We start from the raw sequence: 144179 nt of genomic DNA, 5'->3' as shown, positions 1-144179 counted from the left end.
AACTTCGACCCAATCAAAAATTACTTCCTGTTTTGTCACTCTATGCGAAGACCAACCGTCCAATACTCGTCCCGATCAAGTATCTCTACAGGGATTTGATGACGGACAAGTTGGAAATCAGGAATTCTCAGAATTCTTCAGGAACTCTGTAAAACGGCCCCCTGACTTAGAAATCGAATATCGGACGTAGGCCACAGTACTACAACATCGGGGCCACAGTCCCTCGAAACTTACAGAGTCACTGTTCTGAAAACTCATGCACTTTTATTTCTCTTTACTATTCTTTCTATTTCACTTTTTATCTTTCTCCTGTCCTTGTTGCAACTTTATCTTCTCTTCTTTGCCACAATTGAAGATTAGGATCAGTTCTTTTCTTCTTCCTCCCGGTCGGCGCTTACTTAGCAAATATTAAACTTAGCCAATAAATTTAGTTGGGAAAGTAGCTCCCACAGTAGCTAGAAGATTAATTTCCACCATAAGGTAAGCTGGTAAATCTGATTGGGTCAAATTTTGTACAAGACGGAGATAAACCGAAATCTCCTTGTACAAACCAGACAGAGACTGCAGACTACAAACGATCCTCCAACTGGGAACAAATCCTCACTACATGACAGTGAGAGTAGTTGGGTACTCTAAACAGGACTGGCGTTACTGGTAAGCACACCCTGTAACTGGCACCTTCACTGGTTCTACAGCAGACAAAACCCTCACTGATGACATTAGTCACTACTTCACTGACAAGGACTCCACACGATGGCAAAAGTCACAACTCCACTTCAGAGAGAGCACAACTCTTCACTCCGCTATTCAACGAGGATGACACATCCAGCGTATTTCTGCTACAGTTCACAAGTTCGGATTTGAAAATCTTAACCCCGGATTTGAGAGGACACTATTCTCTTTTATATAGAGAGAACTCCACTAACTATATTCTGTCTATTAGCGTAATTGCACGATGTGCGTATCTCGGTTGACTGCGGTGTTACTCTTTATATTCACCGTTATATTTGAAATATACCTTCAGTGTTTTACCGAGTCAGTTAGTCTGAGAGATATAGGTAAGCCTACTTCGCGCGTAGAAATAAGTAGCTCTAGCTCTTGACATCTTAAGGCTGTAAAAGGAGCCCACCTCGGTATAGCCCAACCATTCCATCTCTCCGACCACAACCAACCTTCCCACAGCCATCCCCTATGATCGACCGAAGCCCAGAGCTAGTTCCTGCTCCCTTGGACAATTGGAGAATGAGTATGTCCAAGAGGGTCGGAATAGAGACCTCTCACTAGAGTGTCTCCACTTCCCTATAAACCCACTCTTCAAGGAACTTTTTTGGCATCAGTCCAAGTACTTGTTCGCCCATGCGGACCGCCAGAACGACTATTCGAACACGTTCTTCACCCGCAATGTCGCTCCCTACCGTATTTATCAGAAATACTACCCCTTCTATGTCCAGTTTGGTTTTTTGCATCCCACACAGTTCGATGTAAAAAAACCAAACACAAGCGGTCAACTGAATGAAACTGTTGCACACTATCCACAACTATTTATTCGTTCAGCACCACTTCCACAAGACAAACCTCCTCATTCACATGAACTCGTGTCTTCAGTACGCGAACACAAAACTCACTTTACACTACTACATGAATTATAGTTTTTTATTCAGTCAACATATTCCGAAGGCACTCTCCGAAACTTCGACCCAATCAAAAATTACTTCCTGTTTTGTCACTCTATGCGAAGACCAACCGTCCAATACTCGTCCCGATCAAGTATCTCTACAGGGATTTGATGACGGACAAGTTGGAAATCAGGAATTCTCAGAATTCTTCAGGAACTCTGTAAAACGGCCCCCTGACTTAGAAATCGAATATCGGACGTAGGCCACAGTACTACAACATCGGGGCCACAGTCCCTCGAAACTTACAGAGTCACTGTTCTGAAAACTCATGCACTTTTATTTCTCTTTACTATTCTTTCTATTTCACTTTTTATCTTTCTCCTGTCCTTGTTGCAACTTTATCTTCTCTTCTTTGCCACAATTGAAGATTAGGATCAGTTCTTTTCTTCTTCCTCCCGGTCGGCGCTTACTTAGCAAATATTAAACTTAGCCAATAAATTTAGTTGGGAAAGTAGCTCCCACAGTAGCTAGAAGATTAATTTCCACCATAAGGTAAGCTGGTAAATCTGATTGGGTCAAATTTTGTACAAGACGGAGATAAACCGAAATCTCCTTGTACAAACCAGACAGAGACTGCAGACTACAAACGATCCTCCAACTGGGAACAAATCCTCACTACATGACAGTGAGAGTAGTTGGGTACTCTAAACAGGACTGGCGTTACTGGTAAGCACACCCTGTAACTGGCACCTTCACTGGTTCTACAGCAGACAAAACCCTCACTGATGACATTAGTCACTACTTCACTGACAAGGACTCCACACGATGGCAAAAGTCACAACTCCACTTCAGAGAGAGCACAACTCTTCACTCCGCTATTCAACGAGGATGACACATCCAGCGTATTTCTGCTACAGTTCACAAGTTCGGATTTGAAAATCTTAACCCCGGATTTGAGAGGACACTATTCTCTTTTATATAGAGAGAACTCCACTAACTATATTCTGTCTATTAGCGTAATTGCACGATGTGCGTATCTCGGTTGACTGCGGTGTTACTCTTTATATTCACCGTTATATTTGAAATATACCTTCAGTGTTTTACCGAGTCAGTTAGTCTGAGAGATATAGGTAAGCCTACTTCGCGCGTAGAAATAAGTAGCTCTAGCTCTTGACATCTTAAGGCTGTAAAAGGAGCCCACCTCGGGTCTGCCTTATTTGACATCTGTTATCACCATTCATAATTTTTTTTAAAACTTTTGTGTCCCCCATTTCTTTTTTCTGTAGCTTGTAGTTCTCAAGTGACCAAATTACGTTTAGCCAATCATTTTTGTTTCATGATTTTTTTTGTTCGCATGTTTTAAACTTTTATAGAAATTGTTTGATCTTTATTTGAATATATTTTAATCGACCAATCTAATTTTAGTTAAGTATCATCACTAACCAATTTTGCCCTATGTCAATCTCTCAAATGTGTTTTGAAAATGATTACACAGACAGTTTACAACTCAGGTTAGTAGTTAGTAACTCTTGATTAGTAGTGATTCTGTGAAACAAATACATGTGCTTTGGTTAATGAATCAGTTATGACCCCCTCCCCATCTTCTTTCAACAATTCTAAAGATCTCAGGATATGGCCGAAAATTGTCAAATATCACAAGTTAATCAGAGATGTCGTCAATTATACCAAAAACGATTAAGAATTTTCTGAACTGACGGATTCTTGAAGTTTGATTGCATTTTCAATGAGGAGAAAATCAAGTTAATCGAATGTGTTGTTTCAAATATATTCATGGAAGGTACAGAGAAGGAGCCTTTGTTCCTGATGCAAAAAATTTTTATGGTAACAGATTAGATTTCACTATCAGTTGTTGCGTGTTGTGATCTGTACATTACTTACTTCTTTATTTTGTCCCACAAGATTTACTTTGACATTTTCTAGAAAACCAAATAGCAGTAACATAAGGTTTAATTAATATTTTTTTTTCAGTTATAATTTCACAAAAATTCCATGTTCCCAAATTTTCCAATAAAAACTCATTTTTTTCATCACATGTTCGTTATTTGTTTGACGAAACTTTTATAGAAATGAGTTGTTTTTTTTAATTTATGGTTACCAGTTTTAGACTTCCATGAGCTCAAAATGATGAAATATTTAATGGATATACATATAATGAATAATTAATGACACTGAAATGTGAAAAACAATCGCGCAAATGCACATGCGGAATTGGAGTAAAGTTTTATTGGAACAAATCTTGATTTTATTTATTATATAGCTCTATATAGAAAATTAGCATATGAAAAATTTTAAAACTTCTACGAGTCGGTTAAAGTGTGCCTTGAATCATACGGTTTCAGGGATCAATTTTTCAAAAATTTAGAACTAGGTACAATTTTATTCGAAGCACTTATTGAAAAAAATTAATTTTTATTCAATATATGTGAGTTGTTGGAAAGCCACTTTTTGCATTGACTGTTTCAAGTTGAAATTGAGTGATTTGTAAAAACAAAATAAAAATTTTCGCTTTTATATTCGGTGTGATCTCATTTCCCAAATTAAAAACGTAGTATATATGTTGAAAACGAACAACGTTTATAAAATTCCAACATTTCATTTTGCTACAGTTCTCAAATGTTTGAGTGTTAAGAAATTTAGCGATTGTGGTTCTTCACCTAGGCCTTATTTCAGCTGAATTGGACTGGTTACTAGCAATACTTTTTCCAATAGTTGAATCAAGAGCAATTAAGTGTGCCAATTTTATTGGTTTTGAATCTTTTAAATAAAAGTTAGATTCATCCAATATAACACATTTCCTTTTTTTAAAAAAAATGCGTTAAAAACGCTATAATGACCCGCTATATATCCTGTGTACGGTAAATGAATTTGTCAATACTTAAATTGAGCATAATATAATTGGATCCAGCGTGAAATTTAAGGGTCGAGCAAACGTCCGTAATTTCATTTGTGTTCCAATAAAATGCCCGTAAATATTTGTGTCGCTTTCAGTTCTTACAGACTCCCAAGACAAACTGGGACGGTTATCTGCTCGGCTCTTGTAAATTTCTTGCTAGAAACGGTTATCTGCAAAGATCTTGTAAGATTCTTGCAAATAACGGTTTTCTGCTAAGATGCAAGATTACGACGGTTATCTGGTAAGACATTTATCGCGCTTTTTATTAGAAAACTCAAAACATGAGCATTTTTCACTGGAAAACACAACAGAAAGAAAACTATCAATGCAAAAATCATGAAACACAATAAAAGTCACACCCGTTTTTCAACCGATCAAACAAATATTTTTTGTTCGTTCATCTAAAGTTACTAATAACGCAAATTACAAGATGCAAGTTCACCGTGAGGAAAATTTTCACTGTTACCCTAACCAAAAAAAGAAGAATATGACTTCTTGAAAACTCGCAAGAAAAAGCTCTAAATTTTTGATCTTTTGGGTATGATAAGGATCAATTCAACCCGGTGCCATCAATTCTCTCACTAAAACCTTCCTGGGCGTTTTAAGTATATTTGGGGTCATTTTTTACGTTTTAGAAAGATATTTATAGCCATATTGGTCCTGTAAGAGCGTTGGTTTTCTGTCTGGAACCTGTCTGGAGCCACTGATGCCTGGCAAGAGTCTTACAAAGTCGACGGTTATCTGGTAAAAATCTTATAAGAATAACGGTTATCTGCTAAGAGTTTTGCAAAATTAACGTTAAGAGTCTTGTAAGAGCCCTTACAAGATGATGCATAATCATACAAGAGCCTTGCAAGATTCTCGCAAGATCATAGCGTCCCAATTTGAGTAGGGCTAGTCTCGCAGAAGTCGATCTAAATGTTTTTTATGAGTGCGTTTGTACAGGAGGACGTTTCAAATGGACAATATCGAAACTTTGATTCAAATTGATGACAACAAAACCGGTCAGTTATACCTACGTCATAACCCACACGTTGCTTCTAGAATGCATCGCACAGATCAAGAGATGGACATAGACATGGATATTTTTCAAGTCAAAGTGGACGCTTGTGACAACAATATGCGCAAATAATAATAAAATTGGTACTGTTAGAGAGGGTTTTACAAAAAATCAGCAGTGCAGGCAATTGTCTTCCAGTTGGCCTGCTCTAAAGCTTTGCAAATTGCACGATACGTCTTTTGAATATACACTCCAATTTCTGCATCGTTTTCGGCTGAACTGATAAGGTTGAAAATCTTTTCAAAAAATATTAGTGAAATCTAAATCTAAATTGACCATCAAAAGCAGCACATAATGCAACAATCATCAACATAACTTGTTCTGATTAAGTATTCAATATCATTAATTTAGATCTCTAAATTAAAACACTATATAGACAACGAAACAACCAAACTGACAATCAACATAAATACGGCAATAACCCAAATAGCTGGACTAGATCACATTAAATTGAGACTCTTCGAGCTGTTGGATTAAAATCAATTGATATTTAGAAAACGATTGGTTACTTCATGTTTTTTTAAACACCCTGGTCAATGTTTTTCTAAAAAATTACGCAAAAGAGCTTAAAAAATTTGAAATGTCTTTTAAAAATATTTCAGATTAAGAAGAGATTATTTTGGAAACCCTCTGGCATGTAAACACTCGAATCGTTCAGTGATTAGAGAAAATTCTGTCCACGTCAATAATTTTAATCTGATCAGTAGTTCTTACCAGACATAAATGTCGCTGTACAGTGCACTGTACAGCGACAGTTATGTCTGGTGCACTGATCAGAATAAAATTAGAAGCTGCATATGAGCAGCGAGTGACCTGCTTCAGTCTGCAGATTAGGCCCTGCTGTGATCTTAAATATTTCTGAGGATATTAGACGATTGAGAGAAAATATGGATTTCAAATTTGAAGATATATTCAATTTTCTGCTGCAAAGATCAATTAGGCAAAAGTTATTCGTGAAAAAGAAAGTATTGCAGAACAATTATGAATTAATCCGATTGAGTGCTTGGCTTTTCCTCCCTTTCTTTGATTGACCAGGGTTACTAAGATAGAGGTAAGGTATGTTTAATAAGCACAACTGAAACGCGCAAACAAAAATAACAAAAATCTACAAATTCATCGCTATTTACAGATTGCTTTAGTCAAAGGCCAGAACGTCACGTGAGATTTAAATTTTCCCAGAATTAGTTAACGGGATAAATTTTAATTAGTTAAATGATGTTTCCCTTATTTTCGTTCATTTTAAATTTGTGTCCAAAACAAAAAATCAAACTTGAAGCCTTGAAACATGTTCTATTTCGCCTCCTGGCATGTGACCTTTTGGTCATTGAAGGATGATAAACGTTTTTACAACTTTCATCATTGTTACGTCAAGCATAATCAAGAAATGTTATTGACATAATCAAAGCAAGATAACCGAACAATCATTGCTCATGTCCTCAATTACCTGCGACGCGAGTGACTTGTGAAAACAAAGAAATTTTTGTCTGTATTAGCCATAAGGTCGTCAACCACTTCGTTTTACATAAATAGCAGGCACCAAATTGGACCTATTCAGACTATCATAGACCATTACGCCGCAAAAGTAGATGTCAAAACTTATAGTAAAAATACTTATTTGCCAAAAAAACTGATTCACTTAGCCTAAAATCTCATGTTTCGGATTTTTTCAATTACCTCGGATACATTTCAAATAGCATAACTTACAAAACTGTACGGGTTAGTCATAATTTGCTAATTGTCTTCTCAATCCAAAATTATTACTGTTAAGGACTTCAGTGGAAATATTATTTGGCTAATTCTTTCATTTCGGTCTAATTCGCAAGTTATTAGTCACTAAATTTTTTTCGCTTGATCTTTGAGTGACCTTTTCACGGTTGATTTACAGTTTTTTGGTTGACATAAATAGTGATCATTCAGAAGTTATGTCTATTGCTAAAAAAATGACACAAAAAAGGCACATATAATCGATTATAAGCGGCTTATACTGGGGATCTAACCTCCCAATAGTCGATACCAGAAAACTGATCTATGCTTAATTCGAAAACGCTATACCACCAAGTTTAAGCTCCCGATCTTTCCATGTTTTATGAGGTCTAACAGTTTAGGTTTTATGGTGTTCTATAAAGGCGACCAGCAACAATCGGCTTCAAATCTGAGCCTGCGATTTAATTGGCAAAAGTGTAATGAGTCTGGCTACGGAGTAGAAGAATGTAAGACTGCTTATTGCGTGCCCAAACACGTGCTCGGGATCACGAGCCTCCTTCTGCTGAGCCTAGCGCTCTTCTGGTCTTCTCCCGGGTTCCTGTGTTTCTCCTCTGCAAGGGGGCAACCTCACTTCTGCTGTTGGCTACTGGACTAGGAAGAAGAGGAGAGTTGCAGCTAGAAGATTGAATTGAAGTCTTCTGGAGAGGGTAGCTGGAGAGAAGACCAACTCCGTTTTTGAAGCTCCAAAAAGTCCAAAACAACTGATTTTGAATTTTTCAGTGTCCCCCTTTTATCCTACTTTTCCATATGCCTTAAGTTTAGCCAATCAAAAGCATTGACGTCAGAACTCTGCTTCTTTTCTTTTGGTAATACGTACTGCATGGAGCATGAACCTGACATTACCGGTCCTCTCCTCGGCATCCTTTCCTATTTTGTTCATGCATACAAATTTCTATCAGAATCACATACCCATATTTCAAGTAAATTACTTTTTATTAAATTGCACATATGTGTTTTTACTAAATGAGGGGTATGAAATTGGTTCTTCACTAAAAAGGGTAATATAATTTGTTTTACGGTTTAATCAACCACCCTAGCCACGCTTCCTTGTTAACTTTCCCACTTTTAGTCCACTCCAATCCAGCAAGCATTAATCAACACTCTTATAAACCAGACCTTGTTTAATGCTGAAAAAATGGCAGCTCGAAAAGCCCAAACTTATCATCATCCAGTTCCAGCTCCGAGGCCTGGGAAACCCCTGTGAACAGCGCGACGACAGCCCCATCAACGACCATAGTGGAGACTGCCGCCTCCTCAGCAGAGCGAAACCGTCGGATCACACAGTTTACGGTCCCACTGTCCAGCGGCCGCAAGCCATCGAGAGGGTCAGATTGCGATCGAGGTCGCCTAGACGGAGGTCGAAGACGACCTCGACTACCACGAGTAGGAGGAGTGCCAGCAGCGGGACTAAGCCTGGGACTACCAGTGGGGGTAAGGTTACGAGAGGGGGCATGACCTTTAAATTTTACGGGAATGTTACGCTAAACTTTCATTTGTAGTGTACGTAGTTATTAGACTCGACTTATTACCGCCGCTTACATGTTAATTAAAAACTACTGGACTGAAATTACATTATTTTCTTTCTTCCCTTAGTCAACCGAATAGCGCTTGACTCGGGTATATTTCTTTTGCTAAAAGCATTTGAGGCTATGCAACAATTATTTAGTCCTAAATTGTGTCCATTATTCAATCCTACATAACCATCATCTAGTGTTGTTTTTTTCCTGAATTGCAGTAATCAGGCAAATATGAATAAAACAACTGTAAAAATTTAGAAATTTGGGTAGACATTTAGCTTCCCTGCAGGCAGTTCAACTACAGGTTCTTCCTTCTCATTGCTTTTGCTGAATGTGACTCTTTCTACTGCTGGTGACTCTAGTTTAGGTTTATTTGCAAGAAATCGCCGAAGTCTTCCCAGCAGCTTCCAGTGACCACAAGCAACTCCCAAACCAACTGCCAACAGAATAGCGAAGAAAATAAAACTGTTGAAGGGAACTATCCCTTGTTGCATAAGCTTCTCGCTGTAGTCCTCACGTTGCATTTGTTGATGCTGTATGAATGGTTCTGCCAATTAAAGAAGTTTCTCGGCATCAATATTTTCGTCTGGTAGATGGTTTGGTGTCAATTTGACGGCTTTGAAAATCTCCAATTTCATAAGATCTTTTTCGGGGGCTGGTGCCAATGTGAACTGTTTTTCCACATGATCAAACATTTACTGTAGGATCCCAGGTAGTTGAATTTTTGTTATCGTTCCGGTGTCAAGTGCACACCTCGGGTTCCGGATGAAGAATTAGACCACCACTATTGAGTTCTAGATGACCACCATTGCAGGGTGGTTGCAACAAACAAACTCTACAGCCAGGTATTTGGCCTGCTCGTGTGTTAATTGTTACGTTAAGAAGATGTTAATTGTTGTGTTCCGACTGAAGAAAAAAAATAAAAGTGCTTTAGACATTGGGCTGATGATTTTGCCGGCAATGGGATTATTTTCGGTGGACCAAAATTTCATCTCGTCAGTCTTTTGGTCAAAAAACAGGCTGCTAAGACAAGAGCTCTTCGCTGATCGTGTTAGAGCAAGCAGTTTTTGGCAGAAACGAACACGTTCAGTGCCATGGCATTTGACTAATTCAGATCTATTGAATTCCCCAAAGAATTGCTGCTGTGGGGAGATCACGAAGTACTCTTTCTGAAAATGATAAACCGTTGCCGTCTTTCCGCTGTTCAGTGGTTGTGGAATCGCCACAGTCCGATAGACTTGGTATTTTGCGTAGGTTTGATGAAATGGAATTTCGAGGTCAATATGAAGTTGTTTCGTCGCTTTTTACTAGTTCGAATTCGTAATATGCAGACATCTCGCTCTTGCTGATTGCGGGGAACCATCCCGTTTATTCCATCTTTGACACGATGTCCCTAATTTGTGGTGGCGGTAGCAAGCTGGCCGGTAAAAGTCATTTGCTTAGAGAAATTAAGGCATCGCTAAGCGCATATCCCAGGTTGATCACACTGGCACGTGCAAAGAGAACTTACCCTTGTAGTTCGGATATAATTCTTAGCAGATTCTCAATCTGCAAGTTGACTTTCAGAATATCTCGATACGCTTGGGTTATCTTGCATCCCCAACCGCGCATGCGCTCCCATTCTTTCCCCATCTCATTGATTTGGGTGACAAGCAAGTCCAAGTTTTGGTCGGTATTGTTCCTGATGGTCTCGACACGAGTGCGCGTAGCGAGCTCCTCAGCACTCAGAATTTTGACTGCACCTCCCGTTTGAGTGTTTAGCCAGTCCACGTTCCAGTTGTTTCTATGGTTTTCTTCATGCAGTTTCTCTATGTGCCTTGCTTCCTTTGATTTGCAAAAACCGAATATAGGGAAGAGTTTACAGACTACTGCCTAGAGCTTGGGACCCAGGATGAGTGCCGCTCCTGTCGCCACTAGCACCTTCACTTGTATCCTTTGCCTTGTCTCATCATGTACCACATTCGAATGGTTGCTAAACAATGACATCCGGTCCTCGAACAGCTGATAATCTTGTTGAAGTTGTTGATATTCGTTTTCGAGTTCAACAACGGCACTAGCAGTCAAGTTTTCGTAACTCTCCGTAACAACCGTGGAAGAGCAAATGCGTCCTTTGTAATTTCCGTCCCATTGCTGGGTCACATCCTGCGCGAGTACGTGTCTTGCGAGTTGTAGTTGTTCAACGTCAATTCGTGGGAGTTCTGGGAAAGGTACAAACACTCTCATCGTCTTGAAAGAAGAGGCCACAAACACCGTCGTATCTGGGATGAACACCACTCATGCTTCTAGCCAATCGTCCTGAATGAAGTCACCAGATTTGAAGAGAATTAGCCAGTATATGAGAAGATTTCGCAGCATTTTTAGCACTCACAAAGTTTTATCAAGCGGGATAAGAGGTAAAGCCAAGACAAAGTAACCCGCGAAAATCATTCTGAAAAAAGGTCTGCTATTTATATTATGCAAGTTGACAACTAACCAATAGGATTGGTACTGTGTCTGATTGGTTGGTTACTTTGACCTAGCTCATTGTATAACAGTACTTCATGCCTTTAAAACATTTTCCACTATAGAATGATTACACTATATAAAAATAGTATCAAAATCGCATTCGTAATTTCTGCATTGATATTGTATTCATAATAATTTATCATGAAACAGTTAAAAGATTCAGAGTCCAATTTTGTCTACTGGTCGTCGTGTTCTTCTCGGATATCGACGCTGTTCATCATCGTCAATGTTGTTCGGTTCGTCTCCAACAATCACCGGTTCCTCTGCAATTGCATCGATTAGTGCTTCCTGCTCTGACTCGATTTTGTTAGCTGCTGGTTCTTGTTCATCAACATTGATTTCTGGTTTCGGGGCCAAAATTTGGGGTAGCTCAGCGGAAATATCTTGTATTTCCCCACCATTGTTATCATCGTCCCACATGTCGTATACAGGCTCCCTAATTCGCCTGTGGATCCTCGGATTACGCTGCAGCAATGCATCATCTTCATCGTCGCTACTTGGCAAATGGTCCGTGTCATAACGTTGATTTGGTTGTCTTTCTGCAATTTACGTGGATGAACGCAGAGGCTGATGATCATTTTCCGATCGTGGTTTGAACGGTTTTAGTCTGTTATAGTGCACAATCTGATTCTTCTTTTTGTTCTTCTCGGAACAAATTTCGTAATTAACCTCATTAATTTTTCGTAAAACGGTATATGGGTCAGTCCCAGGTGGGTAGAACTTCTTTGACTTTGCCAATTGAGGCGAAAAGAGCCACACCTGGTCGTCTTTCTGATATGGTTTTCCGTACGTTCTTTTGAAAAACTTGTCCTTCTGTCCTTGTTGTACTGCGCCTAGGGTCTCACGAGTACACCTAAGTTCTTGGTAACCGTCTTTGCCAGGGGTATACCACTTTCGTATGAGTATACAATCTTTCATCGTGAATTGCTCCCAATTATACCAAAACCCAAGGACTTCAGGTCCCAACTTCTGAGTCTGTTCCCTCGTCATTGGGTTTACTCCAAAAGTACTACAGTTGTATTGTCTGTCATTCAGTGGTATCGTAGCTTTTTGCAGAATCGTAGCAATAGCCGTGTCTTTTCTTTGTTTAGCACCGCCTTCAACACTGCTAGCTTTGAATTCCATTGAGGCCACGTTTTCTTTATTGAAAAAAAACCTCGCAATTGCCGTCTCCAAGTTCATGGGTTCCGGACAAGATCCAGTTGCTGCCTTTTCCTCGCCCTCCTGCCACTCAGGTTCCTCTGTTGTTTGCCGAGAAAGTGCGTCTACATTGCCATGTTTCTCACCAGGCCGGTGAACTACTTGGAGGTCGAAAACTCTTGCAACACCTCGGTCATTCTGTATGGAATTCCGTCAGCATTCTGACAAAAGAGCCGTTGTAAACTTGCGTGGTCTGTCGGAAGTTTGAAGCGAATAACCAGCAAATAGGATCGGAACCACTTTACTGCTTGAACAACTGCCAATGCTTCCCTCTTCGTTGTACTGTAGTTTACTTCTGTTCGCGTCAGCAAGCAACTAATGAAAAGTAGTGGATTTTTCGTATTGCTGTCGAGTTTCTACAGAACAGCGTCATTGCTGTTGTTACTAGCGTCAGTGTCCAAAACAAAAGGTCGGTCCAAAACAAAATTTGGACGGCTCAAAATTGGTGCTCAGATGAGTTTATTCTTGAGGTCTTCAAAGGAGCGCTGACAATTTTTGTTCCAATAGAATCGCTGGTGCTTTTTAGTAAATTCGTGTAGGGGCTTCGCTATACCCGCAAACTCTTTTACAAATCGTCTGTAGTAGCTACAGAAGCCAAGGAATGATCGTACATCCGTTGTATTAGTGGGTTCAGGCCACTTCGAGAGGCTGTGCAATTTCCCCTCATCTGGCTATTTTCCATCCGCTCCAATGTGATGTTCAATGTAGGACACTGCTCTTTGAATCAGCTTGCATTTCGAGAGCTTCAGTTTCAATCCAGCTGAGGATACCTTCTCCATGACAATTTCGAAATGTTTGAGGTGCTCTTCAGGGTTCTGACTGTATATGAGGTTATCATCAAGAAAGATGGTCACAAAATCATACAGCACTCCTTTGAACAATTGATTCACGAGGCGCTGGAAACTTGCAGGCGCATTGCACAATCCGAAGTGTAGCCACTTGTACTCATAGTTGTATAACAGTACTGCATGCCTTTGAAACATTTTCCTCTATAGAATGATTACACTATATAGAAATAGTATCATATTCGCATTCGTATTTTCTGCATTGATATTGTATTCATAATAATTTATCATGCAACACTTAAAAGATTCAGAGTCCGAATTTGTCTACTTGTCGTCGTGTTCTTCGCGGATATCGACGCTGTTCATCATCGTCAATGTTGTTCGGTTCGTCTGCAGCAATCACCGGTTGCTCTGCAGTTGCATCGATTAGTGCTTCCTGCTCTGGCTCGATTTCGTTAGCTGCTGGTTCTTGTCCATCAACATTGATTTTTGGCATCGGGACCAAAATTTGGGGTGGTTCAGCGGAAATATCTTGTATGTCCCCACCATTATTATCATCGTCCCACATGTCGTATACAGGCTCCCTAATTCGCCTGTGGATCCTCCGATTGGTCTGGTCTGGTCTGGTCTGGTCTCGGGTAATCACCCCGTTGGGGTCCCCCTATGTCGTCTGGTACAGCTCGCGATGTGTCTGGCTATGTTTGTGGCTGACTTCTGTTCTTGGCATATCGGGCACGTCTTTGTCTTCGGGACATATTTGGTTGGGCTTGTCGTTCCTTGGCATTTCTTTTGGTGATTTTTCAGACTTGCTTTCTGATTGAATTCGGCCGCACATCGAACACATTTATGCACAACTCTGGATCCTCGGTGCATCTTTTTGATGTGATTGGCTAATCCGGCTCTGGATTTGCAGATCTTCTTGCAGTGGGGACATTCCGTTGCTTCTTCTTCTCTGGTAACTTCTTCTGATCTTTTCAGCGGAGAGCCCACGTATCCATTTTCTTTTGATTCTTCCCACTGTTCAATGTGAGTGACTCTCTCTTTGATCATTAGCTTCCATAACTTCCTGTCCCTGGCTTGGTCTTCAACATGCAATGGATCCCACCCTGCTTCTCTGGTGAGTTTCATCCAGTATCTGGGGGTGCAACGATATTTCTTTTTTGGTTTGGGCGTCTCTTCCAACTTGCTCAGCCAACCGAAAGCGATTCGTCTTGTCTTTCTTTCTTCTGGCAGGCGGATGACATGTCCCAGTCGTTCTAAGCTTCTGCGCTCAATCTTAGCTCTGACTGATTTTATCATCAACTCTTTTCTTACGTTCCACATGTTTTTCTTCTTCTTTTCCATTTCCTTTAGTGGGGGTTGTGTCTTCCCGCTCCACACATATCGGTAACACTTGTCTACTTTCTTCTGAAGCCGGTTTATTTCTCCGATAGACCAGGTTCTGACGTTGCAGTTGTACAACATGGCGCTCTCAACAACCGCCTCGATGACACGCGCTTGTGTTTTTTTTGTCAATCGGGAATGCTTCAGTCTCCGTTTGACTTTGGACCACGCACCCATACCTCTCTTGACTCGGGTGTTTGTGTCTTCAATTTCACCTATCCAAGTTCCGAGGAATCTCGTTTCTGCTGCACTAGGCTCACCAAGGATGATGTCTTCTCCCTTAGCCTCGTTCGTCTTCTCTTCGAAGAGACCCATGATTCTCTTGGTTGTGTTCTCTGCGTTCTCCATATAGGTAGGCTGGCAGAGGATTGTTGTGTCATCGGCAAAGAGGACGTTTTTGATTTGGAAAGACTGTGCTTCTTGGTTCTTCTGGTCTCGTCTCTGAGTGATACATGCGCTACCAGGTAGGTAGGTTATTGTCAGGCCATCATCTTCTCGCTCCAGTTCCGCTGCTCGCATGACCACTTGGTGGAAGAGATTGAAAAGTATTGGCGAAGACGGGCATCCCTCACGGAGGCCTCTTTGTGGAATCCACTGCGAACTGACTTCTCTGTTGCTCCTGACTTTGTACGCAGTACTTTCGTGAAGGTCCTTGATTCTTGCCAACATTCTTCCTTCGAATCCGTAGCTTTCCAAAATTTTCCACAAAAGCGGGTGACTGACTCGGGGGTAGGCTTTTCGCAGGTCCAACAGACACGCTCGGTCTCTGTCTCCTTCTTTCAGTCTTCTATTGTCCTCGTGGAGCCGGACAGCTATCTGCGCGGCGTCAGCCGTCGACCTGTTCTGCCGAAAACCGTCTTGGTTATCATCAAGAGCCCCGTATATTTCGCTCCAGTCTCTTATTCTGGATGTCACTATCCTGGCGAGGATTCTGCTGACCATGGACAACAGACAAACCCCTCGGAAGTTGTCCGGGTTGTTTTTCGGGCCTTTCTTGTGAAGAGGGACAATTACGCCTACCTTCACAACGTCTCGAACATAGTCTGGATAATCTTCACAACCTTCTTCTGGAACTCAGGAGGGGCTGCTCTCAGGTAAATCATCCTGACCTCATCTTCTCCCGGCGCTTTCTCTTTCACCTTTTCCCAGGCGTCCCATACATCCTGTTCTGTGGGTGTTGCGCTGAGGGCTTTTGCTTTTTCCCGTCCTTCGTCGGAGATAGCAGTGCACTTTTTGATGAGTTTCCTTGCCTGGAGCATCTCTCCCAGATTGTTCTCGTTCCTTTGTTCCTGCACTCGCTCGAAATGCTCCTTGAAGGTTTCCGCTGAGATCGTTGTCGCTTCCGAGCTGGGAACTGCGTAATCTCTCAAACCCAATTGCTTCAGGATGCTATACATCTCTCCGATGTCTTGCCGCTGCATCGCTTCTTCGCACTTCGTGAGGAGCTGGTCCCACCATTCCGACTCCCATTCTTTGAGTTTTCTTTTGTAGTCTCTGCGTACTTCCTTAAGGGTTTCAATTACGTCAAGTCTTTCCTCATCTGTTGCCTCCTTCCTCTCTCCTGCCAGGTCCTGGATGCTCCGCTTAAACTCGCTAGCTGCTTCCTCATGTCCTTGCATCCATTGACTGGTTTTGCTCTTTCTATCCTCCACCCCGCACACCTCCTTTGCCGCTCTCTTCATCTTAGTAGCCACGTCTTTCCACGTCGGTTTTGCGGGTAGGGTGTCCTCTAGGAGGTCTTGGTATGCTTCTCGAGTAGAGTCTTGCTTGAGCTTTTTCCAGTTGATGTTCTCCTTTCGCTCAATCTGGTACTTCTGTGTCGTTACTCCTATTTCAAGCTTCAGAACTTTCGGTCTGTGATCGGACCATCGGTCTTCGGGCACTGCCTTAGTATCTTTGACTTTCAGGTTCTGGTGATCTCTTGCTAAGAAGTAATCCAGCTCGTACCACTTTCCTGTTCTGGGGTGGCACCAGGTTCCTCTGTTTCTCTTCTTGAAGAAAGTGTCCACGATCCGTAAGTTGTTGAGTTGGGCCCACTCTACAATCTCTTCTCCGGCGGTTGAGCAGTGAGGAAGCCCGAATTTCCCTATCGTTGCTTCTCGACCCGTATTATCCTGGCGACCGATTTGGGCATTGTGGTCCCCGCCAATCAACAACATTTCTTCTTTTTTCTTGCAGGCGATAGCTGTCTCTAAAGTCTTCCTATAGTCGTCGATTCCTTCCTCGTTGGGGGAGACTGGCTGGTAAACTGCTATCAGCTTCATGTTGTTGACTGTGACCATAGCAACCCTTTCAGCAAGCCATTTCTGACTCCCTTGCGCCTTCCAGGCTGCCGCCTATTGATGCTTCAGCACGACTGCTGCTTTTTTTCCGTGTACCATAACGGTGTCGTCGGAGCACCACCACACTCCATTTTCTTGGGACGATATTTCTGACAGCAATACAACATCCCACTTGTTATCGTCTATCGTCTTCAGAATGTGTTGGATGCGTCCTCTTCCGTCCACTTGTATTTTACATCTTCGGACATTCCAGGTAGCGACCGCGACGCCTCTTTTGGTCGATGGGAACTTCTGTTCCATTTTCTTCCTCCATCGAATTCGCTCTCTCTTTTTCGCTTTCCCTGATAAGTGGGGCTGGCTTTTCCGAAGTAGACGTCGGTTGGCAAACAAGTCAGTCCATTTCTGTTTGCGCCGCTCTCTCCTTCGTGTCTTCCGTCTCTCGTCACGCCTCTTCTTCAGCATGCGCTCGCACCACGTGTTGATGTTCTCACATCTTGGTCCCGGGTTTGGATGGATTCCGGTGAGGCGCCATTTGATCCAGACGATGGTCTGCCTCACACCAGCTAACACTCGGCCGTGTAGACGACATATTTGGCCTTCGAATTGTTTAAGGAGGTGCGCGGGTCGGCTATTTCCGGGCCACTCCCTTCCCAAAAAGGGTCCATGGCACAGAGACTTGCGCCTTTGACCACTTCTCTTCCTCTTTGGGGCGATGTCGCTTTTGTTGAATCGCTCTCCACCACTGTCGGTACGACCATCTGTAGGGGCTTCGCTATACCCGCAAACTCTTTTACAAATCGTCTGTAGTAGCTACAGAAGCCAAGGAATGATCGTACATCCGTTGTATTAGTGGGTTCAGGCCACTTCGAGAGGCTGTGCAATTTCCCCTCATCTGGCTATTTTCCATCCGCTCCAATGTGATGTTCAATGTAGGACACTGCTCTTTGAATCAGCTTGCATTTCGAGAGCTTCAGTTTCAATCCAGCTGAGGATACCTTCTCCATGACAATTTCGAAATGTTTGAGGTGCTCTTCAGGGTTCTGACTGTATATGAGGTTATCATCAAGAAAGATGGTCACAAAATCATACAGCACTCCTTTGAACAATTGATTCACGAGGCGCTGGAAACTTGCAGGCGCATTGCACAATCCGAAGTGTAGCCACTTGTACTCATAGTTGTATAACAGTACTGCATGCCTTTGAAATATTTTCCTCTATAGAATGATTACACTATATAGAAATAGTATCATATTCGCATTCGTATTTTCTGCATTGATATTGTATTCATAATAATTTATCATGCAACACTTAAAAGATTCAGAGTCCGAATTTGTCTACTTGTCGTCGTGTTCTTCGCGGATATCGACGCTGTTCATCATCGTCAATGTTGTTCGGTTCGTCTGCAGCAATCACCGGTTGCTCTGCAGTTGCATCGATTAGTGCTTCCTGCTCGGGCTCGATTTCGTTAGCTGCTGGTTCTTGTCCATCAACATTGATTTTTGGCATCGGGACCAAAATTTGGGTTGGTTCAGCGGAAATATCTTGTATGTCCCCACCATTATTATCATCGTCCCACATGTCGTATACAGGCTCCCTAATTCGCCTGTGGATCCTCCGATTACGCTGCAGCAATGAATCATCTTCATCGTCGGTACTTGGAAAATGGTCCTCATCATAACGTTGATTTGGTTGTCTGTCTGCAATTTGCGTGGATCGACGCAGAGGCTGATCATCATTTTCTGATCGTGCTTTGAACGGTTTCAGTCTGTTATAGTGCACAATCTGCTTTTTTGCTTTTGTTCTTCTCGGAACAAATTTCTTAATTAACCTCATTATTTTTTCGTAAAACGGTATATGGGTCAGTCCCAGGGGGGTAGAACTTCTTTGACTGTGCCAATTGAGGCGAAAAGAGCCACAGCTGGTCGTCTTTCTGATACGGTTTTCCGTACGTTCTTTTGAAAAACTTGTCCGTCTGTCCTTGTTGTACTGCGCCTAGGGTCTCACGAGTACACATATGGGCTTCCGAAACTTCTCGTCCAAAATTTTGGTGTATTCGTGCACTGTAAGTACTGTGTCTGGTGGTTTGGAGAACAGTAAACCAATCGGGTAGACGGCTTCGTCTCCAAACACTAGCGAGAAGGGAGTTTCTACTGTCGACTTGTGGACAGTTGTGCTGTACACAAAATCTACGTATGGGAGGATTGAGTCCCAATCTCTTGGATTTTCTGAGCAGTATTTCCTGATCACATCTGACAGATCTCTACTGTGGCACTCTACTTGCCCATTTCCTTGTTGGTGATACAGAGATGTCCGGGTTCTTTCTATGTTCAGAAGGGTGCACACTTCAGTCATGAGCTCGCTGCAGAAATTGGTTCATTGGTCTGCATGCAATGTATCGTGGGCTCCAAACCGCAAAACCCATTTCTCAACGAATGCTTTTGCGACATTCGCAGTTATTGTTGAGAGAGAGACAGTGATTACGTATTCCGTAAAATAATCAGTTATGACCAAGATGTATTTGTTTCCGTAACTCGGTTACGCGTTACTGGTCCCAAGAGATCGGCAGCCACTTTCGCGAATCGTACCCCCACAGTGACTGGTTGCAACTCGGCTTTCAATTTTCTGCCCGCTGTTGATCGTGCAGCACATTGTTTGTAACTTTTGATCCAATTATCAATGTCTCTTCTCATCATGGGCCACCAGAACTGTTGTCGAGTTCTATCGAGTGTCTTGTGTAATGCAAAGTGCCCTCCTGTTACTTTGGAGTCGTTCTATTAAGCTGCGCTTTGCAACTTCTGGTACAACGATAAGTTCTTGGTAACAATCTTTGCCAGGGGTATACTACTTTTGTATGAGTTTACCATCTTTCATCATGAATTGCTCCCAATTATTCCATAACGCGAGGACTTCAGGTCGCAACTTCTGAGTCTGTTCCCTCTTCATTGGGTTTGCTCCAAAACTACTACAGTTGTATTGTCTGCCATTCAGTGGTATCGTAGCTTTTTGCAGAATCGTAGCAATAGCCGTGTCTTTTCTTTGTTTAGCACCGCCTTCAACACTGCTAGCTTTGAATTCCATTGAGGCCACGTTTTCTTTATTGAAAAAAAACCTCGCAATTGCCGTCTCCAAGTTCATGGGTTCCGGACAAGATCCAGTTGCTGCCTTTTCCTCGCCCTCCTGCCACTCAGGTTCCCCTGTTGTTTGCCGTGAAAGTGCGTCTACATTGCCATGTTTCTCACCAGGCCGGTGAACTACTTGGAGGTCGAAAACTCTTGCAACACCTCGGTCATTCTGTATGGAATTCCGTCAGCATTCTGACAAAAGAGCCGTTGTAAACTTGCGTGGTCTGTCGGAAGTTTGAAGCGAATAACCAGCAAATAGGATCGGAACATCGGAACCACTTTACTGCTTGAACAACTGCCATTGCTTCCCTCTTCGTTGTACTGTAGTTTACTTCTGTTCGCGTCAGCAAGCAACTAATGAAAAGTAGTGGATTTTTCGTATTATTGTCGAGATTCTACAGAACAGCCTCATTGCTGTTGTTACTAGCGTCAGTGTCCAAAACAAAAGGTCGGTCGGAATTTGGACGGCTCAAAATCGGCTCCGTTGAGTTTATTCTTGAGGTCTTCAAAGGAGCGCTGACAATTTTCGTTCCAATACAATCGCTGGTGCTCATTAGTAAGCTCATGCAGGGGCTTCCCTATACCCGCAAAGTCTTTAACAAATCATCTGTAGTAGCTACAGAAGCCAACGAATGATCGTACCTCCGTTGTATTAGTGGGTTCAGGCCACTTCGAGAGGCTGTGCAGTTTTCCCTCATCTGGCCATTTTAAATCCGCTCCAATGTGATATTCAATGTATCTTCAAGGTTCTGACTGTATATGAGGTTATCATCAAGAAAGATGGTCACAAAATCATACAGCTCTTCTTTGAACAATTGATTCATGAGGCGCTGGAAAGTTGCAGGCGCATTGCACAATCGAATGTGTAGCCACTTGTACTCATAGTGGCCCACGTCTGGCGATGAGAAGGCTGTTTTTGGTCTCGCACTCTCAGTGAGTGGTACTTGCCAGTAGCCCGCAGCTAGGTCCAAGGAGCTAATAAATTGGGCGCCTTCCAGGCAATCCATGATCTGATCAATAAATGGCATTGGAAATGCGTCCTCTTTGGAGATCGCGTTGAGTTTGCGGAAATCTACACAGAAAACTGAAGTGCCATCCTTCTTTCCCACTAAGACCACTGGAGCACTCTAATCACTGTTTCTTAATCTCTGCCAGGTTAGCCAGTTGTTCTTGTAAGCCGGTAGCTTGATTGGCGCGTTGTCGCTGGTGTCAATGTTGTGCTCAACTAGGTTGGTCAAACCCAATTAATTGTCGTCCTTTGCAAAATTGGCTCTAAAATTGTAGACAATCTCGTCCTCTACATTTTTCTGTTGGTTGTTGGCCCCCTCTGCGTTCTCAAGGAGTGCCTCCGTGATCTCGTTTACGTCAGCGTTGAAATGAGCGTATTCGCTGATTGTGGAGAGCACTGTAGGGGCTCCCTTTATAGAATCTTTATTCAAAATTTCTGCAGGTGATTGGTCAGGGATTATTCAAAAACTAACCTCAGAAATGCCAAATATTCTGATGATGAAATCGTGTACGATCTCCATGTTCGATCCAAGGAGCTTCAGGTCCTTCTCATCAATTCTGAGCTCCATTGTGTGGTATGCATCGGCTTTGGTTCGAAGGTTGGCAAGCACGAGCCAAAGATCTGTGTACAGTACCTTCTCTTCCTGTTGAAACCAGGGGTTAATGTAATTATTGGACCCCTTGTCCCAATGAAAAAACAGCCCCAGATCGTTTTCCGAAAAATTTGAAACGCAGTCCAAGTGCGTTGTTATTTTTATTGAAGTGTTCTCCGTTTCGGCCGAATTGGGCATCAGTTTTACCATTGGCATTCTGCGGCGTTGTTCAGAATTATAATCACGGTTTTCGTACGCTAACCGATTGGATTGGTGGTGAGACTCTCGAATTCGTAAAGCTGCTCGAAGAGCCAGTTAGTGTCTTCTAGCTCCTTTCGGTCTTTTGTCCATGCAGTTTTCCTAACTTTGGCTATTGGGGCACCCGCTTCGATGTTATTAATGTTATTACTTGTGTCTGCATACTTTTCCATGATTGTTTTGCCATGTCCCCCGCGGTCACACGAGTAGGCATTGCAGTAGTAGGCATAGCCAGTGATGACTTCTTGGGCCAATTCATTTCCGAGACCAGAAAATTTCCTTGAGACAAGTTTACCCCGCTCTCCGAGATCTCAATCTCCACAGATAGTATCCCGTAGGGCGCTATTTCTATTGCTTTGAGGCATCTGGCTGTCAAGAATCCTCATTCAAAGCCGCTCATCTCACTTGGCCCGTGGTCGATAGTGTTGGCAATCACTTCGGTCTTGAATACACAATCAAATGCCACAGCACTCGATTCAGTAGTACCAGTGAATAATCGACCCGTGTGGAAGTTGATCAAACACTGACTGGGCTTGAGGAAAGCTGTGCCAAGGATGATGTCCATTGTCAGCATAGGAGTTACCAGAAAGTCTGCATCGCACACAAAGTTACCGCCCATGCAAACTGGCAAGGTGTTCTTACCCAGGAGTTGGGTCTGCTTTCCCTCCGCATGGTACAATGTCCCGTCATACTTCTGTAGTGTCGTGGGGTACTGATCTGCTATCTCCTTGGACGTGAGGTTTAACCCACTGCCGGTGTCCACTACAGCTCTTCTTTCAGCTCCACCATTATCGGCTTTCACTAGTATCGATGGGCCGTTCTTTTCTCCCACTGAAGTTGCTTTCGAGGATCCGGGTCGTTTTAGGACGAAAACAGGTGACACATTCTGGTTGGAGCAGTCCTGTGTGAATTATGTTCTCGCCCCACCTGATCCTCGTTTAAATGTTCTTACTTATTTGGACAGCTTCTTGAATAGTTCCCTTTCTCATGGCACGCATAGCACTCAATGTCTTCCTTCGCCCTTTCACTCCTTTCTGGTCGCTGATGTTTTATTACCTGGAAATCATTCTTCATGAACTGCATCGTTTGCTCTTGCATCTTAAGGGACTGCAGAGGCGATGATTAAATCGAATCGAGAGCGGAACTGTTTCCCAAATCTGTGCCCTCAACGTCCAGATATCGTACACCAACACCGCGGCGGCGGTATCTCTGAGCCTCAACCTTGATCACTGCTTCCAGATTAAGTGCTCTCTGGTATGCTGCATTCAGCGTTGCGGGTTCCTTCCGCAGCAGGTTCCCCCTCACGTCCGGGTCCACCAATCCTTCTCTGAAGGTCTCCTTCGCAGCCAAGTCTCTTGCATCTGCCGCTAGAGCTACATTGTCCAATTCACTAACTTTCTGCAGTCGTAGGTAGAAATGCAAAATTTCTCAGACTCCCATTGTTGCAGACTCTTGAATTCTGCCCTGGCTGTCCTCAAGTTTGGGTAGTCTCCGGTTCTGTTTCTCAACTCATTGAGTTGAGTATGGAGTGTGAGTGCTGGGTGTCCTGATTCCTGCTGCAGGCACTGCGACGAGAGTATTTAGTATTCGTCAATTGCTTGACCAGTCAAGCATGTTGGCAGAATTCCTCTTGACTGAGCGTCATTCCACCCGTTGGCTTGACAGACAGCATGAAAGTGTCTCGCCCAACGGTCGAAAGAGAACTTCGACGGGAACTTGCTGGGTACTTGGGCGTGGGGGCCTCCTGTCACTGGAGCCACTGCAGCGCCGCCACGTCTTTCCGCTCCAGCTCCTAGTTGTGCCATCTGAAGCTGGAAACCGTCTCCTTCTTCCTCACAGTAGCCTCTCTGGCACCACCACTGTAAAGTCGCCTTTTGCGTGCACAAACACGTTCTCGAGATCAAGACCCTCCTTCTGCTGAGCCTCGCGCTCTTTTGGTCTTCTCACGGTTTCCTGTGCTTCTCCTCTGCAAGAGGGCAACCTCACTTCTGCTGTTGGCAACTGGAATAGGGAGAAGAGGAGAGTTGCAGCCAGAAGATTGATTTGAAGTCTTCTGGAGAGGGAAGCTGGAGAGAAGGCCAACTAGGTTGTTGAAGCTCCAAAAAGTCCGAAACAACTGATTTTGAATTTTCCAGAGTCCCCCTTTTATCCTTCTTTTCCATGTGCCTTGAGTTTAGCCAATCAAAAACATTGACATCAGAACTCCGCTTCTTTTCTTTTGGTAGTACGTAGAGCATGGAGCACGAACTTCGAATTACCGGCCCTCTCCTCAGCATACTTGAGTATTTTGTTCATGCATACAAATTTCAATCAGAATCACATACCCATATTTCAAGTAAATTACTTTTTAATAAATTGAACATATGTGTTTTTACTAAATGAGGGGTATGAAATTGGTTCTTCACTGAAAAAGTAATATAATTTGTTTTACAGTGTAATCAGCCACCTGAGCCTCGCTTCCTTGTTAACTTTCCATCCTTTTAGTCCACTCCAATGCAGCAAGCATTATTCAACAATCTTATAAACCAGAACTTGTTTAATTCTTTTAAAAATGACAGCTCGAAAAGCCCACAATTTATCGTCATCCAGTTCCAGCTCCGGGACCTCGGAAACCCCAGTAAGCAGCGCGACGACAGCCCAATCGACGAACAAAGTGAAGACTGTCACCTCATCAGCGGGGCGAAACCGTCGGTTCACACAGTTTACGGTCCCCCCTGTTCAGCGGCCGCAAGCCACCGAGAGGGTCAGGAGATCGCAGTCAAGGTCGCCCAAATTGAGGTCGTAGACGACCTCGACTACCAAGAGTGGGGGACTGCCAACGGCGAGACTGCGCCTGGGACTACTAGTGTGGGTAACGTTACGAGAGGAGGCATGACCCTTAACTTTTACGGGAATAATACGCAAAACTTCCATTTTTAGTGTACGTACTTATTAGACTCTACTTATTACCGCCGCTTGTATTTTATTAAAATACTACTAGACTGAAATTACCTGCATTTCTTTCTTCCCTTAGTCAAGCGAACATCGCTTGACTCAGGCATATTTCTTTTGCACTCATATTTCTTTTATAAGCATTTAAGGCTATGCAGCAATTATTTAGTCCTAAAGGGCGTCTATTATTCATTCAATCCTACAAAAAGACCAATTTTCATGAACTTTGATCGCTGCGAAGCTGTAAGCTGAGACTAGCTATATTGCGGTGCTCTTAGATTTTTTTGGTTTGGTTTTGTCGTCTGGCACTATTTTTGGCGTCGCATTTTTTCGCGTGATCTTTGAGCGACTTTTTCACGGTTGATTTCCTGTTTTCGGGTGACTCAAATTGTAATTTTTTAGCAATTACCTCTGTTGCTACAAAGGTGATTGAAAGATATTTGATTACAGGGGGATAACAGCAGAGTGGTTAATGCGTCAGTCTATTGCTTCGGAGATCTGAGGATCAAACCTTTTCATTTTCAATGGCAGTACCGGCAGTAACAATTTTTCCATTCATTTCTGTATCTGTTTCACTCTGTATTCTACAGCATAATTTATTGCAGTAGTAAGATGTTTAAGAGTAGTGCCTATTGAGGTGAAAAACTCATTTAACTTCTGCGCAACCTTGCAGTCTGGTGAACTTTTATTGAATTTTAGGCGCGAATTAGTGTCAGAATATTGTTATCTGCAAAAAATTTTCCGTATAAACCAACTGTTCGGCAACATGTAGGAAATTATGAGGTCCCCCTTTAAATGCTATATTTTTGTCATTTCAGAGTTTGGTTTTAGTCAGCCTTACTTCCCTTCAAACTTATCTCTGGGCAGTTTGAACCTAAATAGTTTTCTCCAGATTGTCATCAGGTTCATTTTTTCACATTCTATGAGCGTTGTTATGTTTCATTCAAATGTTTTTCGGAAAAACTGGAGAATTTTCAAGCAGCTTGTAATGATTGCTGAACTTGACAGGGGCAAACCAATCCGTTGTTTTTAGGAAACGATTATTGAATAAAAAACCCTTCGTCGACTTTGTGACAGATTAAAATGTTGAGAAAGCTTCATTATATTTCAACACTTTGGCAGCATTACTGATAAGCATGCAATCGGTAAAATGTACTATTGTCACATTGACCTTCCATTTAAACCGAACCGGAAATTGAACGATGAAACTTTAATGTTTTCAAACACTGACACTATAATTTCTGATATGCTGGTATATGAAATGATCTAAGCAAGAAACACTTGATTTACCCAAACGTGCTGAACCTGTGGTTGCTTTTACCGTTCATTGAATCATAATACGAATCTGTCGAGGACTGTCTTTTCATGTCTTAAATCGTTCGAGGACTGTCTTTCAATAATTCTAGGTCTAGACTAGGGGACCAATCAATTCTTTTGAATGGAACTTTATGCCAGCTCCTCAATATCTGTGTGTAAATAAACCCAGGCGGGAGCTGTAGTCTACATATGTTTATAAGTCTAATTTAATTATATAATATAATTATAATTTAATGAAATGATTTCAATTATATTAACTGCAGATTAGGAAAGTGTCAAGTTATGAATTAATTTGGTTCGAATAAACTGAGGTTATTTTCACTTGACTGCCAGTCTTTTTGCTTGTTTCGCGCCGAGAGTTCGCGAGAAAATGAAAGTTATGTTCAAGTCGTCTCGCCGGAATCTAGTATCGCCGCTGCCTACATTTTAAACCGGAGGTGTCATCAATGCATACCTGACTATAATTGGTTCCTAGTTCAGCTTGATTTATTCAAGCAAAATCTACGTTTTGTGGCGTAACAAGCCTTCAATTGTTTTTTTTTATTCAGAAATTCTCCATAAAAAAGACTTAGTTTGTTTATTCCTGTTTATTTCTGTTGATGAGTAAGCAAACTTAACACTTGATATGCACTCGTTTTTATCTCCTGGATTGTAAATCCACGTGGCAATTTCTGATTGGCCAGCCACCTTTCCGCCTTTTCCGCCATCAACCGCCACTCGGGTTCGAATGAGGCGCAGTTATGTGTGAGCCAGACTATTGCCAGGGAAGTTGCCCAGACCCTGTTCTCCGAGGTGTCCGGCTTGCGTCTATTGGCGAAGTAGTTCTCATCGAGAGGTGTTGAGAAATAGTCCATGACGAAAACCTAAATTCATTTGAGATATTTTAATATTTTTTCTATAACGCAACACTGGATAGAGTTCAGAGGTCAAAGTTTAAACTCAAGACATGTAAAAATCTGTGACAAATTTGAAGTGATTGAAGAAAACATTGACGCAAATGAGTAGTGGATAAAACAAGGAAATCAACCACCAGCCAAGGAAATTTGGCCCGTTCTCCAAACGCTAATCGCGCATGTCGAATAGGGCCAAATTTTACTACTTGTCGATTTCCTTGTTTTATCCACTACTATACATTCTCTCTATATTCGATCAAAAATCATTCGGAAATCAATTAAAATCAAAAATAAAACAAAAAATCAAAAAATCAAAGCAAAATTTACATTTCACTCTTTAAGAGCGATTCACTCTTATTCGGAGTGATCCCCCAGTAGAAAGATCGCTCTTTTTCACTCTTAAAGAGTGATTCCTTCTTTTTTTGATATTTTTAAAAAAATTTTTATACTTTTATTTTAAATTATCTGCACTCTTCAATAAATTTATATTCTCTTTTACTTTTTCTACATTTAACCCATTATTAATAAGAAATGATATAAAATTATAATATTTACACGAACAACTTTCCTCAGTTTGGCTAGTAACTAAAGGACTTACAGTCTTGCTTTGCCAACTAGGATTAATTGTTTTCTCACTCAAATCAGTGTAACTGCTTCGCAGATTTCTACTAAATCCTTTAGGTATATCTACATCTGGATGTTGTTTCTTTACATGAGCCCGTATCCCATCATATCTCACAACAGAAGCACAATATGGACAATTAACATTAGCTGAAGTACAACTTCTACATGTATACTTACTCTCATCAAAATCAGTTAGTGGTTTTATATAATTACATTTATTAAAACTTCTAATTAGTACCTCTGGGCTAAAGTTAAGGTTAAGGTTAAGGTTAGGATTAGGGTTAGGGTTAAGGTTAGGGTTGGGATTAGGGTTAGGGTTAGGGTTAGGGTCTGAGTTAGAGTTAGAGTCATAGATAGAACTAGCACCAGAACCAGAACAAGAACTAGAGCTAGAACTAGAACTAGATTCATTTTTTAAAGAACAACCCCATGGAGAAAAAGTTTTAGCACAAATACCACTTAGTAATATATTACCACACATACATTTATCAGTTTTATCTTTATGACATGATTCATTATGATATTTTAAAACAGCAATGTTTTCATATTTATAGTTACACTCTAAACATTTTAAAAGCATTTATAATAGGGCAAACTTTAATATTTACCTAATCATTTCGCAGATCGGTGTAACCGCTTCGCGGATAATATTTAGCCATGATTTCAATTGAATCTTTACTATTATCTTTAGATGTGATACACTCTGCTAAAATTTTATTTCCTAACGTATTGAGTGTATTAGTTTTACATCTCTTATCTAAAATCAATTCAAGGTCTAATTCTTTTTTATCTCTAACAAAAATTATAATCTCTTCTCTAAATTCTTCATTATTTCCACATAGTCTGGTTAAAAACTTCCCCCATTTCTATTAAAAATTCTCATCTCTTCATTTATATATTCTTCTTGTAGTTTTTCTAAGGGTGTAACAAGTTTACGTGCCCCATTAACTAAACTTTTTTTAGATAGGACTTTGTCCGTGTTTTTCACTATCAGTGAAACTGGTTCCCAGATCGGTATAATCCCTTTGCATATAGGACTTTATCCCTGTTTCACCATCGGTGTAACCGCTTCGCAGATCAGTATAATCATTTCCCATATAGGACTTTGTCCATGTGTCACCATCAGGGAACCTGCTTGGCAGATCTTCTCCATATCCAACGTTAAACAAAGTGTTTGCTCTATTCAACATATTGCTTGCACTCATTGCCACGGCTCCAACAGTTTTTATTATTGAATCAGGATAAAAATAACTAGCTACAACTAAACCCCAACCTATAATTCCACCAATATTTGATAATTGCTTTAAACCTTTTGCTTTAACCATCTCTTTTGTTAAAACATCATTCTGAATTTTAATAGTATTTAAAGTAAGAAATTTATTAAAATAATACTGATAATTATCATGATTATTGGTATTTCTATCTGTTGCATTTATCATGAGTGGTTTCATATATGCTATAAGTTTATTTATATCTTCTCTTTCTAATTCATCTTTCTTTTCATCTCAGAGCCTTTAAATCAAGAAAACCAACTCTTGAATCATATATCAATGTTCCTTTACTATTAATGATAATGAAAGTATTTTCCTTCTTATTATATTTAATTATACCATAACGAAGTTCATCTGAAATTCGAACTGTACGATTATAATGGTTACTATTTAACTCTCTAATTATTTTTACTTAAGTCATGTTCACATTTATATATCTCATTAAAGTTTTTAAATAGATCAAGTCCATTATAAGTTGTTAAAAAAATAGTATCACAACTAATTCTTGCTGTATTAATTATTTGAGCTGGTTTATGACACATTACAATCATTTGAATATTATAATGTCTACCTTCAGTAAAATAATAAGCCATATCCTTATTTAACCTATCACCCATATCATCAAGAACTATTACGCAATTTTGAAATTTATGCATATTATTTTTTGTGATCATATTTATATCAGATTTATTAAACACAGTATAAAACTTATTAGACTCAGGATCTATCCAGTCTCTGTCATCTTTACTCACTATAATTATATTTTTAGCTTATTCTTGGTTTTGGTTTTGGTTTTGGTTTTGATCCCGGTTTTGGTTTTGGTCTTGGTTTTGGACTGAGTATAATTTTAAGTATTGCCTAATAAAATATGTTTTCCCTGTACCAGTTCCACCATAAACAATAGTATGTAATGGTTCCTTTCATATTCAAATCTAACTAGACTCCTATTCATAAATCCACCAAAGCTTTCTTCTAGTTTTGTATATTTACTTGGTATTAAATCATATATTATATAACAAATTCCAATTAAGAAAATAAAAATTATAACTGTTTTACCTGTCTCCATTTTTATATATAAAATATAAACTTGATTTAGACTTATACTTAGATTTATTAAATTTATCATATAAAAATGCTTATCCTAACTTTTGAGGAAATCAATAATAAATTTAATATTGATAATAGTGCTATGAGCGATATCAGAATAAAAGATATAGGTAAAGATATAAGTCTAACACCAATTGAAATTGTAATGAGAGATCAAACTCCAGATAGTGTCGGAGAACTCAACCTGCTTCTGTAATTATACCCATTATTGTAAATCTGCATCCAACTGAAGGTACACATTGGGTTTTAGTTCTAAGAAGAGAAGGTGGTCCTGTGTATTACTTTGATAGTTTTGGTGTTGAGACCCCACCATTATTTTTAGAAGAATATTTTGATCTAGGCTCTAATGAAAGAATACAACAATATGATGATTCTTATTGTGGGGCTTATTGTTTATATATGATCTATCTTATTGATTGAGGATTTAGAATTAAAAGTGCTTTGAATATTCTAGTTAATCAGGTTAAATGTCCTGAAATATATAAAGGGTGTTTTTGTTTGGGTTGTAATGTTAATCAGGGAACCTGCTTCGCAGATGATAAATATAATGTTAATGATAATGCTAATGTTAATGTTATTGATAAAGATAATGATCTACGAAGTAGCTTTGCTAATAATGATATTGATAATGATAATGATAAAGATAATGTTAATGATAAACATAATCAGGGAACCTGCTTCGCAGATGATAGTGTTAAAGATAATGTTAATGATAAAGATAATGATAATGATAAAGATAATGTCAATGATAATGATCTACGAAGTGGCTTTGCTAATAATGATAATGATAATGATAGTGATGAAGATAATGATAGTTATAAAGATAATGTTAATGATAATCAGGGAACCTGCTTCGCAGATGATGATTTTATATATTAGGGAACCTGCTTCGCAGATCTATTTGATGAAAAACATCAAAAGAGTAAAGCTAATAACAATAGTCCTACTAACAATATCTCTGTAAATATAAAAGAAGATCTACAATCATGGCTAAATGATGATAATATAATTACAGAAGCTACACTCCCAGAGAACCTTAGATGTATAATACCTGGTCCTAGTGAATGCGGCAATGCATTCTTATTAAAAAAAACTAATTCTGGCTAGAATATACTTTGATAAGCTATATATCATTGGTCCTACTGGTGATCATTTTCAAGGTGTAGAGAATTATAATGGACGAAGTCGCAACTCTGTTGACGATAAAGCAGATGTTGAGTTTGTTAAAGATATAAAAGATTTACCCTCTCCCGGTCAACTACCAAAAGACCTAAAAAACTAATGATATTCGATGATGTTAGAGCCAAAGAACAGGTCATTAATGAATACTTTTGTAGGGGTAGACATAATAATTGTAATATGATATATCTTAATCAAAATCTATTCACAATAGATAGACAGAGTGTTAGAGAGAATTGTAATCTATTTATTTTGTTTGAAAAAAGAGGCAAAGTCCTCATATCTATATATCAAGATTTCTTTAATAATGTTGAACCTAGTTATAACGATTTTGCTAATATATGTACTAAGGTATGAAAAGAGCCTTATAATTACATTGTCATTGATATAACTAAAATTAAAAATATTAATAGTAAACTGAGAATTAATTGGGATCGGAGAGTTTTCTAGTTATTTTTGTTTAATTATAATTTATAACTATACTAATCTGTGATTATGGTGTAAGGGATTCTACATGTCTTCTAAATCTGTTTTTAGTATATTTATGGAGATATGTACATAACCTACAATAGAATTGTTTAAATCTAAACTGAGAGATATGTTTATAAACTTTACACTTTCTACATGTTAGATATTGATCGGGATTATTAAAATGTTCTAGTAATTGATCATGTTTATCTCTATAGGTTATAACTCTATTACATACAAAACATTGATATGGTTTACCCTGACACAAATTACAACTTTGAGCCCAGGACTTATTTTTACGGTCATCACATTTAATACTAAACATTTTTTATTATTTTTTAAGGGAAAATATTATTACAAAATATGTTATGATTATTAGGAGATATGGAACTGTTTAGTCTAAGCCTAGGTCAAAGTCTAGGTCTAAGTGTAAGTTTAGCTGTTAACATAGATGCAAAAAAAAAACTTAATATATTGCCATTAAAGTCTATAGGTCTCGTCTACTCATCTTTAATATGAAACTCTATATATTCTATTCTATCTTTAGTTACATTTTGATATATGATATTAGTTGGTATAATATTTATTAAGTAACCTGGTGGTTAAGTTAGATTAAAAGTAAATAATATATCTGTTTCTTTACCATTACCTTTAGCTCCAGATATAATATTGCAATGAATGTTAGTATTATTGAAACCCATAATATCAGTAATTTTCGGAGATTTATATTTACCTTTTTTAAAAACTATTTTTCTAAATCATAGTAATGAGGCTATTGAGTTTTCTATACCAGAGCTAATTGCACCCTGTTTTATTTCCATTAAACATTTCATCGTATTTTTATCAGGTTCCATTATAACATTACCATCAGTTTCTTCTTTTATTAATTCTGCTATGTCAGTTAACTCATGTGCCCCCGGTGTAATAGTTGAATATAGCAATGGGATTCCTTTAAAATTATAATTAAGTATAGATGTAATGATTGGGCTTGAGGTGGAGATAGGGTTAGGGTTATTGGTAAAGTTAGGGTCATAACTAGGAGCCTGAGGTAAAGCTTCTTCGTCTCCTATAACAGTACTAGCATATAAGAATTGATTATTCCCCTATTCACATCAAACACTGAATTATAAACAGATAATCTAATTAAACCTAATATTGTTGTACTAAGTATAGGTTCACTAAAGTTATACTTTTCTGTTGGTTTTATCATTCTAAAGTTAAGCGTATGTTCGTCTTTAGTTTTAGTTAAAGCATCGTGTATCTTTTGCAGTTCCCATAAGATTAAATTGTCTGTCATTTTTTATCTAATAAAAATGGATTTTAATTTCGATACAGCTTATGGTTATAATAATGTTATACACAAAAGTAAGATTATAAAGTATAAACCAAATAATCTGGCAACAATGAATACAATCAATACTAACATTAACATTATACTCAATAGAGAAGAGAATCATTTAAATTTGCGTGATTCATATCTAGAGATGGAGTTTGTTGTATCAGATGATGCTGCTGGTGTATTTGCTAATAATGCTAATATCAGATTAGTTAATTATGGTATGAAGGCATTGCTTAGTTCAGTTAAGCTTGAAACAAATGGTGGTAGGACTATTGAAAATATAGGTCATTGTCATCCTAATCTATTGATGTATAAGTAATTAACTAGTACTGATGATGAGTATGAGAGTGGTTTCGTTAGAAATCAAGGCAATAGAGATAGTCAACTTAAAGGAGACCATATTGCTGCAGAACGAGGTCATATGTATATGATGATTAAGATGAGTGATCTATTTGGTTTTGTAAATGATCTAGAAAAGATTATATATGGTTTAGGATTTAAAATAAAATTAAAAAGAAATAATAATCATAGAGCTCTATTTAGAGTTAATGCTGGTTCTGATGCAGTTGCTAATGATGTTAATATAGATATCAGAGATATATCGTGGTGTGTGCCTAGTATTGATCCTAGTAATGACAATAGAATTATTGTGCAAAAGGGTTTAAGTAAAAAGAATAAGGTAGATTTTAGTTATTATGAAAGAAAGACATTTTATAAGAATGTACTAACTTCTTGTTTGATCTAGGCATGGAAAATGGTATGGAAAAACCACAATATATAATAGTTGGTTTTGAAAATAATAATGTTAATGAACAAACTCATGATGCAAGCACATTTGTTATAATGAATGTTACTGAATGTTATTGTAAGACTGGTAGTGAGTTTTCTCCTGAGGATAGAATGAACATAAATTATGGTTCTAATAATTATAATGAGGCGTTTAAAGAGATTGTAAGAGATTGTTAGCTTTAATAAAGATTATATTGGGCTACCACATAATATAAAACCGTATATAAATCATAGAACATTCAAAAGTAGTTATAGAATATATGTACTTGATACTAGATATCAAAATAATCAAATAGGTCCACAACCAATACAACTTAATTTTAAATTTAGTGCTGCAGTTGCAGATGGTATATGTCATGCATTAGTATTAACTAGTAAGGTTATTACTGTTATTAGTGATGGTAATAAGGTGGTTGATATAGTCTCGTAGAGACTAATGACCGAAGGTCTATTATATCTGAGGCCTAGTTATAGTCATTGTGATTGTTATCTGCGAAGCAGTTCCTGATAGTCCTTGTTATAATTATGGTGAAACATGGACGAAGCCCCATAGACATTGTTATGGTGAAACATCTGCGAAGCAGGTTTCCTGATGGGCGAAGCCCCATAGCTCTAAACTACTTATTACATGTCTTAACAAAACCCTTAGCATAAATAACATCTAATTTCTTTTTATTCTCTTGAGATAGGCCCTTAGCTTCAAGCTTTGTCTTAGGCGTAGTCTTCAAGCTTCGCTCGTGGGTGGAACCCGTAGTCTTAGGGTTAGGTTTAACAACAAAAGGATTTTACTTTTTAACTTCCGTTATTTTTTATATATAGAAATGAGTCTTTTACAGAAATTTAAAACTAATTCATATTGTGTTGGTGGTAGACATAATAGAAATAAGTCAATGACTGTCAGTGATGCAACAATAGAAGCAGAGGGATTGAAAGATTTCTTTAAAAGTGTTGGTAAAGCTACGGTTAACTTTGGAAAGAAAGTTGCTAATAATCCAATAAGAGCATTAGAAATAGCAAGTAAAATAGGAAGTGCAGCTGCATCTAGAAACCCTACAGCTGCTTTATCAGCCACACCTGATTTAGTTAAATTTGCAACTACTGGTGAAGGTATAAAGGTAGTACAAAAAGGAAGAGGGTTATACTTAGGTACAAAGAAGAGATAATTATGTGATTATGATTTTGATTATATTATGTTTATGATTATGTTTATGACTAGGATTATATTATAGTTATGATTATGATTATGATTATATTTCTATTATATTTATGATTATCGATATATATTAATACTAATATTATTATTACTAAACATACTATTATTACTAAACACTTTTAACTTTAGTTTAAAAAAATACTCAGCTTGTTCTTCTTGTTCCTCTTATAATCCTCATATACCTTAACTAATTCATTATATTCATCATTCTCTATTTTATTATCTTTCATTGATTTAGTATATAGTCTATTAAACTTGTCACTAAACTTTTTACATAAAATATACATTTGTGAATACTTTATAATTTTATTTCTTATTTTAGTTTAAATTGTTTTTGATGATGAACCACAAACAATTGCTGCAGCAAAAGCTGTTGGTATAGAATGAGGTAATCCTATACCTGTTAATGCAACTGATGTTGTTGTTGCAGTTTTTGCTATAGATGATAATACTATTTCTGTTATCTCAGCTATGCTAATATAATTTTTATATCTACTTAACTTCTTATTATAGTTATTAGTTTCAGTTTCATAATAATTTCTAATATCTTTTATAATGTTAATATTGTTGTTAAATTTTTTATTGACTTGAATCTTTTCATTTATGTATTGTTCAATAACGGTTGACAAGTTGGGATATAGTAATCTCTCACTCGGTGCTGTTGGATTGGTCATGGACTCCGTCATAGCTTTGCGTATTTTCATTAGTAAAAAAACTTTCTATTTCTTTCGTTATATCTTCTTGTTTAAAACCATAATGCTTCTCAAGTTTTGCTTGCTCTTTATTATCAACTAACGTACTTCGTAAAAGTATAGCAATTATATATTGTACTATTGTCCTTTTATTCTTTATAAGTGCTTCATCAACGGCAGAATTAGTCTTTTTATTAATTTCTTTAAGTTCTTTCAAACCCTTAGTAAACATATCATCTAGTTGTATGTTAGTGATATTCTGATTAAACTTATTATTATCAAATTCTTGTTTTAATTGATTATATTTAGAGATAGTATCAGCAGCAACTTTATTACAAAATTTAACAGTATTTGTGACTTCATTTGCTGATTTAATAAATCCTTTAATTAGTTCTTCATTAACTTGTGTTTCATTTAATTGTAATATTTTAGAAGTAACTTTATCAAAGTCACCCTTTCTTAGTTCAGTTATGTTTCTACTTAAAATGTCTATTTTATTAGAAGAGGATAATAAGTTATTGTCACAATACTCTTTATTAACAACATCTTTTTTATCTGTATGAGGATGTACATTCGTAATTTTATAGGTATCCTTCATATCAATATTATCATTATCTTCTAAGAATAACCCATGAGCCTTACGTAGTGTTAAGTTGTTCCATTCACCATATGATGTTTCGCTTGGTTAAATCTATTTCTTGTCATTATTTTTATTAAGAAATATATTTAATGATTCTAAAACTTTATTATTAGATTCAAAGTCAAACTTGGATTTTTATAGTTCCTGTTCATAGTATTTACCTTCTATTATCTCTCCATTCATATCTTCTATCTCATAAGTTGGTGGTTGTGTTGTTAAAATCTCATTAACTTTAAACAACTCTCTTTTCCATTTAGAAGGGTATCCCTTAGAGAAGATATTACGTTTATCTGCATTTCTAACATAATCACCAACTTTAAACTTTGGTGTTGCTTTGGTAAATTTAACATAGTATTTAACTTTATCAGGATTATTAGAAGCATCAACAGGTGTCATATTAATTGTTGAATGAATGTTATTGTTATATGTTATGACTGCATCATTTAGTATATTTACCCAATTACCAGCACCATTGGTGAACATTGGTTTATTAATTATGTGTATAATGTTCTATTAAATCTCTCTACAAACAGAGCCTTTAAATCACTATCAGTAGAATACATATTTGTTTCATATTCTATAAGTAAAGATTTAAATGTTTTATTGTAAAACTCACTACCTCTATCCACCCATAACTTTTCTTGTTTTCTACTTTCACCTAATACTATTTTAAACCCATTAGTTATAGAAAAACCAGATTTATTCTTTAATGGAATAGCCTATGCATATTTTGTGAATATATCTATAACTGTTAATATAAATTTATAATTACTATAGTATTTATTTAGAGATTGATTATCAATTAAATCAGCTGACCATGTTTCATCTTTATATAATGGTATTATTCTTTCTCTTCTAAACTTTGTTATTTGAGGACTGAATAATTTTTTAGCTAATAAATGTTGTTGTTGTTTTTCCATCTTTATTCATTTGCCATAGTTAAAAACAAAATTATCTAGTTGCTCTTGATTAATAATATTCAGAGATAACAGTTGCTTATCTATATATATATATATATATATATATATATATATATATATATATATATATATATATCTAGCACTTCATCATATAATCCATCATGACCAGCTTTTGTTTTTAGTATTAATAATTCTAGTCTTTCTATTATACTATTTGGATCTGCGAACAGACTCCGTCTGTGGTTATCCAACGAACTTTGTTCGTGGCAGGCCAAGCAGTTTCCCTGATCGGGAGTGCTATTTAATCCCCTACCATATACATCATCTTTTACCCCTATTATACGTTTTATTGCTCTATGTCTAGCACTTTTCTTATCCCCTTTTCCTAAATCATATCCAATATCAAATAAAAACCTTTTAATTTTGTTTTCATCTTCCTCGATTTCACCATATTTTATATTTGGGTTAGTAAGAAAGTTTATAAACACATCTGAAAATTCATATATATGATCCTTAACTATAAATGCATTTTCTTGATAAATTAGTTTAACACCATTCATTTCAAATTCAGCGATATCTAAATTTCCGAATTTTAACTTTAATTGAGGGTTAGATTGAACTGACATTAAATTAAAAATTTGAGCTGTGTCTTTATCTACTAAAAGTCCTGGTTTATCTCGAGCTTCCTCTACAGCTTTGCCATTGGACTTCATTAAAGCTTCATTAAACTGGAGGCCAGCTTGCTGGATCATCTTAGTTCGTTTATCTAACTCTTGATTTTGCCAATCTATTGCCCTTAATGTTTGTTCACTTAATGCTAGATTGTGTTTACTGTTCGCATTTAAAGTTTTAGTTAAAAGATCAAACAACTCTTGTATTTCACCATAATATTCTTGTTGCTTTAATTTATCTTCAAATCTATTCTGTCTGTTTTGTTTTTCGAGATAGTTTAATTCTATAAGTTCATCTAGCTTAGTCATTTTTTCATATAAAACTATTATACTAAGTATGAATTAGAACTATAATTATAATTAAAATAACTAATTATAATAACTCATTATATAAAATAATAGCTGCTTCTATTAATTTTCTATTGCTATCTATAGTTAATTCTTTAATATCCTTAATCATGAAACCTGCTTGGCTTGCCACAGACGAAGTCTGTTCACAAATCAGTTTATCTACATCCTTATCCTTATCCTTATCCTTATCCTTATCCTTATCATTATCCTTATCCTTATCCTTATCCTTATCCTTGTCCTTATTCTTATCCTTATCCTTATCCTTATATAAATTCTTAATCGGTGAAGCCGCTTCTCGGATGCTGTTTATCAAATCCCTTTTAATTAAATATAGTTCCTTATCATGTGGATAACTTTTCACATTGTTTACATAAAACCTTTTATCATCAAATATATTTAAACTAATCTTACTTGTTTTTGTTGTTGTCATGCTATCCCCAACATTTTGTATTCTGCTTTCATCTACTGTTCTCTGAGTATTATTCATTAATGCATCATAATAATCTATGTGCCTAGCATTATTATGCTTCTTTATTCCTTTTTCTTCAGTGTTTTTGGGATAATTTTGGAAGCTATATGTTTTTGGGGACAATGCTATAAATTCCTCAATAATCCTACTCCCCAGCTCGTGCTTAAACTTGCCGGGGACTTTATTATTAGTTTTTATAGGTATGTCTAGATTACTTAAGTCCATATGCTCATCACTAACTTTACCTTCACTATAACTTAATTCGAAACTGTCCGTATCCATATAGTGAAGTGTTAGATCTTTGAGGGATGGTTGTAGAATATTATAGAATACATCAAACATAAGTAATTTGATAAGTTCGAGTTTTGTCACTCCTACATATACAGGTGAGCTATATTCTATTTTTTCTTTATATATTACATTTGGCTATAATCTCTATATCTAGTCATATTCTTAAATGTTTGTTAACTTTCACTTTTCAATATCTTTTCTTCATCATGCAAGAATTTGCTTTGAAAGAAGAGTAGAGGATTCATGCACATTCTTCCATATAGGGAGTTATTCATTAATTTCCTTACATCCTTTTCTGCTTCAGTTTTAGCTGTTGCTCTTTTTTAGTATTGTTTTGTATATAATCTCTACATATATAATCTTGCTTAAATTTACTTACTCTCTGTATTTTTGTTACTTTTGCTCCCATCTTAACATAGAACTTTAACATCCTATAATGAACCAAATAATCTGTTTTGTTGTTTTGGTCTAAGATTAATTTCTCTGACCTTGCCTTGCCTCCATCTCTTTCTCTGTAACCTAATTCATTATCATTTATCTTACTCTTTTTAGGCATTAGGGCTAACTCTTCTGTTCTCTCTTTACATTCATTAGTATAATCAATATCACAAACTACATAGTAACCATGATAACTATCATCTGGAGTATTCAAAATTGCAACTAGAGTAGTAGTAGTAAATTGGAAGTCCTTATAAGGTAATTTTTGCATCATTGCAAAACCATATAGGTTGTTTGCGTCTATGTACCATATGGACTTACCATCACTGTTATCCTTGAAGCGGCTTTGCCGATTAACATATCTATCACCCATTATTCCACATATACCACCTCTCTTTGCTCCGAAAAATCATCTAACATTTGATTATCTTGTAATGTATCTAATGTAACACCACTTGACATTAACCAACAATCGAAACTATAACCCGGTACACTAAAGTAATGTAGTGGGTTGAGCTTGAATTCTTTCATACTTAATTTGACATATTCATTCATGCAGTAACCTAATATTTCCACATCATTCTGTAAACGCTCAATAGTTAGATCTTTACCAGTTTTATGACTGTTGTCTTTATTAAAGTTATCTACTTCTTCTTGTGTTGGTAATTTATTATGTAGTGAGGATTTGAAGTCTTCTATTTTTAGATTACCTATAAGATTGTCATAGCTAGCTTTGCTACCACTGGTAGTTCCACTACCATACGACTTCGTTGTGGCTCCCAACTCATCTAAACCAAACTATTCATATGGATTTAATGTTTTAGTTTTACATCTGTATATCTTCGCCATTTGATCTAGAGGCATAGCTAAGAAGTTATATTTATCTAAGAATTTGAGACAACCAATGCTAAACATCTTAGACTTACCAGCAGCTAGTGGTATGTTATCTACTTTTCTTTTATCACTATTCTGTTTGAAGAGTTCACTGTATAGTAGGTTGAAGTCATAGCCAGAGCCATTATGGAATATTACTGGAATGAAGTTTTGTTGTTTGTATCTTAGATTACATATTTTACATGCTGGTCCTCTATATTTACCAGTTTCATGACAATGATCTTTTACTTAATTAATACATGTTTTGCTGCAGATATGACAAGTGTTATTAGTTTCTTGATATAATTTATCTTCTTCTGTGAATATCATCTTTTCATTATGTTTGAAATTATTCTCTGTTTCTATTTCTAATAGATCTCTAGCAAATCTTTTTATGCAGCCTAGACCGAAGTAGTGCTTGAAGTTACCTTGCCAGGTGTAATCCACAGCTATTGGAATATTTTCAGCTATTACATATTTACAATCCTTAGTTGAGACTTCAACAATGCAACATTCTATATCAGCAGTTATAATATTTTTTATATTCTGACGTTTGTGTTCATTTATAAAAGTAATATGTTTTTTCTTAGGACAAACAATCCCTGGTTTGAATGTGTTAGAATATCAACCAAACTATAGTCATAAACTTAGTGAGAATTAGAAAGAAAGTTTGACTTACCAGATTAGAAAGACAAGCAATATGACTTTGATCAAAGAAATTATATAAATGAATCATCAAGAAATCATCAAGAATCAATATTCGGTTCAAATTGGTGAATCTAGATAACTATTATTAGAGTTAGATTAATTGATGTAAAATCATTCCAGCATGTATTAAATGATGATGATATTTCCGGAAGTGTGAATGAATTCTTAGAAAAGTGCAAATGCATTCCATTTATGGTTCCCATTGCGACTGATTTGCAGAAGCAAACCATATTGAGTAACCCTTGCGACCCCCACTATAAATCACGGTGCTAAGATTAGTTTTGTATCTTGACTTTTTCACACTGATAATGGGTATATATACAGCTGATCTTTGAGTCCTTTTTCATCACCAAATTCAAATCACCATCTTGAACTAATAATCAGATCTCTCCTGTAAACCTCTAAATTCTTCTGTAAAATATCATTTTGTTATTCTCTCATTTTTGAGAAATTAATTCTTTTACCTAGTTAAAAACGCCTTTTTATTCCGCTTGCGAAAGTCCATAACTCAACAGAATGAGTTTTTACATTCGTGTTTATCATATTTAATTTGTGAGTTAAGACAATAGGTACAACTATCGCAATAATAATATTTAATGTTATTTCTATTTGGGCGATCTAACAGGGTTTCTAGATTTTTTATTAGGGCACAGTGTTCTATTTGTCCATTACTCCAAACTAGTATTCTTACATCTTTTCTATCTTTGTTAAAATCATCCACTTGTTTAAACAATTCTACTTTACTTCCACCACAGGGGGTGTATAACCAATTATTGATATTGTATAATTTCCGTATTCCTAAAATATAGCCGAAGTCATCTTCATGTTGTTGTCTTGGTTCAATTAGTTTATCTACATATTTACTTTCTCGAGTTGCATTACCTATGACCGTGTTGCATGGTGCATGGCAGGATGTAGCCAAGCAGTAATAGTTAGTTGTAAGCAGTTGTATTTGGAATTGCGTATATTTAATATTGATTTAGAGTTTTTGAGATCGCAAGGTAAATCTATATAACTACCAATAGATGCTTTAGTTGGTTCAATGTTTAACTGAATACTTCTTATTCCGAGAAACTCAAAGTCATAGCCATAACCTTCATATATTTCCTTTTTGAAATCTAGCCATTGTTTGAAGTCACCGTAATCATATATTGCATTATTAATAATATAGTCGGTGTTGAAGAATATTTTTGTAATTTTAACTTCTTCTTTGGTTCTCTTCTTGTACTCACACTCGGCTGTGATCTTATATTTAAACTTTTCTGAACTGGTAAGAGTTTTTAATTTCTTCTAAAGAGTAATTAGTTGCTTCATCTATATCTTCAATATAATTCCCACCTTTATCTGTAATATAAAACTCTCCCATTTTCTGACTGGAGTTTATATCGAAGTCTTCTGTGTTTTCTAGATACTCACGATTATGACTATATGAGTGAGTATTTAGAGCTATTTAATTCCTAAATTCTTCATGACATTCTTTACATTCATATCCGTGAAATGGCTCCGCCGATCTTATTTTAGAGTAGATGTTGTTTTCGCTTTTGGCTTTAGTTTTAATAATATAATCCTCTTCATCCGAATTATACACCCTCTCCGAGATTTCTTCTTCTTCAGACTCAAACATTTTCTCCAATAGTTCCTTATGTTTGAGATCGCATGATTGATGCCTGTATAAACCCTTCTTTGATTGAACGGATAGATTACAGACATCGCAGAAGTTTATGACACTAGTATTATTTGATTGAGACATGATGTATTTATTTAGGGAAATAATCAAAAACCCATTTTTCGAAAAATGAAAATGAAATGCAATAAGTGTATAAATAAACCTGGGAAAGAATGTTGTAATAATTGTAAAGAATTAGAAAATTCTTGTTATGTATGTAAAAATACGGTTAAAGTGAAAGATTATATAGAACATTTGGGATATCAGTATTCTGATCCTGATCAGTATCTAACATGTAGTATGTGTAATATTTATAAACATATATCTTTATATAGATTTAGAAATCGGAAATGTAGACTATGTATTTATCTACATAGATATAGATATGGTCATACTAGAAATCAATTCAGAGAGCATGTTTATAAGTATAATATTCAAGAAGCTAATTCTTCTTCTTTTAATTTATCTGTCATGTAGTTTTTTGGGTTTTATTGAAATATCTGCGAACGAGCTCTGCTCGTGGTAATCCAAGCAGGTTGGTATGCCACGGACGGAGTCCGTTCCCTGATATTTTAGATTTAGACTTTTTTTCTTATTTAATACCAGATTTAGAATAAATAAAGAGGCTGGTTTTTTATTCAAGTTACACTGAAAAACATTAATCACTGTGTTTCCAACGATCTCAGTGCTTTTTGAATATAAACCCATCACAGTGTGTCCCATATACAGTCTCACAGTAGGGATCATCCTTGTAAAGAACTGTGAATTTGGTTTTTTTTATCTCACTTAGTTTCATAGTAATTCACATCAAAGTCGGGGGACGTTCGCTGGAGTTAGTGAGGAAGGAAGCCCAAACCTTCCGTTTGCTAAAGCAACTTAACTAGACTCGATGATTTAACCACTACACCAAGTGAGACAGAAAGTTTTAGTTTTAGATTGATTAAATATTGATTAGGGGATATATGAAAATTTTTATTATTTTAATATTTCTTTCAACTTTTGTTCAAGTTTTGTTTTTTGTTCAAGTTTTTTCGCAACTTTGTTTACGTGCTTGTTACACGGTCTCACTAGTTTTATACTAGTATCTGGGGACGTCCACTGGAGTCAGTGGGGATAGAACCCAATTTATCCGTCTAATAACGATTAATTGCCAGCTTAACTCGACACTAGTGGTTTGCACCAAGTGAGACAAGAAATGATAGATTTAAAATATAAAAGAAGTGAATATAGAGAGAATGTATAGTAGTGGATAAAACAAGGAAATCAACAAGTAATAAAATTTGGCCCCATTCTACATGCGCGATTAGCGTTTGGAGAACAGGCCAAATTTTACTGGTGGTTGATTTCCTTGTTTTATCCACTACTCAAATGAACCAATAAATGATCATTTGCATTTCGGTTTTCCTGCTGTTCAATTGCGTCAAAAATTTATGGTACCTATTGCAATTGTTTCCCATTACAGCGCTTTACTATGTACATATTGGCAGTGTTAGGGATATTGGACTCTAAACACCAAAATTGGACTCTAATCACTAAAATTCACCTTGATATGAGAGGAACTAAATGCTCAATTGCGTTTTTTTTTTCAGTAAATTTTGGCCGATCGATATATTCATCGTAGAGAGTTGTCAGTTGTATCATTAGAAAGCGTAGAAAATAGAATTTCAAAAATCTCTTTTTTCTTTTTGTTGATCTCACGGAGTTATCGAGAAGTTTTGTGTTCATTTGACTAATTTCCGTTGTTTTTGTTCGTATTTGCCTTATTTTGGCTCAATTGTTTTTATTAGTTTTGCTTAAACGCATGTTAAAATTGTTATAGGTATTATTGGTTTTATTTTTAAAGACAGAAGAGTTGAAATATCTTGCTAACAATTTGGCTGAATTTTTCAAAAAAAAAATGGCCTTTTTTAATCAAAAATGCACTCTGAGTAAATTTGACTGAACTAAAAAAACCTATAAACTGCTGAAAAATCCTTCTCAGATTCCGAAGGATTTGCTGCCCTTCTTCTTGTTTATTTCAAAATGTGTCCCAATTTCATCATTGATTTTTGATATCTTGACTTTTCTGGTCAAATTATATATATTTCGCTAACAAATGGAACTATTACATTGTTTTTAAGTATTTAAAGAAAAATGAAGGTTAGTTTCAATCGAAGCGTAGGTTTTCATAATATGAAACCAATCAAAATCTATAAGCCAATCAAAATCTAAATTCAAGTTAGACCGGAAGGAATTCAAGTTATTGGTCGATTATTGAAAACGCAATTATTTACGTGCAATTGAGGCCCAATCAACATATACTGTGCATATTTAGTTAGAAGACCCCTGTTTCAATGGTTTTAACACTGTTGTCGCGTTTGTTTGTTTTTGTGAAACTTAGAGTTCTATATTTGTTGATATTTTGTAGCCTTATGGCTAAGCCTAACCAATGAAAAGATCGATTGGAGTCAGGGAGCTAATATTTGATCTCTTTAATGCTTTTAATTAAACGCTTATTGTTTTTGTCGTTCAAAAGTATTTATTAAAAAAGGTTGAATTTTCTTTCCAGTGAACTGAAGTTTAGTCGGCACTGCGTTTTATGATTTAAGAAATAGTTTGTTTGGCTTCGATCTTTCCGATCTTTCATTTTTTTGGTTCTTATATGTTTTTCCATTTTTGAAGTTCTCTTTTTAGCGACGTCACCTTGTGGGGCTTAAGGGCTTTGAGGGAAAGCGTTATTTAAAATATTAGAGGTTATTAATGAACTATTTGTTGTTTCTAGCGGCTTCTTTACGATTTTCTTCTTGAAATTTTTATTCTTAACTATATTTGTTGTGATATTTGTAGTCGTACGGTATATTTCGTATTGAAACTTCCATCAAAGAATTTCTATGGAGGAGTAAAATCTGTTTTATAGATTTAAGTCCACTGATAGTGGTTTTCATCACTTTGAATAAAAAATTTTCAATATTATTACTTACTTTTCGAATTTCTTCCGAGTTTTACTCTTATTTTGTCAATTTGAGGCTTAGTGTAATTGGTGATAGATCACAGCTTGTTTTCAATTTACAAATAATTAAATTTCAGTCCACAAAGCGGTTTAATACTTAAGTTAATGGTTTTCTGGCTATGGTTCTACTAGTTTTCATGAAAATATTGCGATTTTCGAATTTTTGGTCATAATGAGTTTCAATTTTATTCCCTATTACTTTAACACGCTTAAGACAAGTCTCACTAGTACTGAAAGACCACCGCCCAATAACACTTCAGTAATTTTGAATTGGTTAATAGAGCTTATAGCTTTAATAGTTGGGACACAAAGTTTTTGGCTTTTTTTGTATTGTTTTGTTATTGTTGACAGTATTTGTCGTCCTTTTATTGGTCGTATGAATTACTCTGGATAATGAAAGATCTCAACAGCTACCTTGGGAGCTAAAGATGGGCTTGTTTAATGTCTTCAGTTGATAGCTAACTGTTTTCATGACTACGCAATCAAGTGGTTTTTTTTTCAAAAAATGTATCTCCACTTCTTTTAAATTTTTTTTCTCTACTTTCTACAAAATCTCATTAACGACAGCTCCGAAATCTATATCATTTTAGTAAAGTAGAAGAAAAATCAATTAGTTTGGGTTTAATGTGAACTTGTAAACTGTTTTCATAGATAAAAATTTTGATCGTAAAAATTGTTTCTTTTTGTTATTTGGTTGTTGTTTTTCTTGCCTCGTATTGTTTTTAGTGGTATATCTCATGGTCACTCTAAAGCAACAAAATTTACGCCGTTTAAAGATTCGAGATTTAAACAAATTTTTACTCAAGTAAACCTTTTTTTTTGAGAAACAAAAACATTTCGAAGAAGTTTTAAAATCAAATTAATCGCCTTAATCCCGATGTCGACCGTATTTTCTACTCCTATCGCATACGAGCAGCACTCTAATTTCACATATATGGTAATATTATTTTGATTAAATTTCCTCGCCTCTTGATATTGCCAATATCTACATAGCAATGGATAGTATTGCCACGGTTTTTCGTGCGGAGTGTACGCAGTGAAACGAAATTTGATACAACTTGACGAGACATGTATATTCTTTAAATCTCTCGAAGAACCTGAAACATCTTGCCAAGAACTTGAATCACGATCATTTCACGCTAAATCTTGATAAACTCTTGGTTTGATACTATGAAGACAAAACAAGAAAAATGCTTGACAGTTTTTTACAAAATCCTGACAAATCTTGATAACATTCCATTTATCAAATTTGTTTGATCTATCTCGTCCCAAGAAATGAAAACAGAATTCTACTATGAACAAAAGTACAAAACCAGGGTAAAGCGGATTAGTAGCAATTTTCAGCCTCTAAGACAATTCATCTACTTATAATAAAAAAATTAATCCAAAAAAAATCAAGGGGCGTATCAAAGTGTTCCAAAATTTATGATGTTTTTTCTGCTTCACTTTCATTGAGTTTCGTTCCGAGTCAGTGATACAGAGTTATTTTTTAACTCACGTTCATAATTCCCCCACCGGCGATCACAAGCCTTGAATGAAAAAGGAGCAGGAAAACAGATATACTATACTGGGAAAAATCTCAATGTCACCTTTTCAATTTGACTACCAAAATTGAGAAAACTTTGACTTCAGAAATTGAGAAAACTGAGAATATTAGCGAAATTGAGAAAACTTTTTACTCCGGTCCCAAGAAAAATGAGGAGTGAAAAACATAAATACTATACTGGGAAAAAACTCATTGTCAAAGTTTTTTTTGTACGGAGCCTTATCAGTATTCCTACTCATATTTGTAACTCCACCACTGCTGGTCCCACGCCAATAATGAAAAAAGAGAAGGGAAAAGAGAAATGTTATACTGGAAAAATTTTTAAAAAAACAATTTTTCAATTTGACTTCCCAAATTAAGAAAGTTTCCAGACTAACTTTTCTTTTTCTGCTCAATGTCAGAGTTTTTTTAAAACGCTTCCAAAGTCAATCGTTGATTTGAATGGAGAAAAACTTTTCCGACTCTCCTTGCCTATTCTTGTTATTTCTTGTTTAATTTTAGTTTTACTTGAAGAATCTTGTTATGATCATGGTCATTCTTTCTTGTTTATCTTAATAATATCTTATTTCTTGAATTTTTTGCAAAGAACTTACGAGTTCCTACATATCTTGACTTTTTCTCGCCAATAATCTTACCAAGATCTTACCGAGATTTTTCAACTTATATCATCATGCTTCTTATCAAGATGTTTCAAGCTTCTTTTCACTGGGTAGCGTTTCCCATACACGTCAAAAGATCAGAAAAGATTTATAAACTCATGTGACAGAGGTTAAAGGTCAAAGTTCAAATTTAAAACTTGACGAATTTCTGATGAAATTAATATAAATTGAAAAAGAGTTGGCATTGAATTAACTACATAGATTCTCAATTGCATGTTTTGGCATCTTCGGAACGTTTAATTTTTTCCGAGAGCGCACCGTCTAATCGTGCATGAAAACTCTTAGATCACTAACAATCATTGCATCATCATTTCAGGATCACACTTTTAAACCAAGGCTGACTTCGTTCTTTGAAAGCACCGTCTATTGCGTCACAATTTGATCTAATAAGTCGTGGACAGTTTAGCCTAATAAGGTAATATTTCATGCATTGGTATGATAATTTACACAGATATTTCCTTCCATTTAGGGAATGATTAGGAACAAGATTAGCAGCTAGTCAAATTCTACACGGACTGAAAGAAGTAATTTGAGATGATAGGTTTATGGTGGAGAAGGAACAAGGTTGTCTTGTGTGACTCAAATTAAAAGAGAGGGGAAGAGAAGGTCCTTAATAATTGCATCGAGATATGCAACCTCTGATGGTTAATATAAAATGATTTTTATTTCAATTCAAGGGAAAATTTTACTCCGAATTAATTATTTGTCCATATAAACAACCCCGCTCGAACTTTATCGGTTGAATAGAAAGATGCAGGACGGTGAAGCTCATCTTATGAGAATCTTGGAAGATCTTGCAAGATAATTGTGCTCATTTATAAAAAAGCAGGCTTGCATGACAACGTTTCGCAGCACAGAATGTTCCCAAATTCGTATGTTGAATACAAGCAATGCATTATATTCCTGTGGTGTTAATAATAATGCAAAAAAATCTTCTTTTATGCAGAAAATTTTGCTTAAACGGGAGACTGAAAGGAAAAGGTCAAGTTTTTTTCAGAAATTTGACCTGGAACTGAAAACAATCTTTGAATTCTATGCTTGAGGCCAATATTATATTCACTCTTCGTATGAACGGTTAAAGATTATTTCTAATATAGTTGATGTCATGCTTATTTCATAACTGACAGATTGCTAGGAGAATAGATGCGATAGCTTTGTAGACCTGAGCTCTCAAAAGTAATGAGAAAAAACGAGGACAAAAAAATCAGTTTTCTGTTTACTAATTGCTGGGTTAATATATTTTAGTTTTGAAGATCTATGTGTTGCTTCTATTAGCCACCTTCCCTTAGCTCAACATATACTCAGTTTCAGTTGACCATATCGAGTTCAATTAAAGAAAACAAAATCATTTGGAAAAAGAGGAAAACCACTAAAGACAATGAAGTCAGTCACGCGCAAACAAGCATTTAATCTCACAAATGATACAATTTACTGCACTTCACGTACGCAGTTCAGTAAAAAAAATGACGATTGAATAAAGGAACAAAAACGTAGATTTGCTATGGGAGTAAAATCATATGGTTGTAACCGAAATATTGACAACAAAATCAATAATGAAAAAAGTCCTCTTTATCAGTTTTGTTAGAGTCAGTTTGAAAAACCTAACAGACTCCGAGATGATTTCGTTTGAAAGTGTACAACAGTCTACTGGGCTTTACACTTTTTCACTTTTATTGAAATGAGTTTATCCCAATCAAAATGAGCGGCAAATAAATCTTCAGAAAAAGTGGTTTCGTTAGAGAGTCTGTAAAGTGACACCAATTTTTGGATGCTTCTTAAGTGGACACTTTAGCCTAAAAAAGTAATATTTCATGCATTGGCATGAGAATTTAGACAGATATTTCCTTCCATTTAGGTATTGATTAGGAACATGATTAGCAGCTAGTCAAATTCTACATGGGCTGAAAGAAGTAATTTGAGATGAAGGAACAAGGTTTGTCTTGTGTGACTCAAATTGAAAGAGAGGGGAAGAGAAGGTCCTTAATAATTGCATCGAGATATGCAACCTCTGATGGTTAATATAAATTGGTTTTTGTTTCAATTCAAGTGAAAATTTTACTTCGAATTAATTATTTTTCCATATAAACAACCGCACTCGAACTTTATCGATCGAATTGAAAGATGCAGGACGGTGAAGCTCATCTTGTGAGAATCGTGGAAGGCCTTGCAAGATAATTGTGCTCATTTATAAAAAAGCAGGCTTGCATGACAACGTTTCGCAGCACCGAATGTTCCCAAATTCGTATATTGAATACATGCACTGCATTATATTCCTGCGGTGTTAAGAATAATGCAAAAAACCTTCTTATATGCAGAAATTTTTGCTGAAGCGGAAGACTGAGAGGAAAAAATCAAATTTTTTTCAGAAATTTGACCTGGAACTGACCTGTTTTTGAATTTTGACCTGTTTTTGACCTGTTTTTGAATTTTAAGCCTGAGCCCAATATTATATTCACTCTTCGTATGAACGGTTAAAGAATATTTCTAATATAGTTGATATCCTACTTATTTCATAACTGACAGATTGCTAGGATAATAATGCGATAGCTTCGTAGACCTGAGCTCTCAAAAGTAATGACAAAAAATGAGGACAAAGAAATCTTTCAGTTTTTTTTTGCTAATTGCTGGGCTAATATATTTTAGTTTTGAAGATCTATGTGTTGCTTCTATTAACCGCCTTCCCTCAGCTCAACATATACTCAGTTTCAGTAGACCATATCGACTTCAATTAAAGAAAACAAAATCATTTAGAAAAAGAGGAAAGTAACTAATGACAGTGAGGTCAGTCACGCGCGAACAAGCATTTAATCACACAAATGATACAATTTACTGCATTTCTTATCATTTAAGAGAAATGTCGACTGAATAAAGAACAAAAACCTTGATTTGCTATGGGCGTAAAATCATATGGTTGTGTCAGAAATATTGACAACGAAATCAATAATGAAGTAATCCTCTTCATCAATTTTGTTTAATTCAGTTTGAAAAACTTAACAGACTCCGAGATGATTTCGTTTGAAAGTGTACAACAGTCTACTGGGCTTTGCACTTTTTCACTCTTACTGGAGTGATTTTATCGCAACCAAATTGAGCGGCAAATAAATCTCCAGAAAAAGTGTGGTTTCCTTATAGAGTCTCAACAGTGAAACCAATTTTCGGATGCTTTTTAAGTAACAGCACAAAGAGGGCCCATTTCTGATAACACTTTCTGTTTTATACACTTCTGCTTTTCAAAGAACTGTTTATTGATATCGTTTTGCCTTCGTTAACAGAGCTGACTATTTGAGTTTTCTCAAAAAAAAACGTTTTTAACTGGATTCTCCTACTTTGAGACGAGTTTTTCGTTTGAAAGAACAAACACCTACTTAAATAGCAAATAACTTAGAGAAATATTAAGTATGGGCGTCTCCAATCTTCTCTAAACAACTAAAGCGAATTGTGAGATTCTAGAAAAATTTTACTGTGTTTTCTTTGTAAGGAAAATTTTTGATTGAAAAATTAAAAAATTTTCGAAATAATCAATAGCAAACTTACGAAAAATAGTCCCAGTAAACCAAATTAACAAAAGTTTTTAAAAACTGTTTGAGGGCATCCGTATCAATTCACGTTCAGGTTTCAATTTGAATTTTTTGCTATTGTGATTAGCAACAAAAACCTGACCAAAAAACTCTAAAACCGTTAACTAATTTGATGAGAAACATTAGCTGCATTAGGAGAAAATAATTTTGAGCTGCATTTGCTACTAGAAACAAAAATGGTTCAGAAGAAATTCAACATTTTTTCTTTGAAGAAATTTCGGATGACTTTTTTATGTTTTCTCTTCAATTTGAGCCGGATTGTGAAGTTAAATATTGATAATCCCACATTTTGATAACCCCACCAGTGTCAAATTTTGGTGTCAAATTTTGAAATAAGTAACTTCCAAATTTCTTCATGGACCTCAACTATTTTACGATAACGTTTTGGAAAATTTGCGCTCCTCAAGGTGCTGTTTATTTGGCAGAATTCAAAAAAATGTTCATCAAAAATGTAGGAAAATGGTTTGAAAAAATTATTCACACTTTTTCTGTATTGATCGTTTCTCTTTATCGATCTTAATGATAAAAAAGCCAAAATAATTCGAATTAAGATTTTTGTGTAATAATTTGTGTTAAATTGTGTAAAATCTCGATATTTTCGGGTATCTTAATGTAGTAACAATCACATTTTACAGTTTCCAAAACTTGAATCTTAAGTCTTGCTAAGTGGGAGAAGAATTTGAAAAAAATTGAAAAATTTTGTAAAATCATGAGTGGCATGGTTTGCCTCGTTTTGCAAGCAAACTGAAAAGAAAAAAAAGCTGCATTGACAACAATTTTATGGAATATACACTTAGTAACTGCAATTGGGTGAAAGTATGAATCGACGAAAGGCGTTAAAAAACTATTTCATTTTGCTAGAGGGTCTCCATAGTGGATTCAAGTCAAGTATAACAGCATTGGACACTATTTTTTGGTAAGTTCCACTGTTTTTCATACTTTACGAAGTGTCTGCGGAACTTGTTTTGCCAAATTTTAACAAACTATGAATATGAATTTTCTCGATAAACATTCTTTTCTGGATTTTGAAACTTTTGGTAGTGGTTTCTTGCCAATTTTATCAGACATTTTCAAACCTGAAGTGTTTATAAAACATACAAAACGTATGTTAAGGCTCATTTTCAGGTGAGTGAAGAGAATGGATAAACAGCAATATGGTTGCAAAGATAACACAAAAAAAACTAGAGTTGGCAAACTGAACAAAATTTCAGCGAAAACTTAGAAAAACAGTTACGTATGATAACTCTTTAAAGACACATTTAAGGTGTTTTCACATAAATTCGACCTATTCATTCAAGAAGCGCTACAAAGTCTACAAACATTTGTTTTGATACTGAAAAAATTTTTTGATGTTTTTGTCAAAATTGTTAAGAAATACTGTTAAAAGTGTTCGATAATAACTCGAATATTTAAGAAAAGTATGGTAGTTCAGCGCGATGCTCATTGAGGGTTATGGAAACTGCCCATTTTTGTCTGGGACGCCCTCAATAAAATCCATATTTGTCTGAGCAGTAAAAATAAAATAATGTTTTTACAATTGTTCTCAATAACTGTGTGTATCAAAAACCACCAACTATAAGAAAAATTCAAATGAGTCAAACCATATAATTTCAGATGTAACCAAAAAGAGATATTTATTTAAAAATAGGCAAAAAAGGCCCGAAAAAGGCGGCAAAATGTGTTGAAAATAGCCGCAAATTTGTTGAAAATGTACGAAAATTAGTCAAAAATGGTAGAATGTCTATGTCTGAGAAATTTTGTCAAAAAAAAGTTTAAAAATCTATTTGCAGTGAAATTTTAAAAGTCAAAAAATTTCAAAGATATCAAATTTTATAGTCAAAGTAGCGCCCGATACAATTTAAAAGTCGTCAAAACAACAAAAAAGTGGAGCAATAATAATGTTCTCATTTTTTCAAAAAAAAGTGCTTACAATAAAAAAAAGTTACATCACCAGTATAAATTAAACTTGTACAGGACCTTTTCGAGGATTTCTGCTCTTCAAGGTTCCCATAGAGCCCAAAATCAATTAACAACATAATAACAACAACTATATAAAATAAATTTTCTGGATACATTTTGGGAAACAGTTAAAATTTTCACCACATGACTGGACATGCAATCTGCCACAACCTCATTATTACTTATGATATGAATTTAAAGAAACGCCTAATTGATGGAAAAAGTACAATTTATCCATCCCGAACTAATTCTATACTTTATTTACAGAATAAGCATACAAAACGCAGTTTCACATCCATCCATAACAAATTGACGCTGTTTTAAATTCAAGGCAATCAAGAAAGTTTTATAACAATAAAATGGGTTGCGAAAGTCCTAAAAGATAAGCTTCAGAAATAAAAATGTGCTGAAAGCTGTTACCCTCTAATTTTTGTTAGTGTTTTAATTCAAAAATTGCAAACTTGTAATGAGTTCTTGGTACGCACAGTCGTAATGAGTTTAAACCTATTTGGTGGTTTTTCATCAGTTTTCCATTACAAATTTTGTACACATCTGCTTACTTAGCTCTCTGTAGCAGTAATCAATTCGGTATCAGTAGGCAGTGCTGTTTAATGAAAGATTTCCAACCCTTGAAAACCTGAGTCAATTAAATACGCGCCGTCTTAAAAACAGCTGGATAATTTAGGCCCGATCAGAAGAAACACGATAAATCCATGCAATGGTTTTTGCGATTTTCATATTTATGCATATTTTCATTTTTATGTCAGACAAAACATAAAAATTGTTTTTCATCAATTTGACTAAATTTACGTAAATTTACACAAAGGAGTAGTTTTCTCAAACATCCGATCAGAGGTCTGGGATTCTCGTTTTTTGCCGATCCAATTTTTCCTAATGCGAAAAATCAAAAAATTGCGACATAAAACGAAAGAAAAACAACGCTATGTGTGATTGTTTTTGATGGATAGCGTAACGCCTCGGATTTCACAGTACGGTTATTTTCATTGTTTACGACTGAACAACACAAAAATATTAGAAAATCATTGTGAGCAACCCTTCTTGCCTTAATTACTGAATTACAATGATATTTGTTCAAATTTATCCTCATTCAGTTCTATGGAGCGGTGAACAAAGCTTTGCTTTAAAAGAGAGAAAAGATTTCCCCGACACTAGTTGATTGAGAACGGTTATCTTGCAAGATCTTGAAAGAATCTTGCAAGAATCTTGCAACACTATGCATCATCTTGCAAGATCTTCGCAAGACTCTTCCCAGATTCTTGCAAAATTCTTGCAAGACTTTGCAAGATAACCGTCCGTTTTAGGAAGTGGCAAATGATAAAACAAATGGCAAATAAATATACAAGCGAAAACGGAGAAAACAAAATTCGCTTTTTAGATTTTGTAGCAAACAGTGTCTGATCATAAGAAAACTAAGAACTCCAGTCGGCTTCATTTTGCCAATACTGCAATCAATGAGTTTCTTCATTACTCAAAGTGTAGCAAACCGACAGAAAAAAAGTTAACCAACGTTTCTCAAGACTTCAGAACTGTTTGCCAATTTCGTGCTGTTCGTTTGTGGCTCTCAGGTTGCCGCAAAGATACTTTTGCAACTGGATAATTTTTTCGCTAATTGAAAGACTTAGGCAGAAGTGTAAAATCATTCCGTTGTTCTTAACGTAAGTATTTTGAAAAGTATCTTGCATTTTTGCAAACATTATCCTTGATTTTAAACTTTTGACAAAAAAACCGCTTCTATATTTTTATCTAGACCATAGAAGGTTTTAGGCACATGGTCTTAAAATTAAGAAATTAAAATTCTATAATTTGACAACAGTTTTGATGTGACGTGTAAAAAAGTTTAGGTAACAGTTTTGAAACATAAATTTGATGGAAAGTATTTGCGGTTGTCGGCTGGCGTTTATTTTGTAAACAAAATGCAAGTACGGAGACTTGAAAAGAACTGAAGTGTACTGATGTTCAAGAACGAATCACAATATGTTTTTTGTCGATTTTGCGTACCTTTAGTTGCGTTTTATTTCAATGTTTTAAAAATCAAAAAATTAAAATTAATAGGTAGTTTATATTTTTGCATGAACACTTGTCTTGACTTCTTTATGCTGATTGCAACAAAAACAAATAAAAATCTAAAGTCTTTTAAGTGAAGTGCTCATTTTTCTTCTTTCTATCTCCAGAATTTACAGAAATTTTTCGGTACTTCCTGCAGCCAAAAACAATTTAATTTTTCTTCTTAAAAACTGATTTTAAAAAGAAGCCGTCTCGAAAAAACTGATTAAACGAATCTGCTTTAGCCGACAGAAAATCCAGAGATAGCATGCATCGGATGCTGTAATTTTGTGAATTCAAATATAGTGACAATCTGTTTCACGCATTGAGCCATGCTTAGTAGGCTATTTCACTTGGTTAATTTTCCGGGTTCAAGCATAACCGCAAAATTATTAGAATTTTTTGAAATTAAAATATTGATTCCAGAAAAAATCAAAACATAGTTTACAACGATCGTTGTTCATTGCAAACGATATTTGGTCAGGAAGAAAGACGCAGTGATTAGAATATCAGATACAACTTTTTAGAAGGAAACAATAAGAGCATTTCAGGATATTTTTTTTGAAACATGTAATTACATTACTCAGAATATAACTCTAAGGTTAGATATGCTTTAAAATGTTAAATAAATTAATCAGCATTTTTATTAATATAATAATCTTCAAATTGTGGCTGTTCGTTCTTATAGGTAAAAATAGGATCTGAAGGCTCCTATTTGTCTATTAACGGGTACTTCTTGTGCTGATCGGACGGCTAGAATAGATTCAAACAATCTACTTGAGGGAGGTAAATTATGACTTACTTCGTCCGAACTGCATTTGCTCACAGTGTGATAACTTAATCTCCTCCCACTTGCCGGCCTCGGCTGTGCTTTCTTTATAGTGCGTCTTCGATTCTTGTCACCTCCACTTCCGCCCCCAGCGAGACTCGAACCTGCGTACATCTGCGTCCTGCTTGAGTAGTGGTGGTGAGGTGCACCTGATGACGTAGATGCTATGTGAGTGCTGCTGCCTGATTGGTGGAAATGAGGAGGTGTGTGAGAGTGGTGGGAGTGGGAATGTGTGTGGGAGGAAGACGAGTGGCAATAGCGGTGCTCCTCCGATTCGGAGCCGAGTTTTGATTGGTCAACGACATGGCGGTGAGACCCTGTAAAAAGACATGTAATGAAGATAATGATACCCCCAAAAATTTTGATAGAAGATTTTCTGATCCCTCATATTTGTTAACAATCAACACAGAGTTACAAATTAAAAATTATAGTAATTCTAGCTTAACTTAACTGGTTTAGGGTAAAATAGAGTTACCTTAAACTTCAAGCATAAATGAAAATAACCGCAGAAAGGGGTGCTGAAATTTTGAACATCTTAACAAGATAATGTGAAACAAGAATTGATTGGGCGGGAAGTTGAAATAAGGCGGCAAAAATGTAGCAAACTTTTACAACTATCATGCTGTTCATTATCACTATTCCATAGCTTGCTCACCAAAATTGGTCTTCTTAGCTCAAAAAATTATCCAAATCGGAAAAGAACTTTCATCGCGAAAATAAAAAAAACGACAAAATTTTTCCTTTCATACCTTAGATGAGCTTAACGGTCAAAAAGTGTCAATGTAAGAACATAACTAGTGACGTCATAGCATACCTCTATTTTCGTCACGCGAAAGAAGACCACAGTCGTGTGAGTGTATTTGCGGCTGGTGATGATGATGATGATAATGATGATGATGATGATGTCTTAAACTGTAAACATGGCCGCCCCCACTGCCCCCAACACCACTTCCTCCGGCTGATGATGAGGCGATATGTTGAGACGACGAATTATTAACACCCCCACTATTCACATTCATCGGGTGCTTCCTCAATTCTGGAGATCCGATCATTATTCCTCCCACTCCACCACCTCCACCGCTTCCACCTATTGAGCCTAGCATTGGGTTCGGAACTATGATTCCTCCCGCCTTTTCGTAGAGTTCCTTAGGAATGCTAGGATGGGGTTCGGGTTCTAGATGGTGATGGTGATATTGGTGGTGATGATGGTGGGGTAGTTGTAGCCGGGTAGTTGGGAGCGTTGGGGGTGAGCCCGCATGCAACTCGTCGTTTTCGTAGCCTGAAAAAAAGATACGTCTGACTATATATAACGTGTATTTATATGTAACTAAGCGTGAAAGGGTCATGAAGGAGATTTGCTTTTTTGTTCCGACCCCTCTTGAGGGGGGAGGAACTATATACTCAAATGGGTTTTTTTTTGTTCAGTCAATTTTGGCCGATCGATATATTAATCGTAGAGAGTTGAGATTGGTATCATTAGAAAGCTTGTCCAGCGTAGAATATGGAATTACAAAGATTTTTTTGATTTTCGTTTTTGACAGGGAGATATCGAGGTTTAAACTTTCGAGAAAATAGAGTGAATTCCGTTGATTTCATTCACCTTTTTTCGGAATTTTTGACTAAAATTTCGCCAATAAAGTTTAATAAAATTTTTCAAGCAAATGTTGTTGATTTTACGTTTAAAGATAAAATATAATGTCGGCTATTTTCATTGAATTTTTTTGTCACAAATTCCGGCTGAATATTTCACAAAATTCAGACTTTTTCATTAAAAACAGCACGAAATAAGTTTCTTTAGTCCACTCTGATTAAATTTGCAGGAAGTGCACACCCAAACACCACTAACACAATCTTTGTAGACTAAAAAGGGGGCTAATTCCACTTCAACTTCCGTTGAGATTGCTCTGTAAATAAAACTTTGCCGTTTTTTGCTAACTTTTTTCGTTGAATATCAAAAACGCAGCATTTATTTTTGATTTTTTAACTAACAAAATATCTATATCAAGGACATTCCAAATATTAAAAATTTCTAATGGACAATCAGCATTAGCAGGACTAGCTCGGTACCAATCTGGGACCGTTACAATCCAAAAATAATTCGGATTTTTGTCAGTCGGTTTTTTATAAAAAAAATTCGATCTTTTTTATATTAATTAAATAACAGAACATTTCAAATCAAAGCTCACTAGTGAGAGGTCCTATTGGCTTTTTAAATAGCTTGAAAATAATTTATCTAGTTGATTGCATGAAAGCTTATGGTTATTTTGACTTATAAAATATTTGATTTTTAAATAAAAAAATGGCTTATTGAACGTTGCCTCAATTTTTCTCTTAATTTGGTCATTTTGTAGCTTAATGTCAGCAATCAAAGAGTGCTCCCTCTTTCTGCTGAAATCAAGTTTAGTATTTATTGCGGTTTTAGGCCTTAAGTTATGGTGTTCTCGGTTTCATACTACTAGATTTCACATTTTTTTTTAATTTTTAGGTATTTGCACATTTTTCATGTTTTCTAGTTTAGTCAAATTATCACCTTATTGTCAGTTCATATATCACATTTTTCGCGTTCAAAATAACGCACAACTGATAATATCTAAATCCATAAAGATATAGATTGTGGTTCTTTACCGCTTCGACAGTACTTTCTCGAAGAATTTAATTGAATTTTTTAATTTTGTCTTTCACTGTCGTTTTTACTTTGTCTTTTTAGTCGTATTTAATTTCCTGTACAATGACCCGGTTTGATTGGCTTTTCCTGGAAGAGTAGACCGATGTTCTGATATTAGAAGATAGGTGATGGCTTTCATGACTTTGAAAACAATTGTTTTCCAAAATAAAAAAAAAAAAACGTTTCAACTTCGCAATTTTGTTCCTTTTATTGTCTGTTTGTTACCTGGTCTCGCTAATTAAAGGTTGAAGATGACATTTTTTGTCAACGGAAGGTGTCAAAAGCGATTGGTGTCAGAAAAATCTAATGTTTTTAAGGAATTCGTTATGACTTTACTGGCTTCGACACGGGTTTTTCACAAAAAAAAAGTAAATTATTTTTCGATTTTTGTCATATTTGACGTTCTTTTTGTGGACGTAAGACTCGTTCTCGATAATTGCAGGTCTCAAGGGCTTCCTTTGGAAGAATAAACAAACCTATTTAATTTTTCATTTTGTATTTAATGGCTTTCATGTCTTTGGAAATAAATTTTTTTCGATAAAAACAAATATTACATAATCTTGCTTTTTTCTTTTGGTCTAATTGTTACCTAGTTTCATTAATGAGAGGTCACGCAATACGTTTCAAGGGAAGGTTTCAAAAGGGATTGGTGTCACAAGTCTAATGTTTTAAGAGAATTCGTTATGAATTTACAGGCTTCGACACGGGTTTTTCACACAAAAAAAAGTAAATTAATTTCTGATTTTTGTCATATTTGACGTTCTTTTTGTAGACGTAAGACATATTCTGGATAATTGCAGGTCAAGGGCTTTCTCTAGAAGAATGGTTGAACCTAATCAAATTTTTCATTTTGTAATTAAGGGCTTTCATTTCTTTGGAAATAAATTTTTTTCGAAAAAAAAACAAGTATTATATAATTTTGCTTTTTTTGTCTATTTGTTGCTTATTTTCAAAAATAAGCGGTCACATAATACATTTTTGGTTTTCGACGAAGGTGCAATCGAAAAATTTTGTGGGCCAAAGTATGGCTTTACAGCTTCCAATGCATTTTCTGGCAAGTTTTAATTGATTTTTAGTTTGTTGTCTATTTGTTGTTCTTTTTGTAACTGCATAAAAAATTGAATACCAAGAGTTCTTAATTCCATTCTAAAGAAGCATCGGTAACTGTAAACCATGTGGGATATTTTAGTTGATTCCTAATGGTTTTCATTACTTTGAAATTAATTGTTTTTTTAACAAAAAAGTTTGGCGAATTTTCTAACTTTAAAGTTTCTGTTCTTTTTTGTCTAATTATTACCAAGCTTTATTTTGAAATGCTGAAAAACCAATTTTTCTAGTGAATTACAAGTTATTTTGTTTATTTTCAGTTTTATCTGACGCTATTTTGACTTTGTTATTAAGTTTTGTTTTTTAAAACGGGCATAAGTTTTTTGATGTAAATAATGTTTGTTGTTGTTGTTTGATTTTTCCGTTCGTCTTCGCTCGCTTTCTTAACATCGGCATATCTCATCAATCTAATGCATCATTTTGTACTCCACTGAGTTATTTGCTTTGGAGGCTATCTTTTAGTTCATAAACCAGTTTTTTTTTAAAATACTTGAATTTTTTGTTTTTCCATCTGTTCCTCATCTGGTAGACAATTATGCCAAAATTGTGGATGAGCTGGGTCGGAACCTTATGTGCGATCGCACATTACCGAGCCATCTTGTCTTTTATAAAAACAAGCCTTGATTTTTGACAACCAGTTCAATTTCTCAAGTTATTTTTTTTTTCAATTATATAGTTTTTATCTGTTTCACCCAAAGAGTTATCAGAGAAATGAGCTCAGAGAACTACAACAATTTTCTTAGAGACTGTTTTCGTATTGGGGCTTCCTTTTGTCCAAAACATGCTGATACCCCAAAATTGGTTTAACAAAAAATTTGGACGGGCATAAAGTTCCTAATCTCAAAAACTTTCCAGTATTGGAACAAAAAATTGTTTGGGGCGAAAGCTAGGGGAGTTCGATTTCTTTAGACGAATCAATTGCAAACGATTTTCATGAATGATTTATTGAGACGCTTAAATACGGATGATTACGACCTAAAATAGATCTATCTCTTGTTCTCGTTTGGAATGAGTAAATGGAAGGCAAATAATTTCCACCAGAAAGCGATTCATTATAATGACTAAATGTCGGTAAACTAACATGTGTGGTCAACACTGCCGGCTCTTCTGTAATAGTCAGGATCCGTTGCCTTCAGATAGTCCCGATTCATAATTTTCTGTCTCTCTCTGAAGGCCTGGTCATCATAACTGCTTCTCCGATGTCCACCGTTAGCGTCTGGAACCGTCAAGAACAGCGACGAGGGCTGAATTGTGTTTGAGTAGTACGCACCCGGGTTCCCCGGACTTACCCCTCCAGGTGAACTCAGCTCATCATCTGCATTCGCCCCCGCTGCGCTCTCGGCCGCTAATTCGTCCTCGTAATCGATCGCCCGATCATTGTCACTTTTGAGACTCTTCTTTTTGGCTCGGATGTTGCCGACGTTGAGGAGGTTCTCGTTGATTTGCAGAACAGGCGGGTCCAAAGAAGGCGAGAGGAATCCGGGCGAAGTGTCGATGTCGGAACTTCCACTTCGGTAGCTCTGGGGGATCTCGACCTTGATTGAGTTGAAATCACCTGCTCAAAATTGATCAAAGGTTTGAATCATTGATTTGAATCAATTTGACCGCGATTTTGAATCAGAATTTCAGTTTTCACAACGACAGTTGAATATGCAATACATGAAAACATTTCAATCTCATGTATTGCTTCCAAATAAAAGATGCCGAGGTTACGGAAACGATCGTTCCTTTTTGTAATTTACAAAAAAGTCAAACAATGATGGGAAAGCTGAACCCAAGAAATTATTGAAAAACAAGCCCAGTTCAAATCCAAAATCCACAACTTCGAATGATAACTGTCGAGATTCTCAAAAAAGTGAATATAGACAACCAACTTTTAAAACTGTTAAACTTACTTTGCCATGTTTGCGATTGACCTTCGTTTAGTTCTATGTTGTTGTCCTGAAACAATATAACACCGTTTCTAAAGTTTCAGCATTACTTTTCAGATTAGGTGTAAATTTTTTGCAACAAACGTTTTTGTAAATTTGTCCCTTTTCAAGTTACCAATTTACTTCAGAACACACGTTTTGGTTTTGTGTCAAATTAGAAAGGTCTAAATTTTTTAAGCGGCAAGCAACACGTATTAGCTTGTTCCCATAGATTGCTGAAAACAAAAAATTTGTTCACGCCCAGAAAAACAAACATATCCAACAATTGCTTGACATGGTTGAAAAAGATTAATACTAGGCGAGGCAATTTTCACAAACGTTTGAAATCAAAAATGAAAAGTCTTTACCGAGCTTTGATCTGAACCAATAATGATCACATCAGTTGAGGATATCTGAATTCTAGAATGTTCTGCCGCGTCTTTCAAGTTGCTATTATTGCTATTTGAATGAGATGATTCGTCCTGCACGCTACTACTGCAGCAATGTTCTTCCCCTTCGTTCAGGTTTACTTCAGTGCCGCAGTTTGAACAAGTTTCCTTATTTGGAACTTTTCGAGATGTCTCGGGTTGTCGGGTCGCTGCCGATTGGTCACGACTTGACGACGATTGCGCAATTGGATTTGCTGAAATTGGTTCAACAATTTGAGGAGGTATTTGAATCGAAATTATTGGAGTTGATTCCGGAAGTTGAAGCAAGTTTGATGACGTCGAGGATCCGCTGGGCTTTCTCGACTCTGATTGGCTGGATTTGGAGCAATCTGATTGGGAGATTTTGACAGTGGTGTTAGATGGAATGTTGTACTGATTTTGACCAGTTGCGAATGGAGATGGAGCTATAGTGAGTAAGTTGTCAGTGCTTCCCTTTCCTTCGCTTCTTTCTTCCTCGGCTTCTTCCTCAATTGTGTCTGGGATTCCATCTTCCTCAACTGAAACAGAAATAAGGAAGTCTGAATCTGGTTACAACAGTGTGCACTTAACATAACTCTTTCTGAAATTCAGTGCTGAAACAGTGTATTATCAGCGCACAGTCAGTACTGATTCGTCATGTAATTCGTGTCTCAGACTCTTTGCGTCACTATTCGAAAGCGATTCAGCACATTAGTTATAAAAGTCATTGATGCTGGATAAGAAATTAATTCAAAACAAGTCTCAATATTTCTTAGTGGATGAATTGTTGAGGAGGAAAACTCTAGGATAATCCTATATTTATGAGATAGTCCAGAGTTTGAATTCGAGAGACAGTTATGAACAAGATCTATTCACTCGAAGGGCCAATTTTGGAATACTTAAGGCCATTTGTACTGATGTTTTACCACTTCAGTTGTTTTCCTATTTTTGACGGCGGTCTGATGTCAGAGAATCAAGACAATCAGCTCGCTTTTGCAAGTTTTCAAATGCCACATATATGCTGTGCAAGATTCTAAGTCTCTAATAAGTTAATAAATTACCGGATTAATAAATTTCTAACCGTTATTGTCACTTTCCGATATGTAATGAATGTCGTCCAACTCGTAGGAAGAATGCTGCTCATTGCTATCACTCGCCTCCTGGTCCCCCACCTTCACTTGCCGCACCAGATTCTTCCGGAACTTTCTAGAAAGCCTCCTCTTCTGACTGGCACCCATGTTTGCACCCAGAGTGTCCGGGTAGCTTCCGGAGTAGTGGTCCAGTAGAGATCCGCAGAACTTGTGCTCTGGTCTGCATTCGGGTGGACTTTCTGAAAAGGACAAAATGAAAAGTTTACGGTGAAAACCAATTGTGGTTATTTGCAGGTAAACGTTGTCGGACCAAAATTATGATGAGCATTTGCAAATAATTGCTTTATACACAGCAGGCAGTTAAATTTTCATAGCGCGTCATTTACCATTGTCAACTTCATCTTTTAAAAATTCAGCACTTTCTCTGTACCCCCCAAGAAATTCCCGGTATGGGGGAATAAACAAAAGTACAATGGGACGGAAGGGGAGATTTAATGAAAAACTAATAATTTTGGGCCTCTTTCCTATAATAGACCGCCCGTTTTGAACTTTACCCCAAAAAAGATGCAAGATTAGGGGGGTACTTGGAGGAATGTTAGCCAATTCCCCTCAAAACTCTTGCATAACTATGGAGGGTAGTGGGGGGTTAATTGGGGGGGGGGTCAAGTAAGAGTGGGGGGGGGGGGTAATTTTGGGTGATAAAATGATGCAAGACTAGTGGGTAATGGGGGGGAAGCGATGCAAGAGTAGGGGGTAACGGGTCCATTACCACCTCACTCTTACATCATTTTACCCCCCTTGGCAGACCCACTCTTTCACCGTTTTACCTCCATAGTCGCCGACTGGCAGCCTTGAACCCGCAACCTCTGTCCCCTGAGCCAGTTCACCTTAGCCTTTAGACCAGCGATGCTTGCTCAATACTGGTCATCCCATTTATATGAATTAAACAGTTTACCCCCTCACTCTAACATCATTTTATCCCTATAAAATGACCCCCTAAACTTATATCTTTTCTGAGGTTAATTTTCTTAGGTAAAGTCTAAAAATTCTTTCCTTTCTCACCATTACCACTTTATCTCACGTTCCCATTATCCCCTTAGCTTAAATCAAAAAGTGCCCTCTTACTGCCGCTCGTCCCCCTTATCTTACATCGTTTCATCCCCCCCATTATTTTCCTACTCTTGCATTGTTTTGACCCCATTACCCCAACCCCTGATCTTACATCTTTTTGGTGGGTAATTTTAAGGGGGGGTAAAATTTAAATTTTCTCCCCCCATTACCCCTCATTACCCCCTAATCTTACATCGTTTTACCCCATAAAATTACCCCTAATCTTACATCTTTTTGGGGATAATTGCTGAGGGTGAAATCTGAAAATTCAACCCCCCCCCCCTCGCCCCACTACCCCTATTACCCCCTATTCTTACATTTTAAGCCCCATCGACAATTACTCTCCTACTCTTACGTCAGTTTGGGGGTAATCAAGGGGGGGGGGGGGTAATTTTGAAACGGGCGCCAGCTAATTAGGGCTAGAACCTAGAGACTTCCCAATTACAATGATTGAACAAGATTTTGAGCCGCGTTTTCGTTGAGCACCCAGGTTGAGGTGCTCACACATTTTACGATCAGGCATAGCCGGGGAATTTTTAGCCATGATCAGACTTTAGCTCGTTCTTGATCAGACTTTATCCAGACTTTGACCAGTGACCTCGACCGTTTAATAAAAACTTACTTCATCCGCCCCCGTTCTCGCGCTTCCTGATCATTAACGTACTCCTTAACTTGGGGAGTCGATTACGGGAAAATCAATTTTTTTTTTGTGAAAATCTTACCTGTTAGGTCCTCAATCATGATGGTTATGTCTTTGGCACAGTTACACTCTTTGGGGATAGGCAGGGCCACGATGGGGGAGGAGCGGATCAGGTCGTCCAGGGTGAGATCCAGAGCCTCTGCAAAATTCTCGTCCAGACGCCAGTATCCCTCTGGTTGGATCTCGTTCACGAGCAGTTGCATGCACGTATCTGTTGAAACAGAGTGAACTCGTCATTTTTTTGGATTTTTTGGTAGTACTCTGCTTATGTTGTACATTTACAATAATTCGTATTTATTTTACATATAAAAAGATTATGGGCAGCTCTGTCAATGAATACAATTAAAAAAATCTTGACGAAACACAAGCCGACTTGACTTGTTCTCCGAGCGTTCAATTAGTTTCTCAAGCAAGCTAAAACGTTGCATTTTCTCATCTAATTATAGTTGGTGTTGCCCAGCTACAAGCTGTCTCAAAACGTAGCGTCTGTATTGAGAGCCCCATACCAATATGGAACCCACCAAGTTATGAAAATTGTGATGAGCTGGTTTGACACGGGAATAAAATTTTTGTGTATATAAAAAAAGTTATCTAAATTTTTTGCAGTAGAAGCTAATTGGTAACACTATTGTTGAACTTAATTCTTTGGAGACTGAGTTCTTCTTATTTGGACCTAATGGAACATCAATGGACTGAATTAGTACACTCTGACGATTAGAAAAAATTAGGCGATCGACTGACCAATCATCAATCTTTATCAGATCTGTCTCTGTTTCTAAATTCAATCTCGCCTGTTTAGGAATCTAGTACAACTTTTAAATGGTGGAATTGTCTAGGTTGGAGATATTGATGTGCCTCGAGAAAACAAAAATTGCAACTTACAGCCCATGATAATTTGTTGACTTTATAAGTTTGCCCCGTTCCTGAAGAAAAGTCAAATAGATGTGCAAAAAATCGATCAAGCACGAAAGCGCATAAGAAAACCATTAGCACCAAAAAATTTGCTAAAAGTTAAATTGAAATCAATCAATTACTGACAAAACTTTTTCTGGTTGAGTAAATTTTTGCTTTCAGCTCATCTGGCAAGTATCAAATAAAAAAAATCGGCGATCTAGGCACAAACTAATATCTTCCAGAAGCGCAAAAATTAAAACCAGCAAAGTCAGAATTATTAGAAATATCAATTTAATTGGGAAAAAATGCAATAGAAATTCGTAAGTTATTGGATTTTCCGGCGGATTGTTAAGAGCACTAATCTTTAAAACATAACCAACTAACGTCGGGCGAATTGCTCTCAAACGACCAGCGAACGGTTGACTTCTTCAGTAGCTAGCTATGGTTAAGTGAGGCCAGCTTTAGCTTGATTCGACACTGCAACTATTAGTTTTCCAGTCTTGTAATTAAAACAAATAAAAAACTGATTTTTTAAAAGTTGCCAAAATTTTGCAAAATTTATAAGAAAAAGAAAAACTTCCAGATTTGGCAGTGAAAATGTTCAAAACTAATTTCTGTCTCTGGAGTTATGTCAAGTAACTCATCTGCAAGACTTGAAAAACTTCATTGGCCAGTAATGAAAGTTAAATTCAGAAAAGGACAAAAAAATTCAAAAATGTTGAAAACAATCGCAAATTTTAACAAAATCTTGCTAAAATCTAAGATATCAACATCTTCAAAACCATTTCGTTTTCCCAAGAGACTATGCAGTATCCTTATTTCAAGCATTAAATAGTTAAACTGGCTCATAAAGATCCATAAACTTGGAATATCATAATTTTCCAAAAATTTGAAAAAAAAAATTTATCAAAAAATTGCTAAAGCTGGAGTCATTAAAATATTGATAAACATTTCACTAACTCTAGAAACTATGTGACAGCTTATCATCAAACCTTGGAGGAGGTGCCTAGGACCCTGGTGCCGGAAAAAATGATTAAAAATTTAAAAAGATTTAAAAAACTTGAAAAAATTGCAAATATTTTTTTTGAAATTGCTGTTATTAAAATCTTAAAAAACATTTTATAACATCTAGAAGCTATACAGTAACCTATAATCAAACCCTAGAGGAGGCTATATGGATCTCTAGGCTGGAGAAAACATATAAATTGACACAAAAAGATCAAAAAACTTGAAAAAATAGCAGGTTGCATAAAAAACTGCTAAAATTTGTGATAAAGTTGAAAACTAATCCATTGGCAAAAATATTTTCAAGTAACTTATTATCAGGACTAATATAATTGCTGCAAACTTCGGTTGAGAGCAATTAAGCTTGATCATTTCTTTCATTGTCTCAGATCACATTTATTATCAGATCTTGAATTCTCAAATTGATTTTGATTTTGATCGGGTTATTGACACGCTTAACTAGAAGAGCCGTTAAATATTAAACAATAGAGCAGGTCATTGAGTTAATAATTATAACCATACTATGAAATCTAAGAGATGATAAGCAGTAATCCTCAACTCACTTTCGATGGAGAAAGAGTCAGATCTGATAAGCTCCGTAAGCTGTTTCCTGCGCCTTCTATTTTTGGCTATGCTCCCCACTGACTTCTGTATTCTTGCCAGTACTCTGTCTTTCAGTCTGCTCTTTTTCGATATTTCTTCATCCTCCAAAGCGACTTGTTTTTCTGTTCAAAAAAATGCAATTTTTAAAAATAGGTAGTGGTAAGTCTCCGAAGTTGAATTAAACTTGATATCGGGAGCTTTTCCTTTTGTGAACCCCCCCCCCGCGCTTAGCTGTTAGGGGAGTGCATAACTGCGGCAATGAGTGTGTTCACAACCAAAAAAACATATGGTAATTTTTCCTTCTCTCTCCAGGTTTTTTTTTCCATGAGCTCCTTAAATATGTGGATCAAGTCTTTCAATATGAGCCAGCTGGCAGAAAATAGTTGAAAATTTTCCCTGATTCACATCCATCAAATTTTAAATACCAAACGAGACCAGATATTGAGTTTACCGAAATCGATGAGATCTGCAAAAGGTGTGGAGAGTTTGAAGTATTCGCTTCTCTGAGCATAGAGCAAGTCAGCTGCTGATTGTCTGCTGTCCATTTCTGAAACAAAAAGGAGGCAACAATGTTGAGTAAACAGAACGGGTTGAACATCAAGTTATAACTTAATCAGTACTGATTCAGTGAAATTGCAGTCTTGTATCAGTACTGTCTCAGAGCTCTGATCACGTCTTTTTTAGAATTGGCACGGCGTGAGTCAAGTCTTGAGTCTAATTAGGTCTTTAATTAAGCACTGAGGAAGACTTGACACGTTTTTAATTGTTAATAAAACGGGTAGGGGAATCGTCGTAAGCTGCCAAAATAGGCCAGGCATCCGGTCTAGAGTGGCCCATATTCCTTCAACTAAGATGATTTCCCAATAAAACCTGAAAAACAACCAAGTAACAAACGTCAGCAACTTGTAATAGAACTCTGGCCAAATCATGACACGTTACCGAACCTTTCTGGGCAACTAAAAATTTTCGCCTAAAATTTTGAAGAATTGAAAAAAAAACTTAGGACTTGAATTATGACGTTTTGGAAAACTGGGGGAAAATTTGATAAGATTCTCCAGTAAGAAAGGGTCAAGATACGTCAAGAAGTTGCAAGACCTTTGTGTTTCTCAAGAATATTTCATTTTACCATGATCCCGTCACATGTCAATTTTTATCACGAGAAGTTGGTTTAACAAGAGCTAACAAGAGCTTGCTGAGGCATCCCAAGCTTTGTTGAGATATTCAAAACTGTGCACGTCTTTGCAAAAAGGATCAAACTTAGCATCAGTGGTGAAAATGTTTGAACGATACCTCTGAGGTCTTTGTCGTCCATTTCGTTGGTTGCAATTGAGAGTGACTTGTGGAGTTGGCTATCAGCACTGTTCCAGCCACTGTGTCTCTGTCTCAGACTTCTCTTGCTCAACTCACTCACCAGTCTGTTAGGAGGAGCCAATACATAGATGTGTCGCGGCATGGCCAGTTTCCTGAAATTATCAACCAAGACACATACCTTGCACCTCGTTTTTTAGGTGTCAGGACAATTTGCCCAATTCCATTGCCATATTATACCCATGCCATATTATACTCTAAGCCATTATACCCAAGGAACTTTTACATTTTCGTTCAATAATCCGACTAAAAATTAGCAGTATAACTATTCCACGTGTTTGCGCTTTTTTACTGACTCACATGCTGACTTCCATGGTCCTCTGTTCTGTGTAGTTGGACACGACCCCTGTAACTTTGCTCAACTCTGCTATCTTCCTCTTCCATCTCTTTGGAATGTCATATGCACGCAGGAATCGACTCCGCTTAGAGGCATCTGAAGAAAGTGACTCATGTACGAAGTGAAAAAAATTTAAATGTTCAAATTATGTAATTATCTGTACTAATTCGATCACCAGAGCATTATAAACTCAAATATATCTATTTTGCTTTTGCCGCTCCCCCTTTTTGTACAGCAAAGTTGGGTCTTTCCATAATATCCACCCACCATATTAAAGCTGTTTTAATGTACCCCATCATCGTAATTATACAATAATGGGGCGCTACAATTTCGTTGGGAAAACTATAATAGGAAAAACGCGCAAGGCGCTATTTTACAATAACATAAAGGCTCATGCTAGTCTGTGCCTAGAACCGAATATTCTAACATACCTCTCAACGAGGCCGAAATAAATTTAAGTTTTGTCAGAGAAATGGTTGGGAGGCTAATTAATTCTGTTTGCTCTTAATTGTATTTATTTACTTTTGAATCAGAGGCCGGACTTTGGGTAGCCCCAGTTACCGGGGATTTCGAATTCCGTCGCAAGAGACATGTACTCTTCATATTCGGATATTCCATACGCTGTGGTTGTTACACGAAAATCGAAGTACCGATTTCCTATATCAATTATTTGGCGCAAGACTTCTTTGCAATTGATTGTTTGAGTTTTGTTACATCAGGTTTTCTCTCGATCAGCGTTTGGCGTAAGCATTTGGCGCATTTAGTGTATGTTTTTGTAATGTCAGGAGAATTAGATTGCATGATAGCATATCGCTTAGTTCAAACATTGCAAGTAATTTTCTCCATTTGGCAAAAGTTGCTTTCGCGAAAAAAACTTCTATTAATTGGAGAAAATTACTTGCAATGTTTGAACTAAACCGCATGCAATCTAATTCTGCAGACAACTAAAACATTAGAAAAAACCTACAAAGACACACACACACACATGCATAGTCTTCCGTCTCCTTTATAGAAAGCGAGGTGGGAGTTTTTGAGGCAATTACATCCGTAATAGTAATTTTTGACACTAAATTTTGAAGTGAATTTTTAAAATGTTTAAAGAGAAAAGTTTATAACAGGAATTTGTATATAATATTAGGAAATTTTCGAACATTAGGAAATAGAAGATTTCGAACTGTTTTTACACTCTGCATCTACTTGTGCCTAACCTGTAAAGGAACAATTCCGTTGGCCAAAAAATCAATTCTTTGAATTGCTTTTTAAAAAAAGAGAAAATTTTTATATAAGAAACGAAAAACAAAGAAAAAACTTTTTAAGATTTTTAAAACATTCTTTGCTTCTTTGTTTGTGTTGTTTCAAAACCAGTTGCATCTTTCTGTTTTCACTTAAAAGAATCCCTCACTGACTTTAAAAGATCAGGTGAAAAGCAATTTTCAAAATAGCGTAGCCAAAACTAATTGTCTTCTAAATTTCAAAAATTACTTCGAGCTTTTGTATTAAACCTTCGAGCTTTTGTATCAAAGTTTCCAAGCCTGGTGATCCGTTAACACTCTGATTTTCGATTTTGTTCTTTTTATATTATACTACTGTAAATTGATTAGAACAATCATTTCTGGCAAAATAAAGAATACATAAAAAAAAAACGTTTTCCAAATTTCTCTATTCTATAATATATTTTGCTGATATTTTGTTCATTTTAAAAATAGTAAATTTTACGCCTCTGGAATTTTTAAACTAATCAAATGGTTATTTTTTTATTAGATACAAAAAATTGACCTCAAAAACAACTATAGAAAATAGAAAAGAAAGCTTTTCTTCAAATAACTTTACATTTTCAAGTTGAGTTTTGTTAGACTGGGAGCACCGATTTCCCTGAATGTTTTCTGTTTTCCAAATTATTTTCGAGACAGAACTAAAATGGTTTGTACTCCAGTTTTTATTCAGCAGAAAAAAGAAGAAATTAAAGAATTTATAGAATTATTAGACTCCTACCAATTAAAAAAGTAAGAGCAATAGCCACAAAAGTTTGAAACAATTTTCTTAACTTTCAAAATTCACTGCATTAAAATAATACATTCGTTTCACTGTATTAAAATCACATTTTTTTTATAATTTTGATTTTTTTTTAATTTTTCATTTTTTAGGAACCCCAAAATTCTTCAGAAACTCGATAAATAACTTTCATATATCCCGATAAATAACCTAAAAAATGTCTCCAGGATTAGAGCAAAATTCCACAATTAATTCCTTGCATTTCTTGCTGTTTTCTCCATCAAATTTACGTCCAGTAGACACAAATTTATAAACTTCTTTCGAGTCTAGAATTCATCAATAATTCAATTTAGTGCTTTCAGATGTTTTCAGATATATTTGAGTTGATTTCTCAGTATTTTTTCTTTGATCAGGAAACAGTGGTTATTTAGAACGGATCGTCCACCTATGAATTCTCCAAAAAAATAAAATTGTTCAATCGACACGCATCAATGGGGGCTCACTCCTGGTCCTTACAGGCTGTTACAATATTAGTTAAAACTAATAACTTGTATGTACAGGTTTTTAAAGTGCCTGTGTGGAAACAGTTTAACAAACGCCGACAATATGAGCTTTGATCAACTCAACAGTATTCTGAAATTTTTTATAATCGTACCTCAGAGACATCATATTAACTCTGATTGTATCAATTTGTCTAAAAATTTTCACTTTATTGGAACAAATAAACAAAAATTGTGAGAAGATTATTTTTGGCTGGCACGTAGAGTTCAACAGACAGTTGAGCTAATTTGATAATATGATTGGACAGTCTCGCTCGTATTGCGATAATATCGGCGACAATAAAGGCTGTTTTCAATTGAACTCTCACAAAAAATATCCCCTAGTGGTATAATTACGGTATACATCCCGTGTTGAGGACAACGGCGAAAAAAACGACAGGGGAGATCAATGGTTCGAATCCCAGCGAGGAGCACGTTTTTTTCGTCGTTTTTTGAAAAAAAACTATCTTTTCCTACATAAAAATAACGACGAAATAACGAACAAAACGAATATTACCACGTAAGGGCTTTGATCGTTTTCGTCTAATGAAAACGATTAAAAAAACGACGATTTCTTTCAAGTGAAAAACAAAATTCCTCAACATGGGATAGGCTATAGGTTCCAGCGCCACTGAGCTGGCAGCTGTGAAAAGGGAAAAAGCCTAAAATCAAGTCTGCATAGTAAACCAAAAATTAGTTATCACCTGCAAGATGTAGTAATTCCTTCATGGCAAGTCTCTCGAAATCCCTGATGACACTTTTGGCTGCTAACTGGTGAACAGTCTTCTGATCATCTCTCCCCCCGTCTTTCCCCTCCCCCACCCCAACTCCCACCCCCACCCCACTCACCCCTCCAGGTACTATTCCCAGTCCACATGCTGGTGCACCAACTACGACAACTCCAGATTGGGTTGAACTTGAAGTGGCAGATGATGACATGGCACTTGAAGCTGACTGGCCTGTTTCAACAATCAAAATTAAAAAGTCAGCTAACACAATTATATTTTCCCTTTCTGCAAACTTCCCACCCCACCCCTTAGCTTACTGAATGTATAATAGTTGGAACCCCCAAGAGGACGTGCATTATTTTTACTATGTAATTTCACGTGCTCTTTAACTGCGGGTCAAAAGGCACTGTTTACAGATCATTGATTATAATAGATTCTAAGGTTTCATTTCTAGGGTCAGTTTTCCAAATCGTTCGTGATTTGCATAGATAACGCGCTCCTATGATCCTAGCGCTCCTATGAAATGGGAAATGTTTAATTTTGTGTCATGTTTAATTTTGTGTCTTTCTGTAGAGATTTTGAACTATGAAATGGAACTTTTTGAGAATGAAAACAGATATTTCAATTGTATGAAATGAAACTTGACGAATAATACAAGATGTCCACACCGAACTCAGCAACTAAACGCCAAGCTTTTAAATATGTACATACTAACTCAATTTTGGTAAACATTTTTTCAATGAAAAAAATAAATTAAAAACTGTTTAATTGAAAAATCTAAATAAATGTTTTAAAAAGTATATAAGGAAGAGCTCCCACCTATTAATTGTAATGTCTGAATGATCCACCTTTTAACACTCCATCAAAACATTATCAATGCCAAAACGTAATGGGGGGAACGTTAATTCTCGATACGGTTTTTCTTGTCAGCAACAATGCAGCTTGTTTAACACCAATTAACTAACATTATAGATTAGCGCCCCTGCCAAGTGTAACTTGAACTAGTTTAACACATATTGTAACCGCAGATTTCACTTTTAAGCCATTTCTACCTGTTTTAAGATAAATTTTGTGAAAATTGACGGGCGAAATGGTCCATCCCAATTTGGTAGGGGTGCTAGTCTGTAATGAAGTTCACAAGAATTCGCGGTCATGTAAAAATAGCCTATATCATCTACCTGTGGTCTGTTGTTGACCAGTATTTTGTTGCTGTTGTTGTTGTTGCTGCTGTTGTTGTTGTTGTTGGGCTAGAATGGCAGTTAGGTCTATTGGCACGTGTCTCACAAATGGCTTTCCTGCGAAGTTGGCTCTGATAGACAGATGGGGCACCTTCTGGTAAGGCACTGTCAGAATCACGTTCTCTGAACAACACATCAAACATTTTGAAATCTATTATGTTTTACAAACGCCCTTTCTCCCAAGTTTAGATGGCCTCTCACAAATTTTTTTCGGTATTTTCCGTTTGTGATCCCACGAACTTATTAACACATAATATGCAATAATCAGCAATGTTGAAAGAGTGATTTGCAGTGCACAATTACCCACATACGGAAGTCGCATACGGAAAACATCCAGTTTTTGTTTACTTTGGTGCCTTCGAACTAAGTTTCAGTGCATGTTTTGGTCCAAACCATACGCTTTCGTAGCTCCTTGGAAAATCTTCCTAGATTCTTGCAAATAACGCTTATCTTGCAAGATGCGAGTCCTGATGCTTATCTTGCAGGAGATGTGAATATCTTGCAAGATAGGCAAGAGAGACATCGAAAAATTTGGTTCAAACGATGTTGCAAACCAAAAATCTGAGGCCTATCTTGACCAATTTTTCAAATGTGTTGAGTTTGCTGGCTGAAATTCTCGGATAAATCCCATCAACTTTACTGTCGATAAGGCAATGATAAGATAAAATCTTACAAAAATCGTTCCGTGTGATGGTTTTTTAATTGGAATATCTTTACTAAAGGTGATTAAGTTAACCAAAGAAAAACGTCATACCAAAGCCTCCAAAGACTTCCAGCTAAAGTTACGACGTTTTGATCAAGGAACAAGACGTTTTGAATCACTTTTGTTTCTCACTTCAATCAGAAATACCATAAATAATAAATGTTAGTAGTCAGTTGATCTGGATCGAATGCTTCCTGACTAAAACGGTAAAACTTACTTTCGGTGTTAGCTGCATTCGCCTTATTGTTACACGTCTCCAAATCCATCTGGTTATCTTCATTTGAAACTGAAGTCCCTCCAGAGTCCGTATTGCTTTGAGAAGCACCCGACTGTGAACAACTGCGGGTGGTTTTGCCCACGAGGGGGGCACCTGAGGGGTGATGTGTGGAGGGGGGAGATCGCTTGTAGGATGCAGTTGGGAGGCGACAATCCACGTAGCCAGTGTTAGCCCAGGTTTCAACACGGTCGTACGTGTCCTCGGTTTCTCTGAAGAACTCTAGGATATACTTCTTTACGAAAATGTACGTTTTTTGGATGCCCAGGTCGAGGTCCGACGGAAGCAAGTATGTCCAGACCGAAGATGAACGTACGAAGGGGCGTCGTGCGTTCAAAATTGCATATCGTTATCAATTAGTTATCCATTTAAGCATTTAAGCATTTTAGCATTTCAGCCACCACTTATACAATAAAATTTTGTGAATATATTAGTTTTTTGTAGCCCAGAAATTATAAATGCTGACCTCTAGATACTCACGTACACGAAGACGCTACTGACACGGAACATCCACAACTTCCACTCTAAATTATGGTATTTTTATTACTACGGGAAGAATGAGATTTCTAGGGTTATAATATACAAAGGTTATGAATTATTTTTTCATTACAGACCACCAATGATTGTGTTTGAGACCAATATGGTATCTGATTATATTGTTCCGTTTCAAATTTTATCCCAGGGTTACCTCTTCTTAGTAGTCATACAGGGATCAAGATTTTATGATTGAAAAGAAATCATGCAAGTCATGCATGACCTTGCCCTGGTCGAGACCCGATGTTAATCTTGCAAGATCTTGCAAGATTCTTGCAAAAGGATGTTAATCTTGCAAGATCTTGCAAGACGATGTTAATCTTGCAAGATGATGTTAATTTTGCAAGATCTTGCAAGATTCTTGCAAAAGGATGTTAATCTTGCAAGATCTTGCAAGACGATGTTAATCTTGCAAGATCTTGCAAGATGATGTTAATTTTGCAAGTCTTGCAAGATTCTTGCAAGATTAACATCCGAATTTCAAGCCCCAGAAAAAAAAAAGAAAAATGATTCAAACGGCAAAATATCTAATCCAAATGATCATACGTTTTGTGTGGTGGGTGAATTAACGTTTTTTGCTGATAAAAAAGGTGCACAGTGAAATTCGTAAATTGTCATTTTTCTTGGCCTTCCAATCCTTTGAAAATCCTTTCATAGCAGAACTGACCTCCTACTGAGGTTAATCGTTAGCTGAAACAAGAAAATTGGGATCGAAAACTTTTTTGCCTTAAAGCATTTTTTTCTCAGGCCTAATAAGATAATTTTTACGGATATTACCGGTGATAAAACAATAAGAATATAAAATGAGAGGAAAACAATCGATTTTTGTTTTTTTAAGTTGATATAACGTTTATAGACTAAGACAAGGTTGTTAAGCGTGTATAAATGTCAAATCAAAGCCTCCAGTCACATCCAACTAATCTTATATTTTGTTTTATCTAATGATTTTATCATTAAAGAAGACGTTTCTCAGCCTCCATGCACATTGAACTCCAAATAGGGTTCAAATACCATGAAAACTGATTTTGAATAGACGATTGCGTTAAATCAAATGCCCAATGCACGCAAAAAAAGATCAAATGTTTTGTGTTCGGCGTTTTTTTAACGTTTTATTTCTTTTTAGACGTTTTTTTTGGCTTTTTTGGATGGTGTTTGGATGTTAATCTTGCAAGAATCTTGCAAGTTTTGGTTGTAAATCTCGCAAGAATCTTGCAAGACGGATGTTAAACTTTCAACATTCTTGCAAGATGATGTTAATCTTGCAAGTTCTTGCAAGCTTAACATCCGATTCCGACTCGAGTGTATGATTATTGGGATTTTCGTACAAACGGATACCTGGGTCCCCTGATCAGACTAAAAATCACCACTGCGCCACATTTAATGCTTATTCGGGACAGATAAGATCCTAAATTTTTTCGGATGAAGTTTGTTCAGAGCCCACAAAGATGTTCGATTCAGTGTATATTCATTTTTGTAGCTATATGTATATCAGTAGATATCAGTCTTATATGCATTTGTGCACATGGCCATATAGTAAATTGAGAATATTTTGCTTGTTGGCTCTCTCTGAGCTTCATTTTTCAGCCCAATTTTTCATCCAAACTTTTTTATGTGCAGTTCAGTGTTTTTTTTATTAAAGCGGTTCAGTAAAATTTCCAGGAATCAAATTTTATCCCGACTCTCAACTTTGATCATTGAAAAATATGACATAATCTTGCACTGATTGCGCGCACTGACACAATCGTGGAAAATTCTCTTTCAGGAGAACTTAAAAGTGGATTGCTAACCCTGACATCTCGGATGAGCTCTGTTCCCCGAATGGAACCCCCCTGTGCCCCCTTCCAGTGCTCCCTCTTATCCTCATCTCGTAGAACAAGTTCTCCTCTCTTCTTCTCTGCCTTCGCTCCTGGAACAGAACAGTTTCTGTTTCAGTTCTAACAGAAAGAGTGTCGATAACAACAAAACCCATGAAAAAGGTTGCCTTTTTCAACTTCTGGTAGTAAGTTGTTTAACTTTTCCCTGGTCGACTTCAAAAGTTAAACATTATAACACCATAAACAGCTGCCACGAACTTCATCTATTATGAAAAAATGGAATTTTATGTGTTTTGAAGAATTTTTACCAATCAGATTGCATTGATTGTTCGTTTTAATAGTTTTTAGTACGAGGTTATTAGTATTCTAGGAGCAGTATCAGAAAAATGTCTTCTTTATTCAATTTTATTGGAGTAAATTTGAATCAGAAAATGAATTAAAGTTTGACTAGTTAACAAGATTGCAGAGTTGAACAAAAAAAAGATTTTTTTTGCTCAAACCTCACTTTTTCGAGAAAGTGAGAATTCGAGGTGAGAATATATTTTCCGTAATCTCGCAAAATTTTTTTGCTCGCATGTGGCTTGTTCAAGCAGTGTTATTGCTTTTTAATTGGTTTAATAGATTTGAATAGGCAAAAGTAGTAATTTTGAGTTCTTTTAAACTGTTTGGGATTTTGGCTAATGAATATGAGTTTTAAGATAACTGATGTTTTCAGCTATTGTGCAGAGTTTTAGCCTATTTTGCAAAGTTTTAGTCTAAAGACGTCTATAACTCCAAGAATTTATTACTGACCAATTGACGTCATTTCTGTTGGCATAGAGCAGAGTTTTTGTTTCAAATATGACAAAAAAGTTTTTGCAGTCCTTCCTTTTTTTCAAAAACAGACAAGTTTGTGAGCCTATTCCAATTTTTTATGTTGTTGCGCTAGTATTTCAATGATTTATTTGACTAAAGCAAGATGCTCACTCTGATGTGCACTTCTGTTATACCAGGAAGTAATTGATATTTTAGATAAAATTTTCTAATTCAGTCCTTTTTGGAGCTAAAAATAACATCAGCTGACTTTAAATTGTTCTTTATTGTGAGTGCTTTTAAGAAAAGGTTGTCTTTTGGAGGGGACAACTTTTCGATGAGTTGCAAAGTTTTTCAAGCTTTGGTTTTTTGTTCAAGTATATGATCGGAATGATCGGAAACTAGGGTTATCTTGCCAGAAAATGTGCCGCGCCGTTTCTGGTTACATACATGCAAATTATCTGATTACCTTTAACTAAACACGTCCTAGATCATTTTTTAAACATATTTTTGAATGAAGAACGGATCTGAAATCCAATATGAAGAAAAAATTGCAGTCTTCACGAGAATTATATAAACAATATTCTGTAAGCAAAAAGAACGAACATATTTCTTGTTAAAAAACGGTAAGGTCAAAAGTGTCTTCAACAAGACTGCAGATCTGGGGTTGAATAAAATAATTGTCATACGAGTAATTGTGGCCATAGGCAACTAAAATAATGCACATTCCACAAAAAAGTTTTCTTTATGCTCCATTGTCTAACATAAAATGGTTTTTCCTATTCTTCGATTTCCCAAAAAGAACACTGTTTCAGCTTTTTTTCTGAAAACTATGCAATTATTTCTCAAGAAATTTATTTGTGATGAACGATAATATCACGAAACAGACAAAAAATTGCAGCTCTACTAAACTACCGGCGTAAATTGCAAATTTGGAAATTTGAACATAAATCTCCGTTCAGCGCAATTGATCGGATGGAAATTCATATTAAGAACTTTTGCTTTTTCTCTATAAAAAAACTCAGTTGGAAAATATTACAAAAAACTATTTTTGAGTAAACACTAAAACATTCTACAAAATATATTTTTCTGATTATGCCTTTGGTTCATTACCACGGGCAGGATTTTGGTTTTGCTCTAAATCAAATTGTCCATAAAATGCATTAACCAAAAAGCACTTTTGGTTGAATTCCAAAGTCATTTATTTTAAAATTCTTTTATCATTGTTCCATCCGTAAACATTTCGAACAGCCAATGCTCGTACATTTCAAAAAAATCACTATATTAAAATCATTAAGCTGGTTTAGCATTGCGCATACCACTGCAGCATGCTTTTTAGAAATACTAGTGTGTGCTTGTTGGTAAGAAACCCATTCAACTTTTGGGAAGGAAGCCACAAAAAAACAATTATCTGTTGATGCTGACTGTTCAACAACCTACTTTGATCCAACAGAAGACGCGGCAGTAAATTTATAAGATTGCAGACATGAAAGGGGAAAAGTTCAAACTAAACTATTCTCGCTGGCTCATATAGCGCAATTTGTTGGTTGGCGTGTTTTGTGAAGCTTTACTAGCAATTGGCATCATTCTACAAACACCAATATCAATCTTTAAAAACCTTGTCAAGTTTTTGCTTACAATACAAATATTACAAGATCTAACAAACCAATTAAAATCATACAACACCATTAAAGTTCTTAAAAGTTTTTCTTTGCATTTAGGCGACACATACATATAATTTGTGCACATGATTCGAAGAAATTATTTGGTAAAAAATCTATACCTCATAAACGCTAACACTAAAGCAAGTCCGACATATTTCAGCGATCATAAAAAAGACTCAGAAATTTATATCTAAAGACATAATTTTGACAAAGACACTCACTGATATTTTGATACAGCAAGTTTTCATGCTACTAAAAACATCTGGTAACATTGAAATCTGGTCAAAAATTTTAGGATGGAAAAATATTCATAGGCTAAAAAATTGACAGGCTGCAAAATTTCACGAAATGACTAACTTTTTATTTAAAAAAACCTAGAGCTCTGCAATTAACTCTCCGACTCAAAAAGACACAATCATAAAGGATAAGACAGGAATTAGTCTTAGAAACCAAATTTCCAAACCTCAAAAATGAAAAATAAAATGGCGTCACAACACTTAAAATAAGGACAGAAATATGATATAGGTTTCTGTTGTTGGTGATAGCAGACAAAATGAAATCAAGACTGTAGCGAAATATAAACAATCTTGAAAAAAGGAAGATATTAATACTCAAATACAAAACATCATTTATTAAGACCCTAATTTTTCCTACAAATCACAAAAATCAAACACCAATCAAAGTTTCTAAAACTAATTCCAGCAAAAGTGCTACATTATGAAGTCAATTGCAAACAAAAAAACAAATTTTGAAAAGTTGTAATTAAAATTTTAAATGAATAAACATTTAGTGATAACTATAATTTAAATTAAATCTAAGGAAATTGCTAGAGACATACATGCAAGATAACCAGCAATACAAAAACATTAAGAAAACAAAAAAACGGGAATAAAAAGACTACTTGTCAAATTTGAAAGTTATAAATCAAACAGGAAAATGAAGTAGAAAAACAAAAAAAATACTTTGCAATGTTGGCTCAAAAGATTGCATGCTAAACATCTTGTCGAAATAAAAAAATCCTATACAGTTCAAAGATTCCAAAACACTAAAATATCATCAAAAAATTGCCGCCAAAATAATGTCAAAACTGCGTTTATGAAAATGAAACATATTTCTCACTGAATTTTTTGGGTAGACAATGTCAAAAACTAAACCATTTATTAATAACTCAAAAAGTACAATCCGTGCGAGCGCACAGAAAGATTTTCTAGTAATCAAGCTAAAAAACAAACAAAAAATTGAGAACAATCGGACAAAAATTGCAAAAATCGGATTAATACATTTACAATTCTATAACACAAAAATAAGTAAATTAAAAAAAAGTGTCTAATGTACGAATTGTCAAGAAGACGTTGCCAATTATACCTATTATCATGAAAAATGTCCTTGTAAAGATCCAAAAATAGAAAATTCAATGAAGAAAAAGTGAAAAATTTCAGGGAGCTATATAATAATGCAGTATTGGTCAGAATCTATTTATATAATAGCCCAAAATACAAGGAACAAAATTGAGCCAAATGGACCAAAAAACGGCTAAAAACTGTTATCTAAATGCGCGCGCTATTCTAAAAAAAACTTTTCGAAGTTGAAAAGTCATTTACTGAACGCAGAAAAATTAGTTACTACGATAATTTTACTGGCTGTCGCTTTTAGTTCAAAACATCATTTATTAAGACCCTAATTTTACCTACAAATCACAAAAATCAAACACCAATCAAAGTTTCTAAAACTAATTCCAGCAAAAGTGCTACATTATGAAGTCAATTGCAAACAAAAAAACAAATTTTGAAAAGTTGTAATTAAAATGTTAAATGAATAAACATTTAGTGATAACTATAATTTAAATTAAATCTAAGGAAATTGCTAGAAACATACATGCAAGATAACCAGCAATACAAAAACATTAAGAAAACAAAAAAACGGGAATAAAAAGACTACTTGTCAAATTTGAAAGTTATAAATCAAACAGGAAAATGAAGTAGAAAAACAAAAAAAAAAATACTTTGCAATGTTGGCTCAAAAGATTGCATGCTAAACATCTTGTCGAAATAAAAAAACCTATACAGTTTAAAGATTCCAAAACACTAAAATATCATCAAAAAATTGCCGCCAAAATAATGTCAAAACTGCGTTTATGAAAATGAAACATATTTCTCACTGAATTTTTTGGGTAGACAATGTCAAAAACTAAACCATTTATTAATAACTCAAAAAGTACAATCCGTGCGGGCGCACAGAACGATTTTCTAGTAATCAAGCTAAAAAACAAACAAAAAATTGAGAACAATCGGACAAAAATTGCAAAAATCGGATTAATACATTTACAATTCTATAACACAAAAATAACTAAATTAAAAAAAGTGTCTAATGTACGAATTGTCAAGAAGACGTTGCCAATTATACCTATTATCATGAAAAATGTCCTTGTAAAGATCCAAAAATAGAGAATTCAATGAAGAAAAAGTGAAAAATTTCAGGGAGCTATATAATAATGCAGTATTGGTCAGAATCTATTTATATAATAGCCCAAAATACAAGGAACAAAATTGAGCCAAATGGACCAAAAAACGGCTAAAAACTGTTATCTAAATGCGCGCGCTATTCTAAAAAAACTTTTCGAAGTTGAAAAGTCATTTACTGAACGCAGAAAAATTAGTTACTACGATAATTTTACTGGCTGTCGCTTTTAGTTCAAAAATCCGACTGAAAAAATAGTACTTCCGGTAAAAAAAGACCGATAGAAAACCAATAATCCTCTTCGAGTCGTAATAAAACCAAGGAAAGGCCAATAATATCCTAAACTATCGCTTCAGGCTATTAATGAAAAAAAATCTATGTCAACATTTTTTACCAGTTTTTCTCTGTCACTTAAAACATTATGTTGAAAATGACCAAACTGTTTGAGATGTTTGCATTTCTAACTGAATTTCACACTATACCCCCCTAAAATGTAAATTGTTATAGTTGTACATATTTTGTTTAATGTTAGACTAGCCTGTCTTAGTTGTTCGGTGGTGGAGGTGGTGGTGGTCGTCGTGGTTGTTGTTGTGTGAAGTTGTCCAGCTGAATACTTGAAAGAGCCAGTCGAGGACGTTTTGGATGACTGTCTCACCTGGACACAAACAATCGCACTCCGAAAAATTAACCCTGGATTACCCGGATTGCCGTTTCTTAGTAGTCACACAAGGATCATATATGATGTCATACAAATCTCAACGTAATTTTCCCAAGCCGTATTAGACTACTGCTTAAGATTGTCCATAGTCTATAGTCACTACTGTCTATAGTCTTTATTTGAAATTCAATACCCGTCATTTGGTGAAATGATCATATTAACCCCTTCTTTAATTTCACCCCAATTTTGATTCCTTCTATAACTGTATAATAATCAAAATAATTGTAAACATTCAAAATAAGGGATGCGTAGGGTGATTAATACTCAGAATTAAATTTTTCCAGTGGGGGTCGGCATAACTTACCATTTCGTTACCATATCCCGAGTCGTCGTCTCGGCTGTCCCGGCTACCCTCTCGACTAGACTGCAATGCTGCGCCTGCCCCTCCCCCTGCCCCTCCTCCCGAATAGCACCCTCTGTTCCTACCCCTGCCCACCCTTCGATATGTATAGTTGTAGTTGGGCGCACCCTGGCCAGAGCCTTGGGTCACACCACTACTGGGTTCCACGATCTGGCTTTGCTGAGAAACGAGAACCTGTCGGGCCAAACTCATAGAGTAGTGGGAAGGTTGAACCCCTTAAATAAAGTCCAATTAAACTTTCCTGACGTTTTCTTGATGTAAATATTGTAGTTAAAAAGGATCAATGCATTCCGAGGAAATTTAGATCATTTCAAACTCCGCATTGTTAATGTTTAAAAAAATCGGTTCATTGTTCAAATTGATCAATATATTTTTTAAATTAATTATCTTAAAAGTAAATAATTAATATACCTAGGCGTCAACCCAACAACTGTCAAAAACAAAAAATGTTTCTGGGGACAGCCCTGCTCCTAAATTATTTTATTCTCTTAAATGAATCCCTTCAACTTCTAAAACAGAATGGGAGACATTTAGGGAGGATAAGTGACCAGGACTGTAGCGAGACAATATGAGAAAAAAAAACAATAAAGCTGCAACCAATAACTAAAAGTTTTCGCTCTGATTTGGATGATTTGATATAAATGATAAAATTGAATGTATCTGAACATGGTTGATTTTTGTTCGCAAAATGGTTCAAAAAATTAATGAGTGTTAAAATCAGCTGTTAAAATGGATTAAAATAATTAACCTGAGAGTGAATTATATTTTGTATGTCGAAACTGCAACTGGCGATTATGCTGTCGAGAAGTGTGGCTCCCACTATTACCACCTCCACCCTGTTGCTGGTCATCGTGCGAAGACATTTTGTCCATTGAGGTCTGTCTGGACCCCCTGTCAGCCCCACCCTCTACAGACATGGAGTGGTCACTGTCCATTGTTCCAACTGAGAAAAAATTGGCAGTGCCTCGCTCTGGAAACCGACCTAAAGTTTATTAATTTGTCTGGACAACTTGAAAATCTGGGGTGTAAAGTTGTTACTTGCGCACCATAATAATGAAATTGGCATCGAATTATACATGCTTTTGATGACGTAAATATAGTGAGGGTAGTTAGTTATACACGTAAAAAAACTGATAAAGTGCCAGGAGAAGCTACATATAAAATGCTAACTTGGGAATTGATATTGAGATTGGTTTCCAGCGAAGTCTGGCAAGTGGTCGAATGAAAATCTGGGGAAAATGAGTCCAAAAGTGGTGATAGTTCCTCCTAAGAAGCATGCTGCGTTCTCCTGTGGAGTCTGGATCACCTCGTACTCGTCTGGAAGAGACCACTCTATCTTGATATCTGATAGAACTGGACTCATAGCAGTTTTGAGAAGTTGCAACACCTGCGACAAATATAAATTATATCTAATCTTGACATATCCTGTAAAATCTTTTTTTGTGGAAACGTTATCATAGAACTGTCCAAAAGATATAGATTTTACATTGACTTTTCATCAAATAAACCTCTGGAGGAGACAAGCAGCAAAACGAAAAAAACGAGCAGAAGCGTAAAAATTGATGATTGGTCAAACATGAGATAAATTGGTGTTCTGCTCAATTGAAAATTTAAAAAAAAATTCCTCTCTTTCAATTTTTAAAGATGACATTTTTCGTTTGTTTTGTGCACAATTGTATCGAAAATTATTATCATTGCAACAAAAGGTCAAATCGCGTAGTGCTTGCAGTCACTTGTTTTAGTAGCTTCGTATTAAAATAGTAACCACGAGATACGAGATGGTTATCATACAAATCTTGCCAAATTCTGGTATAAAAAAGTTTATCTTTCAATATTTTGAGAGACAGATGTCCATCTTGCTATCTTGGAAGATTGTACAATGCAACGGCTATCATGGGAGACCTTAAAAGACAATATATGTCATGCAAGATCGCACAAGACGCATGATTATCTTGTTAGATTCTTGAGAGCTCATTGCGGCGAAGCTCTGTTTTCAATAGTCCTTACGAAAGCATCATCTTTCATTTTGCTTGGAAACATTTTTCGATACAGTTGTGTTAAAAAATGATTTGAAACAAAAACAACTTTTGTGCATGTAACTAAGTGAAAAACTTAAACTCAGTCAGCTAAGCATAAAATTGTACTTAAGCATTGGACATTAACACAATTTGATAATTTTGTGAAATGTTTGTTCGTTTTTTTAGAGTTAATCATATAATAAGAAATGATACACATTTTTTTCAGTAAATTGTCTACTGGTTAGTAGTTATTTTATGATATGATTCTTTGTCAAGTATTTACAATTCATTTCTACCTTTATACAGTTGTAAACTCTGAATTTGCAAAACAGGTTTCTTATTTAAACAATTTTACTTTTTAATTTGAAAAATACGCTGTAAATAGAAAAAATGCGGATCAATTTGGTGTAAGTGTTTTGCAGTAAAAAAATGATCAATATAACCTTCTTCCATATGCTGATAATGCTCGAATTTTTTTAGGCAATTTGCATATATGAAAGATGCATGCATATCTTGCAAAATGAATTAAAAATTTTGGAAAACAAAGATTTTAGAAAAACTGGGCATCGTCTTGCAAGATCTCGCAGGTATATGATCGTGCAGGACGATCATTTGAAGTGTTTAATGTTCAAAACCAGTCACAAATAATGAAATCAAAGCAAAAAATCTCTTTTGATTGTGTCTAAGCTAATGCAATGAAGTCAAATACCTTTTCTTGGTAAAACAACTGTTTTTGCACTAGCAAAGTCAACATTAATGTGAAATTGAAAAAATGTTCTGAATTAATTGAAAAAATTGCTCTTAATTGAAAAAATTAAACTTTTTCAAAACGAATAATTTCGCAACTTTTCTATGATCGCACTGCAGCCAGTAAATTTATATAAAAACAGCATACGGCGTTCTATGACTTATGAACTATTTTTTTGTGATCAACAAAATACTCAGTGTTGAAACTTAATACCAAAATTAGAAAACAGAGCCACCCTATATCTGAGAGATCAAAAAGATGTTTTTTAATTTAAAATTAACATCTCAACAATTATCTGGACTATCTCCGAGTTCCATTTCTACAGGTTGAATATGAAACCTGTTCAACTGTTCAAATATAAGTTGGAGTATAGCGAAATCTCAGTTCAGATCTCAGATAAGAAGACGATTTAACTGAATTTGGTTGTGGTTTTTTCTTTGTATCTTTACTTCAAAATCTTGTTCACAACAAAGTAGATATGTTGGTCGCACCAACTCTTATATCACCATCAGTGCTTTTATTAAGTCAGTTCTGATCACTTTGGAAATATACATACAATGTTGCGGATTTGATTGTTCAGATAGTTTAATTGCTCACTTCAAAGCAAAAGTATAATTATGCAAACATTATTCCCAAATTTCATTTATTGACAGCTAAATTCATAGTACTAAGTCAAATTATGATAATGTAAAGTTCCGAAAAGATTGTTGAATTTCAGTTTACACCTACAAAGTTGATTTAATTTTGATTGTTTTATGTTTCCATAAATTCCCAATATGTAACTATGTTTCAACTTCAGTTGATTTCATCAGTTTAAAAAAACAATCTTTTTAAAATCGTCTTTTTCCTTTGAGAATGGAGGTAAAAATAATTGGCTGCAGAAGCATGGATCGTAATCCTTTGAAAATCTGTACTTATCGCCTGAAAACAAAGACACAGTTCGTATCAACAAAAGTAAACTTGAAAACCTAAAAGTTAAACTTACAAGATCTTAACTTGTAGCATTTTTATGATGTTTAGTAAAACATTTTAAATTGCCTTTTCTGTTGCAAACTTAAAGTTTGTTCTGAAAATTTAAAGTTTGTTCAGAATTCTGCAAGATAACCATGTTTCTGCCAGAATCTTATAATATTACTAAGTTTCTATTAGAATCTTGCAAGATAAAAATTTATTTGCCAGAATCTTGCAATATAATCATTTTTCTCACAGATTTTTTCAAGATAACCATTCTTTCTTCTGCCAGAATCTTTTAAAGATAACCGCTTTTCTGTCTGAACCATAATAGATATGAATTGTTCTCAGCTAAATGTCCCTGGTAGCTTTTGCGAGTTATAAAAAAGTCAGATACCGACTGAAGATTCAAAGGTAAAAAAATTTAGTGGGAATTTTACTTTGATAACTAAGCTTTTAAATTGAGAGGTGCTTTTAGCAGAAAAGAATGTAAAGAGAAAGTAGCATTTTTCAGAATTTTTTTTCAGAATTTTCAATTTTAATTAACCAAAAGCTTTAAAGTTTTTTAAGAAAAGCTGACCTACTGAATTTCAATTAATTCGATAAGAAAATAATGTTGAAGAACTTGAAAAAAGTGCGACAATAAATTTGCAGCTCGATCGGAACGAACTCGGTTGTTTTCGCAAAATTTTTCTGTCAGATCTTGCAAGATTTAAATTTTCCGACAGAACTTGCAAGATAACCATTTCTTGAAAGAATCTGCCAAAACCTCGCAAGATAACCAATCACTCTCGCCTGGTTTAAATAACCCTAGTCGATTTAGGATGTTAATCTTGCAAGATCTTGCAAGAGGATGTTAACCTTGCAAGAATGTCTTGCAAAATTTTGTTAATCTTGCAAGATCTTGCAAGAAAATATTGCAAGATTAACAAAATTTTGCAAGACATTCTTGCAAGGTTAACATCCTCTTGCAAGGTCTCGCAAGATTAACATCCTCTTGCAAGATCTTGCAAGTTTAACAGTATTTTCCAAGAATCTTGCAAGATCTTGCAAGATTAACATCCTTCCTCGACTAGGGAAGGCACTGGGATGAATTGTTGATAACGGGAATAAGTAAGATTGAAATATTTCAGAACATCAACTAATCGTTTCTTTTAAATACAACAATGACGAGTAGCGTTCGCAATTATCTTTTGCGTCAAAATAATTTTGCGATGAGTTTCAGAACAAAAAAACAGTATTAGATTTACCTGGACACAGCTGCACGCTGGTTTAAAGTAAATATTAGTTTTTAATACATGCGTTGTAGGGATGATAAAAATTTAGCATCAAATGTTCCAGTATTTTATTTTTAAAAATAGAAAATGTGCAATGAAGGTATTATCTAACAAACATCTTTATATAACCTTTTGTATATCAGCACCCTCATAAAACCAGGTGAAAGAAAACCAGGTGGAAAAAAATTAGAAAATAATTAATTTCAACCCTAAGAAAAATAATTTTGAATGGTTGTTTCATTCAGTTTTTTTCGGAAAAGTAATGCTGCTCTTGGGCAGCTATCGAGTAATATTTTAGATTTCTATTAATTTATTACTTCAGTATTATATACTTATCAGATAGATAACCCACGTTCGTCCACATAAAGCCAACCCCTGCCCACCCTTTGCCTAACCCAAGCACTTCCACGCCCGCACTCAACCGACGCAGCCACTATCACCTTCCAACCCCCCCCCCCCCACACACACACACACACACACACACACACACATACATTTCCTACCTTTGTCTGCATTCTGTCTTCCCTGAGAACGGACGTATATTGTCCATTTCCAGCGGTTGACAGTCCTCTAACCAGCTCAACGTCCGCTTTCATCCCAATTCCCACTGAGAAGACCCTGCAAGACAAAAAACAATGTGAATAAATATAAATAAACAACGCCAACTCCTTCTATAGAAGTAAACAAATAAAGAACAAGGATTTAGAAGAAATTTAGAAAATTCAAGGATTAGAAAGATTCTATTGATTATTACAATAATTGAAATCAGAGAGCATGTGCTATTTATTACAGCCTTGTCTGTGCCCGGGTCCTAGTTTATAAACAAACCATATAATGCCAAAAATAAACCAACGAAGGTATTAAATTTTTCTACCCGAGTGACCTTTATACATCTGTAATTAATTAAGTTGCAGTTGACAAGGCGGAAAAAATTGGATGTTCTTGAAGACTTCTTTTCCCAAGAAATATATTTTTGGACAATACTGTAATTTATCATAAAACCTAAGATGAAGTCGGCTTTGGTACTAATTTGAATTGAGAATGTCAAAATTTTCCCTAAAGAACGATAGTAAATTTCTCATTAAAGTTAAGGGTAAAAATTTGAGGTTTTGGCTTCAACACTAATGTGTACTTTTTAAGGTAATATATTGCTATAGGTAATCTTCACCAACATGATACGTTTTTCGCTATAGGTGGCACTGTAGGGAGGGTTTTGAAAAAAATTGAAATTTTTATCGAGTAAAAATTATTATGTATTGCGCAGAGTTTCAAATATTCAAGAAAAAATCCGATAAAACAGGATCATGAGGACCTATTAAATAACGGGGTCTTTTCCTCAGCCCAAAGAAAGGTTAAATTCCAATTAACTTTTTCATTTATGACAATGCAAAAGATATTTCTCGTTTTTAATTGTCTCTTTTTACAATTTACGTTGCGGACTATTTACGTTAGCGCTTAATTTTTGTTCATTTTCAGAGTTTCTTTTCACAATTAATTTTGAAAGTGAAGTATCTCCCCCATCTTGGGAAGACATAGAGTTCTCCAACTATACTTTTCTGTCTTTAGTGAGTGTAATTTTAATATTAGTAGAAAACCACTAAATTAATTAAAATCTTAATGTTTTCTGAATTAAGTAAAAAATAATTCAAAACAACAATTCAAACAAACAAAAAAAATGAGAAGCAATTATGAATTGAAAATTGGACCGTATCACTTCTAGCAATTTGTGCACTTGGACGCTCTCTTAGGAAAACTGCTCAGAAAAACTATTTTTATTAATTTTTTACTATTTCAGTTCATAAACAAATTAAAAATCAAAAAAATATTAATGGTGTAATTTTTTTTAAATTTCGTTTTGTAGAAAATGATTTCTAATTTCTAAAAATTATCCGTTTAACATTATTGAAGCCACAAAATTATATCCTCTAGTCAACTGAGTACCGACTTTTCGTCGCATGGCATCAGTGAAATTTCAACACCAAAAAAAAATTCATATATTGAACTGAAAAAAGGCATGCTCAACAACGGGTAATGAACTGCACTTCATATGAATTTCAGAAAATTAGTTGCACGATGAAACATTAATGATGTGGCTTCAGTTTCAACGCTCTTTCGGAAAATGTAATTTTCGAAAAAAAGGTACCAAAATTGTTCGCAAGATCATTAAAAAAAATGAGACGAATGAAAACCTGTTAACTAAATGAGAACAGCAGCTTTTTTGTTAAAAATGAAGAAAGAAATAAAAATCAGGTACAATGATATTTTAGGGGAAATTAATCAAATAGAATCCATATTAAACATTATTGAATACATATTTTTAAACATTATTTTTATCAGGAATTTGTATTTAAAAATTTTCAAAGATTGTCAATTTCTGTTTTAATAATCTTTTCAACTGGCAGTGACGGCACATTAAATGTTAAATTGATAAAAAAGAAAACGAAGCAACGGTCTAAGTAATTAAAAAAGTCTCGTATCGAACGTACTCTAAATTCAGTGCGTGTTTCATCTTGCCACCATCTTCGACTCAATTTGGTAAAAATTGACTGAAAAAAACAAAAAAGTGGAAAATGTTATCTTTTTTATCAATCTTCTCCGACTAAAATGACAAAATTTCTTCCAATGTTAAAATAGCTCAGAACTACTTTTTTTCGTGATAAGAGTGGTAACGTTATTCTTATATTAAATTCCAGGCGCTACAATTGAATCTCAATTTTAGGCAAAGTTGGGTGAAATTGGTTCTATGCCACTATTTTGACCTCATTGCTTTCTGGAAAAAAAGAAAATTGAAATCTCGGCACTTAAACAGTAAGAGTCTGCACATGACGGATTTTTAATGACACTCCTGTAAATCCTCTATCAAAAATAGATCGATCGATTGCAAAAAAATAAACAAGCTGAGCATATAGTGTACCCCTCAATTGTGTACCCCTCGAAACAAACGTTAATTCAAATCCATGGCGGGTACGGTGATCATGCTTAACAATAATGATGATGGAACTACATAAATAACATGAATACTGATGGAACTCTGCTAAAGTTGTTACTAAGACTACAAGCCTGCTGAATAAAACGTTAGAAAAGATGGCTCATGTTATGAGATCGTTATATCTAATAGGACATCAAATTCCCCTGAGCGCGCGCATTTTTCATTTATAGTCACATGTGATTTCACACTTATCGTTTTCAGCAATCTTTTTTTCAAAATTTATCTCCAAAAAGACCTGAAACGCCTTAATCGACCGATTAACTGGGGTTTAAAGGGGTGCTTGCTACGCAAAAAATTCTGCTATTACAGACAAAGATTGTACCAGCTGAGCTAATAATAGCAAAGTTGTCGCCAATCAAATTTCATTATGACATAGCCAGACTAAAAAATTCTGAAAAGTTTCACGGTTATCTGAGTGTTCATCAAAACACTAGAACAAAACAACTCAAAATTAGACAGAATGTCAAAACAAACTGTGGAATGAATTCGATTGTTCGTCAATGCGTACAAAAATGGAATGACATAACACAATAGCTTGGGTTGGCAAAAGATGAACATACTTTTAGGAAAACGTTGAACGCTCTCACAACATGAAAAAATTCCTTTAGTAACGTAGGAGCTTTTAAAAGTTATTTTTATTTTTAGGAAGAAAACAATCAGAAGAAAATTATATAATGTGATTCGTTATGAAAATTGATTGATGTTTTGAAGTATTGCTTGAATGATTTGAAGTTTTGTTTGTTTCGAGTATATTTAACCATATGGTTATAATTTTAAGTTAATTGTTGTAACAAAAAAATATCATCAGGGGGTGCAAAAATATGTAAATACTGATGTTTTCCAACCTGGAGTTGTGGACGTTGTTTCTGATCAACTCTAACACCTGGTGTGTGTTATTGACAGGTCCATCAGTGAAGGCGATAACTTGTCTCACAACTCCAGATCTCGGGTTTGATGAAAATATCCACTCCAATGGGCCGAACAAGTCCAGACCGCCCATATCGGCTCTGATATTTTTAATCCAGCGACTGGCTTCGCTGACGTAGTCGGAGATAAAGGGTTTGCTATGATCAAACAGACGTTTGAAAACTGATCCATAACCGATAAAATTGAACAAACAAGACGAAGGCAAAGATTTCAGACATATTAATAAGGTTTCTCGTAAATTCGCGATAGAAGCACCACTCATAGAATTAGCTCTATTAACTACAAAAATATACTCACAAAGAAACGTTTCCACGTTTTTGACGTCATAATGCGCGGTTAAACCATCGAAGTCGGGGGTAAAGCTAATCATACAAGCCGGAATATGCATCAAATCTTTATGAAATGTGTGTTTTAAAATATCGGACGAGGATTTTTGATATCGCCGCTCAGTTGCGTCACGCCTCCGCATTCGCTGCTCATATCTCGTCAAAGCTACCGACTCGTACTCAACTCGGCCGAGATCACCCGATTCCACAACCGAGTAGGCCTCGTTCGGCTGTGACAGGTAAATGTTAATTTCCATATCGCTCGAGTATTCGTGTCGGCCGTCTAGTGTTATGATACAGTTTCTGGCGTCTGTTTCGTTCAAATCGGCGTCAACTCTAATTTCGTGACTCGGGCTGTAAACACCCGAAAGCAAACAGGGCGAATTGACTTTCAAAGCGAACTCAAAAGTGTAAGGCATTAGGTTTTGCTCAGTTTTTTGGGCTAAGTTTGACAAATTGGGAACTTTGGTCGCGAAACCACCCGTCGAGTTTGCTTCCTCGCTCGGGTTTAGGAAAAACGATAATGTGTTTTCAATGTCAAGCGGAACTTGCATTTTATGGCGGTGAATATACCTTGGGGTGCAAATTGAAGGCAGGAAAAAGCGAATCGCCCCGTCAGAGGTGACATCACAATGGGTTGAAAGTTCGAGCTTAAGTTGGGCATCTTTGTTCGGACCCAAACACCCAATATTGCCAGTAAAGTACTGATGGTTTTGGTGCTGGTCCACTATGAAATCGCCTCGTTGTAAAACGGAAGCTTCACTTATTTCGTCACATTCGAACAGATAATCGGGTTCCAGTTTTTCGCTGAGGAATAACGATAGTTCAGTTTGTTTACCAACTGTCGCTTCGAAGTTGGTGAGTACCGAATGTTCGCCGAGAAATAGGACGAATAAACAATCGATGTTAAGGGTGCTTTCATTCGAGTAAATTAAGTTGACGCTCGTGCCTGAAAATAAAACAAATTTCCCCAGTCGTGCACGGATGTGAAACTTGCAAGATCTTGCAATAATCATGCAAGATTATGCATAATCTTGAAAGATCTTGCAAGATTAACAACAGCTTTGCAAGAATCTTACAAGATTTACATCCGGCCTCGGTCAGGGTCTTTATATATTTGAATCAAATGAAATTTAAAGCTAACGATGTCGCTGTAAAAATATCATTATCACAGCAGAGCCGATACCAAAATGCAAAACCAGCAATTCTGAGGTACACATTTTTTATCTACAATATAATCAACCAAACTGCGAACAAAAAAAAATCAATTATTTGGACGTAATATTAGCAAAACTCTATTTATAAAATTGCAAAAACTATTAACAAATTTCTGTTGTCACCAATTTTTCAATGTGGCAGCAAATATTTCGATGCAACGCTTTTCCAAAAACTTGAGAATTCTTACAATTTTGTCTTTCGACTGAAAAAGTTTATCCATAAATTCTTAGAAGACAATTTCTTATTAGATAATTACTCTGCTTATACTGTAGGAAAATTAAAAGAAAACGTCGCAAGACATGAAATTTCACATATGGTGCGCATCGACAGAAAAAACATTCGATAATTGATCAGAAAATAAAGTGGTATAAAAGAATGAACGGTATTTATTTTCTTTGCGAACATGCTGGAATATGAAAAAAAAATTTCAATCAAAGTCAAAAGCGGGTTTAAACCTATGAGAACATTGCTAAAAAAATAATCTAGGTTCATTTTTTTGCAGCAAAACTATTAGCCATGAAATGTAAATAAAAAGAACTTATTGAGATCTACCATTTAATAACTGAATTGTAAAAGGACATCTTGAGTTGATAAAATTAAAAAGTTAATTTTAACAATTTTATCAGCTTGAACGTCATTGTTTTATGCTATACAAACAGAGCAACTAGTTCCCACGCATTTGATACGGTATATGATAGAATGTTAAATCAAATTAGCCAAATATAGATGAACTCGAACGGAACGAACTCACACGTTAGTAGTTCATTCCTACACGTTAGCCATTCGACATTCAAGTTATTACAAGAAAATAATCTTTTTCAAGAAATTATCAAGTTCTTACAGTTTAACTATCCAGTCTCGGCCTGGGCAATACACGAAACCCATAAAACCCTTAAAAAATGGGTATTGTTATAGAACGTTTTAGTTTTGTGCCCCAAGCTGAGTGGGTGCAATTTTCTGCGCCCCCCCCCCCCTCATCTTAATGCAAACCTCAGATAAAATTTGCAAAAAATTGCAAATTGATAAACAAAATTTTTAACGTAATGAACCATAAGAGCAAAAAATTGCAAACAAGTCTGGCAACCTTGATAAAAAATTTGCAAATTTTTGCAAACTGTCACATTAATTTGCGATTTATATATATATATATATATATATATATATATATATATATTTGCTAATAATTTTCAACTAAATTGCAACTATCACATTAACGAGAAAGATGTGTTCCAAATTTGACCTTGGATTTGCCTTTCGAAAAAATAGTTTGATTCGAATATGAAAATCTGAAGTATTTTTTCAAAAACTGTAGAAAAAGTTACATAGTAAAAAATATATAGACAAAAATTTGCAGCGCCTATTCAAAAAAAGATGAAGCAAAAAAGATGAAGGCAGGTGACGCTGAAGCACCCGAGTGGGTGGCGTATATTATGAGGTAGCTCTGAATGTTTCAACTATATTTTTAATTTTTTTTTACGAATTTGCAAATATTTGCAATTGTTGCCTTGGTTTGCAAAAAATATGCAAATTTGATTTTGAGCAATTATTTGCAATTATTTGCATTCCGGAAAAATATTGCAAATCGTTGAAAGTTTATATTACATTTGGACTAAGGCATCACACAGACTTTAGTTTTACATCATAACTTACTATATGTAACGGCACATGTGCTCTGTAATTGGTGTATTTGGCGGGGGAGGGAGGGGGATAAATGAAAAATAATAAACCATACTTACTAAGTGATAGTCCCTTCAGAACTGATTTGGCCTTGACCGATTTAAGGGGAAGTGGTTTCCTTGTGTATCTGTTGTACAGTCCAGGCATTCTCCTTCACACAAACTTCGATCACACATTCAAATCAGTTCACATCTTGTCCGATTCTGTGTTCCAGTTTTCTCGAAGCTCATTTAAAGCTGACCATTTATCGAGTTTGACTTGCGGCATTGAGCAATTTGGCTCGTCTGATTAAAACTGTTTTGGTTCATTTTTTAATGAAGGAATCGGATGAACTGTTGGGTTTGCTTTGTCATCTAAACCAACAAAATAGAGTCAAACTTAGACCGATACAAAAATACACTCTAAGACAGACAACTGCATCATTTTTTAACCTAATTCCAACATCATTCTTAAAATGTTCACGAATAATTAGATAAGATGCATTACAATGACTGAATATGAATCTAGACTTCGTGGTCAACATCTGCTAAAAACAAAAAAAAATCGCGCATCAGACTTTCCTGCAAAAATGTTTCATTATGCGATCATTGCCGGAGTAAAACATCAACCTGGGCGGTTTTCAATCAACAAATTAAAAGCAAATGTTTTTACAAAGCTGTATTGTTCCACTATTTGATATAAACCAATTTTTTGATAATGGTTCATAGCGACTGAACGAAGGTTACATCTACTTGGTTTTATTAATGATATCAAAACAAAGTTAAACACTAAAAACACGATATCAGTTTTTAACTGATGAGCAGTTTTCAGCTTTTTCAGAAAGAACAGAAACGCACGATAATAGATGAGAACTCTGAGCGACGAATACGATATTTTCAGGAACTAAGCGACAAATTTGCAGTAATATTTTCGTCAAAATAGACAAATATCTGTTAAAATAAACAACGGCGTCTCGAAAAAATTGACGGGATGCTATAAAACTGTCAAGCGTCCCGAACAATCTTCGTTACAATTGATTTAAATAAAGAAGTACGTTAAAAAATTACCCTTCGTCAATAAAATTTTGAATAACTTTTATCCCCTCATGGTCAATACAGTCAGAAATTTTTTCAAAAAGATTGTTCACTATGTTCTACTATAAGCTCAATGTTGGTCCACGTTACTCCATGGCTAATTTGCAAAATTATGTTTCGCAACATTTTGGAAAAAAACTTGCACGATGTATGCTGTCATTTTCGAAAATTATTTGGCATTTCATTGCAACACCGACGAGATAAAAAACAGGTGAAATTCAGAACACTCAAAACAAAACGTATAAATTCTTGGGGCATCTCCGTTTTTCCACGTTATTGGGCATAGAAATTATAACCTCATCACCGTAACTTTCTTTGAATGGGGGTATGCTCTCTGCGGACAAAATTGTACTTTCCGCCTTTTCCAATTAATTATAACCTCAAACAACTTTGCAAATGATTTATTTCCGCCAGTTTTTGATAATCACAAGAAAATGTCCGCAGTATCACGAATAGCTTAGATATGCACCGTCCAATCCTCGAAAAACACCCGGGTTGGCAAAAAATGCAATCATAAAAATTTCATAATACGGACCACGGGCTTCATAATTCAAAAAACTCTCTTTCATAATTCTGTATTCGATAGAAACCGCGTAAATGAACAATCTATTTAAGTGTGCTATTCAAATCTATCCAGCGAGAAACTTTATTACGTCATTATTTCTTAACCATGTAAGCCTTACAAAAGATTAAATGCACACAAAATACGTTCTATTTGGCATTGAAAGCTCGGAAAAAGTTCGTTAAACATAATTTTCGTTGAGCCTACTAATATACTGAATCGATTGCGCTCTTTTTAGGCTTAATATTTTTATGTTTCGAAAACGTATCGGTGACCAATCTGAGTCGAAAATCGGCTCAGACAAAATACCTGCTAGCAAATACAGCTAGATTTGCCGGGCCATTTAGATGTGCTTTTGCCTTGATGTTACTTTAGATACAGTTGCTTACATCTTGTTTATGCTTCCTTATGAATTGAAAACTTCGATTCACTGATTTTTCAGGAATATTTTTGATACCGCGACCTCATTACGACTCATGAACATGTTAGCCTAATTGTTGTGATAAATTCGATAAATAGAATAAATAGTTCCATCCATGCGTACAAATTTAACCCGTGTTTGTGACCACTTTAGTTGAGTAGAAGCTGCTTTCTCCATGGGAAAGTGACTGAATTATTCCAGTTCTAATCGGAGGAGTTCAATTGAAATTCTAAAAACGCTACTATTACCCTTAATATTAGCTTTCTTATTACCTCGCTGCTTTATCCGCATGCCCGTCCATTGCCCTGGTTGATCGAAATTCATGTCAAATCAACTGAACCCTGCCTACTTTAGCTCTGCTCTGTCCTACTTTGATTTCTTTTGTACACTACACGCCTGTGCACCACACTGAGACCTATAGCAAAAGGGGGCGGGAATCCACTTCAACCGCTACTCAACCCGAATAGTGAAGAAGCTTTTATTGGGGTGAGTGTTGTTCATAAATAGAGACTACTTCGAGGAAAATTAAAACCAGAAGCGAAGAGGCTGTGGATTTCTTTGATTTCGAAATGTACGCCTGACTGTGGACAACCAACCAGAAGAGAACAAAACCGCAGCACCGAAAAAAAAACTGTAAGACTCTTCCAAAGGAAAACTTGCGAACACAAATGTTTATTATTGTATATTGATAGAAAGCTTTTGTTCTAACCGGCAAATCTAGCCCCCCAACCCATTTCCTATCCCATATAACAAATTTTTTCAGTTCACCGGTCACCGATAACCCACCTCTCACAAAAAACAGATTTTGACAATTTTGGTCAAAATCAAGAAATAATCAAATTGCGGTTTTTTTTACAGTTCTTTACTTAAAAGCGTAGCAAAAAAAACTTGAAAAAATTGACCAAACTTGAGAAAATTTTGCAATACTTCATTTAGAGCGTCGATAAATTGCAGATCGAACATTTGTATAAAAAAGGGTAGGGGTAGAATTTAGAGTTTGGTCGAAATTTTCAAATTTTGAAAAGAAAAAAAAAGATAACTGATTTTTTTTTCACAAAAAGCGCTTATTCTTGGTAACTGGCATAATTGTACATTTAACATCAAGGTTCGGAGTTTGAGCAAAGCTCAAATCAATTATGTTGTAAAAACTTTATATGGTTTTCATATTAGCTGCAAGTTCACTTCATCACGCCATAAAAACTGCGCCTCAAGTAACACAAAATCGTTACAAACGTAACGTTTACGCATTACCGGGTCTAAGTTTCAACCCTAACGCTTTGAAAGTCCGAAAAACAGCGCAGTTCCAGTTGAGTCATTTCTTTCATGATAAGAAGCGCCTAGTTATATGGCATGATGTAGTGAACAATTCGCTTTCACGTCATCGCAGTAACAACAACAAGCCTTTAACACCTTTGCAGCTCATTTCAGTGCTTGAAAACTATCAGGAGCGCATAGAAGCTATAGTGTATTGCCCCAGAGAGGGAACTCCCGATATCTACGATCAGCTCAAGCGTAGTACTCTAGTTACCATCCATTTAGTGAAAGACATTGTGTCTAGACGTAAACAGAAAGATCTTAGTTTACTTAAAGAGTACAGAGCATTACACCAAAGGCCTGCGCTTGAGCTGAAAACACTCACTATAGTCTTAGCTCATAAGAACAACCTCCGGTCCTTAATAGCACGCTCCCGACCACAGAAACTTTCAAAGCGCCGTCGTAAAACGCTTCGCACCCGTCATGCGTTCGAGGAGGCGGAACTCACACAAGCCTTTGATAACCTGAATGTCACTTAGTCTTGCGCTGTTGTGGGAGTCTACCCGCTGACTGGCGGTGTGACTTAGTTAACTCACGAGTTACGGGTTAGTTTGTTGTTGGTTCTCTCCGATAGCGCTTTACTAAACGTTTCGCTCTCCCCATTCTTCAAGTTTTTCACTACCGTCCGTTTTCCGCAGGTTATCTGGTTTCATTTTCCGCTTCCGTCCTTTGTTTCCGTGTCACTTTGCTTCCTTCTATCCCTCGTTTATTTGTTGTATGATGTAGTATGTTGAGTTTTCCTGTAGTAAATTTTCTTTCTGTTAGTATGCTGGTTTGTTGTTTAGTCTCGTTTCTTGCTAGGGTGTGACTTAAGTTCATTCTGGAGTTACGGCTGGTTTGTTTCGTGACTTTCACCACACTTGTTTGCTAGCAATTTTTTATAGCTTTATTAATTTTTGTAGTATGCTTTTTTGTTGTCTGGGTATGGTGGTTTAATAGGGTGTGACTTAAGTTTGTTCTGGAGTTACGGCTAGTAAATTTCCTGACCTTTTCGATTTTGGTTATACTACATCGTTGCCGTAAATTGTTTCATCTCTGATGTTTTGATGCCGTAGATAAAGCCCCATAATGTTTGTGCTAGGTTACCTGGCAGTAGCCCCTCTCCTTCTTTCTAGGGTGTGACTTAAGTTTATTCTGGAGTTACGGCTAGCTTGTTTGGTTGAGTTTGTTGCTGTGGTCTGCTAGCATCAATCTCCCCGCCTCCTTGCTTGTGGCTTCCGCCCCGCCCGTGCCGTTTTCCCGTTTCGTCGCGCGCCATCCGCCCGACGTTTCAGCCCCGCCCGTGCCGTTTTCCCGTTTCGTCGCGCGCCATCCGCCCGACGTTTCCGCCCCGCCCGTGCCGTTTTCCCCTTTCGTTGCGCGCCATCCGCCCGACGTTTCCGACCCGCCCGTGCCGTTTTCCCGTTTCGTCGCGCGCCATTCGCCCGACGCTCCCGTTTGTCCGTCCGGTTTCCCGTTGCGTCGTGCGTTATTCGTTCGGCGTCTCTTCCCGTCCGTCCCGTCCCCCGTCCTGTCCCGTTTCGCGCTTCCTGCGCACCGTTCTTTCTTTCTTTCGCCGGGTACTATTGTACTCGACGAACATCTTTGCTCCTTGGCGGTTTGCTAGGCAAACCGTCACACTAGGGTTCGGTATAACCCATTTGTGTTGTGCTGTTGCATGTGTGTGTTCTCTATATTAGTACTAAATTAAACTTGTGGTTCCCGTTTTCATAAGATCCTTATCTTAAGATCATGACAACTTTGCAGGACAAATTCAACAAACTTTATAGTGCGAGGGCAAAATTAGAGGCTGAACTTAATAACATCTATGGTGAAATTAACAATGCTGTTGATAAGCAAGACAGGAAAGTTAAGATCGAACGTCTGCTTGTGAAGTGCAAAGACGCTTTTATTAGAGTAGTTGATAAAAATGAAGAGCTCTTTGATCTGGCACAAAAGACTGAAAATCCAGATGCTGCTTGTAAGAACCTTGAAAAATGGTTAGAGACTGTAACAAAGAAAACTGATGAGTTCATTGCTGCTGCTCGAGGGTATATCAATTCGGTCCATGACAAAGAGACAGCAGAGCTGTATACCTCTCACCAATCAAGGTCAGGTTCACATATGACTTCCTCAAAAAGATCAAGTCAGCGTCAACGAGACTTAGAACTATCTAGACTCAAAAGGGAGGAACTTGGGAAACAACATGAGGCAAAACTCCGCATTGCTAGACAACGTCTTGAAATTGAAAAACAAACGAAATTGCGGGAATTAGAAATTGAACAGCTTGAGGAAGATCATCGCAAGGAAGTAGCTGCTGCAGCCCTTGAGGAAATTGAGTTGATGACAAAATCATCAGCGGACGGGTCTGGTACAGGCAAAATGAGTGGGCTCTTTACGGAAAGAAGTTCAGTCAAGAGCAAGAAACTTGTTCAAGATTGGATTAATTCGTCACCGGCCGGGAACATGGCAGATGTTGCAAACGAACCAAGTTTGCACTTTTCTGGTTCCATCGCCCAATCCAACCAAGCAATTGTCCAACGACCTTCTTCAGCTCAACTACCAAACTCACACTTAAATCTCAATACACATAGTCAAGTTGAGGCCAACATCAACCTCCCTAACCATGAACCAAATAGTAGAAACAATGTAACCAATGATGCTTATGTTGCAAACAACATCATGCAAGAGCAGCAACAGCCTCAATATACGCCTCCATCACCAATAAACTTTGGTATGCCAACTCAACTAAACGCCCCAAACACAGCCCGACAACTGTCTCAAGCAACAATGCACTTCGATGGTTTGCAATTAGATCATCAATTCCCTCGCAGATCGAGCATGCCGGGACAGTTGAATTTAGTCAGCCCTCCGCATTCACCACCTTTTAATACAATCGTTAATGCTCCTCTAGCACCTAATCCGCCACAAGCACACATAAATGTACCAGCCCCACCATCCCCCGTTCTAAACCTCGCACCACCGCATTTCCCGTTAATCCCACCAGCATTCCGCTTTCCTCCTCCGCCACAAGCACCCCCACTACAAGTCACCAACCCCGTGGCGAATAATGCCAATCTGTTACCCCATTCTCCTCCTGCACCATTCATTTCCTCCGCAAACAATTTCGTGCCTCAATTAATTCATCCACCACCTCCACAAAAGAGTTTTCACCCCCAAAACTTTGTACCCATAACCCACGCACCTCCTGCTCCTCCAGATCCAAATGTCTGGCGTTTTCCGGCAGCAGTCCCACCTAATGCAGTACCACTTGTACGTACATCTGCAAATTTATACACCGTACAACCGGCCCCTTTAATCAACTCTCATATATCTACATCGCACCGCTCCCCTCATGTACAAACAGCAGCAGGCGCTCAAAATTACGTAACATCAGACTTCATGCAAGCGAATCCATTTAGTTCTTCCGCAGGTACCGCCCCCACCTTTGTCACTCCGATCATTCCGCCAACGTATGGAGCTACCGTTCCGAACCCGTTGTGTTGGGGTGGCCCGCCGCATCCCACACCTTCCGCTCCTTCTTTGGACTCTGCGGATTTGATAAAGCAGTTGGCGGATGCAATTACTTGTAAGAAGAACGATCCACTGCCCGAGTGGAAGTTGTCACAGTACAACGGTGATCCCCTGCAGTGGCACGAATGGTTCGGACAGTTTAAAAGCGCCATAGACGCACAGTCCTTGACTGATGACGTCAAGTTAACATACCTAAAAACTCTTGTAACTGGAAAAGCTAAAACCGCCATCGCTGAGTTCGCATACTGTGGTGTAATGTATAAGGACGCACTTAAGACACTAGAACGTAAATTTGGCCAACCACAGGCAGTAGTCAGTGCACATTTAGACAAACTCAGCTCTTTTCCTCCATTAAAGATGCACAATACTGATAACATCATAAACTATTCTGCAACAATTTCAAGTCTTGTTGGGGTTTTTAAATCACTTTCATATGACTCAGACCTTAAGAGCGCCTCACTTCTCAACACGGCTGTGCAAAAAGTGCCGCCCAATCTGAAAGAGTCTTGGTCACTCTTCACAGTGAAGAAACAATGGGTAAAGCCAACACTCCTTGACTTCAACGATTGGTTGAAGGAGAAGGCCGAGGCACATGATTTAATGAAACAAACTTCGTCGAAAGCAAGAACTGAGGATAACACCAACTCAGTAGTAAAGACCAAAGTTGCCTCAAGAACTTTTGCTGCTAATACACAAACTAAGGGCACTCAGAGACCAGCCTCAACAGCGGCAACGCCTGCAACCCCTCGCTGCATTGTGTGTAAAGGTATCCACCGCATCTGGGAGTGTAGGGTATTTAAAGAAAAGTCTCCCACTTAGCGAGCAAAGGTAGTGGCTGAAGCAAAACTGTGTTTCTCATGTTTGAGAGAAAAGCATATGTTCAGGCAATGCCCAAACCCCAGGAAATGCAGGAAGGACGGTTGCAACAGCTCCCATAATACTCTTCTCCATGGAGCTGAGAGGGTTTATCCATCAAAATCCCCTCCAAACAACAACAATAGTAATTCTAATGCTGGCGCAAATCAAAGTAAACTTCCTAGTGTCCAATCATCGAGCAAGACCACCACTTTGTCATCTGTGAGTAATGTGAAAGGCCTCCTTCAGGTGACTGAATTACAGTTAAAGAGCTCTAACGGTAAAGATACCACGGCTTTAGTTTTGTGTGATACCGCTTGCAGTAACTCTTGGGTGTCCAATGATCTTGCAAATAGACTTGGTTTGCACGGTACAGCATTGAAATTAACAGTTAAGGGTATAAATACCGAGGAGGTTGTAGACACTAAGTTAGTGTAACTAATTGTAACACCACGCGACAACCAAGCATTTGAACCATTTAAAGTCAGCCCTTACGTAAAGGAAAATTTGAATGTAGGCGCCGATGTCATTAACATTAAAGCACTTCAGGAAACATACCCGCACCTAGCAGTTCTAGACCCAGTTACATATTGCTATGGAAACATCGAGATGATACTTGGACAGGATGTGTATCATGCCATCCGCCCGTTAGAGTACTTCGCTGCCGACGAGAAGTCCTCGCCCTTCGCTGTTCGCTTGCCCATAGGTTGGGTTCTAAGCGGCCCTCTACCGTCGTCTTCAGGTTTAGTCTCGACTTGTTTCAAAGCTAATATGGAACAGGATTTTGAACTCGCTAGTCAGGTAAAATCTTGGTACGACATGGAGTCGTACGGCGCACTTAAGCAAGTAGATCCACGATCCGCCTCGGATGCACGTGCGCATGATTTTCTTGAAAACACCACCGTGCATAATGGAAAAAGGTACGATGTAGGAATGCTATGGGCTGAAGATAACATCAAATTGCCCAACAATTATTTCTCAGCGCTTGTTCAATTAAAATCTTTGGAAAAGCGGCTTACGAAAGACCAGACTTTAAGGGAAAAGTACTCGAATACCATCAAAGAGGACTTAGACAAAGGCTACGTAGTAAGGGTCAAAGATGCTCATAAGGTGGAAAGTCGCTCGGAACGAGAGTGGTACCTACCACACCATCCCGTTGTTAACCCGAACAAGCCGGGCAAGGTTCGTAGGGTACTAAACGGAGCAGCAAAATTCCATGGCGCATCTCTTAATAAGTCATTACTCACCGGACCTGACCTACTGCAAAACCTAATCTATGTACTCCTACGGTTCAGACAACATCCATTTGCCGTATCCGCCGACATCGAGGGAATGTTCCTCCAAGTTGGAGTGTGGCCATGTGATCAACCATCATTGCGCTTTTTGTGGCGGGAGGACCCCACATCAAATGTTGTGGTACACCAGTATACGCGCCACATCTTTGGGGCAAAAGATTCGCCCACCTGCGCCAACTACGCACTTCAGCGCACGGCACGCGATAATGCTAAGGAGTACCCAGAAGCTGCGAAAGCCGTCCTTGAGAACTTCTACATGGACGATTACTTGGACTCTGTGGAATCCCCCGAGAGGGCCCTCATTAGGTCGAAGGAATTGGTACATCTTCTCCATCTAGGTGGGTTCAAGCTTACTAAATTTGTAAGCAATGTACCAGATCTGGCTGACCGAATTGATGGGTCTGCTCAATCCACTGAACCGAAGGTCATCGTTTCATCCAAGGAGGAATCAATGCACGTGCTTGGGCTTAAGTGGGATCACAACAACGATACTCTGGTTGTGAGTAGGAGTACTAATAGCACCATCACGAAAAGTTTAACACAGCGCTTGGTCTTAAGTCTTGTGTCAAAGGTCTACGACCCAATTGGTCTTGTGGCACCTTTCACTGTTGGTGCTCGGTTAATCTTGAAAGACATTTGGCGTGTCAATGGACAAAGTTGGGATGACGAGTTACCTAAAGACACAGTTGATAGATTCCTTGCCTGGTGTATTGAATTGCCGCGGTTAGCTGAGATCACTATACCGAGAAGTTACTTTTCAGGACCATTCCAACATCTTGAACTCCACATGTTTGGTGATAGCTCGCAAGACGTATTCAGTGCAGTAGGTTTCCTTAGGGCTCAAGTAACTTGCCCCTCCGGGGAGATTATAACAGAGCTGGCGTTTGTCTTGGGCAAGGCCCGTGTTGCACCTATGAAGGTAATGACAGTTCCTAAATTGGAATTACAAGCCGCCCTCCTCGCTGCCCGTTTAAAAAGGGAAATCTGTCGAGCATTAAAGGTTACTGTGGACAAAGTCTTTATGTGGACAGATAGTACCATCGTCTTGCAGTGGATAAACTCAACAAACAAACACCCCATCTTCATTGCAAATCGTGTTAGTGAAATCCTGGAGAACACCAGCGTTGACCAATGGAACCACGTCGCCACTTGTGATAATCCGGCCGATGCTGGCACGCGTGGCATGTCCGCTGAAGTTTTGCAATCAAGTAGCTGGGTGAGGGGCCCTGACTTCTTGAGAACTAAGCAATTCCCTTTTGTACCAAATACTGACGTCGTTGATAACATCAAGCTCGGCGCTGTAACCAAGGAACAAGATGATGACTCCATCTCATCTTTAGCCGCATCCGTAACGAAGCCCCCTAAGGAACAAAGTATTAATCTAATCCCGTTTGATAAGTTCAGTTCTTATCAAAAATTACTTCGTGTCACCGCATATGTGCTCCGTCTTTTACCATCTCATGAAAGTTACCGTACCGTAGACGGCAGCATAGCCGACCCTGTTGAGCTTGACGAAGCCGAGCGTCATCTCCAGTACTTGGTTCAAGGAGAGTCCTTTAATACTGAGAGAAAGGATCTTCTTGACAACAAATCCGTTAAGAAGAGCAGCCGCATTGCTCAGTTTACTCCGTTTATTGGACCTCATGGTCTCATCCGTTCCTCTGGTCGACTCCGACGGCTAGTGGAAATTGACTTCGACACTAGGCATCCTATCGTGCTGGATGCGCGTCATACTTTTGTTAAACTGTTTCTGCGGCATACTCATTTGAAGAACCACCATCAGGGCATCGATTACTTAAGATCAAAGGTACAAGAACGTTATGCCATCCTAAAACTACGTTCCACACTGCGTTCCATCAAATCAAACTGCGTCTTGTGTAGAAAGTTCCGTGCAGCAACCATTCAACCTATCATGGCAGACCTCCCAAAGGAGAGACTCGCATACCAGTCTCCTCCCTTTACCAACACCGGGGTTGATTACTTCGGCCCATTTTACGTCACAGTTCGTCGGACTACCGAGAAGAGGTGGGGATTTCTCTTCACTTGTCTCACTACTCGTGCTGTCCATGTTGAAGTTGTCCCGTCCATGGACACTAGTTCCTGTGTAATGGGAGTTGAGCGGTTCGTCTCCCGTCGGGGTACTCCTGCTATGATTTGGTCGGATAATGGTACGAACTTCATTGGAGCGGAGAAAGAGCTCCGTGAATGTGTGGAAAAATGGAATACGCTCAACATTGCTGCCGAACTTGCACATAAGGGCATTAAGTGGAGGTTCAATCCACCCAGTGCGCCACATCAAGGTGGCATCTGGGAGAGGTTAGTTCGTAGTTTTAAAAGAGTACTGTACACTATCCTCGGTACGCGTCGCCTCACAGATGAGGTGTTGAACACTACTTTTTGTCTGGTCGAATACGCACTAAACTCACGTCCTTTAACGCCCGTAAGCGCCGACCCGTCCGACCTAGGCGCTATAACACCTAATCATTTTCTACTCGGTAACCAAGCAACCAGAATTCCGTCTATCGTTGGCGTCGACGAGTTCGATCATCGTAAGCGATACGCCCGTGCACAGTCATACGCCAATGCAATTTGGGCACGTTGGCTCAAGGAGTATGTACCTGCGTTGAACCGTAGATCTAAGTGGCAGACGCCTGCCGAGCAGCACCTCAAGGTCGGTGATTTAGTTTGGATCGTTGAAGAAAGCAACCCTAGGGGTTACTATCCAACCGCTCGGATTGAGGAACTCCGGTACGGCTCCGACAGCGTCGTCCGCTCCGCCGCCTTACGCACGTCATCCGGATCGCTCGTCCGCCCACTCGTTAAGCTTGTACCAATCCTCCCAACATTTTCTTCCGGGCCGGAGGATGTTACCGCGTAAATGAACAATCTATTTAAGTGTGCTATTCAAATCTATCCAGCGAGAAACTTTATTACGTCATTATTTCTTAACCATGTAAGCCTTACAAAAGATTAAATGCACACAAAATACGTTCTATTTGGCATTGAAAGCTCAGAAAAAGCTCGTTAAACATAATTTTCGTTGAGCCTACTAATATACTGAATCGATTGCGCTCTTTTTAGGCTTAATATTTTTATGTTTCGAAAACGTATCGGTGACCAATCTGAGTCGAAAATCGGCTCAGACAAAATACCTGCTAGCAAATACAGCTAGATTTGCCGGGCCATTTAGATGTGCTTTTGCCTTGATGTTACTTTAGATACAGTTGCTTACATCTTGTTTATGCTTCCTTATGAATTGAAAACTTCGATTCACTGATTTTTCAGGAATAAAAATTGTACTTTCCGCCTTTTCCAATTAATTATAACCTCAAACAACTTTGCAAATGATTTATTTCCGCCAGTTTTTGATAATCACAAGAAAATGTCCGCAGTATCACGAATAGCTTAGATATGCACCGTCCAATCCTCGAAAAACACCCGGGTTGGCAAAAAATGCAATCATAAAAATTTCATAATACGGACCACAGGCTTCATAATTCAAAAAACTCTCTTTCATAATTCTGTATTCGATAGAAACTCAATATTTAAAAAATCTTTTTTAAATTAGATTTTTGAAACACAATTTTTCCCTCTTTTCCATGGAGTTTCATGAAAGTTCAATTTCATAGCACTCACTTTTATGAAAGTTCTGATGACTAAAATTTTTCGTAGACGCCATAAAATGAAGTTTTAATTTATATAACTTTTCGAATTATAAGTTCAGCCCAGGCAGTTTTATAGTTTTCAAATGTATCCTCCCAGATATAGGCAGATATTAGTATAAAAAGCAAGACTAGCATTAAAATTTTAAACCACAGTGCTTTTTGAAAAAACACGTCAAAATTGTTGTCCTAACAATCTAGTGTGTAGGATGTTCGCTGCACATCTTTGCAAATGTTGTTTCCAATTGTAACAAACAACTGTGGTATTAGCTAACTCCGTATAATGCTACAGAATTAGAGCTTAGAGGACTCGAAAACCTACTATCTCCAGAGCCTCGGCCAAGCATGCCACCATTGCATCAAAATTCACCTGAAGAAGCAATTTTGTTAGCTTAATATACCACAAGCTGGGTTATTTCAAAATAAATAAAAAGTGTTCAGTTTCAATGAAAAATATTGCAAGGAATGTGATGAATTGCTTTCAAACAAAATAATTGTCGAAAATGACAACATACATCCTCGTGAAAGTTTTTTCCAAAACAATGCAAAGGGTATTTTATTGAAGTCGTGGAGTAATCGTTGACAAAATTTCATCTTAGAGTATAATAAAGTCAACGTTTTCCCATTTTAATACATTGTTGTCACTGATCTTTTAACTGATTAGGGTATTTTTTGAAGTCGTGGAGTAATCGTTGACAAAATTTCATCTTAGAGTATAATAAAGTCCAAAATAATGCAAAACGGATTTTTTGAAGTCGTGGAGTAATCGTTGACAAAATTTCATTTTAGAGTATAATAAAGTCAACGTATTCCCATTTTAATACAATGTTGTCACTGATCTTTTAACTGATTAGTATGTAATAAATATTGTTTATCAAGTTTACCTGAAAATGATCAAATTTAACAAACACTGTGAAGAGAACGCATGATTGTCTAGAAGGTCTCATTGTTGCTTCTGACCACTATATATGAACTCAAATCATTAAAAATAATTTTAAAAAAGTTAACAAAGCAATCTGCAAGATGCAAAAAGAATACTACTTATATTGGATAGACTGATGAAACCTACAGCAATAAACGAGAATTAATATATTAAGAAGATACTAAATTTTAACACAGCTTTTACATCATCTGATCAAAATATCTAGATAAAAGGTTGGTTTCAAAATAAAATTTGTAATAAATAAAAATTTGTAGTCAATATGAAGAACATAATCGTAAACCAGGAAAAAGCAACTAATAATAGGAACAACTATTTCTGTTGCTTGTTTTTTTTAAACTTATTTTTTCAAACTTATTCTTTTGTTCCTTCGTTTTTCTGTTACAAAATCTATTAGTAACATCAAAAACAACAAACAACAATAACAACATAAACAAAAACTACAGAAAATAACAAAGTCAAGAAAAATTTTTAAGAAGTAAATGCTCGATATATAAAATGCAACGCGTCTCTTTTCACTGAAGCGGAAAGTAACTTTGAAAAGCATAGTCTAAAAATGGAAGGTGACTGCTGAAAAATAGGCAAGGGAGAGAAAGAGGGGGGGGGGGGTGTTCGCAATCATTGAATTGACATGTGAACTGGTGGGGGAGAGGAATTGGGTTGCGGAAAGGGGGATTGAAACAGTAACACAATTCAGCTGAAACACTTTCCACCTTTTTGGTATCGCGGTTCGGTAAGTGTGAAGAAATAAAGTAATGCGACGCAAAAAAAAACTGTCAAGCAGAAAAGACGTGTGTGAACGTTATTCGATAGTCTTCAAAAAATCCTCAGGCAGTTTTTTTCACTGATGTTTTCTTTATTCACATTGTTAGATGTTCTTTTGTTCAGAGGGCTTTGATGTGTAAGAAGTCAATTATGTAAAATTTTGTGAATTACGCTTTCATTTCAGATGGTTGCATGACACTTTACCCAATATCAAAATACCCTCTGCACCAAAGCAGCAACATCAAATTTCCCAACAATAAAGATCTCTATTTCTTTTAATCTTGATGCTCAATAGAGCAAGAATAAGAAATAGATAGCAAAAATTAGGTCTCAAAGATTTTAAAAAATAATCTAAATGGCGATATGTGTTAATTTTGGATGACGAGAAAAGGAAAAAGTGATCTCAGAAACGTTGCAGAAATTGAAGTGGAAACTTAATTCTTCTCTTCGAACTTTAATTTACACCTGAGCTATGATTTGCGAGAAAGCTGAGCATTTTCTTTTTTCATGGTAAATTTTATTTCAACAACCAGGAAGAGTCATTGAGTCATGTGCAGTAAAGTGCAACACTAAAAAAATAACAAACAATATAATAACAAAACTTCACGCCATGCGTCACTAGTGCAAGGCTGTCTTTTCAAGTAGTTTGTAGTTTCAAGTCTGTATCTCTACAAACACTTGTGAAGGTTGAGTGGTTAGAACAATGAATAAAATTCAAAAAAAAATCTATTTAATTTTAATAATTCATTTTTGACAATTCTTTCAATCTGTTCTTAGCATTTTTGTTTTACTCAACGATACGATTAGAAAAATATTGAGGATCTGTAATGTGCATTTGTAGAAATAAGACAAAATGATCAAAAAAGAAAAGTCGAAATTTGTTGATCAGTGATGATGCAAATAATTTGAGTAGAAAAGCATTTGAGCAAAGTTACGCTCCTTCTTTAGGGGAAATTTGAGCATCTGTAATCTCTGCGAAGAAGCGTCCTGATAATTTATTGACAATTTCAAATTTAAGATTGTTGTAAACCATGATTGAGATTCAATTTCAAAAACAAACGGCAGACAAGGACATACCCAGACCTAGTGCCAAAGCAAAACAATTCTGATTCATGATATTCCAATAGTAAACCGTTAAATCAGTACTGAATCAGAGTATCCTAAGATTGATTCACCTCTCATTATGTACAGACAAAACCCAGAACCATCTTTTTCATGTTTTTATCATGCATTTCTCCTCAACATACCGTGTTTATTTCTTTCTGATCAGTAATAAATCGTAATAAAAGTGCAATTTTAAAAAAAAGCATGTAAAATTGTTCAACGACATAATACTGGGAAAAAACCAGTCCACAACCAGAGTAAATACAGTAAAAATGTGCCAATATATCAAAGTATACTAACTTTTAAGAACAATCTCTATTTTTACTGTTTTTGCCAGAAAAATATTGTTATTTTTCATGTTGTTTTGGTACTTTTAGATTGCAATGTTTTGAGCTTGTGGATAACATGAAGACTGAAGTGCTTGAAAATGTTGAATGATAACTTTCTATGCAACAATTTTGTTCAGTTTTGCTTCACAATTTTACTTATCCGGATAACATTTATCATAATAGAACCAGTGCTCAAAAATTATATTAACCTGCGGTTTAAAACAATTTTTGGTTTAAAAATTACCAACAGTGATTAAATTTGCAGAAAAAGTTGCATTCCGGATGAAGATAATAAGAATTATGTTTCCGCTAAAAAAACAGACGAAATGGAACAGTTTACCTCTATATTAGACTTCCAACGCATTTACCTTCATATTTTAACGCGCACATGTCCAGGTTAAAAAATGAAAATTAAACAAATCAGTTGGACGCAGAAAGAAAAAAATGTACAAGTATCTTACCATATAAATGAAGTGATTTTGTAAAACTGTACCTGTTAAACACTGTTTTCTGATGCCCGAGGTCGGATTAAAAATTGAAAGTAATAAAAATTGCTAAAGTTTGAAAAAAAATTATCTTTGAAGAACATTAGTTTCAACTGCAGAAAGAATTCTTTTTTTGTTTAGCAGTAAGATGTTTTCCACAAATGTTGATGAACTTTCAGAAAAAAAGATTCTTCAGCATCAAAGTTTCTTTAACAAATGTATATACAAATATGACGGTAGGAAATTGTAAGTACCAAAAATTTTGTTGAAATAAAAATTGTACATGAGCTTGGTCAATGCATAAATTTTTAATTGAATAAATGATTCATTTGCCATTTGATTTGATTTAAAAAGTTTAATAAAACTTTTAAATGATCAATCATATAATTGAGTTAAATAATGTGTAGATTGTATGTGTGTTATGTGAAAAGGTGAATAATTTCAAAACATCAAGCTTAATTTTTTGAAAGATTGCTTCGCGGGTTTACTTCTTCAAAAACTAGTCAAAATTACCTCCTTTGTGAAAAATATTGATCAACTAAAGCTGACTAAACAAAAAAGCCAAGCTATTGCAAAAGTGAGATGGAAACCACTTTGATTCTAATGTCTGAATTAAAAAAAGGCGATAATTTTGAGCTAAAAATTTCTGAATTCAGTCTTTTTTAATGAAGGTAACTCAACTACAACATCACTGATAAAAAAACAGACAAACTGATTACAATCCGAGTTTTTTTTTGGATTGTAACAGTTGAAGATTGGACCACAACTAGCCCGGATATTACTTTTCTTCCACTAAGAACACTTAATTTTTTCAAATGTTATAGATATAGATAATTTATTAGTCAAAAATCAAAAGTAAATGCTGCATTTTTGATGACCATCGAGCACTCTCAATGGAAGGGGAATTAGCACCATTCCACTTGGATTTGACCAAGATTGTGTCATTAAATTTCAGGTGTGTACTTCTGGCAAATTAAAAGGGACCAAAGCAGCATATTTCGTGCAATTTTCGATGAAAAAGGCTAAATTTTAAAATATTTACTCAAAATTTAACTCAAAAAATTAATAAAAATGGCCAATAATACTTTTTTGTCTTTGAAAATTAAAGCAACAACACTATTGTTTTCAATTTTAACGTATTTTACCAAATTGACAAAATTTTAACTAAAAATTCCGGAAAATGTGAATGCAAATAACGCAAATCGGTCTAATTTTCAAAAAAATTAAAATCACGATAACTAGCTCTAGAAAACGAAATCCAAAAAAATCTCATTAATTCCATATCTTAGCTGGCTGGGCCTTATAATTATATCACTCACAACTCTCTACGATGAATATATCGATGAGCCAAAATTGTCTGAACAAAAAAACCGAGTTGAGTATATAGTTCCTCCCCTAAAGAGGGGTCGGAACAAATATCGTTTCAAAACAGATGAAAATGTCATAAACTAACTTTTAAGAATATTGGTCAACCAGCAAATAGTGAGATGCTAAGGAAACTCAAATACAGATGTAAATTTGCTAGTAGCTGAAATTCATAGTTTAATGTTTGGCAAAATTGGATAAATGAAGCAAAGTTTATTATTTGACACTCAATAATCTTGAAAAAAATAAAGCAGCATATAATTGCGAAAAAATTCAATGACTGGTCGTAATATTTCCAAGAACTTGATGATAAAGAACACTAGAAATGTTCGGTAGGAAACCCTTCAATAAATCAAAAAAGTAAAATTAGCCAATTGCAAAAAGTAAAATATTAATGCAAAAATTATTTTTTAACAAAAGTTGGTGGGTTTTCTAATGACAAGTATACAAGTATGCCACTAATCTCGACCATTATACCCGACTAGACGCTGGTGAAAAAAGTATACGAAACAAAATATAGATCTTTCAGTTTAGTCATTGGGATATCAAGACTATCTAGTCCTTGTTACCGATTGGATAAGAGCTGGATAATTTGCTCATAATCATTCCGTGCTTTAAGATACGATGTGCAAGCTGGCTCTAAGGTGTTTAGAAGTTGCGCCAATCCGTGTATTTTTTGCAAGCTAATCACGCGTTTGGTTTTGATAGATTCATGTTAAGTCTTAAGGGCCACAGAGGGACGGACGTGGCTGCGAGCAACGGTGAATCGCACTAAATTTTCTGTCAAAAAGTTAGACATGCTGATTGTGGGCTAAAAGAGTGCATAATATTACAATGCAGGAAGTTTCTCAGCCAATTAATTTGGTTTAAAATCCTATATCTTGATAGGTACACTTGTAGACATGACAGCAATTTTTTTTAAATACGGCATGCAAGGAAATGTTACGCAATTTTTAATTAGTAAATCATTAGTCATTTATTGTTCCGAGCCCTCTTGAGGGGGAAGTACTATAAACTCAAATGGGTTTTTTTGTTCAGTTAATTTTGGCCGGTCGATATATTCATCGTAGAGAGTTGAGACTGATATCATTAGAAAGCTATTCCTGCGTAGGATATAGAATTAAAAAGATTTTTCTAATTTTCGATGTTTACAGGGAGTTATCGAGGTTTGAATTTTGAGAAATTAGAGTGAGTTCCGGTGAGATTTTATTCAAATTTTCCGGAATTTTGACTAAAACTTCAACAATTTTGCTAAAATTTGTTAATTTAGTAGAAAGTGTTGTTGTTTCTGTTTGTAAAGACAAAAAACTTTGATGTAGGCAATTATTATTAATTTTTTGTCAAAAATTCTGGATAAGTTTTTCAAAATTAAGACTTTTTCATCAAAAACAGCACGAAATGAGTTTCTTTAGTTCAGTTTGATTAAATTTACAGGAAGTACAGACCCAAACACCACTAACACAATCTTTTGAGACTCGAAATGGGGCTTTTTTACATCAAGTTCCGTTGAGTGTGCTCTGTAAATAAACCTTTGCTGTTTTTTTTGCTGAATATATTCGTTGATTATCAAAAACGCAGCATCTATTTTTGAGTTTTAAACTAACAAATTCTCAATATCTAGAACATTCGAAAAACTAAGTGTTCCTAACGGACAAAAATCATTAGCTGGGCTGTTTTTGGACCAATCTTGGACTGGTATAAAACAAAGTAGTTCGGATTGTAATCAGTCGGTCTTTTTTATAAAAAAAAAATCGATTTTTTCTACATCAATTAAATAAAAGAACATTTCAAACCAAAGCTCACTAATGAAAGGTCCAATTGGATTCCTAACAACCTCCGCATTGTTGTATCTAGTTGATTACTTGAGAGCTTATGGTAGTTTTGACTTTTAAAAGTATTTGATTTTTAAATAAATAATGACTTATTGAACTTTGCCTTTTTTCTCTTAATTTGGTCAACTTGTAGCTTATTGTCAGCAATGAAAGAATGCTTCTTCTTTATATTGAAATCAAATTCAATCTTCATTGCGGTTGTACGCCTTAAGCTATGGTTTTATGGCTTTGATGTTAATAGATTTCACAACTTTTTTAAAAAAATTTTACGTAATTGCCCATTTTTCACGTTTACTAGTTTTGTCACATTATTGCGATATTGACAATTCCTATATCACATTAATGGCTTTCAAAATAAGACGTTAATTATAATATTAAAATCTTTGAAGATATAGGTTATGATTTTAACGGCTTCGACACTACTTTCTCGAAGAATTTTTTTGAATTTTTAAAAATTTGTCTTTAACTGTCCTTTTTACTTTGTCTTTTTAGTCGTATGAAATTTCCAGTACAGTGACCCGCTTTCATTGGCTTTTCATGGACGAATAGATGATCCGATTTTCTGATATTAGTAGATAGCTGATGGCTTTCATGACTATGAAAACAATTGTTTTGTAAATTAAAAAAAACACTTTGTTTTTTTTTTCGCAATTTTGCTCCTTTTATTGTCTGTTTGTTATCTAGTCCTCGTTAACTACCAACCAAATATGACATTACTGTTGTCAAATGAAGGTTTCAAGAGGGATGGGTGTCAGACAGTCTCATGTTTTTAAAAAAATTCGTTGACTTTACTGGCTTCGAAACGGAAAGAAAGTAAATTAATTTTTGATTTTTTTTAATGTTTGACGTTCTTTTTGTAGACGTAAGACATATTCTGGATAATTTCAATTCTCAAGAGCTTGCTATAGAAGAGTAAACGAACCTATTTTATTATTTTATTTTGTAGTTAATGGCGTTCATGTCTTTGGAAATTTTTTTTTTTTCGAAATAAAATTAAAGTGTCACGTAATTTTGCACTTATTTTCTTTTTTATCTACTTGTTACCTAGCTTCATTAATGAGAGGTTACATAATACATTATCGGTTTGCAGAAAGTGCAATCGAACATTTTTTTATGGCCGTATTATGGCTTTACGGTTTCGAAAGTGTTTTCTGTCAAGTTTTAACTGATTTTTTGTTTGTTGTCTATTTGTTTTTCTTTTTGTAACCGCATAAAACAGTGAATACCGGCAGTTCATAATTCCTTCAACAGAAGCGATGGCAATCTTACACCTGTAGGATATTTTAGTTGATTTCTAATGGTTTTCATTACTTTGAAATTAATTGTAAAAAAAAAGCGAATTTTACAACTTTACTGTTTTTGTTCTTTATTGTCTAATTGTTACCAAGCCTTTTTATTGAGTAGTCCCATATCTTTTCTGGTGAATTTAAAATTATTTTGTTTATTATCAGTTTTATCTGACGCTATTTTGACTTTGTTATTAATTTTTGTTCTTTAAAACGGAAATAAAGTTTTTGTTGTAATTAATGTTTGTTGTTGTTGTTGTTGTTTGATTTTGGTGTTCGTCTTGACTCGCTTTCTAAATATTGGCATATCTCATCAATCGAATGTATTTTATTACTCCAATGAGTTATTTGCTTTGGAGGCTATCTTTTCGTTCATACACAAATTTTTTAAAAAAAATACTTGAATTTTGGGTTTTTCTATGATCCTCATTTGGTAGACAATCATGCCAAAATTGTGGATGAGTGGGGTCGGAAACTTATGTGCAATTGCACATTACGGGGTCGCCTTGTTGATAACTATAATTGCTGAATCGTAGCAAGTACTTGCCAAATCTTTCTAATCAATGAATTTTCGTTTTACAAGGGAAAATTTGAATAAATAAGTAATAAGTGAATGCCTCAAAAATTACGGAAAGTACAGTAGAGGGATTATAGAGCCAAATATTCAAAAATCATTCTGCGAAATATTTCTGGCTAGGTTTTCAACAAAATATCATCAAATATTGAACAATCGAGGATTCTATTTGCTTGTTATAGAGCCAACCTGCTGTCAATCGTTTACCTGCCTTAAGAATTTAAAGACCTCTGCATAACTTAAGCGTGAAAAACCGAGAAAAGAAAGAAAAAAATTCAACAAGATAATCATAAAAATTTGTAGAACGAAAAAACTGATTTCATATGTAATTGAATCCAAAATGCGTTTGTAGAGAATAGCATATTTATACATTCAAAAAAAGTTCACATTATTTCTCAGCTCTCCAAGTAGGAAATATTTAACAGCTTAATGCTTTAGAAATTTTAAAAAAAGAGCAGAGTTGGTCGCAAACAATTTCTTTGATCTTGAAAAACAGAAATTAAAATAGGAACAACAAATACAGCAATAGACAGGTTAATGTAGTCAAAATTGATCGATTTAAAGCGCAGTGCAAGTTAACATAACTGGTAAAAGTAATTCAGTTCAAGGGAAAAAATTGTGAGAGTCTGTTTTAAAAGTAAAGCAATATGCTACAAGATAAATTAATCAATATTAACCATTTAGAGTCAAAAAGTGACCACTCCGTTCACAATTAATGCGCTAGAAAATGTAACAAATCCATCGCTTTTAGAACCAGAATTTTTGTGTTTTTGTGTTTATTTATTCTTACCTGGCAAGATCTATTTAGTCAAATGACTTGTTGAGTTTGCCTTCAAAATAGTTTTAAGTTCCATTCACTTAAAAGCCATATTGTAAGTAAAACTATTTGTTTAGAAAGTCTAAACCGAAATTCACAGGAAAAAAAATTAGCCAAATTTGGTTTTAAAACAGGCAGAAAACATCAATTGGTTTTCAGTAAAAATTTTTGATCAAACAAAAGAAGATGACTTTATTTAGCAACATTTTGTAGAAAGGCAACTTCAAAAGTTTAACAAGTTTTTCTTTCTAACAAAAATGATAAATATTTTTCTTCAACATTTCTTACCAACGAAATAAATTGGGAATCAACAACAATGATTTTTTCCTCGGATCTTTTGTTTGTGGTGGGAAAAAGAGAAAAGATTTGTGTCTAAAATCACCTGCTGTTTGTATCCTTAATTCTCCCAAAATTGTCCTGGATAACAGGAAGTTGCGGTCATCCAACATAATACACAGTCACTTCAAGTCCAATTATTTGCGTGGGTAACCCAAATAGTTGTGACGTCACAAAATGGGCTTGAGCAAAACTGGAAAAGCGCAATAATGTGTTTTGTTGAAACAGACGTGGATTGCAATTTATACAGCTTACAAATAATTGCTTCGATTGTTTTTCTACAAATATTTTTAACTAAAAAAATTATGATGACTTTATTTAGCAACAATTTATCATAGAAGGGCGACCTCAAAAATCAATCATAATAGAAAAAAGTGTAAACAATACTTTGTCAAGTTTTTCTTTCTCAGTTTCTCAGAAAGATGTAATAAATATTTTTCTTCAAACACATAAATCTAATTTTATTTTTGTATACTTTCTCCTAATATAGCAAAACATCTGATATATTTCAAAGCAAAAGGAAGAAAAAATGGTTCAATTGTAACAAATCAGCAGCTCTTTTACATGCTTTTCGGGCAAAAGTATTGCCAATTCAACTATACAGCAGATTCATGCACAAAATTGAACGATGATACTTTGAAACCCTTGAACCACGACAAATTACGACGGAGAATCTACCCTTTTGTCGTGGGAAATTACCCTAAAAAAGATTGTTTTACACTACCCGGGTTTTAAGAATTAGAGTTTCAAGTGTGCGTGGGCAAACGTTTCAGTTAGCGTAACTTGTTATGACTGCTTTCCTATCAATGGTAAGGAAAGTTTTATACCGCCCAGTTCGTTATTAGCGGTTTACAAACTGTCGGGATACTAAGTTGTGCAGTTCGCTTTTTTAACTTTATATCCACTAAACTGTAAATTAACGTCGCATTAAATGTCGTTTTATTAGTCCAAATGATTAATCCTTCAGCTTTGCTGAATAATAAATTCGATTGCTGGAACTAATCAGTAAGTTCCAATCAACTAATCAAATAATTGTTCTGAGCTCTGGTCAATAACTCAATAATTCAAGTTGGGGCTATTCAAAACCGAAAAATTTGTATCCCTATATGTTTCCCTGTTTATGTTTTAAACGAATCTAAGGGGGTACTTTCGGTTTCAGAATGGAACACAATTCACAGAGGAGAACCCGCTTTTGCCATAAGTGGACATGAATTATTTGTCAAAACAGAGGTCCTTCGTTAGTCACTAGGGACGACGCCATAGAGACGACGTAGCATCTAGATTTTTGGTTTGGAAAATTCAAGTCTGTGAACAGTAAACCTACCTTCCGCAACCTCTCACGTTCAACGAACGTATTATAAATCGTTTGTCTGGTCAAAGAAAAAGAACTTTTTGTCACCCTAATGTTTAGCTATCAGAGGTTTTTAATTTCCTTTCTCTCAAGTTACTTAAACTTCCAGGACCAAACTGATAGTTAGATGGTTGAATAAAATAATAAAGTTTCACGTTAGCAAGACACAGTATTTAACTGCTCAAGTGAAATTGCGACAAGCCGCAATTTCCGCAGTTTTACAAAACGTCACTTTTTCCATGCAAAACTGACGTCAGGGGTTGGTGATTAACCATGTAGAATATCCAGAGAAAATTTCAAATACTCGTCAGGATTTCGGTGTAGAATTGACGTAATTTGATTTAATAAAATAATTGTTTGAGGAAATTATTAATGCTCGGCCGTAACATAATTAGTTCAATTTTTATGCCTGGCTGATGTATAATTGCAGAAAAAAAAACAATCGAAAAACTAAATGTGGATTGTAAATTCAATTGCTAGTTTTGAAAGTTCCAGGGTTACACATTTCAGCAAGACATAGGTCGATAACAGTTAAGAATTGAATCTCAAAAATTTTCGATAAATAACCGAGCAATAAAATTTAAGACTGATGGACCAAAATTTGTCAAGAATTGCATGCTCAGGTTCATTGACAATAATTGTGTAACAACCGTCAATACAAGTCACGCCATTAATGTGCATATCCATCACCGTTGACCACTGTTTTTATAACAATTTTTGCCGCAAAATTAAATAACGCAGTGAGAAAATAAGAGACGAAGCATTGTTACTTTTGTATTCTTCCACAAGGCCCAAAACGATCAGAATTGGACAACTTTGCTTTTTCCCCGTAATAATCAAAACCTTCCAAAACAGTTTGAGATAACGTTTCAAACTACCCTGAATTAGTCAATTCTATGATTTTTGCAAAAAACCAATCATTTATCAAAATTGGCGCAAGGCAATTTCGACTATAAAAAAAGTATTAACTTGGCATCAAATTGGATGACATGATCTCTTATAAATCGCTAAAATGTGACGCCTAAAATGTGACGCTAAAATGTGATCTGAACGCCTCGGAAGTAGTATTTTTTTCATTCTTGGCCGCGGAGGCTCGCATGTTTCTTGGGCAACGGTCATAAAATCATCGAAGCTTTTGTAATTGAGCTCAGATTTGCGAGACTATGTTGCAAGTCAACTTACCGCTTGAAGCAAATTATATTACAGTTAAATCTGTCCGCAACATTTTAAACATGTTTCAGTTTTTTTTCGAGCCTTGAATATCTTTTGGAGTGTTGTCTTCAAATATAAAATACCGAAAAATGATGAAAGGTGAAACAATGAATGGTTGCAAGGCAGAAAAATAAACTCAACAAAGGGCAAGTTTATTAATTCGACAAGCTGTATTCCATCCACAAATATTGATCAAAGAAAATGAGCAAACCATTTATGTGCTTTGTCCACCAATATTAGTCACCCTCCAATATGGGCCATCATCAGGAAACAAGTTTTTTTTAGTTTTTTTTCCAAATTTAATACCAGTTTTCATATCATATTTTTTACATTTTTGATTCTATGAACTACCAACTTCAAAAAATGAAATATTTGACAAAAAAACTCAATTAGGCGGAGCTATATAGCAAAATGCTGAGCGCGCAGCATGAATGAATAATGGAATTTTGAATAAGAAATTTTTCTGACCTTCAAACGAACTAAAACATCTGATCTTAAAATATTAGTCAGCCCAATATTCAGTTAAATTATGATGCAATACAGTACAATCCATTGATGAGCGTTCCAACAAAATAACAATTACAATGAAGTTCTTTGTAAAGATTCTTCTTGAGCACCCTAATACGGGCAAAAGAAAAAACCAAAATTCTAAATAGCAATTTTTCTAAAATTTAAAATTTAGGAATTAAAGCTCTACTTCATTTATGAAAAACTGATGACTTCTGAGCTGGCTGTATGGTCTCAAATGTTTTTGGCTCTTTTGTAAAATAAAGTTTGTTCACACAATTATAGACGATGGCAGTTGAACAAAAGTTTGCATGAAAACTTCATATTTTGTTATTAGGAAGATATTTTTTCAGACCTTACAGAACAAGTTGTGCTTTATAATATTTTGCATAGTACGCATCTTCCATAAAAAGTCTCAAAATTGTGCGACCTTTAAATTGTTTTTCAATAGGAAGTGATTTAGTACTACTTAAGTGCACCATTTACAGCATCAAGCGGTAAGAAATTGATTAAAAAAGAATTTTTCAATCTCGGAATAATATTTTGATGCATAGTTTTTGAGATGATGTAAAGGGCCTAATATGTATTTTCTAATCAACTTTGTGTTAAACAACTAAGTATTTCAGCATGTTGACCAACAACAGTCATCATTCTGGCTTAAAACCATAGATACAAATCAACTTTCTCATCATTATATTATTTGTAGGATCGCTGTTGTTGACAAATAGGATAATCAAACAAAGTTTATACAAGAGTTTCTGGAGTCATTCAAACCATTTAAAAATTTTTTCGATAATTCAAAACGATTATTGTGATGTCACTCATTATCGATTCAAATGAATTTAATAGCTTATAAGGAAAAACTTTGGTTATTGTAAAACAATTTTCTGCTACAGAGGATTTTGTGTCACAAATTTTCTTTAAATAGTTTTTTTTCTAATTGTTCTCAATGCGGGATATTTTAATAATAAAGGTGATCCATGTATATCTGAGCAATTCATTTAGTTTTTTGTGTTCCTAAACGTGTCTTATGAGATCCTACGAGATATGAACCAGCTAATACGTTCCTATCAAATTTTCAATTTCATTTCTATAAATCTGCTCTTTTTCGGATAACTAACTTATTATCCGATAAGAACTGAAAATAGGCATATCATATCTTACAGGATAAAATTTTCCCAGCGGAACTAATATCGTGAAAGAATTGATGAGACCTAACAGGGCAAAAAAATGTCATGACACCTCTTACAAGATCTTCCGAAATAAAAAAATTAGAATCATTGGAGTTTAGTGATATTTCACTGAAACTTTTAATTTTGCACTTAAATTGACGCAAAAGTTGGTGCAAAAAATGGTAATGGAAATTTTGACAAGAGATAATTTGGGTTGGGTTCACGTTCAGGTAACTGTTTTAAGTGAGAATAGTAAACAAAAATAAAATGAATTAGACTAACCTGCACCAGGATTAACCATGTAGAATATCCAGAGAAAATTTCAAATGCTCGTCAGGATTTCGGTGTAGAATTGACGTAATTTGATTTAATAAAATAATTGTTTGAGGAAATTATTAATGCTCGGCCGTAACATATTTAGTTCAATTTTTATGCCTGGCTGATGTATAATTGCAGAAAAAAAAACAATCGAAAAACTAAATGTGGATTATAAATTCAATTGCTAGTTTTGAAAGTTCCAGGGTTACACATTTCAGCAAGACTTAGGTCGAGAACAGTTAAGAATTGAATCTCAAAAATTTTCGATAAATAACCGAGCAATAAAATTTACGACTGGTGGACCAAAATTTGTCAAGAATTGCATGCTCAGGTTCATTGACAATAATTGTGTAACAACCGTCAATACAAGTTACGCCATTAATGTGCATATCCATAACCGTTGACCACTGTTTTTATAACAATTTTTGCCGCAAAATTAAATAACGCAGTGAGAAAATAAGAGACGAAGTATTGTTACTTTTGTATTCTTCCACAAGGCCCAAAACGATCAGAATTAGACAACTTTGCGTTTTCCCCGTAATAATCAAAACCTTTCAAAACAGTTTGAGATAACGTTTCAAACTACCCTGAATTAGTCAATTCTATGATTTTTGCAAAAAAAAACCAATCATTTATCAAAATTGGCGCAAGGCAATTTCGACTATAAAAAAGTATTAACTTGGCATCAATTTGGATGACATGATCTCTTATAAATCGCTAAAATGTGACTTGAACGCCTCGGAAGTAGTATCTTTTTCATTCTTGGCCGCGGAGGCTCGCATGTTTCTTGGGCAACGGTCATAAAATCATCAAAGCTTTTGGAATTGAGCTCGGATTTGCGAGACTATGTTGCATGTAAACTTACCGCTTGAAGCAAATCATATTACAGTCAAATCTGTCCACAATATTTTAAACATGTTTCAGTTTTTTTTCGAGCCTTGAATATCTTTTGGAGTGTTGTCTTCAAATATAAAATACCGAAAAATGATGAAAGGTGAAACAATGAATGGTTGCAATGCAGAAAAATAAACTCAACAAAGGGCAAGTTTATTAATTCGACAAGCTGTATTCCATCCACAAATAATGATCAAAGAAAATGAGCAAACCATTTATGTGCTTTGTCCACCAATATTGGTCACCGTCCAATATGGGCCATCATCTGGAAACGCAAGATTTTTTCTAGTTTTTTCCAGATTTAATACCAGTTTTCATATCATAATATTTTTTACATTTTTGATCCTATGAACTACCAACTTTAAAAAATGAACTATTTGACAAAAAAACTCAATTAGGCGGAGCTATATAGCAAAATGCTGAGCACGCAGCATGAATGAATAATGGAATTTTGAAGGACAATTTTTTCTGACCTTCAAACGAATTATGACATCTGAACTTAAATTATAAATCAGCCCAATATTCAGTTAAATTATGGTGCAATATGGTACAATCCATTGATGCGCGTTCCAACAAAATAACAATTACAATGAAGTTCTTTGTAAAGACTCTTCTTGAGCACCCTAATACGGGCAAAAGAAAAAACCAAAATTCTAAATAGCAATTTTTCTAAAATTTAAAATTTAGTTATTAAAGCTCTACATCATTTATGAAAAACTGATGACTTCTGAGATGGCTGTATGGTCTCAATTGTTTTTGGCTCTTTTGTAAAATATAGTTTGTTCCCATAATTATAGACGATAGCAGTTTAATATATATTCGCATGAAGACTTCATATTTTATTTTTAGGAAGATATTTTTTCAGACCTTACAGAACAAGTTGTGCTTTATAATATTTTGCATAGTACGCATCTTCCATAAAAAGTCTCAAAATTGTGCGACCTTTAAATTGTTTTTCAATAAGAAGTGATTTAGTAGACTACATAAGTGCACCATTTACAGCATCAAGCGGTGAGAAATTGATTTAAAAAACAATTTTTCAATCTCGGAATCATCTTTCGATGTATAGTTTTTGAGATGATGTAAAGGGCCTTGTATGTATTTTTTTAATCATTTTAGTGTTAAACAACTAAGTATATCAGCATGTTGACCAACAACAGTCATCATTCTGGCTTCAAACCATAGATACAAATCAACTTTCTCATCATTATATTATTTGTAAGATCGCTGTTGTTGACAAATAGGATAATCAAACAAAGTTTTTACAAGAGTTTCTGGAGTCATAATTCAAACCATTTTAAAACTTGCGATAATTTGAAACGATTATTGTGATGTCACTCAATATCGATTAAATGGATTCAATAGGTTATAGGGAAAAACTTTGGTTATTTTCTGCTAGAGGATTTTGTGTCACAATTTTCTCGAAATAGTTTTTTTCTAATTGTTCTCAATGCGGGATATTTTAACAATAAAGGTGATCCATGTAGTTCTGAGCAATTTATTTAGTTTTTTAATGTTCATAAATGTGTCTTATGGTATCCTACGAGATATGAACCAACTAATACGTTCTTATCGAATTTTCAATTTCATTTTTATAAATCTGCTCTTTTTCGGATAACTGACTTATTATCCGATAAGAATTGAAAATAAGCATATCATATCTTACAGGATGAAATTTTCCCAGCGGAAGTAATATCGTGCAAGAATTGATGAGACCTAACAGGACAAAAAAATGTCATGACACCTCTTACAAGATCTTCCGCAATAAAAAATTTGGAATCATTGGAGTTTGGTGATATTTCACTGAAACTTTTAATTTTGCACTTAAATTGACGCAAAAGTTGGTGCAAAAAATGGTAATGGAAATTTTGACAAGAGATAATTTGGGTTGGGTTCACGTTCAGATAACTGTTTTAAGTGAGAATAGTAAACAAAAAGGAAATGAATTAGACTAACCTGCACCAGGGTTTTAGGTTTTCCATTAAACAAAGCTTCAACTATTTCACTCTTAAACACTCTGTTTCAAATATCAAGTTGTCTGAGGTTCAATTTTAACACTTTTTTGGTAAATTTCAATAAATTTCAACAATTCATTAAGCTCTATATTTTCACGCCGAGAGGCCACAAGAGTACAGGTTTAAAAAGATAAACGAAAGCAGAAGATGGAAGGGGAAGTGCGTAAAAATGGGAAAAGCATCAGCTGAAATGAAATTTGTAATTTTATCAGTTTGATTCAGGTGATTTTTTGATACACGTGGGAAGGTAGAAGGAACTTTTATGGTATCTAAATACAGTCTATAAAATTCGATCAATTTCTGACTAGAACACAGTAAAAAGACTGTTTTATGATGCGAAATTTCTTATAAATTATTCACAAATCTCTCAACGTCACGTGTGTTTCCGATATGAAGAATGCTTTTACCTCTCGTGGTAAAGTGGGAGTTAAAATCTTGTTGAGAGCAATTTTGAAGCAACTATTTGCCTCTCCTTTTTTGTTTATTTTTTCCTCTCTTCTTGTTGTTTTCAGCCATCGCTGCGTGTGAACAAAAAACGCCTGCTTTATCATCAAACAAATTACCTGAAGGCGTCAAGTATTTAAAACATTGACACGTGAATTACATAAGCCAAGAAAGGTGTAGTTTAAATTACCCGTCGTGTAGTGGGTCGCCTTTGAGCTAAAAATTGATATCAGTCGACGCCAACATTGACGCTACAGTACAAAAAAAACTACACACGATCTGCTAAAAATACAAAAACCACTATATGAAATCAAACTGAGAATCAAATCAACAATAAATGTGACAAAAAAAAATAATTTTTTAAAGTAAAATACCCATACTCAGAGAATTTTACCTATAGATCATGATAAATTCATACGATTCATCGATTGATGCTCTATTGCCATTTTACAATGAGGATAGAAATTTCATAGAAATTATTTTGATTTTACTTCGAAGTCTACTGAATTTAGAAATTGCCTCATCAAAAAAGATTTATTAAGTGCGCTCGAATAATTTATAAACCATGAAAGCAGGTCTCAAACTAACATCTCAAAGAAGAAGTACAAAAGAACCCAAAGATATATTTACGCTAATGTCGGCTTTCAAAAGAAATTGTTGTTTTTAGGAAAAACAATATAAAAAAAACATCAAAAACTAAAAATATTGACCTCGAGCATGATAAGAATCCTTAATTATTGTTGCTGAGTGATAACACAATAAGAAAACCAAAAAGATTAACTAGAAACCGGCCAAACAAAAACAAAGGTGTCAAGGCTACAAGAACATCAATTTATCGACGACTAACGCCTTGTAATTGTTCCGACCCCACTTGTGGGGGTAGGAACTATATACTCAAATGGGCTTTTTTTGTTCAGACAATTTTGGCCGATCGATATATTCATCGCAGAGAAATGTGAGTGGTATCATTAAAAAGAAGCTGGTCCAGCGTAGAATTCAAAATTAAAATGATTTTTTTGATTTTCGCTTTCTTCGAGGATTTACCGATGATTGATGTTTTGTGTGAACACGGATTATTTGTTCACTTTTAGTGTAATTTTTCTTCAAATTAAAATGTTTTCCATAAACATAGTATTTCAAAATTAAACTTCACGCCAAAAAATGAACTCATTTTGTGTTCCTAATAGACTAAAGGCGATAAAAAGACTAGTTCTGGTCTCATAGGGAAGTTCACTATAAAAAAAATCGAATTCTAGTTGAGAGCTCTTTTTCTTATAAAACTTTTCTTCTTTTTTGCTTTTTTAAATCAACTAGAGACAAGTCACTTTTCATATTGAGGTTCCATAAATGACAAACCTCCTTTACAGTCAAATGAAGACCGATGAACAAAAAAAATCGTTTTCAAGGAATTGCTCATGTTTTTTTGGGTTCGACTCTGAGATTTCGTAATTTTAAATGAAATTTCGAATTTTTGAGGTCTTACTAATATTTTGGAGTTCTATGGCATGGAATTATTGACTAACATTGCAATATATTCCGTAATCAGCAATTAAATGAAAATCTTTATTGCTTTGAATGGACAACTAATGATTTTAAAAAAGACTTTAAAAATAATTTTTCGGAATTTTTTTGAACATTAACTAATCATAAACCTATTTTCGTGAACTGTTAGTCAGTCTCAGTATTTTAAGGACACACTTGCATTCTACTGAAACTAAGATTAATCTGGTAAGCGGATTTAACTTCTAACTATTGAATATATGACTTCAATGACAAAAAATTTCAAAAAGTTTCAAAAATGTTGGAAAATTTTGTAATATTGTTTACTTTTGAAGTCTTAACACATTATCCAAATATTGATAGCTCTCATTGGCCTAAAAAACGTTCAGTGTATCACCGATAAAATTTTCATAGTAAAGCTTTTTGTTTAAATGGCTTCGACACTTTCTTCTCGCACTTTTTTTTACAGAATTTTTGGTTTCGCCTGTTTTTGTTGTTGTTTTCACAGTCATAAGACTTATTGTGATGTCTTATTGATTAGCTATGCATGACAAACATCTTTTGCCTCCCATCGGGTTATATCTGAGCATAATTATTGACTTCCGTTGAAAGCTTTTGAGTTTAATGGCTGTTAAGAAATTAGAAATAAGTTTTCGAAAAAATTTTTTTAACATTAACCAATCCTAAAATTTTTTCGTGGACTGTTAGTATATCTCAGTACTGACAAACTGCAGTCAAAATTAATCTGGTTAACGCTATTGTTTTCTACATATTAGTTTTAAAACTTCAATTCCACGAGATTCCATAAATTTTTTTAAGTTTTCGGGTACCTTTTCATATATTTGGATCCTTTTGAAATCTTGTTTTGTTATCTATTACTGATAGTTGCCATTGGTTTAGGGAAGCGTTCAACGAATCATTGAAAAACTTTTCAGAGAAGAGCTTAGGATTAACATTGCTTCGACAATTTCTTCTGGTACTTTTCAACTGAATTTTTGGTTTTCGCCACTATTTTTGTTGTTTTCGTTGTCAACAACTTGTTGTAAGGTCTTATTGATAAAAAATATGAATGGCAAATAAACTGTTTGGCCCATCGAGGCATAATTTAGCGTATTTACTGGCTTCCGTTGAAGGCTAGTGAATTTAATGGCGTTTTTAATACGAGTTTTCTCAAATTTTTCGTGGTTCCAATGTTATTGTGATATTTGTTGATTTTTTGAAGTTATATTGATAAAAAAGAGGAATCAAATTTCTATTACAAATCAAGTGAAAATAGAAAATTTTTTTAGTGAAAAGTTCATTTTTTTAAAGCCTTCTAAACTTTTCTCGATCAATTTTTTTCCTGAATTTGCTGTTTTTGCCTGTTTTTTGTTCTTTAGGTAGTCGTAAATTGCCGACAGGTCTCATAATCTTGTAATTGAGGATTGAATGAATGATGTTACCAGAAGCAGTCAGTTTATAGCGTATAGTCTTAAAGTTTATGATATACCTTTTGAAATATTTTTCAAACTTTTCAGTTTCTGTTGTTCTTTTCGTCAAATTGTAACTTATTTTCATCAATGAGAAGTCCCATCCAAATTCTTCTGTTTTTAAAAAATAACATTTCTACTGCTACTATTTGTCTTTGATGTTTTGTTTGTTGGACAATATGCGTTTATAAAAACGTTTATTGAGTGGTCAATTTTTGTGTTTCTTTTTCTCTTCTTTCAGAACAATCGCGTAATAACATATCCCAATAGTCTTCAAATGTGGCCCAAGCAAACTTATTTATTCTCTCAATATAAATCATTCAACTGAAATAGTAGAACCAACAATTGAATAAAAAATACATAGTATTCAGATAATAGCTAATGATTTTAATGGTAGCAATAGTTTGTGTTTTCTCAAATCGTTTGTAAATTAATAGAATTCTTCTTTAATTCGTTTTTATGGCTTAGTTTAAGCAAGGACAGAACCTTCTGGTTTTGTATTGACTTTCTAGCAATTTATCAAGGATTATTTAGTTAAAAGCTAATGATGCTTAAGACTTTTGAAACTTCTTGGTTTAAAAAACCTTGATTAATTTCTGAATTTCACCTCATTGTTCGTTCTCTTTGTCGACTTGTTACCAAGTCTCATTAAGAAAATTTTCCATCTGCTGTTTATCTAAAAAAATTGTGTAGTTACGGTTTTATCTGATTGCATTTTGACGTTGTTTACTAGGTGGTTTTACATTTAGATATTCAGATTAAATTCCGTAATTTTTTTTTAGTTTTGATTATTTGGTTTGTTTTTTTTTTCGCGTGGTCTTTTTATTGGCAGGTCTTGTGAGCGCTGTAATAAGGCATGGCATTATGTAATTCAATTCGTAGTTTGGGTGCGAAACAATTTTTTAAAACTCTAACATCTATTTTTGTTATCTCTTCATTAACGAGCCTGCCTGCTTCATAATTGCCTAATTCTAGAGCCCCATTATATTCGACATCAATGAGATCAAAAAATTAACAAAAAAAAACAAAAAAAAACAAAGAAAAGCAGAACATAAAAATTTATTAAAAGCTCAAAAATCACATATCATCATTAGCAAAAAAACCTTAAGTTAATTAACCAAACGTTAAAACAGTTCACAAATGGTTTAATAGGAACCAATTGTCTGCTCCTTAATCAACTGTAGAGATAATACTTCAAAAAGAAGAAAAAGAACTCAAAATCTGAACAAAATTTTTTAAAAGCCTCAATGTTAGTTTCATGAAAAAAACACACTGTTCAGACAAAAAAATATATAGCTCCAATCATGCCTTTTAAAACGCAAATGGACTTTTTTTCCATTTAGCTTTTCTTTCAATAAAGTCCTAATTACAATTCAAAAACGTTTAGAATCACAGCCAAAAAAATTAATCGCCATCAACGTATGAACAATTGCATCATACTTTTCAGCTTTGAAGTCATTTGCAGAAATTGACAAAACGCCAAAACAGCAGTTATTTGCATTGCGTGAAAAAATATCCGAAATTTTTGCAAACCAATTTTGTTTTCAATTTGAAGGAGTTTGAAAAAATTTTACGCTTTGAAACTACTCGTCCTTTTGCTCCATTTCAGTCTATCGTTACCGAAATCCCTGCTTCAATTTGACTTCTTTTTACGTTAAAAACTTTGAAAAGTGTTTTGACCTCAAAACAGATGGTTCTTTATTTCAATCAAAACGCTTTTGATTGTAAGTCTACAATGATACTAATAATAACCTCGCTTGCACGAATACCTTTTTTGAAAATCCTCTCACCTTAAGCTTCTGTTATAGAAGTTTATGTATTTTGACTAACTTATTAAAGAAGCTTGCAAAATAATGTTTTAAACCAATCCTTTTTGTAAGATGTTGAATGATACCATTTGGGCTTGGCGACAGTTAGAAAAACTAAGTTGTTATTTTTTTTTTCAAACTACTCCTTCTGAAAGGATGACTGTTTTGAGGCCGGTTAATGAAATCTTGATCTAATTGCCAGTGCATTTCAGCCGTTTAGATTCGCACTTAAATTGTAAAAGAAAACTCAACAAGGAGGCTTGGTAATGTGCATTCGCAAAAAATGTTACCAAATGAAGCGATGTTCGAAAATAGATGTTTGAGCTTAAGAAAAATTACAAACACAAACTATTTAATGAACTAAATAACGCTATGCCAACCAAATAATTTCAAATGTCATTGAAAGCATTAGCTTTTTAGATGAAAAACTCTAGAAAAAACATACAGTTTCTTAGGAAGCGAATTGGAGTTGTCTGTGGTGATACTTATCAACTGACCAACAAATAAAAACATACAAAATTTCATAGACATTTATATAAAAGATAAAATATTAAATTCATTTAAATTCTGGATAAAACTCCATGTGAAACCAATGGTGCTGTATTTGATGCGACGAAGTCAGAGGACAAGATCACGAAAACACAACGGATACAGAAATAGTGAAATATTTATAAACAAAATATAAAAACAAAAATTATTTAAGAAATTAAAAACATTATAGCATATTATTTCGGCTTACTACTTTCAGTTACTATAAATTCAAAGATTATAAATATTAACTTAGGTCTACTTTGAAATTCAATGGGCCCTGTTATTAAAGGGCATACGTTAAAAGCCAAAAAAAGAAATACAAATATCTATCAGTCACAAAGTTTTTTTGAAAATGCATAGTGTAAGAATCATAGAACACTAATTATAAGTCGCAAACCAATAGAGGGTTTAAAATTTGCTTTACAGGAATTTGGAAGAGACCTCACATTGATGAGACCAATTTACGAAGAAGAAAAATAGAGAAAAGAGGCAAAGTTCTGAAATTATGAAACAAACAAAATCAAAATCATTAAAAGCATTAGTTATCAATTGATGGCAATAAATAGGCTTATTTAGACATCAATAAGAAGCAAATGAGAACTCTCTCTGATCAGAATAATTTTTACGTCTATCAAAATTAACAACAAATACAAGCAAAAACCTGAAAGTCGATAAAAAATTAGTTACGAAAAGTCTCGAAGCCGTTAACGAATAAATCAATCTAATGGTACCTGTCCATATCGTGATAATGTGACTTCAAAAAATGGGAAAATGTTAAAAAATGAACATAAATTAAGCAGAAATTGACATTAAAAAAATGAGAAAAAGTATTGAAGCTAATATAACCTTAAGAAATTAGGTGAAAGTTTGTTTTACAATCAAATGTGTGAATTTTCAACGCCAATGAGAACTCAATATTATGAAGCTGTGAAAATTCTTCAAAAAAATTGAGTAAATGCCCAAAAAGCTATTAAAAAAAGTTTATGAAATCTCCTAGGGAAAAATCAAATCCACAAACTGAAACATAAGATCGCCGACCAGATTTATTATTGTTTCAGTAAAATTACTATTGGAGCTGTCATCAGTGGTACTGGCGTGCAAGTTTTCGGAAATTAATTTTAAAAAACGAAAATTAAAAAGTTGTCTCAAATTTTTTTATTAGGTATCAACCCAAAGCATTAGATAGGTTCACTTAATCCTCCTTAGAAACCAATTGAAGAGTTAAATAAATGATTAAGACTAAATAATTGGTCTTCAAACATTGCAACAAATGAAGAGAAAACTCAAAAATTTACTAAAAGTTTATGATAAGACAGTGTCAAAACCATGAAAACCCTGAGCTATTCCCTGACAACAAGAACTATGTTCATTGGGCCTCATTTGATCGTCAATCGGACTTCTAATTAATGGAACTCCGTCTATAAAAACAGGCAATTTTTCGCAATTTCCGCAGTACGTAAAATTTTGTATCAAAAATTTCATTTAAAAAACCTTGAAATGAACAAAAATAACGCGACCAGTAAACAAAATTCCGTCAGATATCGAATGTACCCAAAAATATAAAAACCTCGACAACTTCTCAAAAAAAAACGAAATTCATAGAAATTTTAATTTCAAACTCAACGCTTGTAGGGTTTTCTAATGTTACCACCTAAAGCTCTCTACAATGAATTTATCGATTGGACAAAATTGACGGAAGAAAAAAAACCAGTTGATCATATAATTGCTTCCACCAATTACTGGGTTTTGAACAATTAGGTCACGAAATATTGTATTTGAACAATTAGTTCCCGAAAGTTTTGAGTGCGTTTTTTATGATTTTTTTTTACCGTCACTGATTCTCCTTAAAAAAATTGATCATGCGTAAACTGTTTCGACATTTCTGTGGCAAATTGAAAACTGAACACCAAAACAACATATTTGTGTAGTACTTTAATATCTATTGAATAACATGCCTTCCTGAAAATTTAGCTAGCTTGTTGACAGTTACCAAAAAACTTAAGATTAAGTACTACATTATACTGCACAAAATAAACCTCCCGAACTGTGAATATTTTGTTTTAAGAAAAACAGAGACAAAATAACTAGTTCAAGTTTTCTTTTTCAGAAGACAAAAAATGACAAGTTTATATAGACAAAAATGACAAGAGGAAGAACACTTACCGGAATTTGAAAAGATAAATCGATAGAAAATCCTGTTCAGGCATAACTGAATTTAAATTACTTCTATAATGATGATAAGTTTGCGATGCTTTATCGCCAATATCTCTTTCGGTTAGTAGTAATTTCATGAAATCAATAAATTAATAAAGATAATTCTTTAGAAATAGATTGTTATCATCTAAACAATTTTAATGTGATATCGCGATGTAACTAAAGCGAAAGTACTTTTATGTAATTTTTAGGGTAAATTTCAGAAATGTTTTAATGGAATTCTCAAGTTAAACATTGTTATAAGCCAAATTAGATTTCAGTTTCGGCATTAAAGGATTTTATAAATAGATTTGCAGTTACCCGAAGACGTAAGAATCAGTATTAAGGTTGCTGGAAAATAATTTCAACTCTTATATTTAAGAAAATGAGAAAACGTCCCCTCGAAAAAATAAGAAAATAATCTCAAGGTCTGATTTTGCGTGAAAATAACAACTAATCAAACCCAAAAAATATTGTAATAATTTTTCTGTTCTCGACAGATTTTTTCCTAATCAAAAGATAAAAGAGTACAAATTAAACCATTATTGGGGGCTGGTCAGTTCATATTAAAATTACAAAGCTTTAGAAAGGGGTAACGTTTTCAAGTGTGCTGTATGAGAGTGAAAAAATATTGAACTTTTGGAGAGAATTAAGTGTATAGTGGCAGTACAATTTTGGACGGTTTAATTCAATTCAAAGGAAACGTGCAGGGCGTATGAAGTAAGATATGAAATATTTATTTTGTTTGATTGATAAATAATTTATATACTAAGCCGTCCGTGTGATCATTCATAACCAAGTACGTCTTTTTCTTCCTTTTTCAACAATCGGGGGGGGGGGGGGGGTGGGAGGGGGTGAATTTGTCGCTGTTGTGCATGGATAAGGGTATAAGGGGGGTTAGCGTTGGTGTTAGTTGTGATTAGCGGATTGAAATAATGGGAATATGTAGGAGATATAAAATATTGAGAAAATAAGAGAAAGATATATAAAATTAGTGTATATATAAAAAAGTGAGAGAGAAAAGGAGAAAGTATATATTGAGAGAAAGAATGATGAAATATTGAGCAAATGAACAAATCACAGCTTCAGATTATGACGATGATTAAGTTTTACATGGTCATTCATACCCAATGCATACAAAGCCGAAAATCGACAGGAATGGCAACTAAATACAAAAATAATACACAAAAAAATCAATAGACTAATATTGAATTTTTCCAGTTCTTAACTTTATAAAAAATTGTTACATTAAATTCCAGCCTTTTCGAGAGACAAAATAGGACAACAACAAAAAATGTTAACACTGTCGAAACTGCTTTATAATCCAGTTGAATTTTAATTTCTGAATGACGTCGACTAGTTCGGTGTAATATTCTCATGTTCTCAAACAACCCTAATTAAAAATATTGATTGCTTTCCTTATGGGGAAGGCAGCTTGATAGCAGTTTTGTCAACTAAAAAATAGACCTTTTGAATTGTTTGTTTAACGCTGCTTAGACAAAGCCTTAAGGACTTAAAATCCATTTGAAACTGAAACGAAGTAAACATTTTCGGCTAACCTGTTGTTCGGCTTTAAGAGTGTTGAGAAAGCGGAAGAAGGAAAGGAAGAACACAATAAAGTATAAGCTGAGAAACAAATTTATATAGACACACACCGAGAGAGAAAAGACAGTCCAAGCGGGGGGGGGGGGGGGGGGTGCTGGTTAGTGTTCGGGGCTTGGTTAGTACTTTATTAGTAGTGGTAGCGTATTAACCAATAAACAGAGTACCCCCACAATGTATTTTTCAACGTGTGACGTCATTTGGGATATGTTCCCCCTTTTCCCCGTTGGTTATGCTCAGACATCACAGAATTGTATCTTTTTTTCTACTCTTCCTTACACTATCTATATACGCACAAAGTGAGATCTCTCTTTATTTCGCACACAGACACAAAAAAGACATACACACACATACACACACACACACACACACACACACACACACACACACACACACACACATACACACACACACACACACACACACACACACACACACAAAATCTATCACGTTTATGTGTAGTATTATAACGAAGATAGTAGTACACATACACGTATGTTGTGTACATATATACGTACAATGCAAATAAAAAACCGGTGACTTTGTTGGTGAAGTGAATTTTCACGTCAGGGTCAGCGTGCTACACTAAATGCATATATACACATATAACAGTACGCACTGTCAACTTTATACATTTATACGTATCAAACTGACATGTGGGGTGGGGAGGCAGGAGGGAGGGAGGGAGGGGGTGAGGGTATTTTTGTAGTAAGTTGAGCTAGGCACTGGTTTATTTTTGAAGGAAAAAAGTCAGACATTGTCGTTTAAAACTCGGCAGAGCATAATTAGATTATGGTAAGATAATGTTTAACTGTTTATGATAACTAGTATAGACCCAGCATTTCAGCATATGTTATGTTGTGTACCCCCCCCCCCCCTTCGTCTTCCGAAAAAGAAGAGTAACAAAATTAACATTTGCAAATTGCAAATTAGTGGATGCTAGGAAAAACCCATCAAAACATTGACGTTCGATTTAACTTAGACCTTGAGTCCTTCCGACCGACTATACCACTCACCCCCCCCCCCCCCTCCTTGTCCCTCTCGCCTACCACTCTCACAACCACAATGATAATATGCATCGACACAAAAACATAATGATGACAATGAGAAGTTGAAAGCGTAAAAAAACTATACTATTATTTTGAACTTCTCAAGAAACTCAAACTCTAAATAGTAAAGTTATAAATCGATCAAAATAAATCAGTGTTAAGAGCATCTAGTTTCAACTGGGATAATCGAAAACCATTAAAAATGAATTTTAAAAACAACTAACGCAAAATATTATGGTAATGTAGGCAAATCTTCACATATAGTGGCGGAAAAAAACGGCTTTGATCATTTTTTACGACAAATAATGAGGATTCCAGGGTTTCTGCAGCTTGAAAATTAGTATTATTTTCAATTTGTGGATTTGTATGCTTCAATCTAAATTATTTGGTCGACAAGTAAAACCCTGAGTTTTCCTATTTTCTCTTAGAAAGAGCAATTTGTACGCAACTGTAGTTAAGGTTATTATAGACCAGAGACGGATTTAATAATGGTAAATGGTTTCAAGATTTGAAAACATTTCTTGCCTGAATCTCCGATCGAACCTCAGAAACTGAATTAGAGTTCTTCCAAATTAATTAACATATGACGTTATGTGATTGCAAAAACAAACCAGGTTGAGATGCCAGACCCAAGCAAGCTCTGATCAGGATCAGGTCTTTTCCAGACCGCGTCCTCTGATCAGACCGTGCCAGACCGAAAAGACTTGTTTCAGGCTTTCGTGCAACCCAAGAAATAGTTAGGTCCTTATCCGCTCGTAGCAATTGTGGCCGTCTCAGACAATGACAGACAAAAACGGCCTCTAACCAGACCTTCGTGCGACCCAGTTTTTTGTGAAACTTCTTTAAAAAAAAATAAATAAAGTGAAATAAAGATTGAAACTGACAGGACTTTGATTTCAATAAATTCGTAGTCCTTGTTAATGTTAGGGAAAAACATTATTTATCATGAACATTTTTTTATCATGAAAATTATATTCATACAAAATTATCACCACGAAATGCCTTCAATCTTGTTTTGAGTCAACAAAAACAGTAGTAATAATAACATTGTCAGACACAGGTCAAATGAAAACTGCCACTTCTTGCTTTGTGATCAGGCTTTTGTGCGGCTTACAATCAGATTGTGCTAAACTTTGTTCTTTTATCTGATTTTCTTTCGAATTATGATCAGACTATGTCCAGATTCTGGTTTCTGATTAGACCTGTGTTCTACCATTGACTGACCAGACTATTGTCCCCACTCAGACTTTGTAATATGAGTAGCACAATCCCCCGTGTCTGACCCATAGATTGTCCCATCAGAGGTTGATTTTGGTCTGGCGCTATAACTTAGGAAACATTTTTTGTGTTGTGCAACAAATACACGTTCGGAAACTTGATTTAAGTAATGTGTATATGGTGACCTCCGCAACATAGAGCCGAACCATATACCCATATATATGAAAACTACAATATTTTCTTTATTTTTTAACTATTTTTCCATTTTCTACTTAAATAAAAAATATATCATTTTTTTGACTAAATTTACTATTTTTGCTAATACTTCATAAAAAATTAATTGTAAAACCTAAATTCACCATTAGTATCTCTAATACCTTTATCATCAAATGGATCAACAGCTAATTTATATTGTTCTTTAGTTTCTACATGATGTTTATTACTATCAATAGTACAGTTAGTTACATATTTAGTTTTACCTTCATATATAGCATTAGTATAATCTTCAATTGTAATCTGTTTTTTAATAGTGGCTTTAGTTATACCTTTTAACTTTTTCTCTTCTTCTCTTTTAACAGTATTGTAACAATATGCTTTAGCTTTAAGGAAAAATGCTTCTATAATAGTATCATTGGGTAATTCATCTTTCATCTTACTTAACTCATTATTATGTAAAATATCTTTTATCTTATCCATTTCCTTTTCTATAGTACTATCTAAGGGAATATTTATGTTTATGAATATACTATCTGTATCTGTGTAATGATAACTACAATCTAACTCTTTCTCAAAGTAATCTTATATAGCTTTATACATAAACAGTTTAGCTTTTTCTAATATAACAAATCCAATATAATTAAACTTATCCAACTTAACATTACCTCTTGTTTTATGTACAACCACTAGATCATCATCAAACTCTACAGCATATTTAAAACTAATATTTTCTACTAATTTAAAATATCTATCTACATCATTAACTAACTCTACATCTTGTCTATTATATACATTCTCTATTGTTTTTCCATAGAAGGCATTATTCATTAACTTAAAGAATACATCCCCAAATTTATCACCCTTAGCTTTAGCCTCCTTTCTTTTCTTAATATTAAACTCAATATAAGGCTTTAACCACTCACTCTTACTATACTCTAACTTTTGCTTAATTGTATTATCTTCCAATTTCAAACCATGATCTAAATACAAATCTATCATCTCTCCATCAATTACATAATCTACCTTATCTGTTAACTTTAACATGAACTTCTCATTAGGTTTATATCCTTTCTTTTTATTTACATTGTGATAATCTGTAAACTGTCCAATGTTTGCCCTAGTCTTTTCAGGAAAGAATGGATACTTGTTTGTTTTCTGTATCAAGTCATCATTATACTTTATATCAATAGTGTAGATATAACCCTTAGTAGAGCTAGAGCTAGTATATACCAGATCATCGTTAAAGCCGCTCCAAGGATCACATACTTTAATCTCACCAGTAGGTAAGGCTTGAACCACAGCAGAAGCATATAATGAATTGAAGTCTAAATATTTTAGATAATTCTCTTTCCCAGTATACTCAGGATCTATACCTTTATTCATACATTTTACATGACAATCACCTAATACTGAAGCTAACCCACCTCTAATACCTTGTTGTATTGTATCATAAATATTAACTGTATTTTCTTTATAATACTTAAGTCTAACATTAGTATATTTCAACCCACACAAGCAGGTTAACCCAGGAGTAGAATATGTGTAACATGGATCTATTTCATAATATTCTAAACACATAGCTCTAAATTTCTCAAATACATCAACTGATAACAATGCATCTGTTTTAAGATATAACATCATATTATCCTTTATTGTCTCACATTTGGTATCTTTCCAACAATCTATTGCTTGCTTATATTCTTTATCTGTAATACCACTTTGTTTCAACTTAGAATAGAATGCTTCCTTGGGTGGTAAAGTTGTTTCATGTAGTTTATCTATACTATCAAACCATTCATATGGGAATATACCTTTACGTCTTTCTAAGCCACATTTATTTAAGGTTATACATTCTTCCTTACTCAATGTTTTACTTATAGCATCTAAGCTAAGTGGATGGAAGAACCTAAACATATCTAATGCTTTAGCATAACACATATCAATACTAATATAATTCTCATCAGTTTTAGTTAATACTTTTAGTCTAACTTTCTTTGCTAGTTTAGTTATAAATAGATGATTATCATAATTATAAGAATTAAATGCATATATTGGTACGAATGTATTCTTAGCTTGGAGGTTACATTTATTATGAGCATATCCTCTAAATTTACCATTTAGATGATCATGATCTCTAACGATGTCTTCACCTAAGTGCTCAATACAATAATAACATGCGGTAGTAGTAGTAAGTGGAGTAATAGTCTCTTCTTTCAATGGAATATTTATACTAAATATATCTTTAAATAATTTATTATAATAATCTACTCTTTCTACAAACCAATCAACTACTTTATCACCACAGTAACATTCATACTTATCTTCTAATATATCAGGATGGTCACTTTTTGTATATAAACCACAAGCAATAGGAATGTGTTTACCATCTTTTATTATACATTCAAAATCATAATACATAGCAAATGGTACTCTGTTTTTATAATGGAACTTATCAAATTTTAGGTAATCATCTTTATGGAATGTTCTTCTACCTATATGTTTCTGTGTATTACATAAATCCAAATGTTTATTTAATGCATCTTCTGTTCTAAATGATACACAACATTTTAGACAAAGATAACATTTATTATGATTAGATGATGTTCTTAATAGGAATGATACATCTTTACATAGGAAGTAATGATTATCCCAGTATAATATATTACATCATTTAGGATCATTATGATTAATTAATACAGGATTAATAGTTTTATTTTTATTTAGATTAAACACATTAATTAATATTTTATCTTTATTTAGATCTTGTAATTTCTTGAAGTGATAATAATCATATGGGGGTGTAACTCCTATCGGTGATTTTATCTCATTCATATGTTCTGGTTTAATATAATTACTAACTCCACTGGGATTATGTGGCGCAGAATGTAGACAAGCAATTAGACACCATTAGATGTGAATGGTAACTCAGTATCACATCCACCACTAGGATAAAACCTATGTATATACATTGTCCTTTTAACAAATCGTTGCATACTCCATCCAGATTGATTCTTTTCTTGTTCCTGCATTCTTGTCTCTAGTTCCCCATTCAATAAATCCAAGTCATGTGCACCATTATATTGCCTTGTCATTAACCTAAAGGTGAATTCGTTTTCTTCTAGTTTATCATCCGTAAGTTTTGTATACTTAACTACATCAAAAAAGTTAAACCTAATATGGGGATGTATGATATGCAATGACTCCAGTATATTTAAGAATTTAGGATCTTCATAATTACTACTAGTTATTATTATTTGATTATGCTTCATGTTATGATCTAATCCTAACTCATTAACTTTATCTCGCCACTTCCCATCAACAAGTTTTTTCTGATTAACATTTTCCTTATGTTCATCTGATTCATTGTGTTCATTTTTATTGTTATATCTATTATTACATATATTGCAATATCCTTCAGTTATATTCTTATCTATATCCTTATCTTTATCCTTATCCTTTCCCTCTAAAATATCTAGAGGCATCTTTGTTTTTAAATGTTAGTCAACACTAAATTGACTCAGACTTGTCTTTCATATCACACAATCAAACTTACTTCCATTCCTTACTATTTCCCCATTAACCAATCTCACATTATTCCTATGTTTTAATGTTGTTACATGTTTATTATAAGCAGTATTATTATCAAGATACATATCACAACTATCACAAAACTTTATTCCTTCTTCTATATTGGTGTAACCACTTTGTGTATTCTGCTCATCTAATTTTTATTCTATATCCTCATTAGTAACTTTTATTCCATCCTCATTAGCACTCTCAATAATTTTATTTCTTTTATACATTCGCTCATTCTTTTTATGTTTAAGTGATTGAATGTGTCTGTTATAATTCTTTTGAGTCATCTCTTCATCACATTCTTCACATCTAATCTCATTTGTTTTAGGCTCTTGGACATAGACAAAATCATCAGAAGAAACTGAGTCTAAATCTGAGTCCTTATACTTATCAGAATCTACATCTGTATCCTTATCAGAACCTAAATCCTTATCCTTATCAGAACCTAAACCCTTATCTAAATCTGGATAATGTTTTGCTTCAACCTTTGGCAATGACTCACGCATATCTTCTTCTCGTTGTTTTAATTTAGTAACCTGTTTATCATGCGACTCTTTTATTTCTTCATTTATTTGATTAAACCTTCTGATTGATTCTAAGGATTTTTCTAATTCTACCTTTGGCTTTCCTTATCTACTGGTTTGATTTCTTCCCTTGGTTTGTTTTTATTTTTTAACATTTGGACTGCCATACTAGTAGATCTAGGTGGAGCTTGTCCATGAGATTGAGATTGCTCACTTTGAGATTGGACTTGACCTCTTCCAGTTAGAATGTTCCCGTTGTTTTCCTGCACATTCATTTTTATAAGCAAAATTTTGAAATAATAGTATTTATATTTCTTTTCAATACTATAAAAATGATTAGTACCAAATCTGATAAATGTAAAAATAAGGCTTGGTGTTGGAGTTGTGATGAATGCCAAAGAAAACCTTTACCATGTTTTGTATGTGATGAAATTATAACATATAGAGAAAGACATAATCATATGAGTAAGCATTATAATGATCCACATCAATATCTAGCATGTCATAAGTGCAAAGTAAATAAACTTATCTCTCACTATAGATTCCAACATTACACTTGTAGGATATGCTTATATCTAAATAGACATAGATTTGGTCACACTAAAGAAAGATTTAAAGAACATGCAAAGAAATATAATATCCATGAATCTGGTTCCCAGATCCACAAAGTGGTTTCACCAATCAGCGAAGCTGGTTCCCAAATCAAAGTTTAACCCTATTAAAATGTTACTTGCGTTCCCGTTATTTATTATGTTGATACTTATTATTATAATTGCTTATTGGATTTATGATAAATATTCTGATTTAAGGAAGAGATTCAAAGGATATAGGAATATTGTACCCGAACCATTTAAAACTAAAAAACATAACTTTATTATTTATGGTCCATCTAATTCTGGTAAAAACAACTTTCATAAAAGATTATTGCGGTCTGTATGAGACTGTTAAGGTATTCTGTATTGATGGTAGTGAGTGGAACGGATATAATGTATATGGTGTTGATGATTTAAAATTATTAGATAATTTGGATAGTTTTGCTAATAGTCTTATTATATTTGATGATATGGGAGAAAACATTAGATTACCAGCTATAGACTCATTGTATTCTAAAGGTAGACATCACATTATTAAAATAATATGTGTAGGTCATACTGTAACAGATTTAAATAATAAAGCAAGAGATAATACCCCAGCTATATATATTACTTTAAATACTTTAAATACAATTCTTTGAAAGAGTACAAGAGAAGTTTAAAATTGATTCTAATCTATATAGATTTCAACATTACAACTATGGTGTAATAAATCAAATACTATTAGTGACTATTATATTGTATTAGATAACGATAAAAATGTTGTATATGATTCTAGGATAGGTGATCTTGATATTGAGAAGTATGTTGATTATACAGAGTTTAAGGAAAAGGAATATAATATACTAAGTAGTTATTTACCAGATAGAATGATAGAACCAACACATATTAAACCAAAAAAGTTAATGTTCTATTTTGAAGAATATTTAGAATTTAAGGGAATACATAAATCAATTAATTTATATAAAATATATACAAATATAAAAATTATACTTAGTGAGATACATAGTGGCTATTATGCTATTGCTGGCATGGTTACTATGGTAGGATCTGGTTATTCTTACTTTCAAAAACATGGTAATAATGATGATAATAATTTTAATGGTATAGATATAATGAATATAGATAAAGCAAAAATTAAATTAAAAAATGAGGATATGACAATAGGTTATGGTTTGATTGATAAAAGCAATTATAATCTCAATCATACATTCAAAATAGTATGTGTGTTAGCTAGTTGCCTTGTAAGTATTTATGCATTTCATAATCATATTAATTCTAATTCTAAAAATGATAGTAATATATAGAGAATGTAATAACGAAATTGATACTAGTAGTGGTTATCCAGAACATGAACTAATGGATCATTATAATATTTTTCATAAAAATTTAATGGTAAGATGCACGAAAAGTATGCAAAGAATATATAGTGGTTATCACTTTAAAGATAGATGTATAGATAAACGTACAGGCCTTATATCATCAGTACATAGTTATATTGACTATACCGATATTAATGATAATGATAGTAATGATAATATTGATATCAATCAAGATAATAAAGATAATGATTTAAATAAGGTTTTAAATGAACTGAAAGATAATATTAAAGAAGATTTAAAAGAATATTTTAGGACTAATTTAAAACAAGAGATCCTATTGTCATATTCTTACCATTTTTTAATTTAATTTTTGCTTTATCTATATTCATTATATCTATACCATTAAAATTATTATCATCATTATTGCCATGTTTTTGAAAGTAAGAATAACCAAATCCTACTATAGTAACCATGCCAGCAATAGCATAATAGCCACTATGTATCTCACTAAGTA

The 144179-nt window shown here is 35.2% G+C and overlaps 2 protein-coding genes across 2 annotated transcripts; both read right to left on the bottom strand.

Annotated features, from left to right (window-relative positions):
• Window positions 1-14003: 14003 nt before the first annotated feature.
• LOC142349151 (uncharacterized) lies at window positions 14004-15686 on the bottom strand. The gene has a single exon (XM_075400565.1). It carries the CDS (start codon window positions 15684-15686, stop codon window positions 14004-14006), a length of 1683 nt encoding a protein of 560 aa, XP_075256680.1.
• Window positions 15687-26715: 11029 nt separating this feature from the next.
• Window positions 26716-134382, bottom strand: LOC142349150 (uncharacterized). Its single transcript, XM_075400564.1, has 25 exons — window positions 133536-134382; window positions 95683-95976; window positions 92321-93677; window positions 88990-89104; window positions 84663-84879; window positions 84241-84474; window positions 83436-83707; window positions 82952-83068; window positions 77474-77592; window positions 75096-75364; window positions 74222-74298; window positions 73990-74059; window positions 72914-73168; window positions 69642-69774; window positions 69264-69436; window positions 68425-68520; window positions 67934-68095; window positions 65494-65682; window positions 63652-63900; window positions 62532-63109; window positions 62149-62194; window positions 61335-61811; window positions 57296-57760; window positions 56455-56798; window positions 26716-27118 (listed from the first exon to the last, which is right to left on the bottom strand). Exons 2-25 carry the CDS (start codon window positions 95768-95770, stop codon window positions 26843-26845), a joined length of 6378 nt encoding a protein of 2125 aa, XP_075256679.1. The 5' UTR covers window positions 95771-95976; window positions 133536-134382; the 3' UTR covers window positions 26716-26842.
• Window positions 134383-144179: the final 9797 nt, after the last annotated feature.

This window comes from Convolutriloba macropyga, chromosome 11, assembly GCF_964194025.1.
Source record: "Convolutriloba macropyga chromosome 11, txConMacr16.3, whole genome shotgun sequence".
NCBI lineage: Eukaryota > Metazoa > Xenacoelomorpha > Acoela > Convolutidae > Convolutriloba > Convolutriloba macropyga.
The sequence above is the reverse complement of the archived record's forward strand: the minus strand, read 5'-3'. Positions and strand labels throughout refer to the sequence as shown.

Coding starts and splice junctions, on each gene's coding strand:
- LOC142349151 (XM_075400565.1), bottom strand. CDS start 15,686: ATGGTCAGCAGAATCCTCGCCAGGATAGTGACATCCAGAATAAGAGAC.
- LOC142349150 (XM_075400564.1), bottom strand. CDS start 95,770: ATGCCTGGACTGTACAACAGATACACAAGGAAACCACTTCCCCTTAAA. Junction 77,593..82,951: donor CCACCGAACAACTAAGACAG/GCTAGTCTAACA, acceptor GTTCTGTTCCAG/GAGCGAAGGCAGAGAAGAAG. Junction 73,169..73,989: donor CAAAATTTATCTTAAAACAG/GTAGAAATGGCT, acceptor TTGTTGAAACAG/GCCAGTCAGCTTCAAGTGCC.